Below are 144,179 nucleotides of genomic sequence, written 5' to 3'. Positions count from 1 at the left end.
TCTTGGCTCTATCAAGGTCCTGAGAATGACTGAGCGTTTACCTACCCAGCATTGGTCCCTGTGCTCCCAAGGACTTGTGTAGTTCTTGGAAGCGCAGGGGCCAATGCTGTGTACGTAGACGTACAGTCGTCAATAAAGCCTCATCGTAATGGACGTCACACTCGTGACTTCCATTCCGATTAGGCTTTATTGGCGAGTTGACTTGATTATGAAGTGAATGGAATGACTTGCCACCAAATGTTGTCAATTTCAACAATTTTTTACAAGAGTTGGAACGCTTCTTTAGTGATCTGTAGAAACCGTAGTTCTGGCGGTGCATGCTATTTTGTGGTTATTAAGGTGCTATTACATTTTATGCTGTTTTCTTTTTTCATCTTGGTTTATTATGTTATGGTTTGTGCGTTTTGTGTTCTGCATTTTATCAAGTTTACGCTCTTATGCTCTCAGTGTTGGCGATAATTCTGTTACCTGTTTTTGTTTTGGCATTATGTCTGCCCATTGTACTAGCGTAATCCGCTGTGATACTTTTTGAATTAATACTGTTTGTCATTGTTTATGTAATGCCCCTCCTGCCAGGGCCAAAGAATTGGCCTGCAGTATTCCTAAATAAATAAATAAATAAATAAAAGCTGAGGCTTAACTATCAATTACAGGTTCTATTAGCGTTGCGGTGTCGACTACAAGATTCTTCTAGCAACCTCCACGATCAAATCAGCTTAAATTCAATTTACAAAATAAATTAACGGTGATAGGCAGAACACTACGGTCTGAGAAAGTTGATGATTGGCTACTGGAAGCAATGTTATGGCACTGACATAGTACTGATTGATTAATTTATTGATCGATACTCCGTTTTACAGGGCGTGAATTTCGCGCTCAAAAGCGTAGCTGGATTAGGATTCTGCGCGAAAGTATGCCCTTATTGTCGCCGGCGAAACGTTAACGTTCAAAGGTATAGGCTGTGCGAGGCGTGCGGAGTGGAGTCATTCTTCAACGTAAAAAAAAAACGACGCTTCACTGATGCTCTGAAAGAAAGTTGTTTGGCTTCTAGCCCCTTTATACACATACATGGGGTTTCATCACCCGTTGACGTCATACAACGTTTGCTTCTGCCTGTTGCCCTACGGTTTGCTAACATGCATGACATCACTTACTAGGACAAGTGTCCAATCCAGTGTGCAACACTACTGGCGCAATGCCAACCAAGCGCTCCTATTTCGAAAACCACTGACGTCGTAGACTTTTGCAGACCAGTGAGAATCATTAGTTGCAAGAAAGCAAAAATACCAGTGCATAAAGAGAAGCATTAGTTGTAAGCTGAGTGATATCATGCCGTTAAATAATTTACTTAGGTCACAGCCGGTCAGATTTACCGCCAGTCATAATTTGATGCATACCTGACTATTTATTTGCACAATAATTGTACAATCGATTATTTGAATAATCCTTTAGGCCAACCTTTCTAACGTCCCAAAACTGATGTCGTTATGTGCAACAGAGGAGCTTTCAAGATATGAAGCTTCCACTAAGCACAGGAACTACAGAACTATAGCAGACGGGTTATTTGGTAAAACTTGTTAACATATAAATTTGTGTGAAAAAACATTCAGTCAAACGTGGTAAAGGATGTAGACGTTACTGTAGATTACTACGACAGCGCTGTGTACAATTATTCGCGTTATTTTGTTTTTTGCAAATTAGAAGCCGACTTGCAACCATGCGTACTCTGACAATTTTGCAACCATGCGTACTCTGACAATGGTACCGCCAACTCGCTGTCAGCTAATGGCCTTCTCTCACGCTCTCCACATCGTCAATAACCTGGCTGTTATTTGCTTTGCTGTTAAAAAAAACTAATATATGCAAGTGGGAGTACTTTGAAATTTACTTTTCTTTTTCAAATTGATTAATCTCTCCTTTCATTAGTCCGCAGCACTTTTGCGGCCGCTACTGTGGTTTGGCGGCGGCGACGGCGTTGCAACCGAGCGAGTGGAGACCAAAAGAGAACGGCGGAGGAAAGTGTGGAGAAAGTGTGAGGGGTAGGGCAGTATGCTGAGCCCGCAAGAGACGCTCGCCGGAGCGACTGGCGAAATTGTGAGGGGCAGGGCGGCACGCGCTACTATGGCGTCGTCTCTCTCACTGCCTCCGCTCACACTTTCGCCATGCCTCACCGCTGAGTAGCGTCCTCCCCCTTACGCTTTCGCCAGTCGCTGGTCATCCGTTCGTGGCTCATCCGAACCACGTGACATTTGCGCGGGAGGTTTAAACACTATTTGCAACAACATCTCGCAAACGACGCGTACGGCGACGTGCTGTGAGATAACGCCAGTGTAGCGCGCGCCGCCGTGCGTTCGGTGATCAGGCGATCGCATCCTGAGAAGCAGCAGATATGCGCCGTGACCGAGAAGACTGCAGTTCGCGCTGCTCACAAATTTCGCGTTAGGGTGTACAGTAATCGTCAGCGCTTTTTGTAACACGAAAGTGTTTTATTCCGGGGTATGCAAACATTTTAGTGACGTCATATCGGTCACGGAAGTGACGCCAGTACAACGAAGCAAGCAGCCTGTAAAGGGTGCACCCCTGCAGATAAGGTCTCCTTGCGGGGAAGCAACCTTTAGAACCAAAGAGTACGTTAAACTTAGGGTTGTTCGTTTTCGGGTTTTATATTTTAACACGAAAGTGTTTTATCCCAGGATACGCCAAGATTTCCCTGACGTCATATCTGTCACGGAAATGACGCCAGTACACCTTTGCCGAAGCGACCCGCCAGCAGGACATCGCTCGCCAAGCACACCCACAAGATAGCCGCCGACCCGTAAATCATGCTCAGCTGCAGATTTCGCTGCACATTTCACTTTCGTGTTTAGCCGATTCATATGACAGGAATCACCCACAGTTTTCTTCTTTTGTTACCCCTATGGACTGAATTTGCATGGACTACATTCTGCATGGACTGCAGAACTGCTGATTTAGCTTTATATCTATAGTCACGAGAATACGAAGAATGGGACAGTAGGGTGTACCGCTGTAGTCCGGAAGGTCGACGACAGAGCTGTGTGCGGGGCAGGCAGCGCGTACTCTGTTATGGTCGCTTTTAAATAGATCGTCCTAATCTTGTAAATACGTAGCTTCATTACCAACCATGGCTCCTGCCATCTGTTCTGCCGAGACGTAAGAATATTAATGCATCGTGCATCACGTATTTCGCTGTGCGTTATTATTTTGTTGTGTGTATTTTGTTTTTTTCTCCTCATTACCGGTAAGCCGCCTCTTCACTTTTTTTTTTTCGTTTGTGAGTTCATCTTATTTACTCTTCTTTTGCTTCCTTGTGGTATTTGGTCTGACTTCAGAATGCGCTAGCGTGGCTGACATAAATACATCGCAATTGATACCAGATTGCGTTCTCATGGGGCAGGGGCATCGTCAGGCGGCTGGTTTGTTTTTGTTGTTTGTTTTTGCAACTTCTCTTTCAGCGAAGAAATATACTTTCACCTTCTAAAGTCATTGTATCCGCGCGACAGGTAAACGCTGCCGGGTAAACAAAGCAGACGTTGAGTTACACGGATTGACTAAAACCTTGGTAAACACGGCATGTCGCAGGCTTCCATTCGGGTATGGTGCACTATAATTCGGGGTAACCATCCTTCAGCATCGTTTTGTTTTCTTTTTAGCACAAAGGTCGTGTTTTGTGTCGCAAACTGTGTTAGCGAGCCAATAGTAAAAATATAGCTATTTCAAATCGGCAACCATTCACCTTTTTAAGCCTTTATATTACTTTCTTTCTCCCTGGCTGTGTGCGCGCGCGTTTTGAATTTGTTTGGCGTTTATCATTCCCTGCAACAGTCGTCGGGGTGGCCCTTTGGGCTAAGGCCTCTACATTATTTGAGTCAGCAGTAGTAACGTTGTTGTTGAGCAGTATAAGCCGGAGGACAGTTTTTGAATGCTTCCCCTTTGTCGCTTATAGACGCTTATTGCGAGGCTTTGCCAGACGTCGCATCCATCATTCGAAAGAAAGCAAACACTCGGTTTCGAAACGCAGCGGACAACAGACGAAAACGGGCCAACTGCGTCGTATGCTTCTTCGCGGCCCAGTTTTCCCGCGTCTTCTGCGTGCGTCTACTTGTGTCCGCCATAGGCAGTGCATTGTGTTTGTCGCATCGCTTGGCTTCAGACGCAGCGAAAGAACGCTGAGAGCGTGGACCACACCACACTCGCCATAGACGAGCGTGGTACAAATACAAAGAAGGAAATAAAGCTTCCGGGAGGGCGATAGAGGGCGAGAGAAATAAATGCGGAAGAAACGAAGCTTTCTTTTGGGTCGCAGCCAAGAGGCCCCAGGAGGGGAGTGCTTTTTGTGCCCTCCCACCGAGGAAAAATGATAGGCACTTGAAGGGACAAGTGATGGGGGCAAGTAATGGAAAAATCGCCCCCGCGTGGTGCACGTATTAGGCGCCGATTACGCCCTGGCAAGTGCAAATGAAAGACAGCGGCCCCCGAAGCCCTTTCTCGAAGGAGTATCGAACTCCAGCTCCCCGCGCCCACGTATGATGAGTTACCCTAAAACTGCGGCCGGAGTCGGGCATGCTAGTGCCGTGTCATGCATACGCTGAACAATTATTTACGTCCATCAGCGCGGTTCACCGCCAGAACTGAGTCGACTGCAGTGAGCACGTTGTTAAGGCGAACTGGCGAAGCCATATCAAGTTTTTCGGAGGGATCCGGGAAAGGTTGAATGAAGTCGTTTATACCTCTCACAGCTTGCCACGCCCTCTTTACACGACAAGATAGAGGGTCAAAACTTCTCGACTGATGGCTAATATGTTCCCTGCTTAAACAGAAAAAAAATATGTCAAGTACCGAACGGCTATATAACTTTCCAATTGAAAAAAAAATAAAACAGAGGGAGAGAAATGAACGGGGGTTCAGACAGCGGCACTTAGAAGTTGTTTTGTCTAGTATGTACGTATACTGTTCAAAATAAGTGTATCCCTTGCACACCAGTTATCAGTGATCGAGACTACAAGACGGCAGTAGGATGGATAGTTGGGCGTCGCCTCCGGCTCCTTATCGTTCAGTCGCGTCTATCGATCATATTAAGAAAGGATTTTCGCGTTCACTTTTTATAGTTGTTTGGTTGCCTGCTTATGATCTGTATATGTGACATTGCTCTTCTTTTATAAATACGGGGGAATGAAAGCAAGTATGCGTTTGATAAAAAAATGCTCTAGCTTCCTTTTAATCTCCATGTTCATTTCCATCATTGCGGTTATGAATCCAAAAATATCATATAATAAAGCATACGAACTTCTCTTATCAATGTTTTTAACGAAGGCTTAAAATTCTGAAGCATCGGATCTGCCACCTAGCCCCAAAGTCCTACTTGTGGGTGTGCTGAGAAAAGAAAGGTATGGGAGGCGCGGCATTGCTGCATCTATGTCTGCCAAGGTATAGCCTCAACAAATCCATTTTAGTAGACGAAATCGCATGCGTTGTTCTCACTGTAGCAAGTGTTTTGACTTTCTTGTTATTTTCGCAGAACTCACTTCGCCAAGTGAAAATTTCCAAATTGAGGTGACAGTTTCGGCTGTGGTCATCACTCGGTCTTACTTCCCGCAACTGCTGTTTTGATTATGCTCTCAGATTTTGAATACATTGTGTATTTGCTTAGCTTTTAGTTCATGTACGAGCTTCATTGGGAATACGTGGCTTGTTTTTCTTTGTTTCCTGCCGCTGACATTGCTTTCTGCTGACATTGCTTTTTCTTGCATGTGCGTGCCTCACCTCTGCCTCGGCGAGTACGCATTGTTTGCATTTGTTTTTGACGCTGTTTTGTTTACACTGCGTTAGAACGGTGGTTTGGGCTAGTTGGTGATTACTAACTGAAATTTAAAACAGCGCAAAAAAGACGGGACACGAAACGACGTGTGTCGTCGTTTCTTGTCCGGTCTTTATTGCGCTGTTTTGAATTTCAGTTTGTTTGCACCCTCGTGCGCGTTGCAATCACTCCTGCTCTAGCAGCAAAAAAGCAGTTTACTGTTTTCTTGAAACAAGTAAATAAAATATTTACCCATAAATAAAATACATACCAATGTACATACATACCAGTACATACCAGAGATCAAGGCTTGATAAAGTTGCTACTCGAATAATTTTACTCAATCAGTGATAATCAGTTAGCACATATAATTTATCAATCAACAAATTTCAGCCAACCAGTAACTTAAATGAATGATAACTTGAGCCAGCACTGAAGTTTGCAGCAGCCTTGGGAGGTCGTTCTTCAAAATTTTTTTGGCCTAACTGTTTCTCTCCCCTCCCCTTTCCCTTTTTCTGAATAAACGTGTTTCGTCAACGACTCGCGCAGAAATTCAGCCGGCGAAAATATTGCAACAGGACCAGATCCCTCAGTTGCACCTCAATAGAAAACAAGCCACTGACTTTAATGTCAATTGTAAGCTCGCTCTTCAAGTTTTATACCTTAACTGCACCCGGGCTAACTAAATGAACGCAATTATTTGTTTTTATTGGCTTACAACGTCTGCTACGGTATATTATTATTATTATAACCTTTCTTATTCTGCATTTGTCTTTTATCCTTGAGTTCATGCATTTAAATGACTTTCATTCCGTAACTTCAACATAAGCTATCCTTTCGTTTTTTTTCGTATTTTGTATTTTATTTTGTATTTGAAAGATGTGTACATTATGTTTCGTGTGTTTCTGTTTCCGTGCGCCAGCACAAAGGCCGACCCCGGCTGTTCCTGGGCACGCAAATAAATGATTGATTGATTGATTGATTGATTGATTGATTGATTGATTGATTATTATTATTATTATTATTATTATTATTATTATTATTATTATTATTATTATACTTTCATTCTGTCTTTCAACTGCCAGATGGTCCCGACGAACGCCTATCGTTTAATAATATGTCTAATTTTAGTACACTTATGTTCGATGAAAAACTTGTCAATGATAGCCTTAAACGGATGAAACCGTCATTTTCCTGTGGTGCAGACGGAATTCCAGCAGCCCTCATGAAGGCTTACGGCAACATTTTTGTGCCTGTCTTAACTTCCATTTATAATAACTGTTTGCTTTTCGGTAAATTTCCTCGTGCATGGAAGATTGCTCGGATTTTTCCAATATTTAAGTCTGGTGATAAGTCAGCCGTTACCAACTATCGCCCAATCTCACTCCTTTGTGTCGCCTCAAAACTCTTTGAGTCAGCTCTGCACAACATTCTTGCTGCCTGCGTCAAGAACGTTCTGATACAAAATCAGCACGGCTTTTTCTCGGGTCGATCGACGGTTACAAATCTTGCAAGCTTCATGACTCAGGCTTCGGCTGCAGTTTGTGAAAACGGCCAGTTGGATGTAATTTATTTTGACCTCAGTAAGGCGTTTGATGTAGTGAACCATAAATTATTAATTAACAAGCTTACTATCTCCGGTGTTGATGCAAGTCTTGTTGCCTTGTTGTCCAACTATCTCCTTGACCGGTCCTTTTACGTAGATGTAAACTTCAAAAGGTCTAGTGTTTACACTGCAACGAGTGGTGTACCTCAGGGTTCTGTGCTGGGTCCACTATTGTTTTCTATCTTTATCAATGATGTGTCAACAGTGTTAACAAAATCTTCATTTCTTCTCTATGCTGATGATGTCAAACTATTTAGGCACATTAGCAGTTTTCAGGACTGCTGTGCCTTGCAGAGGGATGTGTCGGAATTATCGGTCTGGTGCAGCAAAAACTGTCTAATTTTAAATCCAGCTAAAACAAAGGTTGTCACGTACAGCCGGAAAACCCATCGTCTACTGTTTTCCTACAGTATAGCGGGAGCTCCGTTGCAAAGGGTTGAGGAGATTAGGGACCTCGGGGTTCTTTTCGACAGTACCCTCTCTTTTTCTTCTCATATTAGGCTCATCACCCGGCGAGCACTCCGAAGTCTTGGAAATGTGTGTCGGATTACAAAGGAATTCTCTTCTCCAGATCCATTTCTAATGCTATACAATGCAATATGTATCCCCCAGTTAGAATATGCTTCTGTTGCCTGGAACGGCATCTCCAAATCTAGTAGTGAATTAATAGAACGTGTGCAGAAGAAGTTTTTATCCATATTTAAGCACCGTCATCACAATCACAGTTCGGGTCCTGATTCTGACTTACCCATAGTTCCTTCCATTCCTTCGTTGACCTGCAGACGTATGCGTGCAGACCTTACATTTCTTCACAAAATTGTTCATGGTGACCTTTCTTGCGCAGACCTGCTTAACTGTTTAGAGTTTAGTGTTCCACAGAGGCCCACCAGGTCGCATCGCCCTTTCTTGACCGCTGCGCGCAACTCCAATCATTCTCCTGTGCGCAGAATACAGAATTGCTACAACCGCTTCTCTGAACGCCTTGACATCTTTCAAAGCTCCTTTACAATTTACCGTACTGCTTTGTTGAACACAGTATGTTAAACATCTATGATATCTCTGTCGTTCGTTTTTCTTTTTTTTATTGCTGAAATTTGGTTTCTCTGTGGTTCTGTTTAACCACTATAGTTGCCTGTTTTTGAAACTGTTTACTTATCATGGTTGTCTTATCATTTGTCTCTATACTTTGTCATTGTTCTTGTCGTCTTACTGTTAAACTTTGTTCTCTGCTTGTTGTGTATTCATTACAATAAGCTGAGCCACAAAGGCATCTTCTTTTTCTTTTTTACCTGTACCCAGGCTCCGCCTGTGCTTTATTTCTGTAATTTTCGCTACTTCAATTTGTGTGTGTTGTCGCTTGTTTATTTCTTTCAATATGTTTCTTGTATTTTGTTTTCATGTAACTATCCGTGCGCCAGCACCCAGGCCTCTGGCTGTTCCTGGGCACGTAAATAAACATGATTGATTGATTGATTGATTGATTGATTATTATTATTATTATTATTATTATTATTATTATTATTATTATTATTATTATTATTATTATTATTATTATTATTATTATTACCATCAGTAAGAACGACACTCTCGACATCTATTATCAAAATGCTCGGGGTCTACGTACTAAGTCCTCCGAATTTCTTAGAAATGTTGTGTGCTCCAAATTTTCTGCTATTGTTATTACTGAAACTTGGCTTTGCGATGATATCTCATCTTCCGACTATTTTCCTCCGACCTATGAAATTTTTAGAAGTGACAGAAAGTTAACTGGGCCTAAGCAAAAGGGTGGCGGTGTTCTCATTGCCATCGATCGCTCAGTGCAATGCGTGCGGCGTGCAGACCTCGAGACTGAGGAATCAGTCTGGCTTGAGGTAGGCCTCAAGAGGGGCGAGAAGCTGCTCATCGGTGCATTCTATATAACCCCGGATATCTTACCTGCTGAATATAATCTCAAGCTCACATCTATTGAAAATGTTTCCAATTCACACTCCAACCATAAGCTAATTATACTTGGGGACTTCAACACCCCAGGTATTCACTGGAACAGTCTTTCATTTCAGCATAAAAACCATTACGCAGCGCAGAAATGCACCATGTTATTAGATTTTCAATCATTCACCTCCTTGCAGCAGTTCTGCCACATAGAAAACTTCTGTGGTAATGTCCTAGATGTGTGCTTCTCGAACTTGAAAAACGTACAAGTGTGTGCCTCCGAAATATCTCTTGTACGCCCCGACAAGTTTCACCCCCCTCTTATTGTCTCTATCTCTGTCGCTGCCCAGCATTGCTATGGTGGTGTTGACGATTGTGCAGTCCCGCGATATGCTTTCAAGCGTGGAGATTATGTTGGGCTCTATCACTTTTATTCATCTGCTGAATGGTCTAGTGTTTTTGATGTCAATGATGTTGACGAACAGGTTCGACGTTTTACCGAAATTGTCAGGAGTGGCATGGAAAAGTACATCCCTTTTTATAAGCCTGTTCATTCCAAATTTCCCCACTGGTTCTCTAAAGAACTTCGAAGTTCGCTTAAACTTAAGGACAGTGCCCACAAAAAGGCCAAGCGGTCTGGGCTTGACAAGTGGAAAGCGGATTTTAGTCGGTATCGCTCACTTTGTAAAAGCCTCTACCGGCGTGACCACCAGCTCTATATAGAGTCGTTAGAGGCTTCTGCGTCTCAGAAACCGGCTGACTTCTGGAGGTATGTACGCGGCCGTTCTAAGGCGTCTAAAGAACACATTAGTCTGATTAATTCCGATGGGGAACAGGTTGAGGATGTCGCCACGAGCTTTGCTCAGTACTTTCATTCTGTCTTTCAACTGCCAGATGGTCCCGACGAACGCCTATCGTTTAATAATATGTCTAATTTTAGTACACTTATGTTCGATGAAAACCTTGTCAATTATAGCCTTAAACGGATGAAACCGTCATTTTCCTGTGGTGCAGACGGAATTCCAGCAGCCCTCATGAAGGCTTACGGCAACATTTTTGTGCCTGTCTTAACTTCCATTTATAATAACTGTTTGCTTTTCGGTAAATTTCCTCGTGCATGGAAGATTGCTCGAATTTTTCCAATATTTAAGTCTGGTGATAAGTCAGCCGTTACCAACTATCGCCCAATCTCACTCCTTTGTGTCGCCTCAAAACTCTTTGAGTCAGCTCTGCACAACATTCTTGCTGCCTGCGTCAAGAACGTTCTGATACCAAATCAGCACGGCTTTTTCTCGGGTCGATCGACGGTTACAAATCTTGCAAGCTTCATGACTCAGGCTTCGGCTGCAGTTTGTGAAAACGGCCAGTTGGATGTAATTTATTTTGACCTCAGTAAGGCGTTTGATGTAGTGAACCATAAATTATTAATTAACAAGCTTACTATCTCCGGTGTTGATGCAAGTCTTGTTGCCTTGTTGTCCAACTATCTCCTTGACCGGTCCTTTTACGTAGATGTAAACTTCAAAAGGTCTAGTGTTTACACTGCAACGAGTGGTGTACCTCAGGGTTCTGTGCTGGGTCCACTATTGTTTTCTATCTTTATCAATGATGTGTCAACAGTGTTAACAAAATCTTCATTTCTTCTCTATGCTGATGATGTCAAACTATTTAGGCACATTAGCAGTTTTCAGGACTGCTGTGCCTTGCAGAGGGATGTGTCGGAATTATTGGTCTGGTGCAGCAAAAACTGTCTAATTTTAAATCCAGCTAAAACAAAGGTTGTCACGTACAGCCGGAAAACCCATCGTCTACTGTTTTCCTACAGTATAGCGGGAGCTCCGTTGCAAAGGGTTGAGGAGATTAGGGACCTCGGGGTTCTTTTCGACAGTACCCTCTCTTTTTCTTCTCATATTAGGCTCATCACCCGGCGAGCACTCCGAAGTCTTGGAAATGTGTGTCGGATTACAAAGGAATTCTCTTCTGCAGATCCATTTCTAATGCTATACAATGCAATATGTATCCCCCAGTTAGAATATGCTTCTGTTGCATGGAACGGCATCTCCAAATCTAGTAGTGAATTAATAGAACGTGTGCAGAAGAAGTTTTTATCCATATTTAAGCACCGTCATCACAATCACAGTTCGGGTCCTGATTCTGACTTACCCATAGTTCCTTCCATTCCTTCGTTGACCTGCAGACGTATGCGTGCAGACCTTACATTTCTTCACAAAATTGTTCATGGTGACCTTTCTTGCGCAGACCTGCTTAACTGTTTAGAGTTTAGTGTTCCACAGAGGCCCACCAGGTCGCATCGCCCTTTCTTGACCGCTGCGCGCAACTCCAATCATTCTCCTGTGCGCAGAATACAGAATTGCTACAACCGCTTCTCTGAACGCCTTGACATCTTTCAAAGCTCCTTTACAATTTACCGTACTGCTTTGTTGAACACAGTATGTTAAACATCTATGATATCTCTGTCGTTCGTTTTTCTTTTTTTTATTGCTGAAATTTGGTTTCTCTGTGGTTCTGTTTAACCACTATAGTTGCCTGTTTTTGAAACTGTTTACTTATCATGGTTGTCTTATCATTTGTCTCTATACTTTGTCATTGTTCTTGTCGTCTTACTGTTAAACTTTGTTCTCTGCTTGTTGTGTATTCATTACAATAAGCTGAGCCACAAAGGCATCTTCTTTTTCTTTTTTACCTGTACCCAGGCTCCGCCTGTGCTTTATTTCTGTAATTTTCGCTACTTCAATTTGTGTGTGTTGTCGCTTGTTTATTTCTTTCAATATGTTTCTTGTATTTTGTTTTCATGTAACTATCCGTGCGCCAGCACCCAGGCCTCTGGCTGTTCCTGGGCACGTAAATAAACATGATTGATTGATTGATTGATTGATTGATTATTATTATGATCCTTAAGACTTGCTCTCCACTTTTGCACGTGCAAACGTACAAAAATGGAGCACATTCTTCAAAACCAGGCGTGCAAAGGTCAGGTTCGAATAACTATTCCACGCGTCCGTCATTCATTGTCATCGAAAACCGAAACACAGCGAACGTCGCGTATGTAGAGCAAGGACGAAGCCACTCACATGTTCCGGCACGCGCGGCTCCGTCAGTCCCGACGCTGTCGTCTGCTGTTGCGGCGGGCAGCGGTGGTGTTCGCGGAGCCAGTGCGTCTGCAGGTGCGACAGCGTGTCAAACCTGAAAGTGCAGTCCGGGCAGAGGAAAGACGCGAATCGGTCACCGGACAACATGAACCGACGAGTCACAACACAGCCGCGCGGCGGTCACATTTCCCCCGCGGCGACTTCACCGGTGAACAACATTGCGACGCGCGACTCGACGGCGGTGGCGGCGGCGGCTTTGCGCGGCTGCTCGGCCCAATAACAGCAAATCCGCGCAGATCGGCCTCCAGCGCCGCTCTTCTTTGGCGACGATCGGGCGCCGCGCGGCTGCTGCGGCGCTGAAAACCCGCGACGAGCTGCAACGTCGCGCCCGAGGCCCGGCCTGCCTGCCGGCAGAAGTAAAACCCAAGGTCGGCCCGCGCACGGCGCGGCTCCGCTGTAGAGACCGCTGATGTGGCGCGGCGCCCGTACGTTTAGCACTGGGACGCGCGTATTAGCGAAATGCGAGGCTAATGAAAGCGCACGACGTTTGACGAAATTTTTAAGCGAAGCTTATATGGCTAGCCTTTCATTTTTTTATGACCGCGAACGAAAACTCCCGAGTCTCCACGTGTCTTTGAGAAGCGCGAGGCGTTGGAAAACGCACGTCCCGGTGTTTGCCATTAGAACATTGATCGCACGGCGTTCAAAACATGATTTGGACGCCAAGCTTATACGTCGCATCCCTTTTACTTCCATTTTGAGTAGATTAGTTAATAATGGGCCCCATTTTCAAAATCAAAACACTAATAAGGAGTCAAGCTTATATGCCTCATCTCTTTGATATGTACCTTGAGTAGGTTAGTTTTCAATGGACACCATTGTAAATACCAATAGAGAAAAAAAAGTGTTCGCGTGTATGGGTGGGTCCTTTTTCGGGATGACCACTGGCAATGAGGGAGAGAAATAAAATTTACTCACACCATTCCCCTAAATTATTTCCCGCGTCTATGGAGTGTGCTAAAAAGCTTCGCTGGTCACCCACCCTCAGATAGTAGAAATGGCTGATGATATTTTTACAACGTTCATTGCACAAGCGCGTATGAATGCTTAATAATTCCCAACCGCGTTAAGGCTTTCATTTGGATTACGATCGAACACCTGTGTAAGAGAGAGGGAGAGAGGATAGTCTTCAATGATATTGGTGAGGTTACCCTGGCCAAGACACCTAGCTTGCTACACCAGATGTATGACAATAAATTGCATTGATAAAGCGATGATGATGGCTATGATGACGATGATGCGCTCATGATTGAAGTCCTGCTTAGTCTGGTCAAGTCCTGTGCTTTGCAGGAAAGTCAATAGTAGAGTTTGTGTCCCTCGAGATGCTCGTTTACAGTTAGACCAAGGACCTAGCACGTCCCTTAGAATTAGTCCTCTAGAAAGAGGATAGTCCAAAGATAGAAAATGGGACGTCCTAGCTTCTCTATACCACGCACATTCGCATAATACGTGGTTCAAGTCCTAGCGCACGTCACAAAGCGTGCAGAAGAGGGAAGCGACCTGTTTCATCTTGAAGCGAAAATGACTTGTGTGAGCGACATTTAGCCGCACGCGGTTAAGAACCGCTTCGCCATGCTTAAACAGTTCATGAGGCATCCTAAAGTTCCTGAGCTGGTCTATGAAGTGAGGCGGCGCGTAATTTTGCCCACGTAGATCGCTGGAAACTCCAGGCAGCCTTGGACGCAAGAGCAGAAGCCTGTCGCCTGGAGAATGGTATAGTAGTCACTGGCCCGTGCTGACCATGCGCGATCGATGCCGCAATGTCCCCCTTGGCGTTCCCAGTTATACCGCAGTGGGCAGGAATCCACTTCAGCTCTACATGATGGTGTGCCTTTAGAGCTTGTAAGGGCAATGTATTAATGTCGAAAGCGAGCTAGATTGACAATGGAAATCTACAATATGTCGAAGTGAAATCGACTGGTGACCGTTCAAATTGTGCTAAGTTACGACAGTCCCAAACAACGCTCCTAAATTTGAGTTATGCAAGACAATTTAAGTAATACGTTAAGCTTTTGAATTATGCGCGACTATTTGAACTCATGTAATTACAGTACTACCGATAATTTTAAAAACTTAAATTTCCTAAATTTATGTTATGCGCTAACTCTTCAATGTCTATTTTTGAGCAAACAGCACGTGCACATAATTAAAAAACTGTTCCAGAGGTAATGCACTGTGCTTAACTGGTGAAAAAAGTCGGTACCATTGAAGGCAGAAGCACTGAAATCGAATAAATTGCGTTTCTTAACTTGCTGCCAGCACTGTATCGTATCAACACAGGAACCAGTACTTCATTTCATTTCATTTATTAGTTCCTTAAGGGCCCGAAGGCATTAAGGCACAACTTAAGGGGGGGGGGGCAAATACATATAGGGAAGAAAATGAAGAGGTATAAGATATATACAACTGGGCATCCAAAAAAAAGAGAAAAGAAAGAAAATAAAAGAAAAATATTGGCTCACATGCATTAGTCCGCACAACTAACAACAACAAAAAAAGGCAGATAGGAGAAAACTAATACCGAATACACAAGTTCAGTTATAAGACTAAAAAAAGCACAGAAACAGAAAAAAACAAGCAAGAGCGATTGCACAGATTCCAACTAGTAAGCAGTATGAATCAGCATTGATGTTCGGAGTGGTGATAATGGTCTTCCAATTTTTTTTCGAAAAGATGTGCGGTCAGTGCATGATACTATATTGTCGGGTAGCGAATTCCAAAGGGTTATCGCATTGGGAAAGAATAAACTTGTGAATGCTGATGTTCGACCGGGTTTGTGTGCTATTGGCTGGGTGTGATTTAGGCGCGCTGACGTGCGGTGGGATGGTTTTAATAATTCGTGCCTGGATTTTGGGTGATAGTAGGCCCCATTAAGGAGGCATAAACGTGCGATATGATGGCGCGATACAAGTGACGGTAGGGAAATGTACTGTTTTAAAGATGTGACGCTGATACCGGAGGAGTATTGGGAGGTGATAAAGCGAGCGGCACGATTTTGTATGGATTCTAGGTTAGTGGTCAAATATGCTTGGGATGGATGCCATATTGATGAAGAGTATTCAAGTTTTGTTCTCACTAACGTTAGATAAGGAAGTTTCTTTATTTCTATGGCCGCGGATTTCAGATTTCTTCGGAAGTAATCAAGTCTCCTTGATGCTTCGGAACAGATTGTGTCGATGTGTAATTCCATGATACAGTGAAACCTCGATATATCGAACAGCGCGGTGCCCGTGAAATAGTTCGATATAACCAGAATTCGATATATAGAATCACGTAAAAAACACGTCATAAACTGGTACAAATCAATAAATGAACGAATTGTTCAGTAAATACTCACTTGGTGCTTCAAAGTATTTATTATTTTGGCTTAAAGTACTGCAGCAGGGTAGCCTGGCGTGTTACACACGACTTCGTCAACGTAGTCCAAACGTTCCACAAGCGACAGGCCGGTGCCTTCTATAGCGCTGCAGTAGCGGTGCGGTAGGGCCAAAACCGCTGAAGCCTCGGTCGAAGTCGGGAGCGGGGCACTATCAGCGCTTGCGGGTACAACCTCGGCAGCGTCTTTGTGCGCTTAGTAGTAACCTCCGCTAGGATCTCCACATCCGTCAACTCCGCCGTCGTTCCAGTGCTGTCGTCACCGCCAACAAAGTCCTCAATGCACATGCTTCGTGGCTCAGCACCAACAAAGCGCTCCAGCTGGCCCCAGGTTTCTTCAAGCTCGCATTCTTCTTTTGCACCGTCCAATTCTGCTTCGGTGTAACCGATGCGCAGCAGTCAGGAACGTCCATCGCGCCACCGCTATCTTCGATGGTACTGCGGGATAGCTCGCCGCCTGTCAACAGAGCGCAAGCTGTCTGGGAAGTCTGGGGTGGCGGAGTTCGATATACCCATTTCATGTCCGTACCAGTTCAAAATAAAAAATTAAAAATGCATGTGATTTTCCACGGGATATAGAAAGTGTTCGATATAGGTAATAATTCGATATACCCGTGTTCGATATATCGAGGTTTGACTGTAATGATGGTGTCGTGTGAACGCCTAAGTATTTACGATGTTACAGGGCATATGGGAACAGCATTAATATTGTAAGTGTGGTGGGTGATGGAGCATTTACGAGAGAATGAGATTAGTTTGCATTTAGATAAGTTAAGGGCATAAGCCAATTATTGCACCATAATGCGATAGTGTTAAGGTCATCTTGTATGGTGCTGTTATCGTCGGGGCTTTTAATTGCAGAGTAGTAGACACAATTGTCGGCAAAAAGTCTTAGTTTACTTTTTTTAGTTGGCAGATCGTTTATGTAAATCAGAAATAAAAGTGGCGATAGACTAGCGCCTTGTGGTACCCCCGATGTAACAGCTGTGAGCGGTGATTGGTTGTTATTGGCGAACGTGAATTGCATGCGGCCTGTAAGGAAGTCCTGAATCCAATTTATTATATTTGTAGGTAAACCGAGGCAAGTTAATTTTGAGAGTAGTTGATTATGTGGAACGCGATCAAATGCCTTTGCAAAGTCTAAGAAAATGCCGTCCGTATGAAGGTTGTTATCCATGTTAACTAGAATGTCGTGCGCAAACTCAGCGAGTTCTGTTTCTCACGAGTAAAAATTCCGAACTCCATGCTGGTATGGGAAAAAGAAATTCATGCTTTCCAGATGATTCATGACATGAGATTCTATTATGTGTTCGACAAGCGTGGACGATATGCACGTAGAGAAATAGGGCGGTAATTAGCTGCTGAAGAGCGATTGCCTGATTTAAAGACGGGGAATATTTTTGCTTTTTTTTTCAGTCGTCTGGAACCTGGTCTGTGCGTAAGGATTGATCAAATATTTAGACATAAGATTTTACTTAAGACGAGGATAGTATTTTTTAGCATCTTACTGTTAATCTCGTCGCAACCGGCAGATGATGTTAACATCAGTGTACTAATTAATTCGGCTTTACCTTTAGGACTAAATTGAATGTCGGGCTGTGCACTGGATGGTGTGTATGGTTGAGCTGTGGTGGATGCGTTGTTAACGGGAGTGAACACAGGTGTAAAGTAGTCGTTGAGAAATGTAGCGCATTTGTCACTGTCTATGGGTTGACCGTCCGTGTTTGTGAGTTCAATTTGGTTAGTCTTCGACTTACGGGACAGTAAGCGCCAGAACTTGTTGGGGTTAGTTTTCACTATGGATAGTAGGTCCGTTGAAAGAAATTTTTTTTTGGCATCGGCTATTTCTTTTACGTATTGAGTCGCACATGTCTGGTAACGGTCTCAGGCTAGTGGTTCATTGTTTGATTTGGCTGATCTGTAGAGGCGTTTTTTTTTTCCATTCCGAAGGCGTTTTAGGCAGTTATTAACTCATGGGTTTCTAGAATCAGATTTAACAAGTACGCTAGGAATAAATTTCATTTTTAAGTTTAATAGTTCATTTTTGTACAATTCGCAGTTAGCATTAGGAGTGCGTATTTCGTAGGTTTTACAGAAGGAAGAATAAAATCGCATAAGTTCATTGTTAATGGGATCGTAATTACCACGCTTGTAGTCAGTAATCAGTTTGGTGCTAGGGGATCTTCTTGCAAACGGAAGGGCTATGGAAATGTCTAGCAGACTGTGGTCACTAATGCCGGGCAAAACGTTTACACTTTTAATGTCATCGGGGCAGGTGGTTAGTAACAGATCGAGTGTGTTGTTGCCCCGTGTTGGGCGTGATATAACTTGGTGAAGGTTAAAGTCTAAAGAAAGATTAATAAATTGGTTGGCTTCATTAGTAGTGGTTCTGTTCGGGGTCGAAAGCAGGATCCAGCTTATCTCAGGGAAGTTGAAATCACCAAATAAGAAAACGGGATACTGTAGTACCGCATACAGATTGCCGGGGAATTCTTCATTATATAAAAAATGCAGTGAATCAATTTCATAGTAGCGTGAGTGCGACCGAGATCTTGCTCCCAAGAAGAAATAACGTACAAAACTGCTCCCCACTTACTTTAAATTAAACTACAGTAGAAGAAAGCGGATGCACGATCCTGTGCTTTATGAAATTCAGCAGTATGCGAGCCGTAGCAAGGCAAAACTATATCTATTAAATAATTTTTAGACTGTCGATAGTGTAAAAATAGTCTGGGTGGCTGGCTATCAATCGGTAGTTAAACGAAGGGAATTAAATATCAACCGGTAGTACTATGGATAGTCTCACAATAGTCGGCTGTTTTTTTTTTTTAATTAGGCCCTTAGATGTACGTCAAGACCACCGCTACAGTGAGGTTATGCACCAAGGGCCAAGGGGGACACACAATGAGGCGGGTAAACTATTGATTTCCGTGGCTTAATTAACTAAAATTGAATAATTCTTTCTAGCGGCTGCAGTATGCAGCGTGTTTGTATTGAAGAGAGACGCAACCTTGTTTCTACGCAGTTTCATTTGACAGAATTCTTCTAGCGCATTCGTACTCCGAAATATCGAACTGCGAAGTTTAATTACCGTTCGCGTGATTACGCATGCTAGACAGCGACGACTGGCGCAAAGCTCCTCCCGTTTGTGACGTTCCTGCTGTTTATGGTGTAGTTTGACAATGGGGTGGAGGCATAGGAAAAGTGATAACTAGCACCCTTTCAGCCTTGGTCGGCGCTATCGCAATCTGCAGTAGGCGCAACCGCCATTGAAACACACAATTCTTACTCCAGTCCAGTGCACTATCGATAATCTACCGATAGCCAACTATTCATATAACTGTCGATGATGGTTTAACTGTTCCCAGTTCAATGGTATGTCATAGTGATGTGCCACCCACTCGTCACTCCATTTAGGGCCCCATTTAAAAGAAGTTCGTCGTGTTTGCCTGTCATCCCGTTTTGGGATCAAGTCCCTTCGCAAGAGGTACTGACTCTGAATGGTTGTCCCTTAGCATTGATTGTGACACGGATGCTTCTTTTGTTACGTTTGAATATGAGCCTATGTGCTGGTGCGGCTACGAATTCGAAAGCGGCGCCATGAGAAATAAAGCCCTCCAGCTGCGCTGCGGGGAGGTGGCGTCATCTTATGGATGCTCGTTGAGGCGTTCTCTGGAGCCTACACAAGCGCCGACAGGAGGCACACAAGTCGTTACTTTCAATGAGGTTGTGGTGGTTGTGTATGTACGGTGCCCTACGTGTCTCGACGCGCGCTATTTGACTACACAGGAGACATTGGCAAAATCAGTGCTGTTCAAATTATAATGGCATGGCTGAGAAAAAAATGCATAAATTTCTAGAATTGTTTACTAATGCGTCAGCATTCTTACTCCACTTTGCGTTGTGAGATTTGTTATAGCCGATTCCGCTACGGGTAATCAAATACGCTTGATTATTTTATTGTTTCTAATTTTAGTTTGTTTCTTTTTGTCAGTGATGTACATTTACACTATTCAATAAACTGAACGCCTTAGCCTTGCAAATTAGCATTTTTGCCCATGTACAAAGCGAAGATCGTGTTTGGTGGTTTTTAACAATTTTTATCTGTTTCGATTTTTTTTTTCGTCTTTAACGTGCGAGGGCGGTAAAGGAGATATGTGTTCTTGGTTTGTTAGTTCATATTTATTATTTTCTTAGTTCTTACATCTCTTCTAACTCAAAGCTTTGTGAACCACAGCCCTAGGCGTCTAAACTTCTTCCGCAGGCCCCCCGTTTGCCATTGCACTCACGCACGTTTCATACGCATCCCTGTTTTCATCTCGGTTCGCGGTGGTCGTTCACAATGACTCGTTGTGGGGTCGTTGCCTCAAAAAGCGGTTGAAGGCGCTGTAAAAGGTCGCAAAAATAATTCATTTAATTTAAAGCGCGCAAACGCAATGGTTCAGCCCCACTTGCAGACTTGCTGGCGTCATGGTTAACACAAAGTAATCTTTAAACAGTGTCACTCTTTCATGCGCTTTGTTGCGTGAGTCGTTTTACACAAAGTAGTCTTTAAACAGTGTCACTCTTTCATGCGCTTTGTTGCATGAGTCGACTAGCTGACGCAAGATACTCAGAATAAGTGTGCCAGAATAAATGTATACCCACGCTACCTCGTGGGCGTAGTGTGGTTTTAATGCTCTACATTGTTAGGCATTAAAGGGGCACTGACACAAAATTTTGAAGGCGAGATAACTTCGGAAATAGATTGGTGTGAACACATATACATCATCTGCAAAATATCAGCGACGAATACAGCCTAGAACATATTTAAAATCAATTTTAAAGTGTGCGAAGCGCAACCGAGCAGCCAGCAGAGGACCACGCGCAATCGACATCCCGAGGATATTGTGTAAATAAACATTATCCAAACACATCACGAGTTTGTGTTTGCCGCTTCCGCACTGCCGGCGTTTTTCGCCGGCTCGCCGCTCCAATCGGAGGGCCGGAGGGCGGAGCGTCTGCTCTCGAGAACGAACGACCGGATCATTGGCGGCGGAGGCGCCGTGATTTCGTCAGCTCATCGGGCAGCTGGCCGCGACCAAAGTGCTACAGCGATTCCAGGCACTCTGTTTCTATTACTTTTTATTACCATTGGATGCGAACACGCGCCGGAGGCATGAAAAGCCCACTGAGCTAGCCGCACTGTCGCTGTGCAGGCGGCGGCCACGGCCGCGAAGTGGTCCAGGCCGGCGCAGATAGCTCGAGTGATAGCTTGTTACCGCTGCACGAAATTGTCCCCAAGTCCCGACCATGGTGGCTTACATGAGAAAGGAGTTAATGATGCGATTGCGGGTTGCATTAAAAATTGTCATCTGTATCGCTTACGAGAGCGGCACTCGAATATCTGCTGCAGTGCTAAGCCGAACACATCTGTAGGCGGACCTGTAGGCAGACCGGCCGGCTGCTCCCAGCGCGCGTCTTGGGCCACCCACCATCTCGAGCGTCGCGCGTCGTTCTTTAGCCGCGGTAGCATTTCCACTCGCAGCACCTGCGTCACATCCACGGTCGCTTTTTAATTAAGCGCCTCACGAGATCAGTACGTGGGGGCATTCGCAGAAACTGCCGTCGATGCGGATTCGACAGTGCTATGGCACGGCGGCTCTGCTCTGTGATATCCCTCCGACGGTCACGTGGTCAGCTTTGTTCACACAAAATCCACAAAATCCATCGTTTCGCGGCACCCGCTGAAACCGAAATTGCGACTGGCCGCATTGAAAATGCCTCTAATTAAACAACAGTCGCACGCTGAAGCAAATGAGGTTTCTACAGGTTATAAGTAGGTCACTAGCTACTTATCGCAACAAAAAAACAAGATGCAAAATTTTTGTGTCAGTGTCCCTTTGACATCGATTGTCACCAGGTCAATCAAAATTTTAGAGCTGCCAATCGCTGTACATAAATATCTGGCCGACTCGCTCTGGTTAGCCGAGATCGCCAAAGACCAGCTTTAATTGCTGAGCGGGCAAGTGAATTTCAGTGCAAAACGGCTGAAGGGGGGTCCGTGTGGTGTTTTTACGTCATGCTGGGCGCGGGTTCAACAAACTCGGAAGCAGGTCCGTCCATGCGGTGCACGCGCGGAGTACACGTTGCGAAAGCATGAATTAGCTTTAGAGTGACATCTGGAGAATCGCCACCGCGAAGGTCAGCTCCTGATTTTTCGCTCGCCGCAGCACCATAGCGCACGCCGCCCCTGGCCTCGTGTGGGGGGCGTGCACCATTCGCATTCAAACTGTTGCCGATGGTGGAATGGCGTGCAAGCATTGTCTGCAGACGCGCCATTTGTATAGAGATGCGCAGTTCTTCCTCTGCCTGGCAACCTAAACACAGGGTGCGTCACAGGAACGACGTAAGATGAAACTGTAACAACTCACAGACATGTCAAGGGAGGAAAAGAACCCGGTTTCTTGATGCGCCGTGCGCGCTGTTTTCTTCCGAACAAGAGAATCTGCGATCATATAAGCACTCGTCGCCTTCCCCAAATTTCGCAAATTTCATCACCACCTTGATGAGAAGGCCAATTACCTTAAGCCTTCAATCCTATCCCCACCATGCAGTTGGCCGCTATGTATGCCCGCACGTGGTGACGGTGACGTGGTGACGGTGACGTGGTGCATGCGCGCGCGCGTGCGTGCATGTGCATTTTCTGGCCATTTAGATCAACAGAGTGCCCAACTAATAATGAGTGCAGCTTTATTATTGTCTAGGAGATGTCCTCTCTACGTCCAGTCAGCCCTTCGCATCCGACAGCCCCCGAAATACTTCCGACCGACAACACTGGTCTAGAGGAAGGAGTTCCGGGTTATTTTTCTGTCACGTCGTTCATCTTGAAGGCGCTGCTTGTAAGCAGCATGACGAACACGAAGTTTACGGCGTGATGTAAGCAAACTATGCGCACTCGCACGCAAATAGGTGACCGGTAAAAAGCGCGAATGCTCATAGGTACATTGTCTGCTCCCGCGGAGCCCCGCCACTTTCGGTTCGAGAGCTCTCCTGGCCTCCCGTAGGCTGGCGGCTTTCACACGCGTGTGTGCGTGTTGTTTATCTGTTTCCACCTAAAAAATAAACGCTCATGCATCGCACATTCAATGAATAACAACGATGAGTCCTACTAGGGACTGCTTTGAAAGGTAAGCACTCTGTGGCAAATAAACTACACGCACACACGCGCGTGAAAGCCGCCGACGTACGGGAGGCCAGGCGATATCTCGAACCGGAAGTTGCGGGAGCAGACGACGTACCCGCTTTTTACCGGTCACGCATTGGTTGGCGTGAAATTCAATCGAATTGGATTGGAAATCTTTTTTGAGCATAAAAGTGACTTTCTTAGTCCAGGAAGCCGCGAACCAGTGCAGCAGCTCCCACGCATGAAATTCAGAGAATTTTTTTTTTTTTTTGCCTATGCAATCCCGGAATCAAAGGTTCCACTTCGCTACCGAGTTTCGTGGCAATTGGTCGCTGTGCAATGATCAATTACCCTTAAAGCGCAATTCACCGGGTGCGCCAACCATGTACGGTACGCTTGAATTATATAAAAGACCCACTAGAGGGGATCAACGAGTATCCAGCAATAATTAAAAAAATGATGGAAGCTCATACTAACACGTAAGACTTGAAGGAAGCGAAGCTGTACGCAACATCCACAACCATCACGAAGGTTTAAATTCACGATTGCAGCCGATTTGCTTTTCCGCTGCATGCCTCAACGACATTTACTCCGACATTGTTGCCATAAATGTGAGCTTCTTTGTTTTTTGTTTTGTTTTTTTGTAAGTGGTAATTATTGGACATCACCTTGGCTCTATGGCATGTCTTTCTCGTTCCGAGCAGGTGTTGCCACAATTACGGCGAACGGTAGAGTTTTTTTTTTTTTTTTTTTTTTCCTGGGCAATCTTGGCCGATCTCCCTAAGTGGGTATGCTTGGCTTGACAAAAGTGCGCCGGAGATGCTGGGCGGTCATCGCGAGGCACGCACGCACGAGCGCACGGCGTTTTTTTGTTTTCGTTAACTGCCGGGCGGTCGCCACGAGGCCCGCGCTCACGTGCGCGCTCTCAGTAATTTCTTGGTATTTTTAACTGCGGACACGAAAAATTACGATTTGCCAAACAGCTTCACATCACGAACATGAGTGCAGCGAGGAACAATTAAATTTAAGTTGTGGCAGTAGATGAGGCCACCATGATTAATTGATTTGATTTGATTTGATTTCGGGCAATGGAAGTGTCTCAACAAGCTTCACAAACTGGAAGGGGATTAAGAGAGAGAGTGGGTAGGGGAACAGGAACAAGCATAGGTGAAAAAACTTCACTACTGACCCCCATCAAAACAATCAAACTGGCGCAAGCGCTACCCCGCCCCTCAAACTAAGTTGAATTTCTGCCTTCTATTTTCAGTTCGTACAGCATGTTTATAACAATGTAGGAGAGAAAATAACGAGGTCTTTGTTTCGCCAAGGACGTTGAAGCCAATAAAAAAACCAAGCAGAAAATTGAGTCGCCATCCCAGCCCAGCGAAAGCGGAAGTCAAGCGAAGATGTTGAAAATCCTTACAACTGTAATGCTTTACGCACAGCTTTGGTGTAACGGCAGTGACAATTGCATCGTGGTCGCTGCGACCACAAGACAAAACTGGCCAGGACGAAATCCAAACCCGATCTGCACCGCACGGTTGGTTAATTGGGGTCGTTGCAGCCCGCAAGTTCGAACTTGTCACTGCTGAAAGCCAAGAACCATGTACTGCTTTTCGGGTTTCCCAATGTGTATCAACTACTCGTGTGTCATCTTCTTGTCCGGCCCACGCAAAGTGCCTTTGTATGAAGTTTTCAATTTCGGTTTTGAGGGGCTGTGTTAGCAAGACTATGTGTCAAAGTTGCCGGATTTGTACGCAACGGAAAATCCCGGGTATGTGCCGTAACATGAGCTCTGAGACCCCCACTAAAGGTAAAAAAAAAAAACAAAAAAAAAACGGGATAAGCAATGTAAAATGCATTATTGTGGGTATGCGCTACCTTTGTACGTACATACCACACTTTGAGTATTCGCAATTGTGCGAAATAAAAGAATCCCGGAGGCAAGTGTTGGCCAGTATACATCCCTGCAGCTGTATGCAATGGACCTTGTTTGGTTTAGCGGTAGGTAGCCGTAACGCTGAGCGTAACGAGCGTTTGATGGTGCCAAGCACCGCACGTCAAGCTGCGGGTAGTTGTTAAAGTCGTTAGACCTCAGAGCGTAACATTAGGTCTAATGTCAAGCAGCTCCCGGGAAAGCGTTGGCGAATAATACAAGCGAAATCAAACTCATTGTGCGCACCTCCGGGGAATGTGCTGTAGCGACGCCGCTCCTACCGACGTCAACACCACGGAGAAGGCCTCGGCCACAGCTTCACATGAAGGCGCCCTGGACCAACGGTGCTTGGCGCAATAAAGCTTTGTTTCTTTCCTCACCTTTCCTCATCCAGCTTGGCTACATTGGATGTCCCCTACTCAGCATCCTGCCGCATGCAAATTCTTCTCTCACCCATGTACCCTCATTCACATGATCTTGGGGTACGCACATAACTGCTCCCTCCCACCTTTCCCCACTTTCCTTCTCCGTGAGCTGTGGGGGAACCTGACGGCCAACGCTGACTTGGATGCCGAAAAACTTCTGGTCTCCAGGGCTGAGACAGCCCGGTCGTCACATAATCTCCTGGAATGAGGACCACTCACATGATACAACTTACGGGGGGGGGGGGGGCTCGGGGGCCTGAGACGCCTCCGTGGTTTCCCGGGGGGAGGGGGGGAGGACGGGGGGCTACCCAGCCTCTCCCCCCTACTTCCCAAAGTTGCAGTGCCATTATAAGTTGAAGTTTCTTTTGAGCTTGCGCTAACTTCTCACTTAAAATTTTATTGTGGCTAAAAGCTTAGTCATCATTCTTTGCGCAGACGTGCAGGGCTTACTTTCATACTTTCCATTTATTCCTTCCAATCCTTACCACAGGAGGACAAGCGCCGCAGAAGCTCCCGCGGTGGTTGCGTCATCCGTATTCTTATTTCATTTTTTAAACTTTTTTACTTTGAACGCCATGTACACACAAAACACGTTTAAATGTACAGACAGGAATAAATTATATTTTTTTAAAGAGAAGGATGGAGCCTACTAACCATCATCTTCTAATTTTACGGATAGTTTACGCTCAGGGAATGAATATGTTGCTGTATGTTCACCTCTGTTTAAATTGCTTTGCGTGCATTTATGGGCCTGAAAAAAGCGGTAGTCTTCAGTGAGCCCTTCGCCAAAGTTTTTTGTCAGCGGCTTGTGAAATGGAAGTGAGTGTTTTGTGTCTCAGCATTGCTACTTTTTCTAGTAGGCGATCCTGATGACTCATGAAAAAAAAAAAAGATTGTTCTAATAATTTACATTTCTTAGGGATGAAGACATCGTTAACTGTTCGATACTGAAAATGGGACAAAGTCGCATTCACTCAAAATCAGAATCAGATTATGGGGCTTAACACGCCAAATTCTACACCCGGGCTTGAGGCGCGCCTTACTGGAGGGCTCAGGATTAATTTTGACACGTGAGGATCGTCGACGTGTGCCGAAATCTCGAATACCGTATAATAACCGTCAGAAGACGGGTCTTATTCGAAGTGTAGGCCACGCGCGGTTAAGCATCGTGACTAACCGTGCGTGTTCAACTGCTGTGTTATGAAGAACTCTGGAGCACACAGTTTCGATCAGTTGTCTCTTTTATCCGTAGCTCGTAACGAATGAGCAACGCGACTTTCCACTGCCCTTTCGCGCGAAAAATCTTTATTTACGTAGCGTTAAATCCCCACCTATTCCAATGTTGAACACACGAACATGCATAACTATTTTGTCGGCATGGAGAAACCGTGTCAGATCTCCCTGCAGATAAGGCTTCTAAGCGGCTCAAAACGTTTCCTCTCAAAAGCAACACGCACACTTACACATACGCACACGTGAGCCCTCATTCATTTTTAGTTACGCGTCATTGTACTGGTGGTGATTGCTGCCGAGTGAGTGAGTGAGTGAGTGAGTGAGTGAGTGAGTGAGTAGGTGGGTGGGTGGGTGAGTGAGTGAGTGAGTGAGTGAGTGAGTGAGTGAGTGAGTGAGTGAGTAGGTGGGTGGGTGAGTGAGAGAGTGAGTTTGTCGTATTAGGTTTCCGAAACGCCTTTTCTGCTCATGCTGCACGTGACCGTGCGTCTTACTTCCGACGATACGTGGTATATGAAGCTCTTCCCTGTAGTTGTTTGCGCTCCTGAACATTTGCGCTCCGGCAGTCATTTACGCTCCTCAAGGCTGGCTTTGAGCAGTTCAAATACACAAATAAAAAGCAATCCTTGCGCTAACTTTTCACATTACGTCCCTGTTAAGCGGTGGCCATTCATTATCAATGTATGATAACCGGACGAGAGGCGAAATAAAGTTTATTTAATGGCCAGGCACTCGCTGCCTTAGCCCTAGATCGGTGGTTTCCTTATTCTAGAAAACCGTCGTCCTCTGCTGCCCGTCTTGCCCGGGCTACGCAAGAAAAGGAAAGACTCTGTAAACATCAAATTTCCTTGCGGAAAGCTCTACGATGATACTTGCGCACAGCCTCCTTATGATCTGCGTGTGCTTAGCGCACCATGCAGTTAAGTTGGGGTCGGCCCACGTGCAGCCAGCTGCACAGTATGTGAGCCAAAAAGGGGCCTTTGTACATTAGGCACAACATTTTTACATTACAGAAACCACATGCGGAAGAACAATCGTTTGGCACATTTGTTGCGAACTTTCCTGTGAAAGTAAGCAAGGGCGTGCGTTAAAGCGCACTTTTAACTGTCATCTCCGCAATAGCGCATGGCATACATCGTTTATATTCTCGAATATTCCTCATTGCGTAGCCCTGACGTTGGCGCGCGACAATTAGCTCGAGATGTATGGCAACGGAAATACTAAGCGACGATATAGCGGCAGAGCGCGCTTAAGAGTATGAGAGAAAAATAAAATGTAGTTAATAACGAAATAAGAAAAACTCGGGTGCATGACCAGCAAATGACATGACAATAAAACGATTGCGCAATCTCTCATGAACAATACTCGAGCCACAGAGAAACCACCGACTGTAAGTCTTATTGTCTACGACACCCAGTATAACGGCCGATGAAACAGCTTCCCTCTTAAATGGCGTGACACCATTTGACGTGCTGTGTGGTGTTCCATAACGGGATAGAGGCACTGGAATTGACATGTATGCAGTTCTAAGAGAACTGTTGCGTGTTGTCCATTGAGTTGAACTTTCCCGCCTTTTTTCTTCCTCTACTACTAATACACGTGCCTTGCTAATGAAGGAAAATTCACAGGTTAATTTTTTACTGCACGAAATAAATGCTTGCCGACACTTGTTATTTCGCTAATGGGCCAGAAGGGAGGGTACTGAGCATCGCACGTGCATGTCTGACAAGGCAGCAATTTTGTTGATGTCTCAGTGCAAAGCCCACCGTGTGGTCACGGCAATGAATAGTGTACGCGATGCGCCGTTTGTTGCGTGATAGTTCAGCCCTGCTGGGCCCCACAGTGTGGACTAAAGGCGCTGGAAGGGCTGCGTGGATAGAACTAAAGTGTCAAAACTCCTACGTTATCATTTAAACCAGCTGTGCTACCAGTAGCCCGGATACTGCAACAGCGGAGCCTCGTTTCGGAAAGTACAATGCAGACCAACATTGGATACGCAGTCCTATTTTGTTATCCCTCGGTGACAAGATAAGAACTGTGACTGCTACAATAGCTGCTAACACCCAAAAATTGGGTAGTCGAATCAAATCAAACCAGATAAAATAAAACCAAATCAAATCTTTATTTCAGACATGAATACGTGCATCCCTGATTTTCTTTTTTCTCGCTGTTTGCTGCGTTGGCTGTAGCATTTTCTACTGTAGCTTTTACTACGTATGAACAGATAAGTCGCGGGATTTAAATGTGCGCGCAGTAGCGTGGAACCGCGTGCAATCGGCCGCCGCTGCCAACAACAACAACAACAACAACAACAACAACAACAGCAACAACAACAACAACTACTACTACTACTACTACTACTACTACAACAACAACGACGATGACGACGACGACGACAGCAGCAGCAGCAGCAACAGCCGCCGCAACAACTGCAACACCACCACCACCAACAACAACAGCAACAACAGCAACGACACAGTCGTAATATTCATCATCACCGTAACCATCGTAGTCATCATAGTGATCACCACAACCATAATCATCATCATCAGCCGCAGCTTGTAGGCGTTCTTTTCAGGGTAAAATCTTTTCCCGTATGCTTCGAAGCATTCCCATTTTTCTCCATCCGGATCTATTATTTCCCTAATTTGCTTAAAATAGACCTGCGCAGGGTCATAGCCCGCTCCTACTTCTCTTTCCATCCCTGGACAGACATTCTGTGATACAGGTGGCCTTCGAGGAGGGCGCGACTTTACGCAACGACAGGGGGGAGATAGACTCCGGGCGTAATAAGCAGTACACACGACTCGGGAAAGATGCGGTTGCGGTGGAGAGGAGTACCGAGTGGGGATCTAACCATACTCTCTCTGTAGATGACCATGCTTCATTGCGCAACACGTGATGTGGGAAAGCCAGCTTGCAAACACCAAGCTTACAACGGTAATCGCCTGAAAGCACAAATGCATTTTTCTGAAGAAATTTTTTGAGGTGCAATATAAGCCATATAAAAATGGGGCCCCAAGACCTTTATTTTATGAATTTTTCCATACGCTGCCAAGTCCCAGAGATTTAGTTCCACACCATCGCGAGATAGGGGGGATTAGGATTAGACATACACAGCTCCGCTGAAAAAGTTCTGCCACAGCAGTGTCTATGAGCGATAAGCATACGTGAACTAACAAGTTTCCCAGTGACTGGCAAGGTTCACACCTATCAACAATGTTTGACGCAAAGTAAACCCTGGGCACCTTGACAGATTTGAGGTAAACCGTAAGTACATATTAACACTTATAAACATTCGGTCAATAAAAAAAATTGTGGAGGCTTTAGGCAAAACAAAACAAAACCACCCCATTTAGTTTTAAGAAAACAGTCGCCGAATACGTATAAATATTGAGCAAGTCACAACTGCTGATCCAAACCACGAACGGGAAGTTACCCGCAAAATAAGCATGGGGTGGGCTGCGTTTGGTAAGAACTCCGACATCCTGACTGGTAAGCTTCCTCTGTCACTCAAAAAGCTTGTGTTTAATCAAGCTGCTCTTCCAGTAATGACTTACGGGGCAGAAACTTGGGTTCTCACCAAACGACTTGAAACCAAACTTCAATCGGCACAACGGGCCATGGAACGCCGAATGCTAGAGGTCACGTTGAGGGACAGGAAAAAACAGCCGCTCGGATTAGAGAACAGACCAAGGCGGAGGGCATTCTAGTACAAATTAAGCGAAGGAAATAAGCATGGGCGGTTCACGTAATGCGAATGAGGGACAACAGGTGGACCATCCGTTTCACACAGTGGCTTCCAATAGACCGGAAACGCAATAGGGGTCGGCCGAGAACTCGTTGGCGAGATAAGGTACGCAAATTTGGGGGGAAAAACGTGGACTCAGTTAAAACTGGATAGGCATGGCTGGAGATCTTTGGGAGAGGCGTTCGTCCAGCAGTGGACACAAATAGGGTTATGATGATGATGATAGCTTCAGAAAACTGCGTCAAACAGGGCCAGAGATGTCACACGCGCGCGCGCGCGCACACACACACACACACACACACACACACACACACACACACACACACACACACACACACACACACACACACACACACAAAATAAAAAAGCTCGGACGACACTTTAGCTCTCTTTAGTTATAAATACGAATGCATTAATGTCCAGTTGAACGCTCCGCGATGACATCGCGTGAGATGATATGTCGGTACTCAGGGTACCAATGAAGCAGGGCGGTCTAAGCACTGGAAGTGAGTGAGGAGGTGCCTTGCGCAAGAAAACCCTTGCTCGCTGGTGAGTGCTGCGCCCCCGGAGGAGACCAGTACATACCGACGCCCCTACTCCCGCTGGGGGACGAGCAGTTCGGCTAGTTCCTTATAACTACGGCAACGTCGTTGCTATGGAGTCACATGACGCGTCGAAGCCAGTGGTTAGGCCGGCGCAAACGCTCGTTCGCAGCCAGCGGGGCTTTTAAGTGCCGTTTCGCTGCTACAGGCAACGTCGGCGCCCATGCCAGTTTTTCACTCAATGCCATAAGTCGGGATGGCCGGGCGGTTGGTTACCGTGAACCGAAGAAGCCCATTAGGCCTACCAAGAAGGCCTACCAAGAAGGAAGGAGCAAAGTCATACTGTCCTACTGTCCGAGCCCGTCCGCTTGCCCAGAGCGAACTAACTTCATTTTTCCCTTCCAAGGCAATGGCCACCTGCGGCTGCGCCAGGCCTGTACAACACGAACGTATCGGCAACATGTGGGACAATTTTCGAGTTTCAACTTGAGACCATATTCTTGAAGCTTGCCAAGGACAGAACGCAGGCTGCGAAGTGCTCAGCATCATTTGTACCGGTTACAATAATATCATAAAAACAGATTTCTAAATCAGGCAGTCCTCTGAGCAAGTTCTCCGTCTCACGCTGAAATATAGCAGGAGCAGATGAGACACCAAAAGGCAACCGGGTGTACTGAAACAACCCCATGTGCGCCGAAATAAGGACATACTCCCTAGAGGCCTCGTCAAGGACCACATGCTGGTATTCGTCACGCAGTTCCAATTTAGTAAATTTATCACCTCCAGCAAGCATGTTCCACAGGTCTTCAACCCTTGTGATGGGGTACAGCTCCATTGTGGCCACTTCAATTATGGTGACACAACAGTCTCCACAGATTCTGATGCGTCCGTCCTTCTTGACCACAGGAAAAATAGACGAAGCCCACTTCGGTGTCTTGACAGGAACAAGAATGGAATCTCTTCGTCGTCGTCGGATTTCTTGAGTGACTCTACCTGTCAAGGCGTACGGCAGTGGACGTGGCTTGAAGAACCGTGGTGGAGCATCTGAAGGAACATGTATTGAAGCTTTAGTGCCCTTGAATGTACCAGGCCTTCATCAAACACTTCAGCATAGTCTTGGACCAAGTGTTTGATGTCAGAAAGTACGTGGATGTTACTTGAACATCAGAGACGTCGATGCTCAGCTCGTGCATCCAGTAGGGTCCTATAGCAGAGTGGGCGATCCGTCCCCGGTCAGGAAAATTCGTAGCTGGGCCTCTTTGCCTTGAAATTTCCCACGGACATCAGCTTTACCTTGAACCTTCTTTAGCTCCGCGGAATATCTTCGCAGAAGCGCTTGTGATGGCTGCACAGAAACCGAAGGCAGAAGTTGTTGAAGACGCGACTTCGCCATGACGAAGGCACTTGCCCCCGTGTCCACTTACGTGCGGAGCGGCTTGCCGCAAATGTCATAGGTTACTGTGGAAGGCGGCGGCGACGGGGCGTCGTGAACTTGCAAAGTGTCGAATACATCGGAAAACGAAGGTGTAGCGCCGTTTTCATCGCGGGAAATATTCACACGACGATAGTTGCTCGACGACGGTGAACTGCGTGCCGAGAACAAACGCGGCTCGGGAGGGCTGTTGCTGCGGGTTCGGCTGTCCCTTCGTTTCGAATTGCAAACCTTGCCCAAGTGCTCTCGATTGTGGCAGAAGCTGCAGACGGTTTTCGCATGCTTGCATTTGGTTGCAATGTGTCCCCTGGCCGCAACGGTAGCAGGTGACGCCCCCACGCCCTGACGAGGCAGTAGAGAACACGCTACCGGTGCTTGCTTGCGCTATTTCCACTGCGTCTTTCTTTCTTTGCTGTTTCCAACGCTAGCGCAGTCTGAACGGCGTCGCCGAAAGTGAGATCTGCTTTTTCTAGCAGTCATGTTTGGATGTCTGCATTGTTGATGCCGCAAACAATGCGGTAGCAGAGCATGTTTTTGAGTTCAGCACCGAAGTTGCAGTGCTTGGGGAGGCTTTTCAGTGATGCGATGAAATTGCTGACAGTTTCCTCTTCTGCGCGAACGCGCGAGTAGAAACGGGAACGCCGCACGACGGCAGACGGCTTCAAATAGGAATGGTTCGGCCAGCGTCTTGTCACTCGGCTTTGAGGGCTGGACCAAATTGCAGAGCAGCGCATACGTTTTTGGCTGCAGCAGCTGAAGAATGCGGCTGTTCGCTTGTCTGGGGCGACATCATTTGCCAAAAAAAAAAAAAATGCTTCGAGCCGGTCCACGTTACATGGCCAGTCGTCTCCACCCCCTCCACCCCCCCACCCCCCCGTCAAAGGGCTCGAGGTTGCCGAAATTCGGCATGGATACAGAAAGCTTGGGCAGGGCCGCTCACATGACTCACTTGAGCGCTTATTGCAGTTGACATAAGTCGGGATGGCCGGGCGATGGGTTACCGCGAACCGAAGAAGACCCCTGGGCCTACAAAGCAAGCCAGTAGGCCTACGAAGAAGGAAGGCACAAAGTCATAATGTCCGAGCCCGTCCGCTTGCCCGGAACAAACAAACTTTGCTTTTCCTTTCAGAAGGAGCACCTGTGGCTACGCCAGGCCTGTGTAACACAAGGTATCAGCGCCGTGTGGGTCACTGCATGTTTGTCAACACTGTAACACTCAGTGGGCTATTTAATCCTTTCGCATGAAAAGAAAATGGAAGTTTGCCCGCACCATTGCAATATCCGTACCATGTACCTCCCAGTCACGCTCGCACATTTGAGAATAACACCGCCGCAACGTTCATCGTCTTGGGACACCTAGCCCCGGTAGGGAGCACGCCGTAAGCTGTTTAACGGGACGGACAACCGATTTCTGTGGAGTGCATGTCGTGCAGCTCACATAAAAGCCAGCTTTTTATATACTGGGGTAACCGCAAGGAATTTCTAAAGAAACAGGCGGAAATATATTTTAAATTTGCAGTACAATTTTTTAAGTATGGAAGGTGGCGCCATGTAGTGTCTAAACTTGACGCTAGCTTACGTGTCCCAACAAATGTCGATTTCAAAGAGCGATTCAAAAACAACATGAAGGCATAGGAAATGTTGCCCATTATTGTTGCTTTAGAGGTGGGCAAATTTTAAATATGTCTTTTAATCTCACATGCAGTTAAAAGTATGTTGCCGCACGGCTCCCTGTTATGGTTGCCAGCGTTCCTTTTGTTCGGACACGTAAGGCTGTAGATCTAAAAATTGCGATTTAAAAAGTTCTAAGGCTCTATCAGCAGAACAGTTTCGTGTAAGGTGTTTTAAGTGACGCCCTTTTATTTGGAATAAAGAAAATATAACCGACAAAAATCAATTGTCTGTCTCTTTAATATAAAAAATAGAGAGGAAATCATGCGGCGTCAGCGTGAGCAGCGCTTCTAACGCCATGGTCACGTGGCCCACGACATCACCGCCAATAGCCGCCCCCCACCTTTTGACGTTTATGGTCGCCTGGCTACCACCGAATCCACCTACTCGAATGATTTTTTAGTTGCCTGTGCGTAGTCATTCGCTCGATCCAAGTATCTAACGACTCTCTATCTAATGCGCTCGGGCCTTTAAGGATGCAATAAATGAAATGAAATGAAATGAAATGAAGTTGAAGGTCGGGCTAATAAACACTTGCCAGTTACACCATGCAGACCTCCATTTATTTCAAAAGCTTAAAACAATTATTCATGATGAGTACCTTTTCGCAATTGCGTATATTTATGCTTCGCATTGCTTGAGAAACCCTGGAAAGGGTCCCTTCCAAGTTTTCTCTTAATTTCAGTTAGGTCATCTTTACCCCAAATTTTTCCCTCATTCAGTTGGTTCGTCAAAATAACGTTAGCACGGCCAATTTGATGTTTGCTCGTTCAGCAGTTTAACCCTACTGTGCACTCTTGAAAACATTCGGATCGGCTGGATAGCCAGTTCAAGGAGATGCATTTTTTCGTTCACAAGGCAACGAAAAAAAAAATAATAAAACCGCATTGATGAGTCCTATTTGCTCTTTTGCGTTGATGTGAATGTATTGACGAGCCCTGCCTACTCCTTTGTAGCAACTAGCAAGAAAACCTGTAAGAAGTTATTGAGGCAGGATCCACAAATCACGTCGTGTCAGCTACCATTTTTTTCGAACGCACAAAAATACGATGATAATGATGATGATGATAACGAGAGTCCATGCGGCTGACAATGATAGTAGATGATAAAGCGGCCTCATGACTTATCGTTTGCCATTACTCTTCACGAAATCGTATTTTTGTAATATGGTGCTCCTCTATTCTAGAAAGGGCCCAATCAATTAACTCAATGTAGGTTAATTACAGACACTCTCTCCCCTATTTTTGTCTTTCAACCAAAGTTGAGATAAACGTGCTTTGAAGAAATGTTTGCTTTTCTCAATAATTTTTAGGTTACTACGACTGTCATTGCGTCGTACAGTGCACTGCATTGCCTTGGGGGGCCCATTGCGTTAACCTTTGCGTCTTCTATGCTGAGCCTTTCAGGTGCCGCAGATTGCAGCCATATTTCTTATGAAAACATTTTCAACACCCTTGCGTTGTGCGACATTCCGTCGCAGATTCTTTTCTAGCCTAGCGAATCATTGGAATCCATTACTAGAAACCGACACGGCACGCTGGTACACCTGCACGCCAGCAAGCGGGCACGCTGAAATGCGGTCTCCTAACGAACACAATAGGCCGTCGTATTTACGGATGTTGCCGTAAGAACAAGCACAATGGCGGTAAAAAACGATAACGCCTGTTGGTCAAGGTTTTGGCGCAAGTAAAGCTCTCTAGCTGGTCAGAATTAATCCGGAGCCCTCTACTTCGGCGCGCCTCGTAGCCCAGGTGTTGCTTCGGCGCGTTAGACACCCAAAATTTGAATTTGAAAAGTAACCACCTATACTTCATTTCTGCAACATTTACAAAACGCTTAAAGAGAACGCAAAATGCAAGCTTCGCTCATTAAAAACTGCTTCGTCGAAACGACAATGACGCTAGTTTGAACGCAAACTTCGAAAAATCCACGTACATTTAAAGAAAACACGATAGAGTAGTGGCGATTCACAAGCCACTGTCCACCTCAGCCTTAAGGGATTTGTTTGTGCGATTGGCGGTGGTTGACCAAGGCCACCACCAAGAAATATGGACTGTACTGGTACCTGCAGTTTCGTTTGATCTTGCCACCTGAATGATAACAAGGAGTTAACACACTCTTCATGAAGACAGTGTCTGTGTTTGCCCTTCTCTTATTTCCGTCTTCCCTTGTTCTGTTGTCATCATGAACGCACACCAACTTGCCCTGTTTGCAGCACTCGTGTTAACAGGTGTGTAGCGCAAATTTTGAAAGTTTTTCAATATTTCGTAATTTTTTTTTTGTGTGGAGGGTAGGACGTCTTTCGGGGCGGGAACGAAGTTGACTGACTTACGAAAGGCTATATTTATTTCAAATATAACAAGGTCGTATTTTGTCTTCATATTCCCTTTGAGCTTCTCATTTGAATTGGCTCAAAATGTCGCAACCACCGTGGTGGCAGATGGACCTTTTCTGAAGACGTGTATACGTGAGACCTCATACGTGCGCCAGGCCACCTTTTACATGGCCGCGTGCGTGCGTCCATCTAACCATTGTCCGAAGCAGGCTCGACACGAATGCAGCACAGTGTGGAAATGAACGCGACGCGCTGGCTGTCCCGGTGTTCGCGACAATGTCACGGTCTTCACGGGAGCAGCGGTCGTCCTGAATTTCTCGGAGGCGCCGCGCGTGCTCCTGTTTGGAACCGTGAGCACGTCTCGTCCACTCGCCTCTGCTCTGCGCTTGCCTTAGTCGACGCCCGTGTACCGTGAGGCAGGCTGCGCCTCATGGCGCCGGAGTGTGATCGAGAGACAACGGGATGAATGCCTGCACTCAGGCGGAGTAAGAGCGATACTATCTCTGCTTAGCCGACAATGAAACGTGACCTTTTCCCCCATCTTTCTTTTATTTTCCTCCTTATGTGACTGTGAGAACGGGCGTGCAAACGCATGCACATGGTGTCTTCGGTTATACCGTAATGACCGTAGTACCTAGCACGAAGGGTGCTGGGATGCCGAACGCACGCACGCACGGACGCACGCGCACACACACACGCGCACACAAACACGATCCACACGCACGCAGACATAAAATTTCAGTTAAGCAATTTTGATCCCTTGATTTAATGTCAGTTTTTGTTCTAAAAACGGAATAAAGGTTTGATTGATTGGTTGACACCGCGCTTACCTGAACGAACTGATTTATATCTGCAACATTTGGTACTTTTAGAGGATCTTACAAAAAAATTCGAGGCATCAGCTACCAATTTCTTCGACGCAGTATCTTATATATATATATATAGATATATATATATATATATATATATATATCATCATCATCATCACCAGCCTATCTACGCCCACTGCAGGGCAAAGGCCTCTCCCATTATTCTCCAATTACCTCGGTCCTGTGCCACCTGTGACCAATTTATGCCCGCAAACTTCTTGATCTCATCTGCCCATCTAACTTTCTGCCGCCCCCTGCAGCGTTTGCCTTCTCTAGGGATCCACTCTGTTACCCTTAATGACCAGCGGTTATCTTGCCTTCACATTATATGCCCTGCCCACGTCCATTTCTTCTTAATTTCTACTAATATGTCTTTAACACCAGTTTGCTCTCTGACCCACTCCGCTCTCTTCTTGTCCCTTAATGTTACACCTATCATTTTCCGCTCCATTGCCCGCTGAGTCGTTCTCAATTTAAGTTGAACCCTCTTAGTGAGCCTCCAAGTTTCTGCCCCGTAGGTGAGTACCGGTAAGATGCAGCTGTCATACACTTTCTTCTTCAGCGACAATGGTAGGCTGCTATTCATTATCTGAGAATGTCTGCCATATGCACCCCACCCCATTCTGATCCTTCTAATTATCTCTGCCTCACGGTTGGGATCTGGGGTCACAACTTGGCCTAAGTAGATATATTCACTTACTACTTCCACTGCCTCGCCACCTATCTCAAACTGCTGTGCTGTCCCGAGGTTATTGATCATTACTTTAGTTTTCTGCATATTAATTTTCAGGCCCACGGTTCTACTCTGTCCGCCCAGTGCGGAAAGCATGCTTTGCAATTCGTCCCCCGAGTTACTTAGCAAGGCAACGTCATCAGCAAATCTGAGGTTACTGAGGTATTCTCCATTAACCCTTACTCCCACCTGTTCCCAATCCAACGTTCTGAATACTTCTTGTAAGCATGCTGTGAATAACATTGGAGAGATTGTGTCTCCTTGTCTGACACCCTTTCTTATAGGTATTTTACTGAAGGCTATATATAGGAGTTCAGTATACTCAGCGCACTTCTCTATCACCTGATTGATCGTGTGAATATGGTCCATTGTTGAATAACCTTTACGGAACCCTGCTTGTTCTTTAGGTTGACTGAAATCTAAGGTTGCAGAGATTCGGTTAGCGATTACCTTGGTAAATACCTTGTAGACGACTGACAGTAAGCTGATCGGCCTGTAATTTTTCAAGTCCTTCATGTCGCCTTTCTTATGGATTAGGATGATGTTCGCGTTCTTCCAAGATTCCGGTACCATTGCGGTCATTAGGCATTGCATATACAGGTTTGCCAGTTTTTCAAGTACAATTTCTCCGCCATCCTTCAAGAGGTCTGCTGTTATCTGATCCTCACCAGGTGCTTTGCCCCCTTTCATTTCTTTCAACGCCTTCCTTACTTCTTCGGCCGTTACTGGTGGGATGTCTATCTCCTCTGAACTACTGTCTCGTTCGGCATTATCCTGTATGTCCCGGCTACTGTGCAGATCCCTATAGAACTCCTCGGCCAGTTCGACTATTTTGTCCCTATTTGTGATGACATTGCCTTGCTTATCCTTAAGTGCATACATCTGATTTTTCCCCACGCCAAGACGTCTCTTCACTGCTTTCAGGCTACCTCCGTTCTTTACAGCGTATTCGATCCTCTCCATATTATACTTCCGTATGTCAGCTGTCTTGCGCTTATTGATTAACTTCGAGAGCTCGGCTAGTTCTATTCTGTCAGCTGCGGTAGAGATTCTCATGGTTTGCCGTTTCCTGATTAGATGTTTCGTCTCCTGTGAAAGTTTACCAGTATCCTGTGTAGCCATAGTGCCCCCGACTTCTATTGCACACTCCGTGACGATGCGTGTAAGGTTGTCGCTGGCTTCCTGTGTCGTAAGCTCGGCTTCCTCGTTGAGGGCGGAATATCGGTTCTGCAGCGCGATCCTGAATTCTTCTACTTTGCGTCTTACTGTTAGTTCGTTTATCGGCTTCTTGCGTACTAGCTTGTTGCGGTCCCTCCTCAAATCTAGCCTAATTCGAGATCTTACCATACGGTGGTCACTACACCTTACCCTTCCGAGCACTTCCACATCCTGCACGACGCCAGGGTTATCGCATAATATGAAGTCTATTTCATTTTTGTGCTCCCCATTCGGGCTCCTCCAGGTCCACTTCCGACTCTCCCGTTTACAGAAGAAGGTATTCATTATGCGGAGGTTATTCCGTTCTGCAAGCTCCACTAGTAGGTCCCCCCTGTTATTTCTACAGCCCAGACCATAGTTCCCAACTGCCTTGTCTCCAGCCTGATTCTTGCCTACTTTAGCATTGAAGTCCCCCATAACTACGGTATACTGTGTTTTTACTTTAGCCAGTGCCGATTCCACATCTTCATAGAGGCGTTCCACTACTTGGTTGTCGTGGCTAGATGTGGGCGCGTAGCCCTGTACCACCTTTTGTACCTCTTATTGAGCCTAATTACAAGACCTGCTGCCCGTTCGTTAATGCTATAGTATTCATCTATGTTGCCAGCTATGCTTTTATTGACTAGAGATCCCACTCCCAGTTCTCTTCTGTTCTCTAGACCACGGTAACATAGGACGTGTCCATTTTTCAGCACCGTAAGGGCTTCGCCTGTCCTCCTAACCTCGCTAAGCCCTATTGCATCCCATTTAATGCCCTCTTGTTCCTCGAACAACACCTCGAGACTTGCTTCGCTAGATAAGGTTCGCGCGTTAAACGTTGCCAGGTTCAGATTCCATTGGCGGCCTGTCCGGATCCAGGGATTCTTCGCACCCTCTTCTGCGTCACAGGTCTGACCGCCGCCGTGGTCAGTTGCTTCACAGTCGCTGGGGACTGAGCGCCGAGGGTTAGTTGGCGTATTCATGGGAGGTTGTGGCCGGTACTACACCAGGGTGGCCAATCCTGCTCTGGTGAGGGAGTGCATTACCGGCAATGGTCGCCGCGGTCAGGCCGCACCCCAAGCCCCTTTGTGCAATTCCATCAATACGCGGATGTTTTTTTAAAATCCGGTGGGGATTGTCGGGATTCGAACCACGGTCCTTCTGCACGCGAGGCGGGTGTTCTACCTCTACGCCATCGCTGCATCCCATATATATATATATATATATATATATATATATATATATATATATATATATATATATATATATATATATATATATATATATATATATATATATATATATATATTTATATATATATATATATATATATATATATATATATATATATATATATATATATATATATATATATATATAGACTGAAAAGATAAAAACTCACACAGAGCGCGAAAAAAATAAGGTTAGTAGAGGCAGAGACAAACGAGAAAGACTTAGAAAATAAAAATAAGTTTACTGACGTTTACTGAATAAGTTTACTGAAGCGCGAGGGCCCTCGCGCTTGCTACATTTTCTGTATATATAGCTCTGAAACGAACTTATTTTGTACTCTGAAGAAAGGGAGTCCTCTCCCTGAAACGTCAGTAAACTTATTTTTATTTTCTAAGTCTTTCTCGTTTGTCTCTGTCCCTACTAACCTTATATATATATATATATATATATATATATATATATATATATATATATATATATATATATGCAGTGCGAAAGACGAGCACGTGGCGCGCAGTCACCATGCGAGCACTAACGAACAACTGAGTTGCTACGCGGCCACAACAGTCAGCATTGTCCTCGTGATTGGCGTATGCCCGCTGAAGGGGATTGACCACCCGGTTTGTACAGACGACGACGAGGCAACAAGGTCAGCCACCGCAGCGGCATCGTCATCGGCATGAAGCTCGTGGAGTGCTCGAGACATTCTGCCGGCTGGGCCACGGATCCGTTTGCCACTTCTGAGTGCCCCTCCTTCCTTCCGCTGTCAAGGCAATAAACCCGCGTTACAATATATATATATATATATATATATATATATATATATATATGTGACAGAAATAAGTAAGGGTTGCCCGTCAAGAAAACCTCGGAAAGCAAAGGGGAGAACGTGATGGGTCATTGAAATAGATGAAGAATTTTGAAGGACAGAAAGTGGACTGGAGAAAAAATGCCCGCCGGGTGGGATCCGAACTCACGAACTCCAGAATACGCGTCTGGTGCGATGACAACTACGCTACCGGGGGCTGTTCCCCCTCCACTTGCTCGGGTATTTATGTTAAGGTATTTTTGTTTTCCTGCGCTTGGGGGTGGTAGCCTACGACTACTCGTGGGGATATATATATATATATATATATATATATATATATATATGTGTGTGTGTGTGTGTGTGTATTGTAGCGCCACTATCATCATCTTCTTCAGGCCACCATCATCATCAGCAGATTGGCCAGCTGGCACGGAGGACACGCAGCACTCGGCACCCGGTCTGGAACGGCATCCCGTTTCTACTCGCCTCGTCCTGACCATGGCACGGCCAGCGTAACCTAAATAAACGTGAGCTCGGCCACACCGCCTCATCGGCCGCCTACAATATATATATATATATATATATATATATAAGAGAAGAAAAACTTCGAACAAGGTAAAAGCACGATTGTGGCCCACGTTTCAGCAAAGAGAACTTGCTTTCCTCAGGCCCAAAGCAAGTTCTCTTTGCTGAAACGTAGGCCACAATCGTGCTTTTACCTTGTTCGAAGTTTTTCTTCTCTTGTGTTCTATACCATCTTCAAAGTTCTACTACTCCCTATATATATATATATATATATATATATATATATATATATATATATATATATATATATATATATATCTGGAGGTCGTGGGTTCGGATCCCACCTGGCGGGCATTTTTTCTCTAGCTTCTTTCCAAATTCTTTATCTGTTTCTATGACCTACTATATCTTCCCCTTTGCTTTTCGAGGTTTTCTTGACTGCCAACCCTTATTTCTGTGTTATTTCAACGAGCCCCTCATTTCCTATTCTTCCCGGCCGCGGCGGCCGCTTTTCTGATGGAGGCGAAAAGCAAAAACGCCCGTGTGTACGAGATTTCGGCGCACGTTAAAGATCCCCAGGTGGTCAAAATTAATCCGGAGCCCTCCACTACGGCGCGCCTCATCGCCTGCGTTGCGTCGGCGCGTTAAACCCTACAATCAATCAATCAAATCAATCATTTCCTATTCTGATTCGCTACATATATATATATATATATATATATATATATATATATATATATATATATATATATATATATATATAACAGCGCCAGTGTTACCAGCAGAATAGCATTCATTAGACGGTCATATAATGAAACAAAAATAAAATTCGACAAATTTCCGTTCTGCAGTTGTACGGGATACGTGAAACATACGCAACACAGGCCAATCACAATAGCATAGCTCATGCGGCTTAAACCATTGGTGATTTCAAGTTTCTCCGTGACGTCATCCCACTTCTACTCGGTCGAATTCCATTCAAACTAAATTACGCTCTCATCTCTAAGCGTACAGTGCGTCCTGTAGTAACCGTGTGGTCTACAGAAACGCGCGAACATTTAAAATATTGGAGGTTTCTCGGAGTAAGTGAAGTCAAACCATCTCTCTCCCTTTCTCCCCTCGGCCTCTGCGCCTCTCTCCCTCCTCGGCCACCGTTTCACTCTCCATTGGACCTTGAGTTCCACGGAAGATAAAGCAGCCCCGTACCACGAAAGTACTGGGCAAGTGAATAGCGTTTCGCGCTATTATGTAACTGCATGGTCAAATGCAAGTACGGGTTTTCACTCCGAGGAGCCGACTCTGAAGGTAATGCCGCAGCAGGGCCCTTTTAGTTACCACACAAACGGTCAGGTGGTACCGGTAAAAGAAAACAGAAGTTGTATCGGGAAAACGGAGAATTTAGATCAGCAACCACAACATATTCGAGAGCGGCAAAGCGCAGCCAAAGCAGCCGTAACTGCTGGCGTTTATCTTTTTGTCTGCATGCCGCGTTTTTAGGCTGTCACCATTTCTAGCTCAAGAATAAATTCAACGCAGTTGGAAGTTCTCTGATTGCACGAAAGTAAAAGTCAATGCACCTCCTACCTCGACGCTCAAGCTCAGCGCGTTCCTGTTAAGTCTCCGGCACTTTACGTTGCCGTTCGCTGGGGACAGCCGCAGTATAACCACGTTGAAATTGATTGACTGCAGTAACGTTATCACATATTAAGCTGCTTAGGCAGAAAAAAGGGAAACTTGTATGTTTGAGAAAAAATGGCGTCCACGGCATATGCCCCATATAGGAAAGAAAACGACACGGTGGGGAGAGCAAGGTAGAGTAGACTTTAAGTGAAGGCACGCTCCTTGAACTGACGCGCTTTCTGGGATCGTCCTGAATGAACAAGAACAGGAAAACTGAGCGGCTTTACAAATGCGGCGGTATAGCCCTGACCGCATAGCATACACCACCCGTCATAGTGACAGCACCAAGTCGCCTTGGGCAGTGTGGCCAAGCTCACTCATCTAGCGTATTCAAGTCGAATGAGGCAGAACAATGAGACGCGTGACGGGAACGTAAAGAAAGGAAGCAGGTCACTGAGTGCACCACGCGTTTGGAACTGTCATCGGGAATGCCTGACTGTTCTGAGATTTTACCGAACCACAGAAAAAAAGGCTACTCAACACAAAACCTAAGTATTGCAGGCTATACAATGGCATGTTAACAACGGGCTGCGCATTCTGGAAGGAACTCACCTCATCCACCTTACGGACTACCTTGTTTTAGGTCACTCTGGTTTACTGAAGCGCGTGGGTCGTGCCTTAAGTGCCAGTTGTTACAGCTGCTTCCTTAATGACCACTGGAGCCAACCATGTTTTACAGGCGCAACACGAACGTAACAAAAAGAACAAGGAACGAGCTAGGGGCGTGACAATAAAGCAGCGAATGATACTTTAACAAATGTGACTGCTGACTTTAAATTGTCTGGGTGGGAAGAAACGTGGAGCGGGTTCAAATCACCTCGTTTGGGACGGCTGCTAATGAATTTTGGCCTCCTGGGGACCTTAAACGTGCGCCGAAATATCGACAGACGGGTGTTTTCGTTTTTCGCTTGTTTCAGAAAAACGGCCGCTGAGGCTGCAATCGAACCCACGTCTTCGTGCTCAAAGGCCAGACGCCTCAGAAAATGAGCTAGCGCGTAGGGTTCTTTTCTCCTTTTTAATACAAGGAAGTGAACAAATTGTGACGACAGATTAAACGCACATGACGAAAAGTTGGCACACAACGTTCCAGCTGGACCTTATTACTAAGACAAACAAACAAAACGGTCATGTATGTAAATTCATATAGATGCCGCCGATCACACTGCACATATATGGTTTGCGAAAAAAACGACTTCGTGTTATGAGCTGAACCTTCCTGTCGGTCAATCAAGGGCCTTTCCGCAATGAGCGAAGTCCAATCAGAATTGCCATGCTCTGGAATTTGTAAGGGCTGTTGTAAGGGCTCCATAGACTTTTATGGAGTCTAGCCGGACGAAGTCTCACAGTTGGAATTATCCATAAATTCGAATTATCGATATTTGAATGAACGACATTTCACTGCACAGAATTTTTCGAAGCAAAATAATTTTGTATCGTTTACCGGTGAATATTTTTTTTCATCAGGAAGTTTGCCCTCAAAGACCACGACTGTTGCAACTTTTATTTAATATCTGGCAGTGATTTTAACCAGCGCTGTACAACTACTCAAAGTTAACTTTCAACCAATTTTCTGTTCATTTAAACTCCATTTACATGAATAGCTTTCTTCAATTTGTTTCAATTTGTCCCAACATAAATTTTCTGAAATATTTTGGCATCGATCATCATTAAAGACTACAGGCTATGGTAAAAGCATATTTTAGTTCTGAGATGCTGTTATTGGGCGCATTTATTTGTCTAATGGAGTAGTTTTTCCATCCATATAAAGAGCGCCGCACCACTACCAAATGATACGTGGTAGAGCGGTATTTACAGAAGTGTATTTACAGTACTTTTACACCGTAGAAAAGAGCGCTGCGCGAGCAAGGAGCCGAACTACACACGCATCACCATCAGCGTCTTCTTCATTTTCCCTCCTTGATAATAATCCCACTCCGGCACAGCGCATCTAGAGTACTCTTTACAGCGAATGTATCAAATGTCTCGTAACAATATTGTAGAACAATCCGTGCAGGCTCTGGTCAAAGTACAGTCATCACAAGAAAACTACAAAATTTTTCTACATGTTATAAATCATTTTGTGGAGCGACGGTAATGTCATAAACCTAAGTGCTGTTACGCGCAGCGGGACTTCCTCCCCCACGAGGTCGTTTGCTATGCTGGCCTTCGAAATAAACATCCACGTAACGTTTTTTTTTAAGATGTGTAAACAAGAACGGCACGTGGCAGCAATCAGTGGTTCCTAATTAGAGCGTGGGAAACATACGGAAATCGCGTGTATTGTACCCCAGGGAGAGTGTACCGCGTGAAGCCCTGTGCATGTATAAAAAGTCGCAGGCAAAGCGCCTTCCCCATTAGTATTCACGAGTCGTTCGTGGAGTGCACTCGGATAGCGTGGCAAAGAATGGCCTTACAAAAAATGCGGCAGAAATGACCGCTTAACTGCACCTCTTTTTTGTAGAAACAGCTCTGTTTGCTTTCTTTTTCTTTCCTTTCAGCTATCATTACCTTTCGCGCAAGTGCTTCCAACGCAGCGAAGTTCCCTTTATCTCAAGCCGCTCGCACACGCGCCCAACAAAGAAATTTGCATACGCCCCTGTCGGACGCGCACAACCGACACAAGTTCGACGTCACGCAGGTCCAAAACACGCTGGAACATAGCGAATGACCCTATAACCTTTCTCGTCGAAACGTATCTGGTGCGTCCAGAAAATTTACGGAGCCGCTGTACTTACCGAAGTATGGGAGGTTACTTACTGCGTCGCACCTATCATAATGTTGCACCTGTCTACCCACATAAGGCTGCAGATTGGCATTAAGTTCGATACCCGCGTCATTAGGCACCGTTTAATGCAATTGTGTTTTGTGATGTTGACAACATGAGCTTCTGCCATAACGCTGTTCATGCTTGCATGCCGGGACGGGTACCCGCTGGAGATGTCAAAGTTTAGGTAATGTTGAAGTATCATTTGTGGCGGATATGCATTGGCAAAAACATCTATTGTTTCCTCCGACATGAAGACACCTTTTAACAGCGTTGTCTATGAACCTGTTGTAAAGGCGATTGCGTTTGTAGGACTATCAGGGCGCATGCGCGCCTGGCTCCATGGCTACTTGCAGAATTGGTACGTTTTACGCGACCACAAATGAGTTACACAAGGCGTTTTGAGAACCCTGTTCAAGATCTGCCTCATACGCAGTAACACAGGGAGGCCATCTCTGCCACGCTTTACCACATGGTATGGGAATGTCAAAATAACCCCGACATCGACCCTGGACAGGATGGCGCCCTGGGCTGAGGGCTCCACCCATAGGAATTTTTTCATCGCAATAAAGTTTCTCTCTCTCCTCTCTCTCTCTCTCTCTCTCTCTCTCTCTCTCTCTCTCTCTCTCTCTCTCTCTCTCTCTCTCTCTCTCTCTCTCTCTCTCTCTCTCTCTCTCTCTCTCTCTCTCTCTCTCTCTCTCTCTCTCTCTCTCTCTCTCTCTCTCTCTCAAGTGCAGCGATGAAGCGATGAATTGCTGAACGAGCAGCTCAGGGCCCCGGCAACCTACAGGCACTGACGCTCCATGCCCCGATAAAGCTTAGTCTCTTTCTCCTGTGAAGAAGAAATTTATTCGTAAGTCGTCTTTCACCGCCACTCAGATGCTGCTATTAGGGCGGCGTTCCTCTACATGCCCACTTTTTACATGCCCATTAACCATCACCGAGCAATGCACAGCTGTCCTACAGTTTTTGGGGCATGGCAATCCAACGGATGTGTTTTAGACTGGGGGATTATTTCAGTGCTGCTTGCTAGATGCTGTTTTCCGCATGGCAGTATGGCCGGTAAGCTACTAAAGACATATTCGTGTCCTTTTCGTACTGTACGTGAGTGCTCGTGTATGCGTGTGCACCGCCATTGCTTTCACCAGATGTGGTGTCTCCCTCTACTTTCACTTCGTAAGCAGTATATATATACATTGAGAGAGAGAGAGAGAGAGAGAGAGAGAGAGAGAGAGAGAGAGAGAGAGAGAGAGAGAGAGAGAGAGAGAGAGAGAGAGAGAGAGAGAGAGAGAGAGAGAGAGAGAGAGAGAGAGAGAGAGAGTCCCAGCTGTCATGCATCAAGACTTTAAAAAACAGCAATGGTGTTACTCGAACAAAACCTATAGCGCATAATGTTTTCAGTACAGTGGAGTCTCGCTGAGTGATTTGTTTTCGTTAATGAGATTTAATTAATTGCCTAACTCGAGAAGTACTTCCCTAATCATTGAAGTGTCAATGTGACACTTGTAGGTACCCACGATAGAGATCTAACAGCGGTATTTTCAGCGATGAACTTATTGCTTACTCATTTATTCTGACTGATAAAGAAACCCCGCGAAATATGAAAAATACCACGCGACGGAGCACCCCGCGCGCATCACAAACCAGCGCCCTCAAATAAGCTGGTTGAAAGCAACTGCTTTGTCCGCCACACGTCCGAAACGACATCGCGTCACCTTAATAAGGGTATGCATTGAAGGAGCAGCAACAGCAAGTTTCTCGGGGCGCGTCTGGGATATAACGCACAAACTCGGTCGCGATTTCTTCTTTCTCGCTTCTCTTTATTTAATTATGGTTAACTCAGATGCAGCCTGTTCGAGGGCATTGCTTCACGATGCGCGCGTGGGAGTGCCGTCACGTGGTATTTTTCATATTTCGCTGGGTTTCTTTATCAGTCGAATAAACGAGTAAGCAATCAGTTCGTCGCTGAAAATACCGCAGTTAGATTCCTCTCGTGGATACCTACAAATGTTTCATTGATACTTCATTGATTAGGGCAGCACTTCTCGAGTTAGGTGAATGATCATAATTAATTAATTTAATCTCTTTAACGAAAAAATTACTGGCCGATACTCCACTGTACTGGAAACATTATGCGCTAGGTTTTGTTCGAGTAACGATATTGCACTTTTTAAAAATATCGGTACATGATTGCTCGGACACCCTGTACATATATATTGTAATGAGGAGGACTGAATCACGAAAGATCGTCCAATTCCTCCGTGGGGAGATGTCATGAACAATTGAAGAAGGGAACGGTATGTGCAGAAACATCGTCAATCTATACGCGTGTGTATGCCTCTCTCTGAGTCTAGAAAGGAGATCCCCGGCTCGATCTTTTTTTGAACAGACTGCTCCTACCCGCCTCTCGCTTGGACAGCTGATTTAATCAAACACCTTTGGTATATATACAAACATCCTACGTTCTCGACCATAAATTTCTCTCACCGTGCAGTAGCTCAGTGTATTGTTTTCCGCACAGCACGTGATGATCTCACGATCTCTCACAGGCCCCCACACCTGTCGCTGCCGGGGTGTACACTGCTCTTAAAAAGCTGACAGAAAATTCACACCCTTCACCGAGCAGGATTGCTCTGTGATAAAGTGACACATCAAGCGGGACATACGTACAGGCGGGTTTTCTCGCTGAGTCCAAACAGAAATGATTAGGCATTTAACAAAAACGCTGCTGTGGGGATGCGACGATGACAATACCGTGGCTGCTAACCGTTTTCACATCCACGGACGCGTGCATTCTAGCGCTCTGCCGGGGACGAGCGCAGTGACCCGCTGCAAGCGGCAACTGCTAAGTATGTGTTGCTTAAGCACGATGCCTTAACAAAGAGAAAATAACGAGATATTATAGATAGTGCATTGGGTGTAAACAAGGAAGCTTACGAGTGGCCTTGCCTGACACGTGCTGCACTCCAAACGGTTTATCTAAGTACTGTATCTGACGCTTCGCTTACACACTCTCCCTCCTCGACATCATGGCGAACGCTTCAGATATCTCGTTGATCGCAAAGAAATCTTGATCTTTCACCGTACAGTCGCTCAGTGAATTGTTTTCTGCCCAGCACGTGATGATCTCCCGATCTCTCATAGACTACCGCGCCTGCCTCTGGCGACTCACACGCCTTCAAGTTTTTCATTTAAATGCGCGAGCGTTCCCATGCAGACTCAACGAAGAAATTCGCTTGTCCTTCTGCAGCTTGATGTGTCATACTGTCGCCACAACAGAAAAGACTGTAATAAGAGACTTTCAGTCCTAGTTATTTTTATATCACCCCTTAAAAATGTCATAAGCAATTCATACATGTATAACGATGAAGCCGACTTCAGAGGGGCTTGTCTAGTGTTCTGCATGTGAAGCTACTTGTCCAAACATATTGAGTAGCGAAGTTAATGGCCTGTTGTAGAGAGTCTTCTTAGGGTCCAGGTGGTCTAGAACGGGTGCAGTTTAGGAAATGACATCGTCTTCCAAGATCGCATAATGTAGATTTAAGAGGCATTGCATGCGAGTAGGGGAAGGGCGCTGAAGACAATGTTAAATAAATAAGTGAAGCAATTGATCATTGAGGGGTACCACATGGGGATACTATGAACAAATCAGTGCGAAGTGCGTAAAGACGGATACTTGCATTTCGATCAATGAGGAATACTTCAATGGAGGAGTTGTAGGCTTAGGCTCCACAACTGGTTTTCTGGGTGTTTGTTAGAATCCATGTGTGAGAAGCACAACCATATGCTCTCTTCTCTAAAGTCGAGAGAAAAAATGTAGCTCGCATTCGCTGTTCTGAGCTTGGTGCGGGCTTTGTCATTGTGCTACTGAGCCCAAGGACGGGGTTTGGATCCGGGCCGCGGAGGCCGCTTTTCTGATGGAAGTGAAAAGAGAAAACGCCCTTGTGTCGAGCACGTTAAAGATCCCGAAGTGGTCAAAATTAATCCGGAGCTCTCCACTACGGCGCCCCTCATAGCCATCTGTAGCTTCGGTGCATTAAACACCCAAAATTTGATGCTTTGGGGCTTTGTCATGTCTTTAGCGGACAGGCGTGCTCGGAATCCCAATATTGGGATAAGAGGGCGGTTTTCAAAAAGTTTGTGCGTTGGGTACGTTCAAGCAGTTCAAGGATCTTTACAACGCCGGAGGTTACGGAGCGGGACCATGAGATTACGAGAGTGACGGGTTTGTTGGAAAATGTCGGAATGTATCCACTGGGGTGGTAAGGTTCCTTGTTGCCAGTATGTATTATAGTACTGAAGTAGGGTTTCGAGATCATCGGTGCTCAAGGTGCGTAATACCTTGTTTGTAATCCGGTCCCTCCCAAGCGGTTGTATTTCTGGGTAGCTTGGTGACAGCTTGACGGAGCTCTTGGAGGGTGAATAGTTACGTACAGGGTGCGGTTAGGGACACCTTAGCAGTCGAGTAGCTGTGGTGGGTTGCTGGAGGTCATGTGAAATTGACATCCAGAATTAGTTTGGTTTCTTCAAGGAGTTCTGGGGATGAAGGGTCTATTTATTTCTACAAAACTGTTTTAAATGTATATTCCGGGATTGTTCTGAGTGCCTCATTTATTGTGTTTGGAATACAAAGTGTATTTTTTTTTTTGCGTTACTGTGATTGTGTGACTGTGACTGTCATTCATTGTTACGGACGAAAACCTGATCATGTTGGATGTTGCTGCTAAACGACTTGTACATTTTTATCATGTACTTTGAGTTTTATTTTGTAGCTTAGAAAAATGTTTTCTGGTTGATGTACTTTCAAATTAGGGGGAACAGACCTCGTCAAGCCTGTCTGAATGGCTTTTTGTCTGTGCTTCTGGCATTTGTACTCATGAATGTCAAAAAAGCTTCATTGATTTAGAAAGGGTAAGCGCTTAGGTGGCTGCTTAATAAGCAGTACGGAGGGCGATTCTGAGTCACATGTGTTTGTTGCGCTTATCGTTTTACCATAAGCGAAGCAGGCTTCTTCTGGCTTCCCAGAGATAAGGGAGGTGATAATTCACATTCAGGTTGTTGATGCTGAGGGCAAAGTGCGGGTATACGGCGAAAATTGGTGATTTACATAAATCCTCCAGTCTTCGAGGTTAGTAATGTTGTTGCGGAGAGGTTGAGTTTTTTCGGGAGGCGTTCAAGTCGGCGACAGTTTCCCCGCCAATTGTTTTTTTTTTTTTTTTGAGGGGCAACTTTAAATGCAAGAATTTAGTGGCTATGTGAAGAATAAAAAAAAAGGACAGGTGGGTCTTAGCTTACCCAATGACAAACAATGGGGTTTGATGTCTCGCGTGAACGAAGACGAAGCCAGCAACTGTGATGCTTTATATTTTACTTTTTGATCAATCATCTGTCTCGACAAAGACTACGGTGGCGGTGACGAAGATGGTTTCGACATTGAGATGCTGAATTTCTTTTTTCTTTTCGAGGGGGTGATCGGCGTAGCAGTATCAAGGCAAAATACAAAGGGCTGCCGTATACTATTGGCTCTGATGGTGGCAGGCTTGTGTTTTGTTTTATGGACGGAGTCTAAGTAAGTATCCGAATATGCGCACAGATGACTTAAGCAAATTCCTTGCACAGTTAAATTCCGGTCAGTTGGAGCACCGCATGTTAAACAGTACAGAAACTGCCAGTTCTGCGTCTATGCTACGAAAACGTCTTGGCCCTGCATATTCCTACGCTGGACAGTGAGCTCTGTGGCTTTCTATTTACAAGCCAGGTTGATATAAATAGGTAAACAAGCTGACACAACACAGGATCACGGCGGAAAGCTAATAGATTGCAGCTCCGACAAATGCAATTCATTTTACTGAGCCACTAGATGCCAATCCAATCCACGCATATGACATTATTCCTCTGCCGAATCGCAGCTGCAGCTACAGGGTTTTTTTTTTAATAACGATTGCAGGAAATTCTAAGCTGTCCATTACTGCTTTTGCTGCAAACTTGCGGCCAGTGTGGCTTGATTGTCCTGTTCGTTTTACCCGCATTCCTAAACGCGGAATAAACGCGGAGGAAAAAAAAAAGTTTATTGCTCCCATCGAATGGGAAGAAAGAAGCGCGGGATGACTGTCGGTCATCCATGGTGGGTGGCGTCCCTAAACGCCACCTTGGGAAAATACAGAATAACAAACAAGATGCTACGGAACACCAGCGAAAAGATAAAGGTTGATCTCTTGGGGAAAATAAAGAAAAAAAATAAACTTGATTTGGGAGGGCGGCAGACTGGCGGCCATGTAAAAACACGTGGATGCCACCATGCTTCCAAAACTCAACCAACCCATGGGGATAATATCCCTACATCAGGCCGATATCTCTGACTTCGTGCGCGGGCAAACTAATGGAACACATGGTGCTAGACAGGCTGACATCTCACATGGAGGAACCAACCGAGAGACGAAAAGTATCCCCGGACACCATGTACGGGTTCCGCCACAACTTGTCCACTCAGGACATCCTCTTACAAATAAAAGAAGAGGTCATCGACACCTAAGCACCCGCCATCCTCGCCTTGGACGTCAAAATGAGGTAGAAATGTTTTTTTTTTCTGCACAAAGCAATTTTCCGAAAAACGCAACAAAAGGACATTTGTTGTTTAATCAAACCTGCATTTACTCACATGAGAAAAAGGGAAATATCAAGGATCTCCGACTACAACCAACGCATTTTAAGATCGTGTAAACGCGAAGGATGTTTTACTCGGTCGGAACTTACTACAAAGAACGTAGGGCCGAGTCAGCTGTATGCCTATGTCGGGTCCGCACTGCATTGCAGTGTCTTTGTGGGAACCTTCATTTTCTGCGTATTAGATGTAATGCGCGGGTTGTGAGCCCTTGCCGCTTTCAAATATATACATTAGATCGGTAATAATAAGGAAGTGGCTTTAAAGTTGGTCAACCTAGTAGTTTATTTTCAACTGAGTACTAAAGCTGTGATCTAGGCTGCAGGATCCTAACTAAGCATGTCCAGAAAGTCGCTTCTTAGCGTGAATAAAGAAAAATAAACGTCACTAAAAATCCCGCTCTCTCGTCTCCATCCCATGTTGTTCTTCGCCCCTCTTTCTCATTATGAACGCAATGGAAGCTTGTTCAATTCGATAAGAAATTCCCGCGTTCACACTTGTCGCGCTCCAACACTTGAAACGTTTCTTTGCAGTGTTCTTGAAACAGCTCGAGGAGGCATCTTTTATCAGTATTTACATCTATCTTACCTCTTGAACATCGTTTTTATTACGTTTTTATTCATTTGCTATCGCGAAAACTAACCCCACGACAATTCTTATTTACAAAAAAACGTTGCTACTGCCGGTTATGAACGTCTGAAATATGCATACGCTTTTTTTTAATAACGTTCATAGGTATGACGCACGCCACCAGTTTGTCTAGTTCGGAACTGTTTTTCGTAGGTATGCTTTTTGTTCAGGAGTCCTTTCATCTTTTGACCTTTCAGCTGAATGGACCGGCCGACCAGACAGACAGACAGACAGACAGACAGACAGACAGACAGACAGACAGACAGACAGACAGACAGACAGACAGACAGACAGACAGACAGACAGACAGACAGACAGACAGACAGACAGACAGACAGACAGACAGACAGACAGACAGACAGACAGACAGACAGACAGACCAAAATTTTCGCGTTTAGGTGGCCCAAGAAACGTTATCGTCCTTAATAAACCAAAACGGTACTTTTATTATGAAAGGTACAGTAGAACCTCGTTGAAACGTTTAAAAAAAAAACACGAGGGAGAAACGTACTATCCAGGAAAACGTAGTATCCGGTGAGGGACGTCGTACTACGAGAAATTTTTAGTGTTCACAATTGAGAGCGTACTTACCGGGAAATCGTATGAACCGAGAACGAATCACGGAGATGTGGTGTGTTTCCGTTTTTTCCAACTGACCAAATTTTTCCCCTCACACCTTAATTTAAACCAAAATATAGATAATTATTCCCAACTGCGCAACACTGACTGTCTTGTGCCCTCTTTTCTCGAAGGCAGCAATGGCGGTGCGTATAAGTACGAACACTTCAAGGCAGAAGTTTCCTCCCTTGTCTCGCAGGTAAATACGGACAAGTTAAACAAGCAGTGTCTTCCGCGTCGATAAGCATGATTCTAAGCACAATTTCGTCGCATACCCACCCACCACTTCTTCCTTCTTCCATTCTTTGGCACCGACGGCCCGATGCATGCTGCTAACAGCTCCATCCCGTTCCAACCTTGAAGTACAATTCTACTAACTTCTCGCACTCGACAGGCGGATGCCCGAAGCAGCGAACGACAGGGCAAACAGAATCTCCACACAAGAGCGCACGTGGATGCTCCTCATCATTGCGAGCCATCTCAAGGGCAACCGCGAGTTCCCCAGAACGAACTGAGCGCGCCGAGCCATCCCTGCGCCGCCATTGGTCGAGCGCAGCGATGACGTCACGGGCTGTCGTCTGCTTCAAAAATGGCAGGCGCGCGCGAACTGAGGAGGAGTCGTTCGGCGAGAGAAAACGCGTTCGTCTCGAAACCGAAAGTGTGTCCGGTATTCCGTCTCCGTCGGGTCGTTTCACAGCGCTCAAAGAAGACATCGGAAAAGCGCGTCGCGCGGGCCGGTGACTCCTTTTTGGGCTCGTTTTCTTTACCGGTGCGAATCCTTCTTCTCCGAACTGACTGATCGTCGCTCGACGGGGTCGACGATGTGCCTACTGTACCTGTTCGTCAATCCACATCCGAAACCGGACGAATACTTGCTTGTGCTAGCCAGCGTGCGGGACGAGTTTTTCGGCAGGCCCACGAGCGGAGTCCATGTCTGGGAGCGGAACCCACAGATCATTGGACGTGAGTTCATTTCAGTGACTCAGTCACTCTTTCACTTGTAAGTCTGTAATTAACTATCCCATTTCTTGCATGCTGGAATTGCTCGTACGCCGTCATAGAACTGTGCCGAACGTGACCAAGGAAATGCACAAAAAATATTTGCGTGGACTCATACGATGACCAGCGGAAGCCCACGTGCCCAGCGCAGGCTCTGGGTCTATTTAGACTTACTGGCCGGATTTATAAAAGTTCTCAATTAGTAGAATTTTCACTCCCCGACTTCCAGCAAAGCAAATGGCAAAGCGTGTGCGATAAACTCAAAGTACCTGCTGCCAGGAAAAAGATATGCTCAGGACCATCCGCAGCCAAGCCAATTCCTTTGCCCTTTTTAATCCACGAACTATAAAAAATTACCAAAATTAGAGAGCACGGTCTCGCGCGTTAAGGCACTTCGGTGCTCCGTATTTTTTTTAATGGGAACAAAAAGAAAGGAAAGTATTCTCGAAGGTCGAATATTTCACGGTATGACCTCGCCAGGCCACGAAGAAAGAATGGGAGAGGCGCAATCCTCATTAGCCGTCGCCGTGCGAAGTTTGAATAGCCATGATGCAGAGCCCGAGGTCGCGCGTTCGATTCCCGTCCACGGCGGCCGCTTTTCTGATGGAGGCGAAAAGCAAAAATGCCCGTGTGTACGAGATCTCGGCGAACGTTAAAGATCCCCAGGTGGTCAAAATTAATCCGGAGCACTCCACTATGGCGCGCCTCATCGCCTGCGTTGCGTCGGCGCGTGAAACCCTACAACCAATAAATGGTTCAGAAACGGCACAAGATAGTAGAATGCGCTGTACAGATTGATAGTCGCGAACGCTGCCGCCTTCTCTGCCCGCGTTTTACATGGAACATAGTAAATATTGCTATGTGCCTCTATCTCTCCTCCCTCACTTCCTTCTTCGAACAATGCGTTGCTTACCGCATCAGCCCACGAACGCTTCTAGTGTGCGCGTTACTAAATTTTTATTCTAATACGATACTGCAAATAAATGAAATTATTAGCATGCACACATGCCGGCGAACAAAAACACGTGTACACAAACACGCACGCAGGCAGCAAAATAAACAATACAAAAGGGGGAACGTGCCTTGCTGGCCAGTAGCAGACTTGTACAGGTTACTTTATAAAATAACCGAATACAACTACACTAACCGCACTGCAAAAAGTACCTGATTATGAAAAAAATTACAGCCTTAAAAATAATCAAAAAATATTATGCAGTAAGCGATTGCTTCCAACGTTATTTTTCATACCACCTCTTTTTTATTGCGGTAGCACATATACACATATGGCGGGGCATTGGTCGCCAGTAAATGGAGTAAGAAAAATTGTTATGTACCTCAGATTTCCGGAAATTCATATTTTAGTGGTGTACGTTACCTTGTCAAATTAAAAAGCGCGTCTCCGCTTCTTTGAATAGTAAGAGCGACATTCCTGAGTCGAGAAATATTGTAATTGGTAATTTTGTAATAGATTACAGAAAAAAGTAATTGAATTACAGGGATCATAACTGCTTAAAGGAAGCCACCATGTCATTTCAAGATTACCGTAACATGTAATCGATTACAAGCGATCTTTTACTCGTGACGCGTTTCGTACAAGTCTGGCCAGTAGTTAACCCCTAGATCCAGGAAGCCCAACGCTCTTTCCGTGGTTCTAAGTGCGTGGGAATTCATCTCCCATCTTTTTCTGCACCTGCGGGAGGGACACAATTGTATGTTAATCGGGTCATCGCCGGCGTTAAATGAGAGACTTTTTGCGGTCCAACAATATCTGCAAGCAAATGTTGATAACAGAGGAAGTCAGGGGCGAAGGCAACGAATTCGAAAAAACTTACCCACACCAAATGCAACTGAAAATTGCTTCTTCAATACAAATCATGGCAGAATAAATTATTTTCGCGTCAAAAAACGGAGTTGGTTTATGTTATAGTAAGCAATGAAGTACATTTGAACGTATTACCCCTTAATAGAGAGTTTTAGCTGACCGTTTTGGACGCTCCGCTATGCCCCCTACGTCCCGCTCAGCACAACCGGAGCGTCAGCAGCCGAAAGGCTTTTAGCTGAGCGATAACCGTATCTCCCTCGACGGAGAATGATTCGCGTGACTGGTCGTTTCGCGTGCGCCTGTAAACCAAAACTTCACCCGCAGGAAAGATAAGAATTTTTGTTTTGTCGCCCAAACAAAGCAAAATACCCTGTTTCTTTGCTCATTTAACCTTTTTTTTTGTATAATTTAGTCGCTGACATGGTATATTTTTTCTAAATAACAATAAACAAGCCGATAAACTTTGGAATAGCCAAGCCAAGGCTGTCTTTCTCGGCGCTGCATAGAAGCAGCCCCGCGCTTCGGTCGACGTTTTTCGCTTCCGTTCTAAAGATCTGTGAGGTGTGTGCCACAATTGCCTATTCGGAAGCGCTTTCGCGGCTTCGTCGGTCGTGTTTCATCTGAAGAAACGAAGTTTGCCGCAGCGCGCTCGCATCGCGGGGGCAGCCATATTAAAATTCCGCACGGTAGCGTAAGCTGCCGTGACGGTCCGCTAAGAGGCCCCGGTTAGCGGAGCGGGGCCCCGCTCCGGTAGCGCGCTAGCGTGCCACGCATGCGCAATGGCGCTCCGGCTTGCTATCGGAGTGGAGCGGACCGTCAGAAACGGTCAGCTAAAACTCTCTAATCTTGTTTTGCTCAAAATAAAAATTTTAATGTCACGCTGGAAAAGCGACATCAAGGGAAGCATGCTCGGCCAAAAAAAAAAAAAGATTACGGTACAGCACTCAATATACCGCCCCAGCTGCGCATGCTACAAACGGTTCCGGCACTTCCGCGCATGCGCAGTCCCTCCGGTTCACTTCCGTCTACCGATACTTCGGTGCTCCCCTCTGGTGGTACGGCACCCGCGACATGATCGAAGCCACCGCGCACACGTAGTAGCCCTATCAGATCTACTTGGCTGTTCGTGTTCGTGTACAGTGTACCGGTAGCCGCAAAGGCCCTGGTTTTTCCGGTTTGCGATAACTCTATCATTTGCGTGGGCGCTGTGCATCGGCGAGTGCACAGCGGAGCGGGCTGTTCGTTTGATGTGCGGCGTACAGACATTGACTTCTTTTCCTTTGTTGCGGACGGGCTGGCAGCCAAATGATGCGGTGATAAGCACGCTCAAATGTGCAGCACGAAAGTGCGCTGAGTCGTCCCATACAAGGCATTCCAGGAAATTAGGACTGGGAACAATGGGCACGGGATCGCCGTGGCAAGAGCTTGACTTTGAGGACCGGTACACCCGGGGGACAGCGCGTTGCGTTCCGCCGTTCTTATGACATCGGCTGTTCCAAAGAATTTCTCATCTGAGCGAAATGTCTCCGCGCAAGTTTCTAGCTTTTTTTTATTGTTTTTGTCTAGACAATTGAGATTGTGTTTTAGGTAAGTCCTCGCCAAGTATCATGAAAAATAGTCAGGTGATTTCGCAACGAGACATTCTTATGCTAGAACTGTGCGTCATATTTTCCCGCGTAATCGAGGAGCACCGCTCACATTAGGCAATTCTGCCATGTATGAATTATAAGTTGCTTGGTTTCTGACCTTTAACATGCACTGCATCATGATACACGGCTCAGATATGCATGGACCCTTCGCCGTTTAGGCCTGTAAGTCGTGCATATTTATTATAGCGCGTCAATATATTAATGTGAAAGCAATAAATGGCCCATCTAGTGAAAAGGCCCGTGCCGCGGTCGAGTCCGGCATCTGTCGCTCGCATCTCCCTCAGTGAAACGACTCTCAATTTTACGGAATCCTAACGTTGAAGATTTCGGTCGCGGGTGTATGAAAGCTAGGATAATAATTACATAAACAATGACGGCAGAAATATGGGAAAGTCGTTTCATACGAATTACGGACTCACTTAGTGGAACCACACTTCGTCGTTTTCTTGTGGGGGTCGGGCAGCATCCGTGGGATCCATTGTGAACACGCCTGCGGATACTTTAGTTCGTCCTTAACAATCGTTTGAGCTACTCCAAATGGCATATCGAGCTCCTGCGCTAGGAAGCACAAGCTCAGACGACATCTTCCGCTAATAATTGCATCAATATTAGCGACAGTTTTGTCTGTCGCAGCAACGCTCGCGTGGCCCGCACGAGGGAGATGTTTCGTTTCCTCAGGTCCCCTCAGAAAGACCCATACAGTCATTGTTCTCTCCGACATGCATTTGTCACCATGTACAGCCTTCATTCTGAGAGAAATTCCGTCTAGTCGGCACTCTTCACGTTGGGTGAACTCACGATCGCGCCAGCCATGTTGTCAATGGGTCCCAACACTAAGCAGATGATAGTAGGATTATGGTTCGCTCGATTGTACTTCGGTGGGGTCTTATCACGATGCGGACACCGTCATCGAACTCCTCGTGCGCCGGTATATGTGACTAGGCAAACAATAGGTTTTATTTGATCACGCTTCGCATACACATTATTCCTCCTCCTCCTCCTCCTCCTCCTCCTCCTCCTCCTCCTCCTCCTGTACTTCACGTATTTTTTGTACAAACCACGCATGAGCGTACGATACGGCTGGCAGGCAAAAAAAGAAAATGGCTTTACCTAGAGCCTTACGGATAACGTCTTTTTCAAAGGTCTGCAGTCAAACCATATCTGGCTAAGGCGTTGCGCTGCTGAGCACGAAATCGCGGGTTCGATTCCCGACCGCGGCGGCCGCTTTTCTGATGGAGGCGAAAAGCAAAAACGCCCGTGTGTACGAGATTTCGGCGCACGTTAAAGATCCCCAGGTGGTCAAAATTGAGCCCTCCACTACGGCGCGCCTCATCGCCTGCGTTGCGTCGGCGCGTTAAACCCTACAATCAATCAATCAAACCATATCTCAATATCGCACTTTGTAACGTAAGGTAGAGCAGTGCGGCGATTTAAATGTAAGGAATTTTAGCCTTTGGATACCGCTCCTATGTGGTTTTTTTTTTTTCGGCGCCGGGCGTGTTCCATTCTTTTTTCTGATTTGCACAACTCTTTCGACGTACTGTCCCTTCAAATAAGAACTGAGTCCCTTCATAAGCTTTCGTTAGAACGCACGCTCATGCAAGGGTAAGTAATTATCCTCCAGGTTATATATCGCTGCGCAAGACTTGGCCATACGAGGTATAGATACAAAAACTCGAAAAAAAAAAAAGGAATAATGTCCTACGACACGGAGCACGTGGCGGGGCTTGTTCAGCGAATTGCTCTTACACAACGCTTTCCGTTCTACCTGCACGCGTAATTGTTCCTCTGATGTTCCTGCCTTGGTGTGCCTTCGTGAACCTCCCAAGTTATGTTTCCCGTACCTGTAATTAGGCTTAGTAAGGTACATAAACGAGAACGCAAAATCGGATGGTGTAATCTCATCCGATGCGGAACGCCAGCGTCCCCAGCTGCGCTGGTGTGCGCGACCACCTCGGACGGACGCTACGGGACGATGCGACGGCGCACGCGACACGGCAGCTGTAAGCGCCGCGACCTTCAGTCACGCGACGGAGAACCTTTTGGTACCGTACTCTCTGCTCCGACGTTTCTGCTCCTTCCGTTCATGGTCGGCTGCCTTCCCTTACTGTTTGTGTCCATGCGGCAGAACTTTGCTGAAGAGCATTTTCTGAACAGTAAGTGATTGAAGCGGTCTAATTGTGGCTCGGAGATAAACCGTACGAGATTACGTTATCTCGGATACGGAAGCAATGTTGAAGGGATGGTGATTTTTTTTTTCTGAAATCCTACCCTTCCAAAAAGTCAGTGCTCTTCCACTCTGTGAAGAAGGATGGCCAGCAAAGCTGTGGTGTCCAGCCTCAACGTGAGCGGCAATATGATTTTACCGTATCCAAGGGGTGCACGAAGCAACGTTTTGAGATTGAGCGCACTTTCTGGTTAATTATCTGAATGAAGCTTTGACGAAGTAGCGTTTTATTTCAGTGGACAAACATGGGGCTGTCCGTTTCGCTCCCATAGAAGCCCATGTATCGACAGCAGACAAGATTTCCACAATATTTACGACTTCACTGTGCACTATGTAATTTTGAAAAGAAAATAGAACCAGGCGTAACGTTAGAGTCGTCTTAACGGCTAATTGTCATATAATTTGTTTCGGGATTAGTTATGAAACGAGAGGCAGGGCCACTTTCTCTATTGATACTCCCTCCTAAGATAGGCGTGCTTCACTGTGCAACACTAAATAAGGGAAAGCCACCTTACAAAAACCAAGCTTACAACCATTTTCTTGAAGTCGGCTTCACCTCTGAATGCAAGTTTATTGCTGTGAAGACGTTTCTCAGGAAAAATATAAGCCGTCATGTTAAAATACGAAGTCCCTAGGACTTTTATTATTATTATTTTTTTCATACGCTGAAGGTGAGGCGCACATTTTTATTAGCCTGGGGATATGAGTGGGAGCCGCAACGTGGCGCTACAATCGCGTGCGATTCTTGTCTACATCGCTCTGTTGCCGGAGGCGATCTTCTGGATCCTAGCGTTAGACAGGTTCGCTGTAAAAATATTCAGCGGGTGTTATACGCGCTATGCTTCGACTAGGCTATGAGGCCCACAGTGGAGGAGGGCCGCCGAATAGTTTAGACCGGATGGGGATATTAGTAGTAGTAGTACTAGTAGTAGTAGCAGTAGTAGTAGTAGTAGCAGTAGCCTAACTGCTTCCTTGAGCGGATGTACAACCAACAGCCGGACGGACGGACGGACAGGCAGACAGACAGACAGACAGACAGACAGACAGACAGACAGACAGACAGACAGACAGATAGATAGATAGATAGATAGATAGATAGATAGATAGATAGATAGATAGATAGATAGATAGATAGATAGATAGATAGATAGATAGATAGATTGATTGATTGATTGATTGATTGATTGATTGATTGATTGATTGATTGATTGATTGATTGGCTGTTGTTATCGACATAATTCGCTACCGCAGCATGTTGTTATAACCAATTCCGCCCTTTCAAGTAGCTAATAAAATTTGGGCTCAAGCATTGCCCCCACTAGACACCAGTCAAATACTGTGTTGATATTACTCTTTATAGAGTGTAAGAAACTTAGCCGCATGTGACTTAATTTCATGTGCTTATCTTTGGTTTCATTGCTAATCCCCACTGGGTATGATGAATTTTACTCGGAGTGAACATAGTCGCTGTCACGCACTGATTAATTTCTGTAACCTTTCTTTTCTGATTTCCATTCTTCGTTGTTTTTGAGGCACACAAAAATATTAAATCTTGATTAGTTCTACACCTTCTTCACCAACTTATAAACTGGTATATAGTTACGCGTCTTCTTACGTGCTCCTGGAAAAGACACTTCCTGAAACAAACCAGAACAATGCCGGAAAGCACACCTACTCCGCGATTTCGTTTTCCTGCGGTGCCGAAAGTCATGCTGCCCTATTTTTAAAGACGGTGGTGTTTTTTGGGCTAACTAAACGGCTGGCTGGCTGGCTGGCTGGCTGTCCCAGCATCCGTTCGTCCGTCAGTCAGCCCGCCCACCCTTCCCTCTGTCTGTCTGTCTGTCTGTCTTTCTGTATGTCTGTCTGTCTGTCTGTCTGTCCCGGCCAAAGTGAAAACACTTAGTGTTTATATATGTATAAACACAAACAGTTCCAAATTACCAAAATTTCTAGCATGGCTGATACATGTTCACGCTATTCAGCGCAAAGGAAACCTCACACATATTTGAGGGAAGATGTATGTACATAATTGAGAGCCTCATTGTTCTTCCAATTTAGAACACATGTTTAATTGGCTTTTACGATTGAAAATAAGAAATCTGCGCGTCAAAAATGGTTTCGAAGAGACGCGAGATAGAAAATCCTCAAACAGAAATTTGGCTCGTGATGTTTACCACAGGACAAAAAAAAAAAAAAAAAGAAAACCAAGGTAAGGACGCGCGCTGTACCAAGAGGCACGCGAGAAGTGCGAACGGGCGCGAAAATTGAATTGAACAAACGTTACGGCATTCATCATGGGTAGAGCCAGAGGTGATTGGAAGAGCCTGATTGGTGGGAAGGGCGAGAGTAGAGGCAGGAGTGGCATTTGTACCGAAGCAAGGTCAACGGCAGTTTTTTTTTTCGCTTTAGGAAAATCTACCTAATAGCAACTAACACTATTTTTCGAGGGCTCCCTGACGAGCTCTTGCCAGCTCTCATCATTACGATGTCCATGAAGATCGCGGAATTGAGTCTCTCCCCCCCCCCCCCCCCCCCCTCTCTCTCTCTCTCTCTCTCTCTCTCTCTCTCTCTCTCTCTCTCTCTCTCTCTCTCTCTCTCAATCTCAATCTCTATCTCTCTCACTGTAAGAAAGATCAGCGCTTTCTTACAGTGAGATATTTTAGGACATTTGTAATACCTTGGCAGAACAACACAAAAAAAAAACGATATTTTAGGACATTTGTAATACGTTGGCAGAACAACACAAAAGTGCCGGTGAAGTGCTTGGATTCGTAAAAAATGTGCTAGGATGCCACCATTAAAAAAGGTATAATCTTCTTTTAATTCCCCTACTCACACGCGGTTCACCCGGTCGGTTGCAAAACGGGAAATGATTGCCGCGTTCTCTATCAAGAAAACCTAAATAGGTCTTGTTCAAGCAAGCCCATAGCCATTATTACGGGCCCTAATGTGAACAGTATCAGGAATAACCTTTCTCTCGACAACAAAAAAGGACAAATTTGTGGCCTTCAGGAAGAACATAATTTCACTTTCGCCGCATCCGAAATTCAAAATCGTCCACTTAAGCGGGAAGCAAGCACTGCACTTCTTTAAAAAGAATGAATACCGTGGACACGAACTGTGCGCTGCTTTCCCACAGCATTGGATAACTTGTTTTTTTGGGAGAACAGAGAAGCGCCATTTACAGCACCATGAAGCGACATTTGCCAATCGTCGCCCACTATTGCTCAATTTCCGCGCAATTAGGGCACTCTCTTCGTTGATTTATAGCTGACGCTTTCGCGCGGCCGTCAGCAGCGAAATCATGGCTCAGGTTTTTTACTCACTGCTTCAGAAACGGAGCTTGAAATCGATTCCCAGGGGTCGACAACGTAGAGACATTATTCCTCGCCCAGCGAGAGTTTTCGGCGTTAACAACTGCGGGCGAAAATTGGGAGTACCCTTCATGAAGACATTTCGCCGCGAAATTCCACAAGTTACTGGCTACACTCGAACAAAATATGCCAGAATCTCCGCATAGTAAGACCAATTTCGATCATGGCACTTGAGGTATAGCGTAATTTAATATACTGCGAACAGTACGCCTTTGTGGGGTACTTCTCGGGAACCAGCAGAAAAAAAAAAGAATAGTATGGATTGCTAAATAAAGCGGGTACAAACGTTACTCAGTCTTCGATAAAGATACAAATTTATCCACATCATTTCATAATCTGTGTTAAAGCCGCCGGTGAGGTGACCTTCAGTTAAAAGCAGAAGACAGCACGCAGAAAAGAACTTCGTTTGAGCGGAAGCTGGAGAGGCGTTCGAGAGGGGAGGGGGGGGGGGGGGGCGGGGGGTAAGCGTATGACGGCCGCCAGAGAGGTAGACGCTCTGCCTGGTTCGACTTGTGCCCGGCAGAGGGGCTCTTAAAGCAATCGAGGTTCAACTCTTATTAAACTTTCTCTCCCCTCTCTCTCTCTCTTACGCAATCCTCCAATGGGCGACCTTGGTTTTAAAAACGGTGTCCAAGTCCGGCCATTGTACGGTACACACCCGAAATAGACGCGTAACGGTCGGAGTGTAGATGTGCGTGACACTGCTCCGAGGCGTACAGGTTCTCTCACTCATTACATTGTGTTAGATAATAACGCCTTGGAATCAGCTGGCCATCCACGCCTATGCGCTTTGTCTTCCCACAAGTACCCGGAACACTCTCATGCGTTGCTTTGCGGAAGCCACTCTTGTGCTTCGAGTCTTTCAATCGAAGCCTCTCCCGCGTCATTCTCTGTCACTGAGCGTGATGCATGCCTGTCACCCCCCCACCCCTCCTCACCCAATTACGTAATACAAGGAATTCTTTCTTCTTAAAGGGTGTCCTGCGCTTTCTGCCCGTGGAAAAAGCGTCAGCTATTGTTGTAACCAAGAATATTGTTTTTGCAGAGTTTGCCATAACTGAAATTTAGTAACACATTTAATGAGTCTAAGGAACATTGAGGGTTCTTTGTCTTCTTGTGGTACTCTCGGGGTTCTTGTGGAAGTACTTAGGTCTATCGTGTTTATTCCAGTCAACAGATCGCTCATCTCCATTCAAAAGTTTCATGCTGACAATTGGTTCTAGATCATTTTATACCATGTAGTTTCTCTTTATTGTACATTTGTAGACCATGTAGACTTCGCTGACTTTGTAGTTTGTAGTCTTTGTAGATCAGGTTGTTCCTTTGCCTTTGGAATTCAGTTACCGCGCCTTCGTTGTAAGCTGCTATACGCAACGTCGCAATAGACCAGTTGGTTGCAGATTCATCCGCCACGCGTAAGACCTGGGTTCGATTCCAGATTCAAATCTCTATCAATTACTTCCTTAAGGAATTTTAATTCCATTCAGTTAGCCGTAGTACATACCCGACAGCGACGAAACCCGCCGAAGTCTGTGCAAAATCCCTTCGTAGTTGATGGCCGGTTACACAGACAGCCAGATCTGTTAAATGTTCTGGGACGACGGAGGTGTATCGCACTAGGGGGGCAAAACAGTGCACCTGGCACATCCCCCGCGTCTCGGTTGCCATGGCGACGCTGAGGTTATCTTCAGAAGGGCACATCATTCAACATTAACCGCGTCGGCATGACGAAACTGTTCCAGCAGAAAACGTGGTCCGTCGGCGACTTGATTCGGTTTGCGCTGCTATGCCAAAATGGCAAGCAGTTTATTGATTCATTCTGAAAGTAACCAAGGTGCCCCATACCCCAACGAAGAGAAAATACGTCTAAGTAATATGTAAGAATGCTTCGCATTTGAACATTTTACTTGAAACTTTCCTGCCACTAAAATCTTTATGATGCGCTGTAATAAAAGCGTAACCAATTATCGGTGTTCAACCCCTGCTTCAAGGAACCATGAAGAGAAAACAAAAGTTTGTTTTATTCGAAAGATTAGGTGTTTCATAGTACCCAAAGCGCTTTCCCGGAAGCAAATGATGCTTTATTCACTGAGAAATAAGGCAATTTAAGCCAAAATTTTAAATCTCCCGCTAAAGTTGCAGATTTCGTGACGTGAACAATGGCATCATACGAGGCGGTCCATAAAACAGATACTTAGTATGTCGACTCCATATAGCACCCACACGCGGGAGTCAGACAGGAACCGGAAATCGTGCCGAAACCGAGACGGCGGCCATTTTAAAAATACTAGTAAAACCTAGTGCACCCGCAGCCCTAGTCATGGATTCGCCTGATCGGGAGAACAAAACTCTCGCCGAGAAGCTCGGGCTTGCATTTAACAACCTCACACCCCTCGAACGCTCAATGCTTCTAAGTGCACGAGCGGCAGGAGTTGTGGGATACGCGGATGGACCGGAAAGCGACCATTACGCGATAGCCACAACATACGAACGCCCAGCCGTCGGCACCGCTGCCTCGTCAGCCCCGTCGCGACGGATGAATACAGACTGGTACGTATGTGCCGTATTTTTATTACAGTTCATAATAGTTCAATTTCAGTAGCAGTATCGCTTATGCCAGTTGGCCGGTGTCGTGTATGGAAAGCCGTACGCGCGAGCTCTCTGCTCCGACCAGAAAGATACGAGCATCAATGCGCGGTGTGTACGGCATCTTTTCCCCCAAGGTCAGAGCGCTTTGACGGCGATTTGACGAAGTCGGCGACGAGCGCCAGCATGTCCCAGGAGTGAGCTAACGTAAGGGTCCCTGCCGTAATCACTTCGTCGGAAATGAAGCGATCACACTCGTACTTCCTTTAGCTCCCTTTCTCCTCCGTTTGCAAAGTTTACAAAACGTAGCCACTTGCTTCGCCGAGGTTCGTCCTTGGGCAGCACATGAAAGGAGATCTCTTCACCGGCGGGGATGTCGCACTCCCTCGACGATTTACCCGTACTACATGGGCATTTCAAAACGCAGCAACGAAATTTCATAGTAAAGTACTCGAACAAACTGAATTTTTCAGTCGTTGTAAACTGAAAACGAGCTCGTAACGACAGCAGCAAGCCAACACCATTCGAAACTTCTGCGACGACTGGCACTATCTCGTCGCTTTTTGCTGTTCCTTACTCCCCTCGTTTCTATTTTTACCTTTGCTGGTTGGCGATATGACGGCCAACCTCCTGTCAAGGGATTAAGATACTAAGCAAGGTCGCGGCTGTACGTGCTGGAACGGTTCGTTGGCCCCTAATAGCCTCGAACCCGAAAATTCGTCTGCGCGTCGGCGAGATGTGGAGATCGGCCGGCGGTAGTTTCGTACGCATTGGCGCACACGCTTGCGTGTTCGTTCGGTACTTCTACCGTTTACTCCATCGTTCTTTGTCATAAAAAATTCCCGCGCCTTCCCGCGAGGGGAACACGAGTAAATGCAGAGCATTGGGGGTCGTTAACGCCGCGTAAAGTCGCGTTAGGGTGGAGCGAGCGTTAACAAAGGAAGGAAGGAGCAACGCAGTGACTGAAGCACGAGCGACCGCTAGCCGCTTTATATTTGCAGCGCGCGCAGTAGAGGGAGAGCAGTACGGGGGGGAGAACGCGCATGCGCAAGCAGCGCGCGCCCTTCCACGCCCCACCGCGTTGCTATCACGCACCTGTTACGCCGAGACCGCGACAGAGCGAACGGGCTGACTACGACGCATGCGCGCGCCAGCTGCTGTTGAGAAAGAGGAGGAAAGGAGGAGAGGCGCACCTGCTGCGGGCGCGGAGCTGTGGACGCCGTCCGACGCAGGAAGAGGCGAGGCTAAGAAATGCTCTGCATTTAAAAAGAATGTGCAGTATGTTTCACGGGCATAAGCTCACTATGCAAACTGTAAGCCCTGCCTAACATGCGTTTGCTTTTGCCGGCCTGCGCCAATCGCAGAGCATTCTCGAGTGACATCATAGGTTCTGTTGCGGAAAGTGAGCTGGTGGGTCGCATGGTCATTTCCTTTTTTCCTAATTATGTAGCTTATTTGAGCGAAGTTTGCGTCATAAGTGGTGTCGTTATGGTTCTAACGAGGCAATCTTTCGAATGAACCAAACTTGTGTTTTCTCTTCATGGCTCCTTTCAAGAGAGGGCCTCATAAAAATGAACAAATGCTTGACTGGCCACAGAAATCAACAGTGCATGACCTGCTCAAGTGCACCCACTGAAGTTTTCAACTAGCGCCCTCATGGCACCAAGAAATGTTGCAGAAATAGTTGCTCGTAGTGGCTTCGTCAACAGTGCGTGAGGAATGTCTAAAATGCAAAAAAAAAAAGTTGGTATATTGTGAAAAAACGTATCTGGAAGCGAAAAACATCGATTAAAAAAGGCGCTTGGCATGTGTAAGTACCTTGTGTATCCCGCTCATTGCACGTAACTTTTTGAGGATGAGCCTTTTATCATGGCCACCACAAATGTGTTCAGCCCTGTATTCCTTGCGCAGAGAAATAACTCAAAATTTCTTTTACATTCGCCTACCTGGGGGACGGCGTTATTGCGTGCATGTTCTTGTTTACCTTTCAGCATGTCATAAGCAATTGGCGTATTGATAGCAGGTATAAATTGGTCGCGGTTAGCACAGGACCGGAATAATTGGAGATGTGTGGGAGAGGCCTTTGCCCTGCAGTGGGCATAGATAGGATGATGATGATGGTGGTGGTGGTGGTGGTGGTGATGATGATGTCTCGTTTTCAGTCGTTCTGCTCAATGAGCGGCGGCCGCCGCCGCAGTAGTGGCCGATAAGCTGACCGGCAGCCGACCACCCTCGCACCCTCCCATGCATGCGCCGCTGGGTCGTATCGGGCTACGTGACTCGTCTCGCGCCCAGCGAAGAGGAACGGCGCGTTCGCCGTGAATGAACACCGCATTCGCCGCGTTCGACCCGGCGAACGCCGCTGGGCCTCCTTCAGTGAGCGTTGCACGGGACCGAACGGCTTTGAGCCGTGGTCGGCAATACAGCTACATCAAAGGTTAACCAAGCGAAACCAAGCCTCAACGAGACTGAGCCCAGCTTTCGCTTTGCATATCCAAGGTTAGCTGATCTAAGCCGCAGAAATTTTTTGAAGACGTCGGCAAGGACGCAGATGGATGAGTAGCGTGCACACTCACGCACACGCCCACGCAACGCGCACACGTGTATACGAGTACAATGGAGGAGAAGTACAATGGTTCAAAAATAAGATACAAAATTATGAATTTTTGAAAAGAAGGCTCGGTGCATTTCTGAACATGTTAACTTCAGCGTATTTTGCAAAAGTATGAGCGTATTGTGCAAGAGAATATGAAAAGTATGAAGGTCACAATTCGCTGTACAGCCGCCGAATTTCTCGGGAGCGTGGACCGGTGGGTGGGTCAGCGCCTTATCACGGTAGATAGCGGCGAAACGAGCGAGAATAGATCGCGCAGTTCGCGTGCGCAGAATGGTCCCGCCAGTACGTCTGCTATAGGGTGTTCCCGCAAGTGCGACGCAGCCCCTTTCCGCTTGTAATCAGCCGCGTACCTTCATTGCGGTGAACAATTAAGGCGCACGGCAAATCGCTGTCACCACCTATAGCAATGAAGACAGACGGTTGATTACCAGAGGGAGGGGGTTGTGTCGTGATTGAAGGAACACCCTAGCAGACGACAGTTAACACGGCGAGACCATTTCGCCCATGCGAACTGTGCGATCTATTCTCGCTCCTTTCACCGCTTTCTACCGCGATAACGTGCTGACCCACTCGCCGGTCGACGCTCCCGCGATATTATTAAAAAATTCGACGGCTGTAGATGTACAAGGTGTAGGAGAAATCGCGTCCTTCCGACTCAACATAAAGCTGGCAAAGGAAAAACGCGTAGTCGTAGAACAAGGCTAACGTGGGTCTTATGTCCGATGAGCAGCCGACCTTCGTGCGGAGTGTCACCATCTCGGCGAATGTTTGGTTAGACGGTCGCTTATAGCCTCGTCTCTTGCCTCGGTCTAAAGTGGCGCCGGGAAGCCGACGTTTTCCCGCGAGAGAAGTGCAAGTGCAAACACGCGTGTTCACGGACGAAGTGCGCTTATTTCTGGGCGCCCAACATCGAGTGTGTCTAAGTTGTTTTAGTTGGCCGATCCACCATTTACACACGTATGCACTTTCCGTGCGCGCATATGGTTCGAGGGAAAAAGCAGGTAAAATTGCCCGGTTGTTAAACACGTTGCTTTTGCACTCTTGAAGTAAGGCCATGGCGACTTGTGGACATGAGAATTGAGGCAGAGTCTCTGTTTATCTGAGTCCATGTTCTTTCCTGCAGACGTCAGAGTAGGCGAGCTCTGCCGTACCTTTATAGCGCAACCGAGACGGTGAAATAACGCAAGTACTGGTCGTAAAGTAAAAGCGTTTTGCATGGTACCAGCCTCTTCTTCACCTACCTCCCTTCCCCTAGAGAGAGAGAGAGAGAGAGAGAGAGAGAGAGAGAGAGAGAGAGAGAGAGAGAGAGAGAGAGAGCGTGTTTGCATGGTTGAGTCCTCTTATATTGTTCAAGGAATCTTCCAATAACCTTGCTTAGTCCGTTCGAAACAAAAATTGGGGTACGTTCCTCTATTATTACCAATTTATAAATACCTCCACATAAAGAAAATTAAGTTGGACAGTTTTCACACACTAACGTGTCCACTAATATACGTAGATGGTGTGCACTACGGCGCATAGCCGCGCCAGCGCAAATATGACTGTTTTTCGTTAAAATCCATCCCGCCATCATCTACCATAATTCGGGTCGCCTTCGTCTTGTCTCCACGTAGCAATATTTTGCACGAACTCAATCATTATGTGAAGAGCAACCGAATGCATCCGCCAAATTTTGTCTCTCATTGGACTGAATCAGGCATCTGAAGCTGCCATAAGACCACAACCGTTTAAGACCCCAACCCGTTAGCTGTTCCCGCTAAGAAGGCTGAACATAAAATAGTGCCGTTAAAAATAGTAGTTCGAGGGTATGGAGCAGCTGATTATTTCATTTCTTTTGTCTTTCTGTAAAGAATACAAAAAAAACATGGTTTGTTTTAGGACCAGAAAACTGTACTGCACTGTTACATTTTCAATATACCCATTACAGTCATTATTTCCAACACAGGAAACAATTTTTCGGCTGCCTACAACAGGTACGCCGCCTCTGGTTTTCGACTGCGCGCAGTGTGCAGCAACCGCGTCCGGTACGCGTTCGTCGAGACGACAAGGGGTGACATGAGAGCACCATAACTCAGCGCAGCCATCGACGACGCATGCGGAAGCGCGCAGGAGAACAGTTGCCCATTTCTCATGATGAATGCTCGCTCGACCGTCTTCTCTCCTCTCGACAGTGGCTCGCAGCTCCGAGGATGAACCTACAGGTACGCTGTCCTAGCTCGCCGCCTCCAACCTCCGCTGCAACAGGTACAAAAACAGGCGTACTCTGGACGCAACACACTTCGCGCTTTCTAGACCGAACTCAGCTCGAGCGCTCTCCGCATCCGCAAACATTCCTCCCGGCCGTGTTTTGTCGTGATTGCGGCTGAGACGTTCTCTCGGGCGTCCAGTGGAGAAGCGTCGGAGGCGGAAAGACGACCCCGTTTCTCATCACTTCTCCTCTCCTCCTCTGTTCCGTTCGGCGTGGGATCAGCGGTCGCTCCCTCTCCGTCCTCCCGGCAAGAAAAACCGCTTGAGGTCGGCTCAGAGTGAAGGCTGCCTTCGCAGCGCGACGGCGGCGTCTACAGTGACGATTTTTTCGCCGCCCAATCTAACCTCGTGTCCTCCGTATAGATCGAGGTCATACGCTTCGGCGGCAATGAACGCTATTGGCGCTTGCAATTGCACGCGCCGACGACAGGAGCGCCTCGACAAAGTGCTTCGCCTCGTCTTTCCCTTCTGCTTTTGTAGCTTTTCACGCGACGCAGTGAGACATACGGCGCAGGCCAAGCGCGTTCGCGGCAGCGGCTGCGGAGGGTGAAAGCCGTGAAATACAAGCGCGACACCCGGTATGGAGCGACTTTTTTTGCCTTCCGTATTTTTTTTTTTCGCCACGCGGATGCCCACGCTCGTGGGAGACCCACGAAACGAACGAGCGTTTTCTCGGCGGCTGGCGAGGCCTTACAGCGCTTCCAAGTGGAAATAGGTCCCGCGTGAAGCTGCGGTGGCTGATGGCTGGGTTGTTTATCGTTTGCTTGCTTGTTTGTTTGTTTACCTGATTGCTCGCTTGTTTGTCTACACCGGCGTAGACTCTCATCAAGGTCCTGAAGGTTCGGCCATGTCTGGCTTATAAGACCCATGCCCCCTGCATTGCCTTCTTTTCTGCATCCATATCGTTCCCGCATTAAAGACAATTAAAAATTCCGCGGTTAATACTGGATACTTGCTTAACTCATTCACAATAGCCAACAACCGCGGAATCAGAAGACAGAAGCCGGCATAGTTTTGAAAGCGGGCGGATAATTGGTGAATATGGAAAGACGACTGCCGTCGGACAAGAATCGCCCTCCGTCTCAGCAGCAAGACACCTGACCCACTGAGTCACTACGATGGGCCACCGCTGCCATTGAAATAATAGTGGCTAACGAGGCAGTTTTTTTACTAAACGCACTGTAAGAGAACGAGAACAAAAAATTAGCTCCAATCCACGGTGTGAAGGTGGTTGGACTGCGAAGCTGCAAACGACACCCACAACGATTACCCATGCAGCGTCACTTGAATTCCCACACGTGGCTCTACAAAGAAGTGAAACCAGAGACTCTGCAAGCCGTTACCTGGGATTCTCGGGTAGGTATTTCGAATGCAGTAGCGTTGGGCAAAAGAAGACGGGGAGAAGCGTCTTTCAAAGGGTGAGGAGGAGGGCGGCACGCGTGGCTCTGACGTCATCTCTCTCAGTGCCGCCCCCTCACTCTTGTTTTACGTGTTGCCTCCAAAAAGCGCCCCCCCCCCCCCCTCCTAACCAGGCGCTGAATACAAACCACCGTCTGTCTCCCCGTATCTACGTGTGGGTGTAGCTTAGTCGGCAAGACGATAAGCTCTCGTTCCGCCTCTCCATTCGGGCCCAGGTTCGATCCCTGGCGGCGCCAGTCGTTTGTTTGTGTAACCTTACTGTAGCCAGTAGCCAGTAGTAGCCTGAAATAGTAGTAGCCTGATGCGGATACGAAAATTTCTTGCCTAGTTATAGGTATACTGTTTCGCTGTACTAAGATCAACCGGAAGGCAACCGACTTTACCATCACCGACAGGACGTATTGGAACACCGCACACAGTTCGGGAGGGAGCGTGTCGAGTGCATGCCGCCTTATCCGCGCGGACGGGCGCAGGTTCCACCAAAAAGTGGGAAACGGAAGCAAGGAAACCCATAGTCCACGCCAACGGCAAACAGGCTCACGTGACGCCTCCTCCCGTGTCTTTGTATAGACGTGGCCGCATGCACGCCCGCTCACGCAAATGTAGGCATTTCTTTTGTCTCTGGCCGCCTCTGGGGACGCTCATCCATCAAGCGCCGTGAGAAGAGTTTCCGGAGTAGAAATAAGCGGAGAGCGCATTTTCGAGAGGCACAAGCGGGCGAGGGCCTTCCTCTCCTTCCCCACGACTCTCAGTGACAGGAATCGTGTATTTTTGGGGGGATGAACGCAGGCGAGCGTGCACTGCGCGCAGCGGGAGCAGTAAGTAGTTCGAGACGCGCGACGAGCCGACCTCTGACAAAGCTCGTTGACCCAGAAAGGGACCGGCGGCAGTGAGTAAACAGCGAACGCCGGTTTTTAGCCATCAGCGCACGGTGGCGACGGGAACGTCCCGTCGAGTCTCGTGGCACCCTGCTTGGCGCTCAGAACCGCGTGCGATGCGCCGGCGTACAGGCGTACGGCTGTCAGTTGATGCCGCGATACGAGTCGTGACCAGCCAAGTCTTCGCGCAGCCGGAGTGCTATAGAACATCCAATAGGACAGGCGAGCTCACGGCTGCCGCATCAGCGAGCTTCGTTAGGAAGGCGGAAAGCTGTTGTGCCTGTCAACACCATTTCGAATGAGCACTGAAATCGCCATGTCGCAAAGGTGGCGGTAAAACAGGAAGCCAGAGAAACCTTGGAATGATCTTGAAGGAACCTCGGAGGCTGAAAAAAAAGCACAAATCCTCAAATGGCAATTTACGGATAAATGCGTAAGGCTCTCTCCTAGGTGTGCAATTCTTTTAAAGTCGTCTTCATACTGCGCACAAGTGCATTACTCGGAAAAAATGTTTAGACCACCTTATAAACAGCCTAATACCAACGTAAGAAGGCTCTGCGGCCTCATTATATGCCGTCATAAGACCCTGTGATTAGCTATAAAACGCTGTATACCGGGATCCTTTATAGTCTGCTTCGCTGCTAAGCACAAGTGATTTACTCGGGAGACGTTCTTTGAGGTGACATATGAGGAGTCAGATATAACAGTATGAAAGACCTAGCGCCTCGTAATAAAGACCTCGGAAAGACAGAGACGGGGGAGCGAGAGACGAAAGGTTTACCAGAATCTCAATACCGACGTGCTACTCGGCGGGAGAAAGATGGGTACGGAAGGATAGGAAAAACCCTATAGATACGTGTCACAAGCCTCAGCGAGGCATGGTGAATTCCCGCGCATAGCGGTAAAAAGGTGCTGATCGGGTGAGCAATTGCCGGCATACCACGCAAGGCTAGGTCCACCCGTCAATAAACATCACCACCACCACCACCACCACCAACAGGGCAAAAGAAAGACGAGAAAATAAGAGAAAAAAGAAGATATCATGCACCCCTTTGTCCAACGACGACGATGATTGAACGCGAAGCTTTCTCGTGGAGGAATATTTGGTTGGCCAATCCCAAACGGCGAATATGTGCTACTCTGGAGATACGAATCACTTTTCTAGAACACCTACAGCAACTCTCAGGTGTGCAATCAAATGCACCTATCGTTTCGATGTGGGGTGTACGGAGCAAATCGGTTCCTGCTGCTTGGCGTTCGCTTCGGCCATGCCGAAATGGAGCAATCGGACAGACGCCGGCTTCGTAACGCGAGGGACCCAGGGTCGATTCCAGCCACGTGGGGCGTTTCTTTCGTTCACTTCCCCCACAATCATTCATTATAATCGTCAGAGAAAGTTGGCTTTCCTGAAGGGCGTATTGGCGTACAACGGCATGGGTGAGAGCAATAAAGCTTTCCTTTAAAAGAAGCGTTCAATACCTCCCTGAGACCCCGAGTATCCCTATGAAACGCTGTACACCTTGCACCTTTGAAATTGTGTATAGTACTGAAGTACTATACTCAAATGCCTTACTGGGAAGACATTATCTATAGGGATGGTATACGTTGTCATGAAAATATGAAGCCCTCGGGGGCTTTTATTGACAGAATTTCTGAATGCGGCTTAAAGTATGTCGCATGAAGCGCTACAGTCCGATAGACGGGTTTTACTGTTTGTTCCACGTTGAAATGCTTCGCATTTAAAAACTGCCCTCGCACACACCTCCTTACGCAACTTACACTTGGATGTGATTGTCAAAGAATTAAGAAAGTAAGGACGACATCCCCAGAGTCCACCAAAATCAACTGGGTGAACCACTTCTGCTTGGGTTGGAGACGCGTACAGTTAGGACACCTGAAGATCACCGTGCCTACTATAGGGGCGGCGAGCAGAACAGCAACGGCAACGGCAATGTCAGCAGCTGCGCCGGGCGGCTAAAAACGACGAATACGATGCTCGTGAAGTCAAACAGGATTGGTAATGAAGATCGTGCTTGCGATTGATACACCCCTGTGATGGCGGTCGGCGATTGCAATATGTATGTCTCTAAACCAGAGAAGAGGTGAATAATCAAGTTCATGTTGAAAGAGTTTGGACTGCGCTACTGCAATGATTAACATAAACCAATCCCTATGCGTAGGTCATGTGTAGGGTTAACTGTCGGCAAACATCTTGGTGGCGTTGTAACTGAACTACTCAACGAATAAATACCCCAGTGATCGCAAAGCCGTAATCACCCAAATTTCAAAATGAGTGAATAAACATGTTGGATCACAGCATTGTGTACCTATTTGGTCAAACATTTGGTGGTGTTTCTATATAGAGCTTCATTAGCTATCCACCTTCCCGAAGTAAAATGGCTCCTCAAATTTGTAGTACTCCAAATAGTTCTCGTTTTTTTTTTTGTTTGCTGAGCGAATATCTGCGCTGCTTGAAAATTATTCGATGAATTAATTCCTTTCATGTCCTCCGAGATAACCCCCCAGAGCGAAACGGGCGCGGGGAGGATGATGGAGAGGAGGGGGATCTCTAAGGACATGTTCATTCCACTTAAATTATTCTACTCTACTCTTCCTCCGCTGCTAGTTCAAATTTCTGCCGGCCTATAGCCGCCAAATATATACGCCCTCATCACAGGGGGCCAAATTAGGGGCGCTTTTTGATAGGTTGTTTCGAAACTCCATTTGTTTGAGTATTCTTATTACAAGAGCCAGCGTTACTCGGGAAAGCTTTACACAACATATCGCCAACATGCTCGTTGAGGACTGGTAATGCTGAACAATTGCATAGAAGATTGAAGAGCGCTGCAGTAGGCGCGAATAAAGATGTTTAGTCCCTCTATCTTCTTTTTTTCTTTCAAATACGCAGCACAGCTTTTCTCTGGACCTTTATGTTCTTCCATTCAGCTCTGCCCTTAGCCCATAATAAACGCTCCGCGGTTAGTGTAGCAATGTCCCCAAAAAATGTAAGCATTCGCACTTGAGAAAGGAGAAAAAGACACAAAACGCACACGGAAGGCGAGATAAAGGAGAGCGCCTCTCGAGAGCGGAAGCACGTCAGGAGTAATGTCGATGAACGTCATCTGCCAATTCCACATGGACGGGCCTCAAATTGTGTACAGGCCGGAACCTCCGCTGTTCGCGCGAAGCGTCGGTGTCTGCGGATGTGTGCTGCCTCGACACATACGAGCCCCCCTCGCCCATCCGCTCCCACCCCGAAGTGTTGATTCGCGCTAGAAACTGCGCCAGAGCGTTTCCGGTCTGCGCCTTCTGCCTGCCCGAGAGTTGACCGACATCGACCTGTAGCGCTTCGATTGGACACGACACGACACCTCCGCATTCTCTTGCGCCCTTCCAGGGCGGGCTGGAGAAAGAAAGAAAGAAAGAAAGAAAGAAAGAAAGAAAGAAAGAAAGAAAGAAAGAAAGGCAAGGGTGAAAAGACCACTTCTATCGGAAGTAGTTTGGCAGGAAGGAAAAAATAACAAAGGAACCTACCTGAGCACGTTGTTAATTTGCAAGCATTAGCGTCGAATTGCCCAAGGGGTAAGCCGGTATTGTGGGCGCCGCCATAGCGTCCTGGAGATCGCTGGTGACTGCTGCGCCGTTGGGTGCGCCAAAGTGTGAGTGCGAAGCTCGGCGCGACGCGTGTTGAAATCACGTTGCTGCTCATATTCACTGTCATCATTTCCCCTTTACGACTTTTTAATTTTCTCTCAATTACTACGGCTGAAAGCCTTGGCCAGTCGATGTTAGGCCTATATGCCGGATAAATGTTAGGTGACCGTAAAATTGTGCCTTACGATCGATGTTCCAGGCAACGTCGAAATTTCTGTTCGTGAAGCTTAGGTTGCTGGTTGACGAAGTTAGAGCTGAAAGTGTAGCGTAAGGCCGGCTCGTAGCAAAGAGGGAATGTAGCGGAAATATTTAGCATGCTTTGCTACTCGCCTAATTAATTGCTACTTCTTTATTTATCATTCTCGAACTACTCATGCAGGCCTCAGTAAATGTCTCCAATACACGTCTCTAAGTTAAACGGCCATCACGCAATCACTACGTCCGCCTGCTGCGGTGGCTCAGTGGCTAAGGCGTCGCGCTGCTGAGCACGAGGACGCGGGTTGGATTCCCGGCCGGGGCGGCCGCTTTTCTGATGGAGGCGAAGAGCAAAAAGGCCCGTGTGTTCGAGATTTCGGCGCACGATTAAGATCCCCAGTTGGTCAAAATTAAACCGGAGCCCTCCACTATACGGCGCGCCTGATCGCCTGTGTAGCGTCGGCGCGTTAAACCCCACAATCAATCAATCACTACGTCCACCTTAAGTAAGCTATAGCCATCCAGCTGTCGTGGTGCCATTTTAGTGGCATTTGCTTCCATGCATATTAAGTAGGAGAGCCGTCGTGGCGTTGGGGATGCGTGCTCGTCTCGCGTTTCGAAGATCCTAGGTTCGATTCCCATCCGGACCCAGACTTGGTCAATTTTATTTACAGCCCAATCACTTTACCTCTATTTCCTGTACGCCGTCGGCCATTTCGTCGGCCCTTTCTCGGTTATGACACCGAAGAAGCCGAAGTGTCGGCCTACTGAGTGAACTAATAATATTTTTGCGTCAAAGAATACACAAGAAAGGAAAGAAGGCAAAGGACTCCAGTGGAAACGCGTGCTGAGAAGTGTTCTCCTATCAAAGCTACACTCTGCTTTTCACCCGTTTGTTCTCTACTTGGAAACAACAAACGACAAAAAGAACTGAGAAATTAAGGGGGTAAAGAAAGGCGCAGAATAGTATTCAACGGGTCCTCGTCAACTCTCATTTCGTCGTGTGTAGATTCATTGTTACGTGGTGCGAGCGCTACTGCGTCATGTGCTGACCAGCGTTCGCTTCAGAGCAAGCAACCAGTGCACTAAATTGGAGGACACGGCCTGTACCCTTACATTCGAGCAAATAGCTATAACCCATCGTCAATCGTCCAATCAGTGCGAGGCGAACCATTGTGAGCCATACGAAAGTAATAACCAGTACGTTTGCTGCAGTTGGAAGCAACAAGCACGAACGGCTTCCTTCCTCTCTATGTTCCGATGCGAGTGCTTCTCAGACCAGTCCGCATTTAGCCAGCAGCCGGCGGGACCGCTTTCATCTTCCCACACCATTGTCATGCGGCCACCCACCTTTTGGCTTTTCTTCAACGGGAGGAAGCCCCCGCCGCCTTAGTACGGATCTACGTCCGTCGTAAATATTCGCGCTTGATTGACAGCTCTTTCCCTGCCTGGTTTCCGCTTTAGGGCTTCGATTATGGCTAATGCCGGCAACGGGTCGCACCCTGTTCCCTCTGCTTTTCTTCTCATCTTTACGCTCGTCACCTCGCCGCGTTGGCATAAACAGCTGTACATCAAGCTGTCCGCCCTCGTCGTGCGGTATGGACTGGTCGTATACGCGCGGCGGCAGGCACAAAAGCAGCGTCATTTTTGGAAGGGCACGCTTCACGCTTTTGCGGAATCCAATGCCTCACGAATTGGGGCCATGCATCTGACGGACGGCGAGGTGATTCGATGGCATAGGGAGCGTGGAAAAATACTTGGACTGATTCAGAATAGTTCTAGATGCGGTTGCCGGTTCCTGACCGCGTCCCTTAATCTGCATACCGCCTAAATACAGGGAAATTCCAGCAGAGTAAAGAAAGGAACTACAAAAATCTTTAAAAGAGAAAGTCTACAATTCGTCAGTGGTTGGGTAGATAAAGAACAATTTCGCTGGTATATTAAGCTAAGGTGGCGAACCACACGGCTACCCTGACTTTTGTTTGGCCTCTTAAATTTATATCAAAGAACGACGCGCTAAAACGGCAAATAAACATTTCGTCGTTTAGAGAGAGCGAATTTCTACCGTTGCCTTTGGAGGCAGTAGTGACCAGTCGTATAGGTGCTTTATTAAAAAAATAATAGACATATGAGAGACTACAAAATACACAACAAACATACTTAGCTCGTAACTCAAGAACACGAACACATACGGTCACTCACGCAATACCATTCATGAGGCACGTCAGATGTTCATGTTCGGAAAGGATAGTGTGCCTCTACGCAGTTTGTCCGTGACAAAAACGATTACGTGCTACGATGTGGCTCTGCGCTATACAGTCAGTCATACGGAACTTAGACAGGGAGAGACTTCATCTACATAAACCAAACGTATGACGACTACCATGCACAGCTCACTCAAAAAGGAGGAAGCTGATGGCGTAAAAATATATCAGTAGCTATTTCTTCGGTCTTCGGTGCAACACATCCCAACGGCAATGATCGTGGTGACGGAGTACAATGATAATACACTATCTACAGAGGAGGATGGTGTTATGGCCTGGAAGTGGCTGTGAAAAGTGGAAAGGATAGGAGCGTGGGGTGAAAGCCAGTAGGCAGCTTCATTGTGTCGCGCTAATTACATGGCGTGCAGCTAAATTATGCGCAGATACAGAACATCCCATTCTTGAAACCTTGATTGAACTACGCTCTTGTGCGTCGTCCTGGGTTCAACTACAAGTCGCGGAGGATCTATTTCTGATCAGAAATATAGGAAAACGAGGGGTGCCGAGCTCAAGTGTAGCTTCCACTCTTCAAAGGCACAATGAAAACAAAACGCACCCGTGCTTTGTTTGAAAGAAATAGAAAACTGGCTTAGTTCCACCCCTGAAGCAGAGTACATTGTTTTTGCGCAAAGAAGTACAAAAATGACAAATTTTTACGCGCTTGCAGTTTTCCCGCTACACTGGGTCAGCCGTGAAGTCAGTGAGGAGGTACCGAAAAAAGAAGTAATCAATGTTTTAACTTCTTGGTATCGTTCCAATTATGCGAATAAACAAAACTAGGGACGCGCGCGGCTACAATTATACAATTATGTTTATTAGTGGCACGTTCAGCGGCGGCTGCCAGACTAGTCCGTGCGGCGTAAATGGAAAGAGTGCGAGAAGGTGTCTGGTGGAGCGTCACACTTCCATCTATTTTTCTTATTATCTGGCTTATTTGTTTGTAATTTGCGTTAAAACTGGCGCTATTGTTATTGTAAAGCGGAAATATTTAGAACAATCCGAAATTCATCAGCCTATCAAGCCTTATTTGCATCTTCTAACTCAAGGTTGATGTGGCGATGCTTAGATCACTGGAAAAACGTGGACGCGTTGCAAGACGTTTTGGATAGGCGGCATCAAGTAGCTCTGTCTACAAAGAGGACACTGCAAGAGTGAATGGAGCGGTGCGGCATCAAAACCTGAGCGGTGAAAAGTGAACACATTGGAAAGCGTGGCTTGAAGGTCGAAATACCATCAACAGCATTTTTAAACGCCCTAATAAGATTATATTTACCCGGGTTGCCGGAAGTGATACAAGAAAAGGTGACTTGCAAGGCAACAGTGCGACGCACTCGACAGAAATAAACGTAGGATGCCTTTAAAAACTGACTTGCAAGGCAACAGTGCGACGCACTCGACAGAAATAAGCGTAGGATGCCTTTAAAAACAAACTGTATGAGGTGAGCGGGATGCATGACTGATATGACGTGCCGCTGCCGCCGACCAACGCACTCGCATCTATAGCTGCACTTTCTGCTGTTCACGTCGCTCTGCGCATGCCCAGGTATTGCCTAGCATCGTGGTTCTTTACTTGCGTCTCTATTAATGGGATGCTCGTGCTGTGGAACAGTTTGCAGTCGCGTTGAAGCGGCTTCCGACGCCAACACCGACGCCGGCTTTTTCGCTCAATCGGCCATTTAGTGATTTCTCACTAACATGCTGTAACGAAGTGCTGGGATACATGCCAAACGAGATATTTTATCTTCCCGTGGCTCCCACAAAAACTGTTCGTAAAACAGGCGAAGACTTCGTGAAGAGCGTGAATATCGTACCTAGATCTGTTTTGGCGCGCTCTTATCTTGAAGCGGTTCGGGCGATTGCAACTGACAGAATTTTCCAATGTTTGTTTGAAAGAAAAAGGAAAATTATCCTAGTACGGACGCACCATGGCGTTTAAAGTCTGCAGGCAGGCACGTAACGGATGCACCGTGACACTGGACGTCAGCACAGACCTGTCACACTATTGTAACATTGCTTATAGCATCACATGACAGTAATGGAACATGGCTCCTATTTGATTTCGTGTCACTGTGCGTTTTTTTATAATCGCAGCCGAGCTGCGCAAGGTTAAATCGCCAATTGGTCGTTGCACCCCGGTGCGCCCACTCCGTCACCCGCGTAACGGTCTCCGTCTGAAGCAGCTCAGCACCCGCTGCATTCTCTGCGTGAACCTGTCCACGCAAACCCGCAGCGTTACGCCGCTACTCCGGGACATACGCGATCTCACACGATAAGCGGCGAGAGTGAAAAATGGCAAAAGGACGCGGAAAACAAAGGGGTCAAACAGAAAAGGGAAAGAAAAACGGGCGGGTGTGGCCAGCGCCGAAGCTCGGGCGGGTTCCCCCAGTGTCAAGGTGTCCATTACAAGGGCGCCTTGCTCCGTCACGGCCGGAGCAGGAAAGTCTTGCGCGCCGTCTGCCGAAGAGGCAGAGATCACGTAACGGGCAGCAGGATGACGTGTGGCGGATGATAATAAAGGCGCGCTACGAGGAAGTCGTGAGCCTGAAAGCAGCCCGGCACGCGCGGCACTCTCGGGCCGTTCTCGTGCTCTTCCTTTTCCAGACCGTCTTATTACCACGGAACTTCGGAAGCGCGAACCTGTCCGGCCCGCAACAGCGCTTCTTATACTCAAATAGTTGCCAGGTAAGCGCGGCCGCGTGTACTGGGCTGCCAAGCGTACAACTACGTCCGTATTTCTCCAATGAATCGAGTTCATGACTGACAATGCACTTTCGCTATCAAGGTCCAGGGTGACTCCATTATAGCCTTGGTGTAGGATTCGGCCCTGCAGCTACAGTATAACCCCCCTAGTCGCGACAATCTATAGGACCTACAAGTTAGCCGTTGCCGCCATTATTGTCCTAACTCAACTTTTGTGTCGCCAGGTCATTTACGCAAGTAGCCACCCACACCCGCTACTTTAGAAATAATAACGCAGTACGCCCTTGAAAACGGCCTTTACAAATTGGTGTAGCGGTCTCACAGACTCTCTCGGACTGACCTTACTTATCCACGTCCGATGTCAACAGCGACATTGCCTCTCATGACTTAGTGAACTGTGCCTTCTGTGAATTGGACCCCAAGACTAGAACTGTGTGCATTGTGTGAACTGCGACCTTTCGCTTTCTCCTCCCCCGTCCCATCCCCACTTCCCCACAGGGCCTTATGGCCTCTCGTCTTTAATAAAGTGTTTCACTCACTCACATGGCTTGTCTGTTATTGTCCAATCATTACGATGTCCCGAAACTCCATGACACAAGCAATGACATCCCTGCACTCAGGGGCACTGTACGGTTGGCCATTGAGGTCAGCATGCAGAAAAAAACTGTATTTATAATGAAATTACCACTTAGCACTTACAAGTGGCATGGTGATCTTGTAGGTATACAATTTGTTTTCGGACATTTTTAGAGCATGGTTACCAATACGGACTAACGTGGCATCAAGCTGAAGCTGTTTTGGCTTCCTCCCTCATAGTGCTTGAGCCTTACGGCACTGTGCATTCGGTTGTCCATTAAATGTGGGACTGCGTGCCCTGCCGTGGACTCCATTGCTTTTCTGTGTAGACCGCCGCTATGCCTATGGTGCAGCAGGGTTGGACATGTAAGGCGCTAGTGCCGGACGCCCCAGCACTGCACAGTAGGCACACAGTGGACACCTGTGTCATTGCGTATGCAGAAAACGTACAGCAGGTTCGGGAGTCTGCAGCCGATTATTCTGAGACAGAACTACTCATGGGTGTATCGGAGTGCGTTGAAGCCAGCGGGGAAGGGGGTCATCGTGCTGGTATTAGGCCTGTGTCCTCGCTAGTAGACGTTGATGTCACAGGGTGTCAATTCACGGACGATGTCTCTGGCCATGAACCGCAAGATTCAAAACCACCTGACCGAGATTCTTCTGCCGGCTTTAAATGGGTTCCTCTACCGACAAGCTTAGTGGCTGTTGGCGACCGGCGGGAGTTGTCAGAGGAAAGTATACACTTTAGAGTCCAGTTTGAGTGTAAGGAGCCAATTTTTGGGGTGGGTTTAAGGGCGGAGAAACTGCCCGTAGTTTTTCTTCACTTTCTGACAGATGCAAATTGCTAGGGGCGCTCGAGAGCGGCTGCCGAGTGGTGCCTGTGACCTGAAGAGACATTTAACGAGTCCGGCCGCGCGGGTACTATGCTTTCACCGGTGATACACGCAACCTGCGATAAAATAACTCATTCTGAAGCATTAAGCATGCTATTACGCAATCTGCGGCCGTTACAGCGAATACCGAACTCACTGCGCCAGACCCCGAGAGCTTTAAGTATCAACAATTCAAACCTTCCTTCCCTCTTCCTCTACTTACGACATGTACCTGGAGTGAAGGACAGCTGCTCTTCCACACACAGAGCCCGTTAAATTTTGTGCTCATTAATGAAGGAGTTTTCTGATACTACTCCAAAGCAGGCATACAGGATTCAACTGGACATTAACAAAAACTGGTTGATATCTAACCAACTTTTGATTAAAATAACCCGTAAAGCATTCAGTGAACTCCTCCGCGCAGAGCGCAGGGGAGGGCGACCGTGTCACCGTCACCGCCATGGCCCGGACGCATACCAGAGAGGGGAAAGACTGCCCGTCACCTGGGTGTGAGGCTAGTTACCGCCTCGCCCTATGGCTCGGTGTATGGGAAGTGTCAAAAACGTGAAAGCTATCAGAAGGCCCCTACAGAGTCTATTTACTGTTCCACTGCTTATGACACCAAGAATTCAGGGAAGCTTGCCCTCACGCGCAAGCTTCCCTGAATGGCGAAGCTGTTGCAGGGGATCATTGACGGACGCGAAGTTCAGTTTTAGTATCGTGGTGTCGGGTTTGACGTCGGTGGCATGGCATTTCAATAAATTAAGTTATGTTGAGCAAGGTCAGAGTGAGCTGGTCGTTTTGGTCGACGTTTTGGTACGCCGCTCTGCAAGCGCCACTTATCGTCCCTAGCGGAGAGAGAGAGAGAGAGAGAGAGAGAGAGAGAGAGAGAGAGAGAGAGAGAGAGAGAGAGAGAGAGAGAGAGAGAGAGAGAGAGAGAGAGAGAGAGAGAGAGAGAGAGAGAGAGAGTAAGCTTTAGTAAAGGAAAGGAGCCAACTGGTCTGTTTCTTCAGTCCAGGACCCTGTAGGAGCATCCAGCCATCTGAGCCCGGTGTATCAGCCGAAGCTGATCTTCGACGCTCGAGATGGTTTGCACGCCGAGCCTCTCGAAACGCGGCGTCTTCCTCGGACGTGCAAACTTTCCGCATAGACCGGGCCATGTGGAGTCAATGATCACCTACAGCAGCTTCGACCTTCAAGTCGCGGCTCATCTACGCTACAGAGCGCATGCGCACGATGACACGAGGAGGAACGAACGAGGGGCGTACGCTATGACGTGTCTTTCTCCTTCCGAGCAAGTGTTTCCCCGATACGGCAAACGCTGGAGTTTTTTTTTCGGCCAATCTTGGCCAATCTCCCGAAAACGGGTATGCTTGGCTTGACGAACGTGCCATCGAGGTACGCAGCGAACGCTGGAGTTTTTTGGTTGTTTTTTCCCCCAATATTGGCCAATCTCCTTAAGTGGGTATGCTAGCTTGACAAGCGTGCGCTCGAGGCGCGCGTGCACGAGCGCTTGGCATTTTTTTGGGCATTTTTAACTGCGGACACCAAACACAAGTGATTTGTTTAACAGCTTGCCTGTTAATAAAATTGCACAGGTGGGTCGGATGAGCTTGCGAAGCTGTCTAGCAATTCGTTGATTCCGGCGTTTCACAAAACTCAGTGGAACAGTACAAAGAAAAGAAATCACTGGTCGCATGAGTAGCCGAACCTATGCCTGGCAGATCTACGGAGTTAGAGTCAGCCATCTTGCCCACTCGGCTGCGACTGTTCTTTGTAAGGCTCCAGACCACTCAGCCATAAGGCTTTTTTTTATTACCAGTCTTCGACATTACATAATAATGGGCGCACAAAAGATATACAAAATCACACGTAGGGTTACAAATATGACTTATGCTGGCATTGCCAGTTAAAATTCCTTAAATGCCATCAGGGGTTCTACCCTTGACAGCCACTCAGGAAAGCAGTCCTTTGAGTTTTGCACTTCCCCGAATCGCGAGATACTCTCTATGAAATACTGTCTTGTCGGCCTCGCGTCTACGTCACCGTATATAGAGCCAGGCCATACGTGGACGACAAATGGTGAGGAGGCCCAACAGCATGACCATATCGTAGGGAACCCCGTCTTCGTTGCCCGCATCCTAAAACCGGATTTCGTGGGGCTCTGCTACGACCGTAAGTTAGTGCCCGAGTAAAAAGGCTTAAAGGAACCATGAAGACAAAACACAAGTTTGGTTCATTCAAAAGATTGCCTTGTTAGAATCATACTGACACCATTTTTAACGTAAACTTCGCTCAAATAAGCTGTATAATTAGGAAAAAAGGGAATGGTCATGCGACCCACCAGCTCATTTCCCGCAACAGAACCTATGATGTCATACCAACCTGCTCTGCGATTGGCGGAGGCCGGCAAAAGCAAACGCAAATTTGGCAGAGCCTATAAGCTTGCCTAACCAGCTATTTACGCCTAAATGTAATGCATATCAATTTTACAGCAGAAAGAATGGTGCGGTAAACAACAAAAGTTACGAAAATACACATTAACATAGAAGCACCCATGCGCACTGCTCTTGGTACTGGGAGCACTATGTTTGTTTTAGCTGCACAGCAGTCCGACACTGTGGAGTTGTCTTATACGACGCTGGCCGATTGGCGTAAGCGACTTTGCTTTACGTTACCCTGTTGTCAAGCATACCCCATGTTTCACGAAGTGATTACTTTCTACCAAAATAAAAGCACGCCAGGTGTAAATACGGTCAAAAACAAAGCAACGGTGGAGTGCTGGGTATGCTAGAGCCATTAGGGAGGTTTGACGGCTAGCAAGGCTGCAGAGCCGAATGGCGCAGTCGAATGTTGTTTGTATACGCGCCGTTATGACTTCATTGCTGGCGTCACCAAAACACACGATTTGGCGGGAGAATCAAAATTTTAACCTAAATTGATGAATTGCTCAGTGAATACGGCATCATTTGCTGCTGCGCAGCGCTGAGGACATACAAAACACGAAATCTTTCGAATAAAACAAACTTCTATTTTGTCTTCATGGCTCTTTTAAAGGCCAACCGCACTAAAAATTTCGACCTCTTGAAAACACTATTTCCATATAGTCTGCTGAAAAAGAAAGTAACATGCAAAATACCACAGCTGAAATACACGCGTGAACGCCGCAAGCGGTCAGCGAAAATCGGCGGTCTTGAAACCGAAATCGAGAAGAGCGCGGCCATTAAAGTGAAGTTGCAGCCGTCCAGCGAGCGGCCAGACGGTGAGCAGCTCGGGAGCAAGCCTGCGCGCAAGCTCTACGCGCGCACGGGGCAGCACATGGATGAAGCGTTCGCAGCAGAGCTCGACCGGTTCTCCAGCTGCGTGGCTAGCCAGAGAAAGAAGCCCCGGCCGGCCGGAGCGTCACAGGCGCGTCATGGCTGTTTACGCGATCCACCGACAGGTGCAGTGTGGTCTGCGGCGGAGCTTTTTTAAACGCTTCTGAATCATTAACGAGGTGTTTCACGGGGGTACCACTCATGTCCCATCTGATTTGGTGGTACTTACTACACATTAAAAATAAATTTGGTCGAGGCAAAATTTGAGTGCAGTTGGGTTTTTAATCACTCCGCTGTGACTGTGGGGAGAGGAATCACGCCCCCTGCTCGACACGGAACACATGATAGGGTACACGTCGCACCTGCGCGCGCCTAGTTTAAGTGTGCGCGTTCCAGCCGTTCGTTCTGCTTCTTCGATTTGCGTCTTATTTTCCCTCGTAGCAACACAGATGGAGTAAAGGTCGTTGCGATAGCGAAGAACAAGTAAATCGGCTGCAATAGTGGACTTAAAACGTCGGAATGGTCGTGAAGATTGCGTACTGCTAGGCTACCTTCAAGTTTTACGCGTTAGTGTGAGTTTCCCTCATTTTTCATAGGCAGCAGATAAGAATCATTCACGTATTGCTTGCAAACTATAAATCAATAGACCTGGAAACTGTCGCGAATAGGCTTTAATAAGATACACGTGGACCATGAGGTCCCTCGCAGTAGAGGCTTGCTAACTCAGTTAGACAAGCTGGGGAACTCTTTCATCAGAAAATTCACAACGCATCAAGGAATCGAACCCGTGATATCGAGCTTAGCGCAATGCCCTTAACCACCAAGCCCAGCTGTATGCATACTTCCTCGAAGTTGCGTTCTGCGCGCGATTCGTGACATCTTACTCTGCACAAGAAATAAAACAAGGAAGACGTGGGAGAGATGAAAGAGGAAGCTTCTTGCTTTATTTTTGTGGACTTGTAAGTAAACAAAGTCTGTTTGCTTGCCGAATAAACGCCTATAGAGCTATAGAATATATAACCTTTGAAGGCTCGGTGACACTTACTGTCCTTTCAAATTTTCCTTGTGGCACGGGAATTACACAGCTGTCTGCACGTGAAGTGAACAGGCCTAACAACAGAAAAAAGAAAAAAACACCGCTTTGGAGAGGACCTGTTTTCTACCCTCCTTGATGGACTTGGTTCGCTTGAAAGGAACGTGGCAATGCCGCGGTTACTGCACGGAGAGCAAACAGGAAGCAAGGGGTCCATTGCTGCGCACGCGTTCACGCAGCGATTAAAAAGAAGTGACGAACACCGGCAACATGAATAACAGTTGAGGTTCAGGTTTTCTTTTCTGTTAAACACGGAAGAATACTGCAGCGCTGGCGCGTGGAAGAGCGCCGCCTATAATAAACGCCTTATGTTCGTTCACGTCGCACTTCCAAACACGGCACTTTCACACAGTGCTGCCGAAGTGTGTACACGTCACCTATTTATATCTCTGCAGGGCAGACGAGCAGGTGTTTAAACAAACACAGCGCGTCTATAAATGTTCGCTGAGTGCGCTTAAACGATTGGGCCGTGTGTGTCTGCAGCAGGCAGAGTAGAAGATATCGACTGTGTACTTCCTTCCTAACTAAAGTAGAAAAAAGATAGAATACGTTAGAATAAACATTGATTTCAATGAAATAAAAAAAATGTGCGGGGACGAATGTGTGGAATGAGAACAGCCAAAACCAACACCGAACGATGGAAGGAATGATGGCGAGAAGGACGGGGTGACTTCGAGCAAAGCCTTCTAGAAGGCTTTGGCTTCGAGAACACAGCAGCGCCACCTTCGGCGTTGTCTAAAACAGCGCCTATACTTTTCGCGCGTCGACGTGTTCGGAGGGACAAGTGCGCCTGCACACTCGCTCCTCGCCTCACGCAGCTGTCGCTTCCAATCGAAGCGGGCTAAGGCAAACATGTCGTCGTCGGTTCGTATCTCCTTCCCCGCCAGCGCCTGATGCGGCTCCTCAAAGCGGCTCTCGTGGTTCCTTTCCAAAGACAGTGCGAGTCGGCTGGCCCCATTCGATTGACCGCCTGTTCAAACACGCCGAGCGGTTCCTTCCTGACAAAGTACAAAATCGGGCGCGCGCTCAGCAAACACGTAAACAGCCAAAGGCAACAACAAACAGCCGCAAACGGCGACTTCCTAGTCGTTGCGCCGCCTGTGGGCAACCGCGGCTTTTCTTGCTTTGTCGCTGTTTTGTGCGGCTTCCAGGGCAACGTGGCCTACCGGTTATAAGGGCCTCTCGAGGAACGCTCGCCCGTTGCTGTTCCTTTCTCCAGACATTGGACAGTGCGAACTTTCGTCGGTGACGTGGACTCCCCGAGAAGCGACGTAGGACTGACGCAGCGCTCGCGGCTTCTCACCTGTGTGGTGACGCACCGGGATGGGAGAAGGACGGATGATCGGAGGTCAGGTCGCGCGCGGCGTGATGAATCGCCGTGCCGGACGCGCGCACTCGTCTTCACGCCACTTTCGATGGCGATTGAACGACGAGCGTGTTTATTTTCTCGTCACGCCTGGTCATGCCCCGGCTCTCCTCCTTCCGCGGAAGAATAAAACGCCGAGGGTTCGGGTCAAACGGAAGCGCTTCCAGCTAGATGTACGAGCGGCGCCGCGGGCCTTCCCGCCTAATCACACGGACGCGCTCTGAAAGGCGACGGAAGACTGCTCCGACACCGCCTCCTCGCGATGAATGTGCGGTGATTAGGTACGGCAGCCGCGTCCAGGTCGGCAACAGCACTAGCGCCATCTATGCGGACGTTCACGTACCCACGTCGTCCCTCGAATGAAGGGCAATCCGTGGGTAAAACGAACATTGGCCGCGAGAGGTGAATGTTAGCAAATACGGATGGTGAGACAACAGAGAGTTTTATCATACAATGAGTCTCCTCGATTATCAGTCCCGCATCGTCCGCGGACTGCCCGAGACGCGATCCGGCGCTAGATTTTCTCATGTATTCCTATAGGGCTTCCGGTCCAAACGCAGTCCTCGGACAGTCCGCGGATCGTCCAGGACTGGTAAATCGAGGCGGCCCTGTGTGTACCGGGACCCGACTGAGCATGTTCGCAGTCGTTCTGGTAGGCTGGCTTAGTTGCGCTGATGGGCGGTCCCCGTCTTTCCGTGCCCGCGCATCCGTTCCGGTGAGGGGTGGCCCTCTTAGCCGTGCCCACGGGCGCATGCGCAGTCTGGTCCCGGTACACACGGTAACACGGTGCACACAGAGTTATACCAGAGCGGAGAACCGGTACAGGTATACGGTATCCGGTAAGCAACCGGCACTACTGCGCGTGCGCAAAATAGTAAAAACTGGTTGTATGCATGCGCAGGTGTACCGGTTACCGTACCGGGACTGGTTGCCGTACCTGAAACGATGGCTAGTCTTCTCCCGTGGCTACCGCCGCTAACCTTATGGCGAATTCCATTGGGAGAACAGGAGCAAGTGGAGCGAGCAGCCAGAGCAGCACACGGGAGTAACGGGGACGTGTGCTTTCGTTCCGCGAATGAAACATTCGCGCTGCTCCGGGAGCAGTGAAAAGAGGGGGAGGGCGTGATGTCAAGAGTCATGTGACCAAACTTTCCCCGCTCTCGCTTCCCAGAGCATTTCGCGCGCTCGTGTTTTCCGCACACAGATCCTCGCCAGTTTTGCCAGATACGTGCCGGTGGTTTTGTGTCTGCCTTCCGCATGGCGACGAATGAAGAAGCCGAACGGATGTTCATGTCCATGATAGGGTCACCATCGTATCTCCCAAAAATTAGCTGCGAACGATAACAGCATCCGCCGTCTTTTCCAGATACGACTCTACCTTCGGTCGCTGCTCCGGCGGGGTGAACAGGTGCTCGAACATAAACTCATGCAATGTCAAATCGTCGTCGTCGTCGCTGCTGCTGCTGCTGTCCGATGATGAGTTTGCGCTTGAATCTGTGGTGCTTTCATCATCTAAAAGTAGCAGCATCGTCGAGACACCCGCGCTTAGCTGCTGCCGTACGCACTGAGCGACTATCGTGGCTGCTGGATTCCGCCATTTTTCCTCCGCCACCCGGGGATAAAACCAGAAATGACGTAAAAGAGGTCATGTGACTTCCTCGGCGTTCCCTGTTACTCCGCCGCTGGCGACGGAGCACCGAGAACTGCTCTCGGCTGCTCTCGGCGCCAAAAAAGTGCTCCTCCTCGACCAATGAAACACAACGGCCCTGCTCCTGCCCGACCACTGGAAGACGCCAGAACTCGCGAGAGCACTTTGGGTGCAGTTAGAAGTGCTCCTGTTCGCCCAATTGAAAGCGCTATTAGTGCCGCTCCTAGTACGGCATCGCTTCATTCCTCTCCTCGCAACGCCAGGAACGCTTACTTGAAAGCGACAAGCACTGAATTTGAGGCAAAGCTGTGTTCAAGAGCTGTCAGTGTATGCCTGCTTACATTAAATTTGACGTGGTGACCTCTTCACTCTTGCAGCTTTTGGTAAACCATTGAACACAACACTGCAGATACCGCAAAAGCAAGCATTCTTGTCCTTACCTCCCTCTCTCTCTCCCACCTCTCCTCTAGTTCTCTCTCCCTCGTCCCACTCGCCTCATCATAGCCCACCCTCCATCCTTTCCCCCCTCACTCCTCCTTCCCCTCATACTTTCTATTAGCTCGTTCCCACTCCTCTACATCTGTTTCGCTGTTCTTCTACCACTTCTCTTTTGCACCCTCTCCGCCAGACTTGTTTTAATTTTCTCCCTCTTTCCCTGCCCCTCATACCCCTGCCCCTACCTTACTCCTCCGCTTCATATTTCCCCTCTCCAACCATACTTTCCCCCTCCACATCACCATTGATGATGATGAAGCCGTTCGAATTAATAAAAAAAGAGAAGGAACTGCACTGGGGATATTTTCGAGCTCACCTGGGAGCTCATTCCCTTCCGGATACCGTGCATACACCGCCCGTTAACATAGTTTTTTTTTTTCACGTTCCTTTCAACACCCAATTGACCCATGGCACCGTTCCTGCGCAACGGCGTCATGCAGACATCACCTTAATTCCGAAACCGAAAAAACCAATATCATTCGGTTAACTACGACCAAAATCCCTGACGTCCTGTTTAGGCAAGCTCTACAAGCACCTGATTCATAACCTACTCTCTACCAACTTGGAAGATGCAGACTTCTTTTCTCACACAATGTTCGGCTTTAGTTCCCATCTCTTGGCCCACGACGTCGTTCTCCAAATCAAAGAGGAAGTCCACTATCACATCAGTACCAACGCTCCTCGTGCTGATCTCGCCATCGACGTGAAGGGTGCGTTTGACAACGTGTCTCACTCCGCCATTTTGGCCGGCCTCCAGAACACCGGCTGTGGCCTAAACACCTACAACTATGTTCCGCAATTTCTCACTGACTGTGCGGCCACAATCGACATTGGCCCTCCCAGAGCTCCACATGTTTCACCCCCGCAGCAGAAGGCGCACACAGGGCTCCGTCATATCCTCATTACTCTTTAATATTCTTCTCAGCCTTCCACTTCTCGGTACTCTTCTCGGCCTTTCACTCCTCCTCAACTCATAACTCATCTGCATCACGCTCACTACGCAGACGAGTTAACCATAAGGTCTACCAAGGGTACAGCAAGACTCCCTACAATAAGCGATAGAAATCTTGGCCACCTCGCCCCCCGTGAACTAACTTTCGCTCGCGAAACATTTTTAGCCCTCAATCTCCGAGCCCGCACTAGTGGACGAAACCCCGCTGACAAAATTAACGACACCTCGGGTGTGTCGTTACTTTTCTCCGGATCCTCGGCCCACAAATATAGCAAGATGGCGCTGGTCATGCCACCATCACACAACTTCAAACAACAATTTCGCAACTTGTAGGACTCATGCGCCGCGTCAACCACCAACGCCACGGCCTGAAGGACCAAGTTACTATCCCTCTTGGACCAGCCCTTCTAATCAGTCGCCTCACATATACAGTACCCCATATCTCGCCATGACAACAGCCGAGCACAGCAAAATAGATGCATTAATTCTCGAAACGTTCAATATTTCCCTTGGTCTCCCTGTTCAAACATTGAGCCAACGCTAAGCTTCTTACAGCTCGGTTAGAGAGTTATAGCAGAGCGGTGAACTGGTCCCGGTACGGTACCCGGTAGGCGACCGGCGCAACTGAGCGTGCGCAGAGGCGGAGAAACTGGTTGTGCGCATGCGCAGGTGTACCGGGTACAGCACCGGGACCGCTTTCCCGCTCTGCTATATAACTCTCTATTCTCTAAGAACTTATCGATGCGCACACACGACCCAATTTAAAAGGCTTCTCACTGCTACCGGCCGTTTCGTCTTACGGTGACTTGGCTGCTCTGCACCGACTCTTTTAGTTCCCTTTACAACGTACTCCTCCCGACACCCACACCCAGATCACTGGGTCACCCACCCCATCTCATATTCATCGAACCGATAGTCGAGGCCAACGACGAGATCGTGTCGCCTACCTACACTCCGAATACGGCTCCCGCTCGGACACACGATATGCCGATGCTCCACCCTACCTTACCTTACAGCACAGCACATGCACTGACAGCGGTCGACAGAAAGGGCAGCCTCTTCTCTTCACTCACCCCCAAGACGGCCAACATACACGCTGCCGAGGAGGCTGCCGTTGCCCTGGCCTCCCCACCCAGAGCTCGAATACATCACTATCCTGATTGATTCGCAATCAGCATGCCGTCATTACCAAATGGGCCGCATAGCTTCCGTTGCCCTCAAGATCCTTACTCAACGACCCATCATGCGTGGAATTCACACTGTGTGGACTGATCCGATGTCGCCCATATCGGCGTGTCATTCAAGTGTGCAAGCAATGTGGCGAGATGGGCCATCGGCTAGACGTCTGCCCTTATCCACAACGACAACTGTGCACGAATTGTGATACTTCAGATCCAGCTGCGGACCACACCTGCCAGCCCCAATGCAAATTGTGCAACGCGCCCCATATCACTGCAAGTAAGGACTGTCCAAAACGCCACCTTCCTGCCGCTCCTAAGCGCCGCCAAGATTCAACCACTCCAAACTCGAAGCACAGCCCCCTCGACTTTCAAGAGGACTTTCCGACCCTGCACCCCCTCCAAACAAGACGGCCACCGCCACAAGTATCCCAGCCAGACATCCAACCGGTAAGCTGGTCAGCCAAAGTTTCTCACTCTCCTTCTGCTCCATCCACTCCCCACTCCCCACCACCTGCCTCCCCGTTCACTTTCGCTCAAGTCATTACACACATCCAACAGAAAACCAACGAGGTCCTCCAGCAGCTCTCTGAAATCACCAAGCAAATCCAAAACCTTGCGGCGAAACCCCTGCCCCCTTCCCCACCACCATCCATCGACCTGGAACGAATACTCGCCAACATGGAAGAGAAACTCTCTCAAACTGTCAAACAGATCACAGAATCACACACAGCAATGATTACCCCGCTATGCGAAGGACTCCAGACTCTCACTGACAGACAGGCCAAGCTAGAACTAGCATTCCGAAGCATCTCAGAATCACTTCACTCCTCTCATCTCCCCACAAAATCCAAGCATCACCCGTATTATGACTAAACCACCAGACGACCGACTTTCCATACTACAGTGGAACTGTCGCTCCTACAACAACAAGAGATCTCAGCTAGCACTTTACCTCACCTTGTCTCACTCTGATGTCCTAGCGCTGCAAGAAACAGACACTCCTCACCCTACTCTTCCTGGATACCAAACCTACACGCAAGACACCCTTCATCGGACGGCAGTACTGGTGCACAGCTCCCTTCCTGCCCAGGCGCATTCGCTCGATCAGGACATCCCCAACAAGTTTGTCGAACTGCTGCCCCGTCAACCACTCCACCCGAGCACGTACATCCTAAACATATATATAGCCCTCCCAGACAGAACTTCCACGCGATCGAGGAACTTCTCCACGCTGCCACTCGAATCTCGCAACGTGATCCCCTGTTCGTCCTAGGGGACTTCAACGCCCCTCACCCTGCTTGGGGTTACCCACGGGCCACAAAAAAAGGTGCAGCCTTAATCAGAGCCACACACAACCACGACCTTGTGTTACAAAGTGACCTTTCTATGCCCACTAGAATTGGCAACAGTGTCACTCGTGACACCATTCCGGACCTCACATGGTCCCGGAATTGCCCTCATACCAACTGGACCTGTCACTCGGAAACGCTCGGCAGCGATCATTATATCATCACCATACAGCTACCGGTGCACAAGAAACCGCTCAGCAGAGGCACTGCCAAACTAACAGACTGGCCCTCCTTCAGAAAGGACGCCAAGGCCCTTTCCCTCATTATGGATGATCTCAATGCCTGGACGGAGGCACTGGAACAAAAATTCAAGCGCTACACTCACGAAGTGACACTTACCAACGATCACCCAGCAGTCGACGGCCACCTGCTACATATCTGGGAGGCGCGCCGCAATTTCACTAAACGCTGGAAACATCAGCGCCACAATAAAACACTCAAGAAACGCATTGCCCTCCTCTCTATCCAAGCGAAGGAATATGCCTACACGCTTCATCGGCAGAACTGGTTCTCGCTATGCGACCAACTCAAAGGCACGCTAAGCTCTAAACGTACCTGGCACCTACTTCGCCACCTACTTGACAGCACCACCTCCCGTACCCAAAGTAACCACCAAATACAGAGGCTTATTCGAAACAGCTCTCTTCACCCGAGAGATTTGCTCCATGCAGCTCAGACGAACCTCTTCGGCGCGCCCGCAACCTACCCCTCTCCCCCCACCCAGACTTACACCGGCAATCCCAACCCTGCACTCGACGCCCCGTTCACCATGGAAGAATTACAGGCCATATTAACTAATCTGGAACGTAACACCACACCTGGCAAAGATCGTATTACAAACCGCCTCCTTCGTAACCTCGACATCCTTGACCCACAAACCTGTTTCGCTAACATCACTACGTCCGATCGCCCTTACCTCATGCATTGGCAAACTGTTCGAGCGACTTGTACATCACCGCCTCACCGACTACCTCGAAGAAAAGCATTTATACCCACTGACAATGTTTGGTTTTCGCACCAAACTGTCAACGCAGGACATTCTTTTACAACTTAAGGAGCAGGTGCTAGACCATCTCAGCCGCACCACGCCTCGCACCATCCTTGCGCTGGACGCAAAAGGCGCATTTGACAACGTTACTCACCAAGCGATTCTAGACAACCTCAACGCCACCCACTGCGGGTCTCGCACCTTCAACTACGTTGCAGCGTTTCTCCGAGAGCGTACGGCTACTATCAAGCTCGGAAGTCTAACCTCGGCCATCATCAGAACACCCCCTAAAGGGACACCGCAAGGATCTGTAATATCTACCTACTTTTCAATATCGCATTACTTGAACTACCTACTCTTCTGAACAAAATACCCAACCTTCAACATGCCATATACGCCGACGACATTACCTTCTGGACTACCTCTGGTTCCAGTGGAGAACAGCAAGACGCCCTCCAAAAAGCTGTAGACACCACCGTCAACTACCTACGTCCCAGGGGCCTGACCTGTGAACCTGCCAAATCAGCCCTTCTCATCCTGCGGGCCCGATCACGTGGCCGCCCTCCTCCTCCCACACCTGATCCTGAAGTGTCAATTCAAGGCGACCTTATCCCCTCCGTGACCACCCTCCGCGTCCTCGGCGTCCCCTTCCATCGGGACGGCACGGGTACAGCGCTCATTCCGCAACTCCAGACATCCATTACTCGCCTAACCCATCTTATCCGCAGAATCCGCAGCCGACATCACGGCCTCACTGAATGGGAAATTTGTCGTCTGGTCCAAGCTCTCCTGATCAGCAAAATCACCTATGCCACACCGTGCCTCAATCTTCGACCACAAGAAACCGCTAAAATTGAAGCCCTCATTCGTAAAGCATACAAAACGGCTCTTGGCCTCCCCATTTACACCTCTACGGACAAACTGCTCAAGCTGGGCATACACAACGTCCTTGGCGAGCTTGTGGAGGCTCAGCGAAACTCCCAACTTCAACGCCCCAGCTTAACGCCAACTGGCCATTCCGTTCTCCGCACGCTCGGCTACCCTGCACCGCTAAATCAAGACCGACCACAACGCCTCCCAACTACCATCAAGCACCGTATCCACGTTTCCCCCATACCACGACATATGCATCCCACCTTCAACAGAGGCCGTCGGGAAGCGTGGGTCCGCTATCTCATGAAGGAGCTAGCAGATGACCCCCATGTCCGTTACACTGACGTCGCCTATGACTCCTGCGCTCGACGCACAACTTTGGTCACCCTAAATGACGCTGGCCGAATCTCCACGGCTGTCACCACGCACACCAAGAAAATACAGACGGCAGAAGCTCTGGCAATCGCCTTCGCAGCCACCACCCATGCCAAGCACCCGCACATCACTGTAGTCTCCGACTCACAGCAGGCATGCCGAGCCCCACCCCAGGCCATTCCACTCCTCCAGCGTCTACCTGACGAGACCACCATTACGATCGTCTGGACTCCCGGACACTCCGGCCTTCCGGGGAATGAAGCGGCCCACGCCGCCGCCCGAGCTCTGCACTTCCGGGCATTCTCCACCGATGGTCAAGTGATCCCATCACCCCGCACGAACGATGACCTCCTCCAAATTCCTCTTGATAACACGTACAATGCCCTTCTGTCCCACTACACCCTTACCCGCCGAGTCTACCCCCCTCCACACCACTCCCTAACCAACCAGCAAGCCATAATATATCGTCGCCTTCAGACCGGTACCTTTTACAACCACGTCATCCTCCACCAGATCGCACCCACTATCTACCCCCGTCAATGCCAACACTGCGACACCCCACTCACCACATTCCACCTCGTATACTCCTGTCCCCACTCCCCTAACCCACCCCCCTTCCCCACCCCGGAGCAGTGGGAGACTGAGCTGACCAGCCCGGACCCGGCCCGCCAGAGGGCCTTGGTTTCTCGGGCCATTGAGTCGGCCCGGTCGAGCCTGGACTAGGGACGCTTCACCACCACCCTTTTCCCTTTCCCTTTTGCTCCAATAAACGTTTACTACTACTACACTGTGTGGACTACGCGTCACGCATACCTCCCAGGGAACGAGGTAGCTCGTGCCTCTGCCCGCGCGCCCATCCTCTGGGAATCCCTGGGAGATGCTGACGCGAACGACCACACAAAACGAGATTTCTCCGTACCATTTTGATATCACGACATCCTGGCTAACCATCGGCTTTAAAGACTAGCTTTGGCCCTCCCTCATCTCCAGCTAGATGAGGTCGTCCGACGGCGGACGTCCTATCTCTACGAGGAAGTCCGCCCGCGCGAGTGAACAGCGTCGCCATCTTCCGTTACGCTCAAGATAAACGTTTATTCCTCCTCCTCCTTCCGCATCCCTTTCGTTCCTTTCCTCCTTTATTCCCCGCGTTCTCAGTGTACAATTTCTCCTCTTTTCCTTCCCCTCTGCACTTCCCGTTGCCCCCCCCCCCCCTCCAATCACTTACCCACCATTTCCCAAAGGGTAAGTAACGCACTGGTGAGCATGCTCACTCGCAACGTTTATAGTTGATTAGAGTGAGAGACAGACAGACAGACGAATATTTTTTCGCGTTTAGGTTTTGCCAATAAAAACGAAAACTTTCCCCTGGCACTACGAAGCACGCCCTAGACAGGATCAATGATACGAAAATTGCCCAAGTGACAAGGAGCATGAAAACGTTAGATATACTACACCTTCGTCCAACTTTCATGCTTCTGGCATGTAATTGGTATCATGTTCTCAAGGAATATTTCTGGCAACGTAACCCATCATCATCATTACATGTAGAGCTCACTGTAGGACGAAGGCCTCTCCCACCGCCTTCCGATCTCTCCCGTCCGGCGCTGCCCGGGTCCGTCCTTTGCCTCCGAATTTTTTGGAACTTCCACCGTGTCGTCCCCTACTTCTAATCCGGTCTCTCGGTAGCCACTCTCCTACCCCGATTGTTCACTGGTTGCCGTTTCGCTTCAATTCTCTCCGTGAATCTCCTCAGAACAAAAGCAATTACTTCAAATATTGCTGGTTGCTGCTGGTGGCTCATTAGTGTCCTGAGCGTAACCGTGGCAACAGCATCAGTAACATCAGTGGCGCTTCCTGCCACAAACGAAGTCATGCAACCACTTACGCTCCTTAATGCACCCGCACCGTGCGAGAACGTGGGTCCAGAACTAAGATAACTCTCCCATTTACACCCATGACGTCAGATTTGGTTTTCAAGGAATTGCAAATTGAGCAAAGAAAAGAAGTAAATGCAAAGGTCATTATTCTTAAACATCGCCTCGAGTGATGTGGCCGTGGTCAATGCCATGACACGAGCTTCCTAGGTTTCCTTAACTCGAGACTTCGGAGTCCTTGTCCCTGCAATCGACCACTGTGCAACTGTGAATGAGGCTTCACGACGGGGTAGCCCAGGGACCACTTAGTGCTGAATGCGTAGTCGTACATCAAATGCGAGGCAAAAATTAAAAACCTCACGATCATCCTACTACAACAGCTACTACTATTAGGGGCGAAGCACCTCAGGGGATGGGGCTGTTGGCGCCTTCTGTCGTTGTCGTCGTCGTAACCGTCGTTTCATGTATTCATGGCACGAAAACACCGTAAAACACGTTTACGCCTCCTGCTAGAACATTACGCGTACTAGAAAAAGACCGGGACACTCGTTTACGCCTCCGCTAGAGTGCTTCGTGCTTCAAAGACGAGAGACTTTTAAAGCAAAGCTGTATAATCATCTCCATTGGCAAAAACGCTTATCCACTGCATGCTTCGCCCCTCCCCATGTCAGTTGAGATGACCCGGGATTTTTTATCATCTGTCATGGTAACAACTACTGCTATAGCTGCTTCTACTGTTGATATACTACATCCCAAAGATAATAGCATGTCGACGCAACCCGCACAAATTGATACATCTACAATTACTGTCTCTTGTTCTCAATCCGAAAATATTTTGAGTGGCCGCGTTACGAGAATGGCAACGCAGTCGGCCGCAGCCTATCGAGAATGGTATTTCGAGAATCGAGGACGGAGAATGGTATTTGCCGAGTGCTCTGCAATGCACTGCTGCAGTGCACTGCAGAAAAGGGCGCCGAGAGTGCCACTTCCTCGCTGCCCCCAATTCAAGCTTGAGAAAGACGAGTTTTCCAACAAGCTCGGCCGGTCGGAAGATGCGCCCCTCACGGTGCAAGCAATATTGTGAAATTGTCTGTGGCCGTCAATCTCACAAGCAGCGACCGAAGTTATCTTCGCATTCTTTTTTTTTTTCGACACTGCGAACCTACGGAACGTTTTTAGCACCTTTTCGAAAAGCTAGTCTAGGTGTGCGCGTGTCTCCACTCCTATTTTTACTTTTTGGCCCGCCCCGATTTTTTAACGGTCTCAGCATGTTTCCCTAAGTAATCTTGGCTCAGAACCTGGTTAACCATTTCATCTCTGCCTCCGCTTTCTCATGTTCTCCTCGTAACCGTTCGTTATAAGTACATCTTTGTAGCCGTTTGCCGCGCGCACGATACTTGGGTCCCCTGTACCGCCCACTCAACTTTCAAAGCTGGACATATGAACAATGGGTCCGGTCACCAGTTCAATATCTTAGCCCATGTTTCTCATCATGGTATCCTGGTTGCTGTCAGGTCCTTAACTCCGAGCACGCCGAGCGTGCTCGGAGTTGGAGTGAGGATCTGGGAGTGAGGATCTGGGTGCCTAGCGACTCGCAACCGGACCCCACCCCCCTCTCGCCTCCCTGAGCCCCAGAAGATCGGAAGTGCAACGACAAGAGATCGACTGGAAGCCCACGATAGCTTAATAAAAAAATTACACCATCTTCCCGTGGGGAACCCTGATGAGGATGCGAAGCATCGTGGCGGTTCCGTGTGGTTCCATTGTTTTGCCGTTATGTTGAGTGATCTGGTTTTTACTAGCGCCAGAGGAAATTTCGCGTCCGGGTCCACACCGGTGGCAAAGGCACGCAAGTGCTGTTGTGTTACGGTGAGTAGGCGGTGGTTCTCGAGGCACCGAAACTCGTCCATCATGTTCTTGTCGATGTTGTCTCTGTGGTAGAATCGGTAGTCTCCGTCAGCTTTGGTGAGGTAAAGGTTGTTGACATTGGTGCACCGGCTGAGAGCAATGTACACGCCCTCCTCTTCGCAGCTTTGTCTTCTCGTTCTTCTTCTTCTTCGGCGGTTCCCCTACGGGAAGATAACGACGGTGGTTGAACGCGAACCTATCTCGTGATGGATTCTTTGGTTGGCCAATCCCTAGGGGCATCCTGCCACAATCAGCATCAGAGGCGCTGCGGACGGGGCTGGTTGAGCTGCAAGGCGCGTGGCGCTTCCTGCCACAGCTTTCCTACGGGAAATTCAGCATCCCCCTCTAAAGTTTTCAGTTCGTCGTTTCCGTTGACGTTCAGCTTCGCGTGCCTTCGTTGTATCAGTAGCTTCTTGACGTAGTTTGAATGAGTCAAGGACATAAGGCGCGTTCGTAGCACTTGCTCCTGTCCCGGAATGGCGCTCGCGCATGGCCTGGATCCACGGTGATGTGGACGCCCGCCCTACGCGGCAATGTTTTCGTGAGTCTATATTCCAGTACGTAGAAGTCCAGAAGCGCAAGGCATGCACTCCTGAGTGGCTGTCAAGGATAGAACCCTTGACTACGCTTAGGGAATTTTAGAGAGACATCAGCCTTCATATAGGTTGGTGGCTTGTCGCTGGAGTTGCTCATGTGAATAAGTTTGTTTTCTGTTTCTGTGTTGTGTCGAAGACCGGCATTAAAGAAAAAAAAAAGGATTTGTAGCGTAGTGGGAAGAGCACCGCGTAGCTCCCGTTGCGGCCAGAGAGTCGTGGGATCGAAACCGGGCGCCGCTGACTATTTCTTTTTTTTATAGTGTAGTATCGCGGAGCTCTGGGTGTAAGGAGGAGAGTTGCGCATGCGCAGTGAGCGTGTGGACGGCGCCGCCATCAACGACGGAGGACCAGGCGAGTCTAAGAAATGCTCCGCATTTAAAACGTTTTTCCAATAAACCACGCTTATCTTTGAGCAAGCTGTGAGCATTTCGTTTTATAGCCAATGAAGCGATTTTGCTGAGTATTTTGCTGGTCGATCGAGGTAGGTATTCTTTTTTGCCTTAGGCTAACGAATTTGTGTAAACGAAAATTCATTAATTTTTAATAAGGGAAATCTACCATTATGCAAGCGTACGCCCGTGACTTCTGGCGAAACTTGCCTTTCATTTGCCCATTGCTCCCTGGCTTATCGTCGGTATTGCAATCTCGCTGCGTTTTTACCGGTTCACGTAGAAATTACACGGGGGCGCTTTATCTCCCCTCTCTACTACCAAAGACAGCGCAAGCCTCTTCTTAAGGTGAAAGCCTCCCAGTGAGCGAAAAATGTGTTGTCAGCGCATTTAACAGAAAAATGGCTCCTTCGGAGGCGTTTCATATCACAGTGCGTTCCACGCGTGCGTTCCACAGTGCCAGTTAGGCTCCGCAGTACCGAGAAATGGTCGCCCTTGCCAGCACTGCAGATGTAGGGAGCGGAAAAACAAGTGGCGAAATTCACCGTCTTTTTCAAATCTCCTATTACACGGCGGCAGGAACGAGGTGCGGTGCAACGCGTAGGAGACAGATCGAAGCCACTCGAACGCATTAGGTTGGACTGCAACGCGAAACGATTCAGGCAGCAAGATTACACAGTTATTCGACAACGTTAGGGGTAAACAACGCGTTTCAGGCGTTCAGTTGGACATTCACTCTTTCTAATCCACAACTCATAACGAGTGCTTAGGTACCCTCATATATTTTAGACTCATCTTGGGCATGTTCTCGTTCTTCTACAGGTTATGTGGCTTCAACACATTCAACCCCGCTGTGAATTACGCTTTCCACGCGTCCTCAACAAGCGGTGTGAAGGAGGACTGCACCGAATGCGCATGAACGTAGCGTTTACTCGAAGTTTTAAGTTTAAAATAGGCTGGGACGATTCACCACTGTGCCCGATTCGCGCCGTACGTGAGACCACAATGCGCTGCCTTGATTTGATGCTGCGCGAAAAACTGCAGCGAGCTCCCTGTCTCGCGTACAACGTGGAGGCAGGATGAAACTCTGTCATATTCTCGGACCCTGGGACAATGGTGATGATACATCCTTGGGAAATAAAACTTTGCTTCGCTTCCTACGGGACTAAATAGGAAAAACCTCTTTAGAACGTAAACAAAATGCCTGAAAAATGTTATAGTTCGCGCTGTGATTTTTATACTTATCTTTTTTATGGTTTCAAGTTATGTTGTTCCCTTTATTTGTGCCATTTTTCGTTATTTTGATTCAGCGTATACCGTAACGATTTCCTTTTCAAATTTCGTTTCTGTACGAACTTTGCTAGCAGCATTTCCTTGAATCTCATTTTTGACCTTTTTTTTTATTTTCCCTTGCTGCTGTACCCGCAACGTTCAACATTCACCCCACATAAGTGTATCCCCAAGCAAGTCCTCCCTTCAGCAGCCAGCGCGAACTTCAACGAAGACAGAGGAAGTTGAACACAAGGACAGCCGCGGGATGATCCACAAATATGTCTCTCGAATTCGCCCAGCTTGCAACGCTTCTGCCGCCCGCAGGGCTGACCTCACCAGTTCGCATTAAAGAGCGTCACCGCACTCTGTCTCTCTCTCGCGCGCGCTTCCGGTTTGCCCGGGTACATGCGGTAGCAACGAACCTCGTCCGCGCTGGAACCATTTGGTTGAAAAGCGTTGTCGGGACGGAAAAGTGACGGACGTGTTCCACCCTGCCCAATAATAAATAGGCCTCAAGAACGCTTCTTCCGTACAGTGGAAATGACGTCATTGGGCGTGACTGACGTTGAAGCTTCATTTCGTTCTTCGCACTCGACGCAGATGCCTACAACAAACGCTTCATAAGTAGTGCAATGATGGCAGAGATATTAAAATGTTATAATCAGGATTGCAACAGGAAGTAAAGGAGCACATTGGTGTGATCATCGGTATACGTGACAATGGAGTAGTTCTTGGAAATGCGGGGAAAATCGCTGGATGTTCATTGCTTCGATTGATTGATTGTAGGGTTTAACGCGCCGACGCAACGCAGGCGATGAGGCGCGCCGTAGTGGAGGGCTCCGGATTAATTTTGACCACCTGGGGATCTTTATCGTGCGCCGAAATCTCGTACACACGGGCGTTTTTGCTTTTCGCCTCCATCAGAAAAGCAGCCGCCGCGGCCGGGAATCGAACCCGCGACCTTGTGCTCAGCAGCGCAACGCCTTAGCCACTGAGCCACCGCGGCGGGTCTGTTCATTGCTTCAAAAGTGTAATTAATTCTTCCGCAGATGTTTGCAGCTTTAAAACGCAGCTGTCCTTTTGCTCATCGCGCGGTTTTCTTTTTTTTTTTTTATTTCAGACTATAGGATATTCACATCCATGCGCGCAGTATATTCCACAAACAACAACGACGTAACTTCGTGACCTATATTTTTACATAGGTGGTGACCGCAGATGTACCTGAGTGAACACATCGCGAAAGGGCAAAAACGTGGTGGCGCGTAGCGAGGCATTGAATTCACCCTGCCAGGCAACAGCCGGTTTGACGCGGAAGAGATGAAAGCATTCTCGTCCGTCTCTCAAATAAGCAGCTGACGGACAGCGCCGACAGCGAAGTGCGAAGCCACTAAGTGGCTCGACACTTAAACTTCTTTCTGCGCTTTTTTTTACGCCCACTGTGTATACGAAGCCGCTGCTAAAGTGCACTCCGGCCAGTTGCTATAAAGGCACCAGCTCCAATCGGGCAACTAAATTGAGGCACCGGTCGACTCCCGCAAGGAATGACATGCTTGATTGCCTAGCACGTTTTTTTTTAAATATTTTGATAGGTCACACAAAGAAGCATTTCAGCTAAAGAACGCGAAGAGCGGCTTTTGCGTGCCGAATAATGGTACCTGCAGGCTTTCAACAGCGGTGAAGGTAATATGTCATTGCGCCCCAGTAAAACCTGATTCCAGTACATTTTTGCGCAGGCGACTAAATAAAGTTGCTTCTATCTATCTGTGCCGAACAGCACAACGTCAAAATTTCTTCGATGCAACCCTTTACTGTCGTTTTACTGAGATATAAACTCTCTTGATTTATTGATTAGGTTTAATGCGCCGCCGCTCACAGGCGACGAGGCACGTCGTAGTGGAGGGCTCCGGATTAATTTTGACCACTTGGGGATCTTTAACGCGCGCCGAAATCTCCAACACACGGGCGTTTTCGCTTTTCACCTCCATCAGGAAAGCGGCCGCCGCGGCTGTGAATCGAAAGATGTAACCTTTAGCAACAGGTGACAAAAAGAACCTTTCCCCTACAAAAGGAAATTCTAGAAGAAAAGCAAACAATTCCTTTTGTTGATATTTTTTTGGCGCATTCGTCGAAGCAACTTGACCATGCACTCGTTTACTCGTCAGCGGCTGGTCTACCGAATGTTTCTCTAATGGGCCTGCCGAGTTTAGCTTGCGTAGGCCCGTCAGTTGTGCCAGACTCAGTGCTTAGATTTACTTTCTAGTGGACAAAATTTACCGCACGTCAAATCTACATCAGTGCCTCAACGCGCGCCGTACTAGAAGGCTAGGACTACTTTAGACCATCCATTATTCGCTAACGATGCATTCGTCCCATTCTTTATAGGCTTCGCAGAGTGACGCTGTACCCATGCTATGCGGAGCGGTCTGTCCACTCAATGAGCAGCACCCCTGAAGCGACGTTTAGGAATGCGTATGACATTCCTCATTTATTCCAGCTGTCATTCCAGCTTTCCGCCCACTGTCATTCAGCCCACTGTAGTATGAAACTTCGATCATCCCACTTTGCCTGAATATCGCGTGTCGTTTTGAAAATGATTAACACGATTGGTACAAACACCAACAATAGACGCTCCCAACATTACGCGATAAAAAAAAACAAATAAGGTTTTAAAGCGACACACATTTTCTCTTGCCGGTTAATGCCTCGTGAGTGACACTATGCCACTATACCAGGAAACCACCGCTTCGACCGAAGCCTTACAAAGCGCCCCTTCGAACAATGTGCCTCGCGCGGTCTATCGGGAAGAAAGACAATCGCCCACAAAAAGTTGCAGCCTGTAGCGAATGTACACTAAGAACACAGTTTCGCGTAAGGTCAAAACAATTTCAGCCTCCTCCAGACGACCAGAGTCAAGTAAAAACTGGGTGGAAACAGCAGCTCTTTAAGAGCGCTGCCAACAGAAGTAGTCGAGACTTTTGAAGCTAGGAAAAAAATCATGGATGTTTCAATCGTGACACATGCAGAAATTCGTTTAGTTTATTTTCCTTTTGACAGGGCAAATTTTCAGCTAAAAGAACGGCCCAACTATTTGCTGCTAAATAGCGCTGGGAATTATAAGCTGCTCTGCAGTGCAGCAGTGTATACGGTTAAGAACCCTTTAATGACATAGCCACGGCTTTCTGTTCCCTACTCAGCATAGTTTTTCGCTCGCAACTTCGTTTTGGGACTTAAAATTCTTCCGCAGCACAACTGTATTCGATATAAAGTACCCTCTAAGGGCAAACCTAGGGCCCAAAATTCCTCGGTAATAATTGTTTCTATAACACCTTACTATCTTAAAGCTAATCGGCGCAACTGGATTTGCTGTGGCGTACACCTCTCTGTTATTTGTTCGTCCTAAATAAGCTCCCCATAGGTGGTGTCGCAACAAAAAAAAATGAAGAAAGCTCAGACTAACGCTTGTAAGACTTGAAGGTAGCGAAGCTGTACGCAGCCTTCATGACCATCATGGAGGTTTAAGTCCACGATTGCAGCCTATTTGCTTCTTCGCTTCCGCAACGACCTTTACCCGTCAATGTTGTTATAAGTGTGAGTTTGCTTCATTTTTTTGGAAGTGATAATCATTGCACATCACCTTGGAGGGGCGTACGCTATGACGCGCCTTTCTTGTTCAGAACCAGTGTTGCCCCGATTGCGGCGAACGCTCAAGCCTTTCTCGTTCCGAGCAAGTGTTGCCGCGATTACGGCGGACGTTCAGTTGGTTTTTTTTTTTAGGGGGGGGGGGGGGGCGCAATATTGGCTCATCTCCCTAAGTCTGTATGCTTGGCTTGACAAACGTGCGTCGCGGACGCTGGGCGAGCATCTCGAGGCACGCACACACGAGCGCATGGCATTTTCTTGGTTTTGCTAACAGCTGGGCGGTCGCCGCGAAGCACGCGCTCAAGTGTGCGCGCTCTGCATTTTCTTGGCATTTTTAAAACGCAGTGTCTAGAGTGCCGTCCGACGGCACTCTAGCTGATCGCTGCAGGCAGGGCTAGAGGGCCGTCCGACGACATTCGAATATTTAGGATTAGGCTGGCACCATCCAACACGTCCTGGCTTCTTGTACCCCGAGGACGGTGGTTCGAGACCGGCTCTTGCTTCAGTTGTTGTTGTTATTTTAATTTAACTGTAATTTTTATTCATTAGGTTAGTTTTGGTGTTTTAAATGAGTTCTTTGTGTGCGTTAGGTTATATTATGTTGTGTTTAGGTTCAGTTACCTAGCTTTACGTTATCTAGAGCGATGTAGTGCCAGACGCGGCAATTTTGTCCCGAAACGCCGGCGGACGTCGATATAGTGGAGTGCTTATAAGACCGTAGGATGGCATTCTAGACACGGCCTTTTTAAAATTACGATTTGGTAAACAGCTTCGCTGTTAAATCGAGGTCTTGTTGGCCGCTCGTGATCAGAGCGAAATCCCTCTGTGATGCAGCCATGGACCTGGAGGAAGGCAGAGCCGGGGGAACGTGGTTGGGCATGAACGTCTCCGGCAAGGTGGCTTCCCTGCTAAACATCATCCAGCCCCTTGACGAAATCACCGGCGACGAGAAGCTGCCCAGAGGTACGATACGTCATTATGCACAACCCTTATTCGTCCAAAAGCTTTTGTTTTACCCCTCATTAGTATCGTTATTGGAATTATATTCTCCACAAATAATTTTATGGCGAAAGCTGAATGAGGAACGTTGTGCCCCGGTTTACGGTGTCGGTAGATGTTAGCCAGGAAATTAGCTTAGCAGGGAGAGAGATACCCTCGATGTCACAGGGAGTGAGGTCTAGGCAAATGATTGCTGCTCGTGTATATTAAGAAGAACTAAACGGCACCTGATATCCAAAAAGCTATGCAATTGTGCCGCGTGTTGCGCTTTTTGACAATCATTAGAAGTGTAATTGTAAAAAAGACAAAAGGGCCCATCTCCCCACAAGGGGGACTCTAGTAAATGCGTCGCATAGGGGGTTAACGTTTAGGGTTTGGGGAGTTGGTGGTAGTGAATGCGTTGTATCAGCAGCTTCTTGACGTAGTTTGAATGAGTCAAGGATATAAGGGGCGTTCGTAGCCTTTCATTCTGTGTCGGTTTTGTGGCGCAGAGGGAAGAGCACCATGTACCTCGCGTTCCGCCCACAGGTAGTGAATGCGTTGTATCAGCAGCTTCTTGACGTAGTTTGAATGAGTCAAGGATATAAGGCGCGTTCGTAGCCTTCCATTCTGTGTCGGCTTTGTGGCGCAGTGGGTAGAGCACCATGTACCTTGCGTTCCGCCCGCAGGGTCGTGGGATCGAAACCAGGCGCCGGTAAGTATTATTTTTTTATATAGTGTAGGGGGAGGGGTGCGGACCTGTTGTTGAGAGCGAGGAGGGTAGCGTGATGCGGGAGAGGAGGAATGGGGGAGAGGGCGCACCTGGAACGGCTGTTGCGGACGCCAACGCCGACAACGCCGGGTGACATCGTGAGTTAAAGAAATGCTCTGCATTTAAAATATTTCTTAATTTTTTTTCAAACACTTTCATTCACATGGGGTCTTCAGGCTGATAAAATTTAGGCCTAACTTTTTTTCTTGGCGTTAACCTAACTAAGGAATGTTAGAAATAACTGTTTGAAGACAACCCCGTGATTTCGCACCTGTTGTCGGGATCACGACGGCACCAGACGATTGAAGGAACCACGAAGACAAAGTACAAGTTTTTAGCTTGTTCGAATGTTTGCTGCGTCGGAATAACAATCTTACAAAACTTAAACAATTGATACTACAACTTGAAGGCCAGCAATGAGTTTACCCGGTGGTGACTCCGTTCTTGGTTCCTCCCCACTAACGCCGCTGCTGAGGTTGTGTAGCGGGGAATTCGAAAGCTTGTCAGTGTTAGGGATCGGTCTTGTTAAGAGCGAAGTCATTTGGCGTCAGAATAGAGTTCGGAAATTTTTCAAAGGCTAGTTGTTTTCAATAAAAGAAGGATGTATGTGTCCTTCATATATCCCTTTTAACAGTGCATGCTTTTTCTGACCTACACACGCGCATGCAATCAAATGGATACATACCGTGTGCATGCGTGCGTGTGCGTGTGCGTGTACGTTTGTGTTTGGGTGTCTGTGTGTGCATGTGATTGTGTTGCTAACTAGCTGAATCAGACACGAACCTACTCATCACTCGTGTCATATGAAGACTTCCTGTACTGTATAACACACCGATTGGTTTGCATTCGAGGTGTTTTCGCTCTTCGGCGTGCACCCCGACTAGAAACTGGTACATCTTTCGCTCTGATAATTATAGTGTCCGTATAAAACGTCAGTGTTTGTCGGCGATCCCGCAGGCCACCTGGCGGTGCGGTACCTGGAAGGGGGCCAGGACGGCATGAGCTACCTGCGCGACCTGCGCCGGAAAGGCAACGACTACGACAGGTTCCTACTGGTCACGTTGGACGTCAGGTGGGTGTCCTACTTTTCACCTATGTGGGAACGCCTAGGTTCGGAGGTTTTGTAAACTGTGGCTATCTAACAAGGCAGCTTATATGGACGTACAGTCGTCGTCCATGGTTGCTGTTAATGGCCGAAAAGTCCACGATGGTTTCCGTGCGCCTTATTTCCCAGTGCGCCTTATGTACGCCATTTTTGACGTTGTGCCGTGGTTATAAAAGATGAGGAAAGACCGCCCCCCGCTCGAGGTACTCCCGAGGTTCGGCGGTCATCCTCACTGCCTCTAAATTGAGTTAAAAGAAGATACTAAGTGATTAGACGCAAAGTTATTCATCATATGCCATTCAATTTATGAGCTTGACAGTGAAGTATAGTTCGTAATTCAACGGAGACATAACGGCACGCCATCTCCGCTATCTACAGGGAGTGCAAGGGCACGAAAGAGGGCACGAAAGCACTTTAGGGGCTCGCCTTGTCGTCGTAGCTCGCTGTAACGCTCGATGTCAAGCAAGTGCCGGAATCAGGTGGCGCAGCGAGATAACGGACACGAGTAGAGCCCGGCGTACCAGGGCGTCCCGCAGAGGCGTCCCGCAGAACCTAACCGTTCGAAACTCGGGAACCGCTGGCGCTTGCAATACATCCCCCCGTTGTTTAGCGCAAAGAAAACTGCAGGTACATTTGAGGCAAGATATACGTAATTAAACCGCAGCGCCCGCGTTCATTTAGTTAGGAACGCTCGTTGGGTTGGTTTTCACGATAGTAAGCTAAAAAAAGTGGCAGTGCAACGCCGATACGTGCGGGAGGAAAAGCAAGCACAAAAAGAACTGGACTCCCGCTAGCGCTGTTTCAGGCAGGGGGCGCGAGAGCACTGCGGAGGCGGGAAATTTGAATTGCATTGGGTGGTAGCAGTGACCGGATAACGGCGCTCCAGCCCATTTTCTTGTATCCCTGTGGCAAGCAGTGCGCCGTTGCGTCAACTCGAGCTGCTTGATGACGCTGTAATAATGTCATCTTTGTCTGTGTGTCTAACACGTGTGTCTCCATGCCTCTTCAAGGAAACATTTAATTTCATCCCTTCTAAAACAACAATGCCTTGCGCAGCCCCTCACGGCAAGACATCCAGGCATGCTGCTACACAAACGCCCTCGACTCACCACCAGTTCATCTAAAGCCAGGTGAACAAGCTACGTCCAGACGCTTGCCTGCAATGCGAAATTATGCGCGGTGGTAGAAGCCTTCGGGCGCTAGCGCTGTTTTTAATTATTTCTTGTTTGCTATTTGGGGACCTATTTTTGTTGAGGCGTGAGTTTGATTTGGCACAAATGTGCGTGCGTGTGTAGCGGCCGCGGAGGTGTGTGCTCATGGGTGTAATGAGCACCAGACTTAAGTTGTAGCAAACCACAGAGACCATTATTGACAAAATACATGGCCATGAACAGCTGCATTTTGTTTCTTTGATTTTTATTACTTACGTTCTTACTTACTTATTACTTACTTACGTACATCTTCAATCTTTGGATAATAATAGGACAGTTTCCGAAGAGTATGCGGTTTTCTTGAATAAGACAGGAACCAGTTTTCAAATTATCGGACGATACTTATACTACCTGTGATTTCTAAGGGACTAGACAATGATTATTTATAGCAGAATTACGTCTTTTTTGTGGAAAGCATTCCATCATACGGTCCCAACGTTCTGGTTTCTGATAAGGGATGTCAGCAGAACTAGCATTATGAATGAAAATACTTGATACCTAACAAATTTGGAGACCGGGAACTTATTTTTACATATTTTTATTGGTTTATCGGAGTGTCTATTCCTATAACCCCGAAACATTATTTTGTATGCTAGATCGTTATGGCTTCCGAGGCCTTCCGCTTGACCTTCTACGCTGCTCCTTCAAGAGTAGTAAACAGTGCGCCGTGTTAACGCAGGAACGATCGTGTATATTAAGAGAGACTCACCTGTTAACATTCCCGAGGGACTTACATGACCCACGCTCTTAAAAACCACCGTGCATGTTAAAAGTTGTAAAAGTACGTGTACATGTGCACAACGGCCTATTTTGCTCATTTTAGACATATGTCGATTCTGTACTGATATAAAAAATAAAACTCTTGCACGGAAGACCGCTAGCACCATCTAATGAAAACTAGATAAACTAAAATGCATTTCTTGTTTATTTTTTCTTTTTTCAGTAATGATAGCCTATATTTCTAAAGGAAACGAACTAGGCCACTAGGAACATTCAGATGGTTTTGTAAAGCTTTTCGTATTGGCGTGCAATGCTTTTCAAGCCCGTGGGTTATGAATTAGTAAGTCCCATAAGAACGCGATCAGGTGAGCGCCCCTTAAACGTATTGGCATGTGCGCCACCAGAAAGAGTATTTATAGATTATATAATACAGTTGATGTAATGCAGTGTTAATTATTTTACGCAATTCGTTGAGCAGGCTCACTATATAGTCTGCGAAATATGCAATAGCCTTTTTTTCCTCAATCTGACAGTATCATTGAAATGTATGTTTGAGCGAGTTGGTGCACTTTTGAAGGATAAACAGAGCACAAAAACAAAAGAGGGTCAAGAAAATACAGACAGAAGACACGGCGCTGTGTCTATTCTCTTACTCCTGTGCCGTCGTTTCGCGTTGTTTTTTTTTTTTTCTTTCAAGGAAGTATCAATAAACTTGCGCATTAAAGCGGCTAAACTCTAGTTCAGCTGTCTTGCTGCGCATACAAAACTAATCGCAAATTAAATACAACACACTTTCCATACATGCAAAAAATAAACTATTAAAATCTGAACATAAAATTTAAATCTTAAAGGAAAGAACTTCTAAAGGAAGTCAGCCCACTACGCGTGATTTTCAGTCAACATTGAATGCGGGATGTGGCAGTGGAGAGAGAAATTAGAGATAATTACCGAATACCGCAACACTTCGGCGACTATGTCTGCCTATACCCGTGAGCTCCCTCTAGAAATCTAGGTCTGAGCAACCCAGCGCTCCTTCTCACTGGTCGAGAGAGGTAATCTGAGGCGAGGAGTCAAATGTGAACGCTTACGTATAATGTTGTACTGTGGCCCCTACTCTGCAATCTTGCCGAATGTTGTAGGGTATAGTGAGGGTTGGTGTGATGAAGGATGTGATACAAGGGAGGGAGTCAGTTTGAAGTTGGCGCCAAAAAAGGCGTTCCTCTTTCACCGATAGAGATGGGTTGGTGCGGGTGGGGGGTCGGTATTTGCGGCCGGGCAGTCGGTAATGTCCTGCGATGTCACTGTGCGTAATTAGACTATCACGCGCTAATCTGTCCTCATGGGTAAGGATAGTATGAATAGGGCTTGAAGGACACTACCCAGATTCAGACAGGTGATGCCACCTAAAGTTAAATTCCGCACTTACACGCCCTCTGCGCGTGGGCTTGCACGGCACCTCGCAGGGTTCCACGCGTTCGGCAACAGCAACCCGCTTCGGCCATGGCGCAAGGTGGTCGAATCCCGGGCGCAGTTTGGCGACATCGTGCTGCGCCAGGGCAAGGCCGGACGCAAGCAGGCCCTCATCGACGAGCTCATCGGCATGATGAACAACAGCACCGAGTGAGTCCTTGTTCCGGGCGTCCTCGATGTGGCGCACTGATGATCAGCCAATTTTCAGTGGCTAAGGCGTTGCGCTGCAGAGCACGAGGTCGCGGGTTCGATTCCCGGCCGCGGCGGCCGCTTTTCTGATGGAGGCGAAAAGCAAAAACACCCGTGTGTATGAGATTTCGGCGCACGTTAATGATCTCCAGGTGGTCGAAATTAATCCGGAGCTCTCCACTGCGGCGCGCCTCATCGCCTGCGTTGCGTCGGCGCGTTAAACCCCACAATCAATCGATGATCAGCCGATTTGTAAGGTACGCTGAACCTCGGTATGCCTTCAAAACATGCCGCAACTGCCGATCGAGTAGTTCAAGAAAGCGAAATCTTTTTTTCTTTGACTGCCTGTGTATTTAATAGCTTACCTTATCTAAGCTTCCCTGAAAAAAAAAAAGAAACGATGTTTGTTTTCTTGATTTGAATTCTATGACGAAAGCAGGCGCTCATCTTTCTCACCTTTCTTCCATTATTCTTTTCTTGTGTGTGCGTGGCGCAGTGCGCACCGCCGCAAAATATGAGCAAGGTCGAGAAACACTCTAAACGAAATACGATGGAGACATCCCAAAACTAATCAGATTCGTTTTTCTCGCGCTTGCAAGCATGTATTTGGATTTATTCTGCCTGGGTCATTTTTTAACAAACGTTGCCAATATGTACCCCCAATACTTCTCTTTTAACGCGAACGCATTAAATAACCCATTGAGCTAAAAAGCCGCTGTCGGTGGTGTCCGACGTCTGTTAGCGGGTCCTAAATGCCCACTAGTTGCGAAGCGCTCCATAGCGCGAGCCCCAGAAATAAAACACAGAAAAAAGGAGCACGCCTACTGGCTGTGACGCGTTCCAAAGAACGTCCTCAAGAAATAAAACAAAAAGAAAACTGCGAGGACGTGTGCACGGTCACATAAAAAAACTGGGAGTACCTCAGGTTTAAGCACTTTGAATTCAGCACGTGTCGCCAAATCACCACCACCACCACCACCGCCACCACCACCACCACCATCATCATCTTCATCATCATCCTAAGGACACTCGGTGGTGTTAAAGGGGCCCTGCAACACTTTCGATAAGCACTTTCATTCTTTCCTTCGCGTCTGGAACCACTGCGAAAGCTATAGTTATCGCCAGCACGAAGCGGCACTGCGTGATTTGCTTGTCGCACCAGATACGCCTTCTATTCCTGCTTTGTTTTTGTGGCTTTTTTTTTTGAAGTTGCTATCGAAAAGCGTTCATTGCTGCAACTGAAGGAAAACCGGTTAACAGCCGCTACAAGGCCTTAGTGACGTAATTTGAGCCGTCGAAGAACGTCAAGACCGGGAAAGAAAGAAAAATCTTTTGAGCGAGTTTCCAGGTTATCTGATGGGCATAGAGCAGTAATTTTCGGCTGAGGTACCTTGCGACCCCTAATCTAAGTACTGGGTGTGTTGGCTGACTACGTTCTGCAAGCATTAAAGTTTTCAAAAAAAGTAGAAAAAAGTTTTGCAGGATCCCTTTCAGTTGCACATGAACGATTTCTCTTTCACAGCTCGTATACAAGGTGTTTAGGTGTCCGGGGGGTTTATATTTTCTACGTCATTGAATAACTATTATCTCCGAGCGTGGTATATTTGTTGTTTAGACAGTAATGCAGCGACACAGGCCTGTTTTTTTTGCCTTCGCGTACAAAGAAAGTGCTCGACTGGCCTTTAGCGAAAACTGCCGTTTAGCTTTTCTGCGCTGCACGGCCGCAAGGCTTCATGACGGTGCTTCCTGGAAGCCCACTGGGCTCCCTTACGCGAGAGTAATTTTGGTCCTGTACGGTAGGAAAGCCAGCTTGCAGCTTCAAAGTGGAGAGAGCAATTACGCCCGAGGAAAACGGAGGCACAAAAGTGGGAGCCGCGCAGAGAGTACGGATTCCGGCAGGGCCTCTGGGTACTGAAGGAAAGCTAGCTTGCAGTTTCTGAAAGGCCCGGAGGGGTGAACATTGTGAAGGGAGCGGTGAGTGGGAAAAGCAGCGAAGAGAAAATATCGTGGTAGCATATCATTTTTTAGCGCGGAAAGGGGGGGGGGGGTATAATTTGACGTTTTCCCTCACCTGGACATCAGACATAATTATCTTTGCCCTACGATTTGCATGTTATAAATATTAGTCTTTCATACTCCTTAATGCTTACATTTTAGTTCTACGTCTTGGATATGATTCATCAGACGTTTTTATGACGCGATCTGTCGTGTGTCCGCGCCCCGTTATCGCAAAAAGGATTGTCTGCTTTTGCCGTCAACTCGTTGTCGGGTGACTCAGCGCCTTGTCAACTCAATTTTTCTGCAATATCACTGCTCCGTAAAAAGCAAGAGGCGGTGAGGGGCGGCTGCCAAAAAGCACAAGGCTTTTGGACACATTGAAAACGAGAATGGGAAAATTCTGGTGACAATCGGTCTAGAGATGCACTTTGTGGCCCTGGGAACAGACTTCTGTGCTATCTGTCAGAGGCTTCAAACTGTGTTCCTCCTGAATGTATCAAATTTCACCGGGTAAACGCTCTGTGCCGGCTACATTGATGGCGAAATCGCTGCTGGATTACTCCTGCTCTTAAACTTGCGCAACAAACGAGCATTACAAAGTCACATGCGCGACTTTTTTCCCCGCCAGTAAGCGTAAAGAAAAGTTTCGCGGCAGACAAAAAAGTAATTCCCATGCGCCCCTCTGCCACGTGCAGTTTTCTGAGGAAGCATTTCGGTTAGTTGTTTTGTTGGATCAGGCCATATCAGCCTGGCAAAATGCTCCGCCAATCGCTCCGCCCGACCGCCACCTAACGAGTCAATAATACGGCCACTTGACCATGAATCCGCCAGTCCCGTCTCCCGAAGGAAGCTAAGAAGACGCGACACGTCCCTACGCAGCATCCTATGTCCCCTTGGAAATACTATGTTGTTCACAGCAATGTGTGGGTGCCAACTTTCGCATCGCTGGGAGCAGTGGCTTCCACTCTGCGGCATGCTCTGTACAGCACATTACGTAGTGTTGTGCATCCACTAGCACTGCGCATGACGAACACAGGCGACGATCGCACGAGGCCCACGTTCAATAGCCAGGCTGTGGATGTCGCTGAGGCCATTCTGATGAGGTACAGCAAGGTTTTCCCCCATCAACAGCGTCTATGGCAACCTCAATACCACTTCGATCCTGACCAAGAAGTGGTCACTTTCACAAAGAATATTAGATTTTGGATGTTTTAAGTCTGAAGCTGCAGCTTGGGCCACAAGGCGCGCCGTAGTGGAGGGCCCCCGGTTACTTATGGCCACCTGGGGATCGCTAACGCGCTTAAATTTAGGCACACGGCCTCCTTTGGAACAACAGCCGCTGCGGCAGAGATCGAGCCCGCGCCCTCGTGCTCAGCGGCACAGCGCCTTAGCCCCTTAGCAGCGGATAGTTTCACACCAAACATGTCAAAAAGTAGCGTAGAGGTTTTTCTTTTTTTGTCTCCAGCGTGAACGCCGACGCGTTGTTCGGAAGGTTAAATTGCGGACGCGAAACTGTTGACGTCTCTCTTTGGCGCAGGTACTTTCCCGACGACCAGCTGCTGAAGGACGCCGAAGGCCGGTCCGAGGAGTCCCTGCGCAGCCTCAGCTCCGTCTTCGTACGGGTCGAGGGCGAGTACTACGGATCTAGGTGAGGGTCGCGCGAGTGCGGCGACGCGCCGCTGTTTGTTGACGAACCGCTTGTTTGCTAACGCCGAAAAGGCTAATCAGCAGACCTGATGGTCGGTCCAAGGTTTCCTCTCATCAGGCCGGACGGGATGGCAAAGAGCAAAATGCTCCCACACTAAAGATGGGCCCAACGCTCCTTGATGGGCAGCGTCGGGGTAAAGTTTTGAAGACGGCTTCAAGAACAACGCGTAAACTATAGGACTAAAGAAGAGACAAACACGAGCAACGTCAAGCATTTGTTTTTAAGACAGCGTTGCATCTGTAGTTCGAGAAGCCACGCTGTGTTTAGATGCTTGGCTTGGCTTGGCTTGGCCTGTTTTGTTTTTATTTTTTCCTGCACAACGATGCCCGGTACGGGGGAAGCCTAGATAATAAAAAATGGTGGAACCTCCACACGTGTCCTCTGCATCTTCTGCCCCTGGCGGAATCTCGATCCTTCTGTCTATGGAACATACCCTATGGCCGAAAGTGACCCTTCACATGATTACCGAATCACACCCGCGGCATTGTTAGGGGTTATTAGGTGTTGCGAGCAGTGGCGATGTCCACCTGCGATCTTCATGCCTGCTATTATCCGAAGCGTCGCCCGGTGTATATATATATACTTGCCCATGAAGCATAAATTGAACCACAGGTGGGAACTGGCATTTATATAAGATGTCTTCGATTTTACTGCACTCGCTGCACTCATTCAGGTAGTGCAGCACTTTTCTCTTCGATTTACCGACGGTGCAAAGAGTGCAGGATGAGTTCACGCTTTCCCTGCACCTCCCAGGGAGGAGGTGCAGAAGCAGACGACAAAAGTGCAGGACCGGTTCTGCAGTGGTGGCGCCTGCGCTGAACTGGCTGAACTCATCCTGAACTCATGCAGAAAGTGCAGGCCAAATCGAAGAGACCTATAATCTTAAGGATCTGACCACACCTAATTCGCGATACCGCAGTAGGAGATTTCCTAAACGAAAGAGAATTTACGACTGAGAGAGCTCGGCCTGCGTGAACGATAATGTTGTGACGTCAGTAGTTAGATGGCCTTTTAAATGTACGTCCCCTGCAGCAAGTTGAAAAACAGAAGAGTCCCGGCGGCACGGCAGATACGACTGGCCCACCGTCGCTGACTTTTCTTGCGGCGCTAAATTCTGGTCGGCGTCGCAACAAAAGTCAGCGAGGGTGGGCCATGGCGGCAGTTTACCATTTTGCCGCTTGTCGCCTGCACTACTAGAGAGAGAGAGAGATAGAGAGAGAGAGAGAGAGAGAGAGAGAGAGAGAGAGAGAGAGAGAGAGAGAGAGAGAGAGAGAGAGAGAGAGAGAGAGAGAGAGAGAGAGAGAGAGAGAGAGAGAGAGAGAGAGAGAGAGAGAGAGAGAGAAGGCTGTTTATTAGAGGAGAAAGCCGAGATGCCTGCCGGAATTTCGACACTGACATGCTACTCGGCAGGGGAAGAGGGAAAGGAAAGACCCGATAGATTACAGGGAAGAAGAAAGAGGACGAAAGGGAAGAAATAAAAGAAGAGAACAAAATAATAAAAAAATGACGTTCAGTTCGTTTCAGCAGTGTGAATAAAACTCTGTTTTTTACACTCTAAATCACTCCAATATCGCCAATCCTGTCCAGTGCGCTACTAGGTCCAGTCATGGGCACGTTACCAGTAAAAAGTAACAGTGTTACAGTTACAGTTACCTTAGCCACAAAAGTAACTTTGTTACTGTGGCAGTAACTGAATTTTCAAGAGTAACCTGTTACAGCTACAGTCACTGTGAAAAAGTAAACGTCGTTACTTTTCCGTTACTGTATAACACTAAGTAATATATCGCAAACCAAGGTACAGAGTTTGTTTGATAAGAACGTACGAAGGAATGCGAGTATACTCAAAATTGCACATGCTAAAACCCTAGACAAAAGCAATATAAAAGTGGGCGCACTCAAGCCTTACACCAATAAGCTTTGTGTAGGCGTCATTTCGTTCCATCAACTTTTTTTCGGGAACCTTTGTCAACCTTGGTCAACCTTGGTCAACCTTGGCCAACCTTGCCAACCTTGTCAACCTTGCCGTCGGGAAATTATTCTGCAAAAAATAATTGTCACTTAGGATAAGATATTTCTCAAAGTTGACATCCGTGAGCTTCCCTCTTTTCGGAGGTGCAAGAGCCAGTTTCTTATTCTTGGCCTTCTTTCTGCTCGACTCAAGATGTGAGAAAAGTTTTAAAAAATCATCGATCTCCGTCCTGGTCTTCTGCATGGAAAATAATCCTCTTAGCGACGTCCTCTCCTACACTTCGCGGGGAGCCGCATTGTGGGAAGGTGCAAGGTGCAGAGGACATGGGAAAGAAAAAGTCAGAAAAAAATGGAAAGCGCGGACTGTACGTCGGCCTTTAACGATTGTTGCCGTTGGATAATTTTTATAAAAAACGAATAAATTGTAACTGTATTTCCTGTTGCAGTTACTGTGTAAAAAGTGGTACAGTTACAAGTTCATCTGACTTAAAAGTGACTAGTTAAAGTTGCAAGTTATCTTTAGAAAGTAACAAGTTACCGGTAACGCGTTACCAGTGACTAGTTACTTCCCAAGACTGACTAGGTCACAGCACTCGTAGAATTACGCTTGTCGCCTCCTTCGCCAAAAATTGCTTTATGTGGTTGCCTCTTTATAGCAGCTTGTAATGAGCACTTTCTTGTAAATTTTGGATGATTTCAAATTAACTGCTCCGCACGCCATACTGGAAGGTTCCGGATTCATTAGGCCGTTTGAGGTTCTTTAACACATGGCGAAATTTATCTCTTTGAGGTATTTTTCCACTAGGCCTTAACCACAAATTCGCTGGCAGCGGGAGCCGGAATTGAGCATGACGGCGCCGTTCCGTATACCACCATGGTGGATTCCTTTCGCAATCAAAACCTGCATAGCAGCGTGACTAAATGAACCGCCTGACGGGGCTCGTTGCACCTCGCCAATGGCCTTCTCGTTTGCAGGACGCACAGTGTGATCCTGGTGGACTCGCGAGGTTGCGTGGACTACATCGAGCGAACCATGAAGCAGCCCATTGACCTGGACGGCAACGAGCCGTGGGTTACGACGCGTCTGCAGTTCGGAATACAGGAGCCCGGCTCGCTCGTGTCCCGGCTCTGACAAGCTCGCCGGCGCATCGTCATCGACATTGTTTCGTTTTTCGCCCGTATTTATGTCGCCTCTTCAGAGCCGTTATAGTAGCTGCGTGGGCGTGTCACGCACACGCTCCGCTAAAAGCGGGCAACACGAGTGCAGCCCGAGCGCAACACAGTCGCGTTAATTGTATCGCTGCCTGCTTAGTGCGTAAAGTAAGGAAAGCTACACAAAATACAGTTTCGCATTGAGAAAAACTCTAGGAGGGGTGTTTCCGGGCAGCTTCGTGGCTACACCAATGTAATGAATGTATTAACAGATAGTACCAAATTTCACCCCCATTGGACTGGGAAAAGCACGTTAAGGGATCATGTACGCCCCATTTATTTAGCTCTGAGTAACATAAAGAATACGAATGCCCAATAGCATGACACAAATGCATGTACGATATTAATGCAATGAGTTTCAGTTACCGTGGCGCGCTTAGGCGCTCTCGGTACACCCCTCGCGGCTCTCAGTTCAAAGAACCGCATTGTGTGATTTGTTGGCACAGTTCACCAACGTGAAAGTTGTTTTGACGCTGTACTTGAAATTTTTATTTGTGTTGAAAACTGCATTACACTTGTTACGTAATTCCTCTTGTCGTACTCTTGCCCTGTTGCTCTGTGTATGAGGCAGCAGTACACTTCAAGCTGTTTCAACAGCTTTTTCCCCCGTTGCCTCCTGAAACTCGGTTGTAAAATAAACCAATTCAATTCAATTTATTTCAGTCGCTAAGATTTCCCAGCTGATGAGCGAGTCGATCCGGAGTATACGCCGCGTGTAGCTTGGAAGCAGTTCTTCACCAAATAAATTCCTGCAACGTTACGGTGACGAGCGCATTCGCACTAATTCCTATATTATTGTCTTGTTATCTCACTCCTCCTTCGCAATGGTTGAGCTAACAAAATAGTCCGTACATGCGCATAGAACGTGCTGGAAGCGTGGGCGAAACCGGTTAACGGCGTGATCAAAGTGCATTTACCGTAACCATGAGCTGTGCAACAGGTAGCCCAAAGTGAAACGCGCAGTTAAGGGCTTGAACAGTTTGCATCCGTATTTATAAACACATCGTGGGTCAAACTCAGCAAAGCTGCGCTGCGTACTTTCGTACAGAGGTTGAGCTCATTTTCCAGAACACCTTAAAATGTAGGGCCATCGGCTTCATGAAGGCTACGTCAAGGCTCTTCACAACAAACGAATTTGATGAAAAGGTTCATGTCAGCTTGTGTTTCAAAATAAAATGAACTGGGGCCCGATTCTCTGAAACGAGAGGCCGTCGTTTCAAAGTGGCGCGGTAGCGCCATGCCAATGCATGCGTTCTCGGTTTGGGGCGCCGCTTTGAGGGCCGGAGGAAGGAAGAAAAGCAATGATGGGAGCACTGTAACAAGGGAGTAAAGCGACACGCACTTCCTCCCGTCGTTGTGCGTGTCGCTTTACTACCTTGTTACAGTGCTTTGAAACGACGGCCTCTCGTTTCAGAGAATTGGGCCCCTGGAGCACTTCTTGAACCATGCCTAATAAAGCTCGCCGTGGCTGTGAGAAATTGTTTTCTGTAAAATTTTAGTGTGAAAACATGAGAGGATTCACCGCGAGAGTCGCGGAAAAACAAAATGGGTTTGTACAGTACTACAGTACGAGTCGAATAAATATTGTTTTGAGTTTTACTTACCGGGAATCGGCTTTATTTTACTGCCTCACGCTATGACCACGAGCTATTTGTGGGTCATATTTGTGCGTTACAAAAGAGTGAGCGAATTGTCGGTTGCAAGCGGGACATGTCGAGAGTTCACTGGGTCAGCGACCCATCTTTTTAAGAGCTTTTTTTTTTTAATTCTCTAGCATTTCTGCTTGGACTCACTGAAAGAACCCTCTGTGTCCGTCTGTAACGCTTGATGCATTCCAATTTCGCCACATACGAACATCCTGTTAATAAAAAGCCTTAAGGTCTGCACACTTTGATATCAAGGAATCCATATTGCCCCCGAAAATGGCTTTTCTTAGCAATGCTTTAGCGTTCAGCAGTGAAGACGGATTTAAAAGATCCCGGTGGATAGCGTTTTATTGGGATACGTGGAGTTTAACGTAGGCATTAAATATAAGGCCCTGGAGGCATCATATTAGATGCGAAGCAGCTTATGGTCGAGCCTGTTCCCTCCGCCGTTGTGTGGGAGCCGTTGTGCGGCGTCTACACCCCGGGCCAGGCACCGCTGACCAGGCACCGCTAATGATGATTGTGGCACGATGCCCCTAGGGATTGGCCAACCAAAGAATACATAACGACATAGCTTCGCGTTCAACCACCGTCGTCATCTTTCCGTAGGGGAGCCCTGAGTACCACACCCCCACTGAGCATGCCTGGCCAGGCACCGCTGATGATGATTGCGGCAGGATGCCCCTAGGGATTGGCCAACCAAAGAATCCATCACGAGATAGCTTCGCGTTCAACCACCGTCGTCATCTTCCCGTAGGGGAACCCGGAGTAGTATGCGAGGCATTCTTCCTCTCCACTCCTCTCCACCATTCCTCCTCTCCTCTCCGAAGCTCACCTCCTCTCCGGGATTGCGCAACGAATGGCAACACCTGCGGCTCCGCGCGCGATAGTGCGAAGCAGCTTAGGGTTAGACACGCGACGGTAGCCGCTGCCAACGTTACTAGATTGTTTTCTAGTAACGTTGACCGCTGCATACTCCACTGGGGGCGCCACTGTAGCTCCGCAGTATGACGCGCGTGCGCGCGCTCCGCTGCCCTCATTCTCCTCCCGCAACGCCGCGATCGAACTGAAAACTAATCGGAACTTGAGTCGACCCCATGACTGCTTCGCATACTAATCAGGGTTCCTCTACGGGAAGATGGTGAATTTTTTTTTATTTCACACTTCTTATATTGGATTTCACACTTCGTTGTAAGCGGCAGCCCACAGCCTCACGTCGAACCTTGCGGCGTTAGGGCTACACCTGGCGCCTTAAAAACAGAGTTCCTGTTGGCGCACGGACGGCATAACGTACCTCGATGGTGAATTTTTTTTTATTTCACACTTCTTATATTGGATTTCACACTTCGTTGTAAGCGGCAGCCCACAGCCTCACGTCGAACCTTGCGGCGTTAGGGCTACACCTGGCGCCTTAAAAACAGAGTTCCTGTTGGCGCACGGACGGCATAACGTACCTCGATGGTGAATTTTTTTTTTATTTCACACTTCTTATATTGGATTTCACACTTCGTTGTAAGCGGCAGCCCACAGCCTCACGTTGAACCTTGCGGCGTTAGGGCTACACCTGGCGCCTTAAAAACAGAGTTCCTGTTGGCGCACGGACGGCATAACGTACCTCGATGGTGAATTTTTTTTTTATTTCACACTCATTATATTGGATTTCACACTTCGTTGTAAGCGGCAGCCCACAGCCTCACGTCGAACCTTGCGGCGTTAGGGCTACACCTGGCGCCTTAAAAACAGAGTTCCTGTTGGCGCACGGACGGCATAACGTACCTCGATGGTGAATTTTTTTTTATTTCACACTTCTTATATTGGATTTCACACTTCGTTGTAAGCGGCAGCCCACAGCCTCACGTCGAACCTTGCGGCGTTAGGGCTACACCTGGCGCCTTAAAAACAGAGTTCCTGTTGGCGCACGGACGGCATAACGTACCTCGATGGTGATTTTTTTTTATTTCACACTTCTTATATTGGATTTCACACTTCGTTGTAAGCGGCAGCCCACAGCCTCACGTCGAACCTTGCGGCGTTAGGGCTACACCTGGCGCCTTAAAAACAGAGTTCCTGTTGGCGCACGGACGGCATAACGCACCTCGATGGTGAATTTTTTTTTTATTTCACACTTCTTATATTGGATTTCACACTTCGTTGTAAGCGGCAACCCACAGCCTCACGTCGAACCTTGCGGCGTTAGGGCTACACCTGGCGCCTTAAAAACAGAGTTCCTGTTGGCGCACGGACGGCATAACGTACCTCCTGATATGCACTGCACCATCTATCTATCTATCTGACGCACCCATTAGGTCCACGTGCGGCACAATTAGACTGCCGGGTACCCCTTTTGCCAGTCACAAGAGCGCACAGTGCTGGATAAAGCTACTTCGAGGCACCTGGAAGCATATGCTTCATCACCATCATCATCATCATCACCACCACCACCACCACCACCACCAGCAGCCTATCTACGCCCGCTGCAGGGCAAATGCCTCTCTCATTAATCTCCAATCACCCCGGTTTTGTGCTAACTGCAACCAATTTATCCCCGCAAGCTTCTTGATCTCATCTGCCCATCGAACTTGCTGTCGCCCTCTGCCCCGCTTGCCTTCACTAGGGATCCACTCTGTTAATCTTGATGACCAACCGTTATCTTGCCTTCGCATTACATGCCCTGCCCACGTCCATTTCTTCTTAATCTCTACTAATATGTCCTTAACACGTGTTTGTTCCCTGACCCACTCCGCTATCTTCTTGTCCCTTAACGTTACCCCCATCATTTTCCGTTCTATTGGCCGCTGAGTCGTTCTCAATTTAAGTTGAACCCTCTTAGTGAGCCTCCAAGTTTCTGCCCCGTAGGTGAGTACCGGTAAGATGCAGCAGTCATACACTTTCTTCTTCAGGGACAATGGTAGGCTGCCATTCATAACCTGAGAATGCCTGCCGTATGCACTCCACCCCATTCTTATCCTTCTAATTATATCTGCCTCATGGTAGGGATCCTGGGTCACGACTTGGCCTAAGTAGATATATTCGCTTACCACTTGTACTGCCTCGCCCCCTTTCTCAAATCGCTGTGCTGTTCCGAGGTTATTGATCATTACTTTGGTTTTCTGCACATTAATTTTCAGGCCCACGGTTCTACTATCTTCGTCCAGTTCGGTAAGCATGCTTTGCAATTCGTCCACTGAGTTACTTAGCAAGGCAACGTCATCAGCAAATCTGATGTTACTGAGGTATACTCCATTAACCCTTACTCCCACTTGTTCCCAATCCAATGTTTTGAGTACTTGTAAACATTCTGTGAATAACATTGGAGATATTGTGTCTCCTTGTCTGACGCCCTTCCTTATAGGTATTTTACTGCTCTACGTATGGAGGATGATGGTAGGTGTGAACCCATTGTAAATATTCTCTAGTATTCTTACATAATGCTCGCCTGCACCCTGGTTCCGTAATGCCTGAATGACCGCTGAGGTTTCGACCGAGTCAAATGCTTTCTCATAATATATGAAGGCTATATATAGGGGTTCAGTATACTCCGCGCAGTTCTCTATCACCTGATTGATCGTGTGAACATGGTCCATTGTTGAATAGCCTGCTTGTTCTCTAAACTGACTGAAATCTAAAGTGGCAGAAATTCTGTTAGCGATTACCTTGGTAAGCACCTCGTAGACGACTGACAGTAAGCTGATCGGCCTGTAATTTTTCAAGTCCTTCATGTCGCCTTTCTTATGGATTAGGATGATGTTCGCGTTCTTCCAAGATTCCGGTACCATTGCGGTCATTAGGCATTGCGTATACAGGTTTGCCAGTTTTACTGGTACAATTTGCCCGCCATCCTTCAAGAGGTCTGCTGTTATCTGATCCTCACCAGGTGCTTTGCCCCCTTTAATTTCTTTAAAAGCCTTCCTTGCTTCTTGGTGTCTATCTCCTCTGAACTACTTTCTGGTTCGGCATTATCCTGGATGTCCCGGCTGCTGTGCAGATCTCTATAGAACTGCTGGGCTGCTATGACTATTTTATCCCTATATGGTGATGACATTGCCTTGCTTGTCTTTAAGTGCATCTTGTTTTTCTCCATGCCTCTTCTCCTCTTCACTGCTTTCAGGCTACCTCCGTTCTTTGCAGCATATTCGATCCTCTCCATATTATACTTCCGTATGTCAGCTGTCTTGCGCTTATTGATTAACTTCGAAAGCTTCGTTAGTTCTATTCTGTCAGCTGCGGTGGAGATTGTCATGCTTTGGCGTTTCCTAATTAGATCTTTCGTCTCCTGGGAAGGTTTGCCAGTATCCTTCCTAGCCATCGTGCCCCCGACTTCTACTGCACACTCCGTGATAATGCGTGTAAGGTTGTCACTGGCTTCCTGTGTCGTAAGCTCTGCTTCCTCTGCTCTGCTTCTGCAGCGCGATCCTGAATTCTTCAACTTTACGTCTTACTGTCAGCTCATTGATCGGCTTCTTTCGAACTAGCTTGTTGCGGTCCCTCCTCAGATCTAGCCTAATTCGAGATCTTGCCATACGGTGGTCACTACACCTTGCCCTTCCGAGCACTTCCACACCGTGCGCGACGCCAGGGTTATCGCATAATATAAGGTCTATTTCATTTAAGGTCTTTAAGGTCTTTAAGGTCTATTTCATTTAAGGTCATAATATAAGGTCTATTTCAAATGCAGAGCATTTCAGTAACTCACGATGTCACCCGCGTTGACGTCCGTAGTCCGCACCGCACCCCTCCCTAGTCCCTACTATATAAAAAAAATACTATCCGGCGCCCGGTTTCGATCCCTCGACCCTGCGGGCGGAGCGCAATGTACATGGTGCTCTACCCACTGCGCCACAAAGCCGACACAGAATGGGACGCTATGAACGCGCCTTATATCGTTGACTCATTCAAATTACTGCTGACGAGCGCTCTCTCGTCAGCAGTTGCCACAAGTGCAACAACATTAACGTAACGCAAACTACTTAACGTCGTGCGCCCCCGGAGATGCTCTGCATTTGATCGTGCCCCTCGCGAGGGGGATGTTTCACTGCGTCTTCTCTCGGTCGCGGGACCCGTGGCGCCATCTGGCGGAGGCGCGGCACAACTCGTAGCACTTTCTTTGAAAAAGCGCCTCGAAAGCGCGGCAAATATGAAATAGGGATGACGCGCTTTATGCTCCCCATTCGAGCTCCTACACGTCCACTTCCGGCTCTCCCGTTTGCAGAAGACGGTGTTCATGATGCGTAGATTATTCCGTTCTGCGAGCTCGACTGCTATTTCTACAGCCCCCCTGCTATTTCTACAGCCGAGACCACAGTTCCCAACTGCCTTGTCTCCAGCCTGATTCTTGCCTACTTTGGCATTGAGGTCTCCCATAACTACACTATACTGTGTTTTTGCTTTAGCCATTGCCAATTCCACATCTTCATGGAGGCGTTCAACTAGCTGGTCGTCGTGGCTGGATGTGGGCGCGTAGCCCTGTCCCACCTGGAGTTTGTGCCTCTTATTGGGCATAATTACAAGGCCTGCTGCCCTTTAGTTAATGTTATCGTGTTTGTCTATGTTCCCAGCTATGCTTTTCTTGACTAAAGGTCTCACTCGCAGTTCTCTTCTGTCCACTGGGCCATGGTGATATGGGACGTGTCCGTTTTTCAGCACAGTGGGGGCTTCCCCTGTCCTCCTGGCCTCACTAGGCCCTATGACATCCCATTAAATGCCCTTTAATTCCTCGAGCAACACCTCTGGCCTCGCTTCGCTAGATAGGGTTCTCGTGTTAGGCGTTGCCAGGTTCAGATTCCATTGGCGGCCTGTCCGGGTCCAGGGATTCTTAGCACCCTCTGCTGCGTCACAGGTCTGACCGCCGCCGTGGTCAGTTCCTTCGCAGCCACTGGAGACTGAGGGCCGTGGGTTAATTGGCGTATTCATGGGAGGTTGAGGCCATTGCTGCACCAGGGTGGCCAGTCCTGCTTTGGTGAGGGAGTGCGTTGCCGGCGATGGCACACCCCAAGCCTCATTCTGCAATTACATCAACACGCGGATTTTTAGATGCGACTGCATCTCATTCACTCGCCTTGTCCCTGCATCCGGCGTCGGCGTTGTTGTCGGCGTCCGCCCCTCCCCCATTCTCCTCGCCGCGTGAGCTGCGCTCTCCGCCACTCACCCCCTCTCCTCTCCGATGGCGAGCCCTCTCTCGCGAGGGGCATTGGATTGGATACGAATGGATTGGCTTGGATTGGATTGGCGGCCTGGATTGGATTTGGATTGGATTGGATTAAGGTGGATTGTGTTGCGTCATAGCCGCGGCAGACGCACTGGCGCCGGCGCGTCCCCTCACCGTTATGCGCGCTATAAAACGCGGTGCCTGCGCTGCTCCGCTCCATCGTTCCAGCGCCGTTCCTCCGCTGTCCAACGCTGCAACGTGAGCCCACTATGCGTCGCATCTACACAGGGGTTCCCGCGAGGGGAGGTGGGAGTTTTTTTTTAATCCGGTGGGAATTGTCCGGCACCGGGATTCGAGCCACGGTCCTTCTGCACGCGAGACGGATACTCTGCCTCTACGCCATCGCTGCATCCTTCATACGCTTCATATAATCTCTAGAATGTAGAATAAGCACGGTGGGGCCCAACAAGCACCTTGCATTACCCTAGCACCAGCAGTTGCCCTAGACTGTCTCGTCGGCTGACGAGCGACGATGAAAGCGACCACACCGACCGGTTGCTGGAACTCGAGTGCCTTTATTAAAGCGAAGAGAAAAGACCCCCCCCACCCCCGGCGGTTCCCGATGGCGCGGCGGCGCAGGCGTGGAACACGATAGCCCACGCGGCGTACATCCGGCCGCCCGAGCGAGCGTGAGAAACGCACCTTCAGCGCGCCGTGAAATGCGCGTCCACTACATCCCCCTTCTGAGGGAATTGTGTTTTACAAGTCCAGCCTTTTCGGGCGCTTGACCTGTCGGCCGGACCGGGTCACTCGCGGGTCACTGTCACTGTCGCACTTGGTTGATGGCGACATCGCTGTTGTTTCAGCCGTTGCTTCTGGCTGCTCGGTGCGCTGATTTGAAGTTAGCTCTCCACTTTGATCCGCGGAGCTTTCGACCGTCCTTGCTGGTGTTTTGTCTGTGCTTGAATAACTGTCAGACGCAAGGCCATCAGGCATGCCTGCACCGTTGAATGGCACCAAATGCCGACGGTTGCGCTGAATGATGCCTGTCGGTGTTTCCACCACATATGAGCGCGGTCTTCTTGCTGGGCTGAGCACCTTTGCTGCGCATGACATATCCTGCGCCCACACATCTTCCCCGTCAGCGAGTGGGCGGAGTTGGTGGGCGGCGTGACGACGGTTGAAGTCTTGACTTTGTTTTGTTCGGTTAGCTTTATCCTTAGCTGCGACTTCGTCGTGTGGCGGCCACTCCGGTTGCAGGTCGTCTGGCATCTTCGGCACTGTCGTTTGCAGACGTCGGCCCATTAGGAGCTGCGACGGGCTGTATCCGCTCACTCCTGGCGTGTCGCGGTATACCAGAAGCGCCATGTGTGGGTACTTGGATTTTGTGAAAAGATCCTTGATGGTCCGCACCATGCGTTCTGCCTCGCCGTTTGACTGTGGGTAGCCCGGGCTGCTCGTGATAGGATGAAATCCGTAGGTCTGCGCGAACTCGGCGAGCACCCTTGACGAAAATTGCGGGCCGTTGTCAGACACGAACACATCAGGTATTCCATGTCGCGCGAACGTGCTCTTGACAGCCGCAATGACAGCTGTGGAGGTGGTCGACGACAAGCTGATTACTTCCGGAAAACGAGAGTAGTAGTCCACCACGATTATGTAGTGAGTTCCGTCAAGTTCAAACAAGTCGGCGCCTACACGCTGCCATGGCCGATTTGAAGTCGGTGTTGCGATTAGTGGCTCCGAACGCTGAACTCTCGTCTAAGCGCATTTCTCACACGATGTTACGAGCTGCTCAATTTCGCTGTTAAGGGCAGGCCACCAAACTGCGTCCCTTGCCCTTGCCTTGCACCGTCCAATGCCCTGGTGGCCTTCGTGGATTTGCTGAAGTACGTCACGGCGCATCAGGCTTGGAATAATGATGCGGCGATCTTTGAGCAAGAAGCCATCGCACACTGTGATGTTGCCTCTTTCCTTCCAGTACTCCCTTAGATGAACTGGAACCTTTGAGACGTTTTCTGGCCATCCTTTCTCACAGAAGCGGAGTAGCCCAGAACAGATGCCGTCTTCCGCTTGGTGCTTGCGTAAGGTATCCATGCGGGAGGACATGAGGTTGGCAGCTGCTGTAACGACTTCCCCGACGTATAACTCGATGGAGTCTGTCTGCCGTTGACTTCGCTCCGGATCGTGTCCCTGAATAGGAGCCCTTGACAGCGTGTCTGCCGTGGCAATCAGCTTGCCCGGGACGTAGAGAACAGCGAACTGATAGCGCATGAGACGGATTCGCAAGCGCTGGATTCTGGGCGAAATCATGTCGAGTTCTGCTGATCCCAGGAGCGTGACTAAAGGACGATGATCCGTTTCGACTTGAAATGCGATGCCCCTCAGAAATTGGTCGAACCTCTCGACAGCCCACGTCACAGCCAAAGCTTCCTTTTCCGTTTGGCTGTAGCGGCTTTCAGTGTCCGTTAGGGATCGTGAGGCGTAGGCAACCGCTCGTCGTTCTCCCGATGGTTGATCTTGAAGCAATACGGCTCCGACTCCGTATGAGCTTGCGTCAGCTGATACAACCGTGGGGTACGATGGGTCATATTTGGCCATGCAGACCTCTGAACTGAGCAAGCGTTTGAGCTTGTCGAAAGCAGCTTGCTGGCACGGTCCCCAAAGCCATGAGTTTCTCTTTTGAAGCAATGCCCTGATCGGTGCTGTGATGTCGGAAATATGAGGAATGAAGCGGCCCACATGGTTCGCCATTCCCAGCAGTCTTCGGACACCGCTGACATCCGATGGGGTTGGTAGCTTGGCCAAGGCCTCGACCTTTTCTGGATCGGGACTGATTCTTTGTGCGCTAACCATGCCTCCAAGAAACTTGACTTGGTTTGCAGAGAACGTGCATTTCTTGCGGTTCAGCTTGATTCCCGCTTCTTCCAAGCGCTGTAACACCCGCTTGAGACGTTGGTCATGCTCTTGCTGCGATGCTTCGAAGACAAGAATGTCGTCAATCATGCTCACAACTCCTTCGAGGCCTTCCAGAATTCTGCTCATCTGTCGCTCAAAATATTCTGGCGCTGAGCAGATTCCAAAAGGTAGCCTTTGGAAACAGAATCTTCCCATTGGTGTTATGAACGTAGTGAGTTCTTGACTTTCTTCGGAAAGCTTCACCTGGTGAAAGCTAGCGGTAGCATCGAGCTTAGAGAATACCTTTGCTGATCCGAGGCGTCCCAGGATGTTCTCGACTGAGGGTAGTATGTGACGCTCCCGAAGCACGACTTCGTTGAGTCGGGTGAGGTCAACGCATATTCGGTAGCCTCCTCCTGCTTTTGGAACAGCCACCATACGGGAACACCATGGTGTGGGACGGTCCACCCGTCGGATCACTCCCTGGGATTCGAGCTTGGTGAGCTCCTCTCGAACTGGTTTGTGAAGCGGAATCGGTACTCTTCTCGGCACGCTGAGTGAGAACGGTTTGGCGCCTGGTTGGAAACGTATCACGTATTCGTCTTGCAGCTCGCCCAAGCCATCGAAGAGACTGTCCTTCAGAGTGACGGTAGAATCCGTTACATTGTCCACGAACCGTATGACTCCGAAAGCCTGTATCGCAGGGAATCCAGGAGGTGGCGGGTCTTGCGAAGGCACAACATACACTGTTTGCACTGTAGACCTGCCTTTCCAGCTCAGTTTCGCTTGGAATGTTCCGAAAACGGTGAGGGAGTAATTTCCTGGGCCCGTAAGCTCACCTTCTGGCTTTTGCAGCTGTTTCGGTATGCCTGGAAACGAGTCCGGTACCACTGTCACCTCCGCACCCGAGTCAACCTTGAAGTTAGCGTTTTGACCATTGACGGCCACTTTTACGAACTTGGCCCTGGTGAGGGCTGCTACGGAGTGAAGCGTGAGAGCTCCCATGTTCTTCTTGCTTTTCTTTTCGCAGACTGCTTCGAAGTGTCCAATCCGATTACACCCTTTGCACTTGGCTTGCCTAGCTGGGCAATCTGCTCGAGAGAGAGAGAGAGAGAAAAGACTTTATTCAAAGCGTCCGGCATGGGAGGGAGCAAATCCGGCCACGCAGGGCGCGGTGCTCCCCCGTCTTACACTACGTCTACAGTCCTATAGGCGTGTGTCGGGCCTAGATCCCGAGGCTACCGTGCCCCGGCCCCGCTCGGACTACTCGGGCTCCCTCTAGGGGTTCCCTTTCGCCTCTGCAGGGCCAGAGCTGCCTCGAGCTGCTGGACGGCCCATCTCTGGTCCTTCGGCTCCGCAGAGCCCACACACTGTCTCACACGCGGCGGGTACGCACCGTCCTCAACACTGTCACAGCCCCACATGATGTGGGCCAAGGTAGCCGTCGCCCGCGCACACATGCTGCACACCTCACTCTCGAAGAGTTCCGGGCACACGTGGCGCGCGAGCGCCGGGGTCAACACCGTCTCTGTTTGTAGTTGGCGCAGCCTCACCGCCTCCCACCTGGTTAAGTCCCGGTGTGGGGGCGGGAAGCCGCGTCGCTGTTCGCGGTGCCACTTGAGGATTCCGCCGTAGTCCGTCAGGGGATCCTCTTCTGCCGTTACTGTCGCCGCCTCTTCGGAAGCGAGGGCCGCCGCGTCCCGGCACGTGGCGAGACCACGGGCCGCGGCGTCCGCCTCCTCGTTGCGGTTCGGTGCGTCTGGTGTCAGGTCTCGGCCCGCGTGGGCCGGGAACCACTTGAGCGTGACCGGCGTCGTCCCCCGGTCCTCTCTCAGGATCCTCGCTGCAGCCTCGCACACCGCTCCTCTGGCGAAGTTGCGGATTGCAGTCTTGCTGTCGCTCAGGATCGTGTGTACACCCGGGGCGCTCAGGGCCAGGGCGATTGCCACCTCCTCCGCCTGGCTCGCTCCCCGGACGCACACGCTGCACGCGGTCTTCAGCTCCCCCGTGGCAGCGGTCACCGCCACCGCCGCGAAGGTGTTCGGACGGCTCCTGCTCCTGGCGGCGTCCACGTACACCGCCCCGTCCTCGTCGCGATACTTGCGTAGCAGCGCCTTTGCCCGTGCCGCTCGCCTCTCCGCGTTGTTGGTGGGGTCCACGTTCTTGGGTAGCGGATACACCATCAGGCGTCTGGTCGTCTCGTCCCGCAGCGGCGTTGACTCGGGGTCCGGCGCTTCTGGGGCGCCCATGCCCACTCGGTCCAGGATGCGGCGCCCGACCGCGGAGCGGCCCAGGCGCGCCAGTTGGGCTGTTCTCTGGGCCTCGCTGATCTCCGAGAGTGTGTTGTGCACCCCCAGAGACAGCAAGGCCGACGTCCTGGTCCCGTTCAGCAGGCCCAGGGCTCCCGAGTACGCCTTGCGGATGGCCGCGTCGATCCGCTGCCGCTCCGCTTCCGTCCAGCGGTGGAACGCTCCCGCGTATGCTGCGTGACTGACCACGAAGGCCTGCAGCATACGTATGAGGCTCGCCTCTCGCATTCCCCTCGAACGGGACGCCACGCGCTTTATCAGGCGCGTCGCAATCCCCATCTTCGTCGTTATGTGTCGGGCAGCCGTGCCGTTGGTGCGGTGGGCGTCCACATACATCCCCAGGATCCGCAGACCCTGGACGTGCGGGACGGGTGTCCCGTCCCCAGCTCGAACTACGATGTTGCGTTCCGCCTCCTCGGCGGCCCGCTTCCTCCAGCGCCCCGGCGGGGGCAGTATCAGTAGCTGGGACTTCTGCGGCGAACACCGGAGGCCCGTGCCCTCGAGCGCGGCCTCGACGGCGTCCACCGCTGCCTGCAGTCCGGTCTCGATTTCGTTGTCGCTGCCGCCCGTCGCCCAAATGGTTACGTCGTCCGCGTACAGGCAGTACTTGATCTTCGGTCCCAGCGCTTCGAGGCGGTTCGCCACCTCGATCATGACCAGGTTGAAGAGGAGCGGAGATATGACCGAGCCTTGCGGGGTGCCCACGCTGCCCAGTTCTCTCTCCTCCAGTCGGTCTCCGCCCACCTCCAGCCTGGCCGTGCGATGGGTCAGGAAGGAGCGAATGTAGTCATAGGTTCGCTGTCCCATGTTCAGCTTCGTCACCTGGGCCAGGATCGCCGAGTGCTTCACCTTGTCGAAGGCACTCTGCAGGTCCAGGCCCAGGACGGCTCGGTTGTCCTTCTTCGGTACCCCTCCGGGGGGCTCCAGAACTTCTCTTTGCAGCAGCAACATTGCGTCTTGGGTCCCCAGGCGCGACCGGAAGCCCAGCATGGCGTCCCTGTAGTGGTTGCCATCCTCCAAGTAACGCTGCCACCGGGTGTTGAGGACGTGTTCCAGCACCTTGCCCACGCAAGACGTGAGCGAGATGGGACGCAGGCCCTCTATCCCCGGCGGCTTGTTTGGTTTCGGGAGCAGGATCGTCTTGGCCGTCTTCCACAGCGGAGGGAGCCGGCCACTGTTCCAGCACTTGTTGTAATATCTCGTTAGCGACGAGACGGCCGCGTCGCTGATGTTGCGCAGCGCCTTATTCGTGACTTTATCGGGTCCAGCGGCAGACCGGCAGTTCAGTGCCTGCGTCGCCTGCCTCACCTCCCACTCTTCGATGTCGCGATCGAGGGTCGGGTTGGGGGCGCCCGCGTACTCCGGGTGTTCCTCGTGCGGTGTCGACGGAAGGTACTTGTCATTTAGACTCCGGTACATCTCCTCTTCGCCCAGCTGGCCAGCCGCGGCGTGGAGGATCTGCGCCATCCGATGTCTCTGGTGTTCCTTGCTTTGGGTCTCGACCATGAGGTGACGTAGGAGTTTCCACGTCCCACCCCGATGGAGTTGGCCGTCCGCCTCACTGCACAGCGCGAACCACTGCTGCGCGCACAGCTGGCGACTGTAGCGTTCAATCTCGCGACCGAGAGCCGCCACCCGCTTGCGCAGCGTGCGGTTGTGACGCTGGCGCTTCCACCTGCGTTGTAACGATCGTCGCGCTTCTATGAGATGTGCGAGGCGCGGGTCCACCCTGTCCGCCTCCTCCGGAACCTCGACTTCGGTCGTCGCATCCTTGGCGGCGGCGACCAGGTTGGCCGCCCACCGGTCGACGTCCTCGATCTCTCCCAGATCTGTCTCTCGGAACTTGTGCCAGTCCGTGAGGTTCTGCCTGCTTTTCTTGTTGACTTCGCCGTCCGCCCGCGCGTGGCCGAGCGGGATCGTCACCTCGATAATGTAGTGGTCGCTGCCCAGGTTGCAACCCGTGTTCCGCCACCGCACCGTCTCGCCGCGAGGCAGGAGCGCGAAGGCGAGATCGGGGTTGGTGTCCCGGGCAGTCGACGTTCCGATGCGCGTTGGTTGCGTCAGGTTGGTGAGTAGCTCGAAGTCCGCCTCGCCGGCGTCCTCCAACAAGTAACGTCCCTTCACCGTGGTGCGTGTATATCCCAGTTCTTCGTGCTGTGCATTGAAGTCCCCGCACACCACAGCCGCCGCGTTCGCCCCGTGGGCCGCGTCGCGGATCTTGTGCAGTAACGTTTTGAAGCGCTGTTTTCCGTGCTGTGGGTTACTATATACATTTGCCACAAACACCGTGGTCGAGTATTTCTTCTTATTCCGTCCCTTCTTGCCCGCGATCACCAGTTCCGTGACGCAGAGTTCGATGGCGGAGTCTCTGTTGCCCAGGAACTTTTCGTGGTTGACGCTCGTGATTCCCTTGCGGACGAACGTGCACACGCCCTGCGCCGCGCCCTTCCCACAGGTCCGCGCGCTGGGCGGACAGGCGTATGCACGGTAGCCGGGCAAAGTCGTCACTTTCGGGTCCTCGGCGTGTGTTTCCTGGACCGCTATCACGTCGGGAAGCTCCCTTGGGTCAAGCGATCGCAGGTGTTGTTGCAGCACTGCCTTGCGGCACCGGTACCCGTTTGCGTTCCAGTGCCACACCACCAATTGATCTCCTTGGGGCCCTCTATCCATGACGCGGCGAAGCTTCCGGTGGCGTTTGGGTTCCTTGGCCGGCGGCGTTCATCCAGCCCATCATGAACTGTTTCAACTCTTCCACGATGGAGTTCTTCATCTCCGACATCTCCTGGCGGAGCTCGGCGAATCCCTTCTCCATGCGGACCTCGAGGCGACCCACTCTCTCGTCGATCCGGGTGACCTTTTCGTTCAGGGTCCTGATCTCACGGTCGTGCTTGTCCAGTCTCTTGTTGATTTGGCGTATGCGGATCGCGTAGTTGATGCCGTCGTCCGCGGGGCGGCCGGCCGTCGAGGCCGTTTCCGCGGCGTCTTCGTTCATGGTCGTAGGGCCGTCTTCCTCGTTGTCCGAGTCTATGATGGCGGCTCGTCTTCGCACCTTGGGCGGGGGTGGCTTCGCTTTCGTCGTCACCGGCAGCGGCGGCGATGGCGGCGGCGGCGGCGTCGGTGACTGACCGGCGGGCTTGGCGCCCAGCGCCGTGAAAGTCGCGGGCTGGGGCGTCGCACCAAACGACCACGTGGCCGGCGCCTGCTGCTGGGCAGTCGTTAACTTGTTGATGACTTCCTGTTGCTGCTTGATCGTCGCTTGCAGCAGTTTGATAGTGCTCTCCAACTGCGACATCTTGGCCGTCATCGGATCGTCCTGCTTCCTTGCCGGCGTGCGCGAGCGTCTGCGCTGCTGCTGCGCTCCGCTCCCACCGCCAGCGCCGCCGCCGCCGCACGTGGCGACCGTAGCCCACGACTTCCGGCTGACGTCACGCGACTGGCTCCTCTGCCTATCGCCGCTCTTCCCGCGCTCGCGGCTCTTGCTGCGGCTCTCGTGACGTGTTTCCTGTTCTCCAAGCTTCGGGAACTCTCCATTTCCAGGAAAGCGGACCTTGCCTCTCTGGCCGGATTTTGCCGCCTTTTCCGCCGCCATCTTGCGCTCTTGTTCGCGCTGGCGGACCAGGAAGGGAGTCTTGTACTTATTTCGACAGTTACCGGTGCCCGAAGCGTGCGGGCCGCCGCATAACTTGCAACGGGGTCGGCATTCATTTTCGTGGTTCGGCCCTGGGTTGGGCTTTCCACACGCGAAGCAAATTTTGGCGTCCGGCCGCGGGCAGACATCTTTGCGGTGTCCAAGTTGCCCGCACGTCCGGCACACTTCTTTGTGTTGCTTATAGAGCCTGCACCGCACCCACAGGCCCGCGAAATTTACATGCGACGGGACTTTGACCCCCTGAAACAGCACAATGACTGCCCGGGAGTCGCCGATCCTGTGCGCCGCGATAACCGTGGGGTTGTGATCATGCACAACGCATTCTGTGATTTCTTCTGACGAATAGGCCTGGGAGATATTGCCAATTACTCCCTTTGTAGTGTTTTCGGGTGCGGCCCTATAAGCAAACACCTCGTAGTTTCGACCCCCGAGAGAAATCTCTCTTACTCGGTCGTACTTCCCGGCGCGTTCTTCACTGGGAGTACTGATCACCAGGATATTTTGACCGACGTTCGGGCACGCGGTGTCCGTTCGAAATGCACTCAACTCTATCCTGGCCGCCGCGGCCACTGCCCTAATCAATTCGAGCGGGTCCGACTTGCCTACTAGCAGCCCGCCACGAGGCCTAACGACCACCTTGTGCTCGCTCTGCGGCACGTTGGGCATGCGTGCCGCTCTCGCGAAAGCCGCGTTAACCTTTTGGGTGAATTGCGCCCTCGTAGGTTGGGATGAGGTTCGCTTACCGGACTGTCGGGCCTGCTGCTGGGGCTCGACTTGCTCCCTCTTGGTGGGGCGACCGCGACGAGTCGCAATCACCCATCCGGCGTGGCTCTCCGACGACTCGTCGAGCGGCGTGCCGTTGACTGCAATCACCGTGCGGCCCGAGCCGCGATCCAAAAATTCACTTCGGTCCCCGGACGGGGTGACGTCCATGGCCGACGAGGGTCCCGGCGACGACATATCGCACGCAGCGAAGCCGACGGCGCTCTCCGAGGCGGCCGGAGCCGCCGCTAAGCCTAGCTGGCCGGTGAGGCCTAGCTGACTCGCCACGCTGAGTTCAGAACTATGGGCGTAAAATGCCCAAAAATGCTCCGATTTTCAAAAGGATGCGTTGGTCGACCGCAGTATCTGCAGCTCGTGGTAGCGTCGCTTAATTGTGTTGGACTTGGTAACACGCTTGCCGGAGCTTCCTTGAGAATCCGAGCCATGTCGCGGCTTTTGGAAGCGCTTTTGAACTTTGGCCTCGGCGACAACGTGAGCAGGATTAGGCTCTTTTTGGAACACCGCTGCACGGGCTTTCACGGCATCTTCGTCGATGCGAGCCTGTAGTCTTGCTTCTTCAAGGGTAAGCTTTTGTGTTCGGCACAGTTTATCCACAAGGTTAGATTCCCGGAGACCCACGACGAACCTGTCTCGAACGAGTCGTTCTTTTCCGCTGAGGCGTAGTTGCACTTTTTGACAAGTGCACGCAGCGCAGTGTAGAACTCGTCTATGGTCTCGCCTTCGCCCTGGGTTCGACGGTGGAAGCGGACACTTTCGTAGACCTCGTTGACCGGATGGATGAAGTGATCGGTGAACTTCTTCTTGACTGCTTCTAGCGAGCTCCAGTCTTCGCTGGACAATGCTAGAGTGTCGAGAACGCGGCGGGCGTCTTGGGGGCCCATGGCGTAAAGAAGCGTTCTGACCTGTACTTATCCCGGCGCTTGGTAGAGCCCAGATGCATAGCACTAGTCGTCGAACTGGTAGACCCATTCTTTCCAGGAGCTTGGGTTCCCAAATTCGAATTTCGGTGGCGGTTGAGGCCCGGTGCCGCTGAACCGGATAGAAGGCTTGATTTCTCCATCCGCCATAGCGTGTTTGGCATGCTACGCACCTTAGACTGATTGCCATTAATAATTGATCGATGTGTCGCTAACTTGATCCCACTTCTGACACCATGTCTCGTCGGCTGACGAGCGACGATGAAGGCGACCACACCGACCGGTTGCTGGAACTCAAGTGCCTTTATTAAAGCGAAGAGAAAAGAAACCCCCCCGGTCCCCGATGGCGCGGCGGCGCAGGCGTGGAGCACGATAGCCCACGCGGCGTACATCCGGCGGGTCCGGTAACGCGAACCGCCGCCCGAGCGACCGTGAGAAACGCACCTTCAGCGCGCCGTGAAATGCGCGTCCACCACAACTTTAGCCATTGCCAATTCCACATCTTCATGGAGGCGTTCAACTAGCTGGTCGTCGTGGCTGGACGTGGGCGCGTAGCCCTGTCCCACCTGGAGTTTGTGCCTCTTATTGGGCATAATTACAAGGCCTGCTGCCCTTTCGTTAATGTTATCGTGTTTGTCTATGTTCCCAGCTATGCTTTTCTTGACTAAAGGTCTCACTCGCAGTTCTCTTCTGTCCACTGGGCCAAGGTAATATGGGACGTGTCCGTTTTTCAGCACAGTGGGGGCTTCCCCTGTCCTCCTGGCCTCACTGGGCCCTATGACATCCCATTTAATGCCCTTTAATTCCTCGAGCAACACCTCTGGCCTCGCTTCGCTAGATAGGGTTCTCGTGTTAGGCGTTGCCAGGTTCAGATTCCATTGGCGGCCTGTCCGGGTCCAGGGATTCTTAGCACCCTCTGCTGCGTCACAGGTCTGACCGCCGCCGTGGTCAGTTCCTTCGCAGCCACTGGAGACTGAGGGCCGTGGGTTAATTGGCGTATTCATGGGGGGTTGAGGCCATTACTACACCAGGGTGGCCAATCCTGCTCTGGTAAGGGAGTGCGTTGCCGGCGATGGTCGCCGGGGTCAGGCCGCACCCCAAGCCTCATTATGCAATTACATCAACACGCGGATTTTTAGATGCGACTGCATCTCATTCACTCGCCTTGTCCCTGCATCCGGCGTCGGCGTTGTTGTCGGCGTCCGCCCCTCCCCCATTCTCCTCGCCGCGTGAGCTGCGCTCTCCGCCGCTCACCCTCTCTCCTCTCCGATAGCGAACCCTTTCTCGCGAGGGGCATTGGATTGGATTCGAATAGATTGGCTTGGATTGGATTGGCGGCCTGGATTGGATTTGGATTGGATTAAGGTGGATTGTGTTGCGTCATAGCCGCGGCAGACGCACTGGCGCCGGCGCGTCCCCTCACCGTTATGCGCGCTATAAAACGCGGTGCCTGTGCCGCTCAGCTCCATCGTTCCAGCGCCGTTCCTCCGCTGTCCAACGCTGCAACGTGAGCCCCCTATGCGTCGCATCTACACAGGGGTTCCCGCGAGGGGAGGTGGGAGTTTTTTAAGTGCGAATGCACTTTATAAGCGACCCCAAACCATCCACCGCCGGCGGCGGCGGCGGCGGCGGCGTCGGCGGCGTCCGCAGTGCTCCTCTATATTTAAAAAAGAAACAGCATCCGGCGCCAGGTTTCGATCCGAGGACTTTGCGGCTGCAGCGCGACGCTCTACCGACCAAGCCACGGACACGACGCTGATTTCAGTGTTAGTGACGCGCATTATATCTTTAACGCATTCAAACTACGTCGTCAGCGGCGTGCGTTGGCGACTCAGCGGCGTTATAGCGGCTTGATAACTGCGTGGTGTACACGTGATACTACAAACCCGATGGAAGAGATGGAAGAGAAGGCGGCGAGGCGGTGGGCTGCGGGGGCCGAGCGCAAGCGCCGCAAGCGGGCCGACAACCGTGCATTCGCACTTTCACATTCTCCCCCTCGGGGAAATGCGGGGGAATTTTTTAATCCGGTGGGAATTGTCCGGCACCGGGATTCGAGCCACGGTCCTTCTGCACGCGAGGCGGATGCTCTGCCTCTACGCCATCGCTGCATCCTTTACGCTTCATATAATCTCTAGAATGTAGAATAAGCACGGTGGGGCCCAACAAGCACCTTGCATTACCCTAGCACGAGCAGTTGCCCTAGACCGCCTTCTTTACGGCCCCCCTGTCTATACATTGTCAAGCAGTCACAAGAAGCAATTAGCAGTGCTGCATAGGGCTATGCTTCGAACAATAACTGGATTGCCACAACATACCCGTATCGAGAAAGCGGCTCCTCTGCCTTCTGTGGAAGCCCTTCTCAATGAAACTGCCCTCCAACATGAAGAACCCGTATATCTTACCAGGCAGGGAGAGGCGCTCGCTGCGTGGTATTTTTCAATGCTGCCACCACCCTTGAGTCCACGGTCCCCCCACCCCGGGAAATGTCACTTTTCACATCCCCACATCAGATACTCTGCATTCCCAAAGCAAGGACACGTCCACGCCAAAAAGCCCTTCGTCGCATTATGGACACGAGGTTCCCATGATGAAACTGACATCTTTACCGATGCCAGCCTGGACAAACACAGAATGGGCTTCACGTGGCGTTGTCACTGACCACGGCCGTGACAAGGCCACCCTAGACGAACTCCATTCAGTAGACCATCTTGCCTACAACGTCTCTTCACCACTACCTCCCTGCATTCGTGTCCTGAGCTCCCCGACTCCAAAACTGCGATTGAGAAGTTGAACGAACCCTTCTCTGACCATTGTACACTGTCCACCAAATTCAAGCTACGGTCAACATACTCGCTCATAATGGCATTAAAACCCGCCTGTCACGAATTCCGGGACACACGATGCAGGCGCATAGCCACCAGACCGCCTACTGCGCGGCTAGGGAGAGCCTCCTCGTAACCCGTCCGTTGGATGACCAACCCCCTGCTGCTGCCTCGCCCACCTCCTTACTCCTGCGACTAGACCACGCTCACCACACGCGATGATGCCTTCTAGAGTAAAGCACCCCTAGCTCTTGGCTATCTCAATGGCGTCCCTTCTCAACCACGCCCAGCCGAAATATCCATTAACAAGACTTGCCAATGCTTCTCTCACCTCTCATATATCGAAACGGAGTCACCCCTGAAAGTCGCCACCCTCACGTTGCTCGCACTGCTCAGCGACCTCTATCGAGGACCTAAACCATTTATTATGCCTCCCGCCAAGTTTCCATACCTTCCAAGGCTTCACCCGGTGGCGCAGCAGTCATTAGCGACACAAGGTGGTCTGCGCGACGCACCACCGCATTCCCTGCCAGCGCTGCTGCCTCTTCTGGCGACTCCGAGGAAAGTGGCGGTGGTCACAATATCGGTATATTCTAGCTTGAAAGTGCACTCCCCCATGGTTCTCCACCAGATAATCCCTTACACCATAACCCCCAATTCCTCACCGCGCTATAGGCCCTTTTTCCCTTGAGAGCGACCTGGCACGAGCAGTGTGAGCCGGGCTCTACAACCAGTTCGGCACCACAAACTGGGCCCATTAGTTTCTCCATTGGAAGCTGCCTACACGCCCCTTGAAGGAGATTCAAGAAATGTTTATTCCTCCCTCCCTGCTATATTCCCATTGCCTCCCTATGGCGAACCGGCCTTCCCTATATAAAGGACTTTACTACTACTATTCCCCTGAAAATGATGATGAATAAACTTTATTGGAGACCAGGTGCTGATGTTAGGGCACCCGCCCGGTGGGAGGCTTCCTTAGTCCGGGATGCCTTGGGCTATGCTGGCCATCCGTGCCCTCTCCACCAATCGTCGCTGGTGTGGAAGGTCGGAGCTGGTCAGCAGCTCCACCCACTGCTCTCCCCTGAAAAAAAAAAAGTTTTCACAGCACCCTTCCTGTGTATAGTAGTGAAGCTGATGCATATGACGACGATTACTAGCAGCGCAACTACGCAAATAAACAATGATACTGAAATTTAGTTAACTATGTGTCTGGCAGTGCTCACCTACAACAGCTTCGCCATTCAAGTCTTGGGTGTGAGCGCAAGCTTCTCTGAATTTTTTTACTTTTCTTTTACTTTAGTGGCATAACACGTGCGGTACACACACGCGATGAAAAAATACACATGCACTCGCCACCACTGTAGTGCCTAGAATATATTGTATGTATATCCCAGGCACTATACTGCCAGGCATGTAGCTAGTGCACTCTAAAGGAGCCATAGATGAAATAAAGGTATTCTTTTCCTGATGAACACAACAAACAAAGCTGCAAATGGCGACTGGAAAAGTCAGTCGGCTTGTCCTGACTTAGTCCCTGGTCACTAGAAACTTCGTCCTGGCTAAGCCTTTTTTTTTTTTTTAGTAGTGTGAGCGGCGAGGTTGGCATATTGCTAATGCTTGGAGCCCCGCAGCGGAGACGGCCATAGGTATTGTAACCTCCGAAGTGGTTACCGTTTCCACTTCATGATAAAGTTCACATAGGAACGCGACGAGCGGAGGTCCCTGCACATTGAAACAACACCGAGCTACCACCACGTTATTGGCAATGACCTTTCCCTCCTTTGGGTACGGCCAATTTTATTAGATGCAGAGCATCTCATTCACTCGCCTTGTCCCTCCGGCGTCGTCGGCGTTGTCCGCCCCTCCCCCATTCTCCTCGCCGCGCCAGCTGCGCTCTCCGCCGCTCACCCCCTCTCCTCTCCGATAGCGAACTCTCTCGCGAGGGGCATTGGATTGGATTGGCTTGGATTTGGATTGGATTGGATAAAAGTGAATTGTGTTGGATTGTGTTGCGTCATAGCCGCGGCAGACGCGCTGTGGCCGGCGCATGTGCAGTGCTCTCTCTTCCGCGGTTTCCTCTCCTTCGGGCGCGCTGCGCATATAGCCGGTGTGCCGGTCTCCGGCGAAGCAACATCCACGCTTGGCTCGAACACCTAGAGTCCACGCCGCTTTAAGGCCTGAA

At 48.8% G+C, this 144,179-nt stretch overlaps 2 protein-coding genes across 7 annotated transcripts in view; one reads left to right on the top strand and one right to left on the bottom strand.

Moving 5' to 3' along the window:
• Positions 1-12,758, bottom strand: part of LOC144169428 (tensin-3-like) — a 292,831-nt gene extending 280,073 nt beyond the window's left edge. For 5 of the 6 annotated variants that reach the window (XM_077698567.1, XM_077698574.1, XM_077698568.1 and 2 more), the window contains exon 1: positions 12,446-12,757. In XM_077698567.1, coding sequence (XP_077554693.1) covers positions 12,446-12,610 — 165 coding nt within the window. In that variant the 5' untranslated portion in view covers positions 12,611-12,757. Of the gene's footprint in view, positions 1-12,445 lie in introns of all 6 variants that reach the window. The other variant, XM_077698569.1, reaches the window with a different exon arrangement.
• Positions 12,759-54,732: 41,974 nt separating this feature from the next.
• Positions 54,733-122,173, top strand: LOC144169427 (transport and Golgi organization 2 homolog). Its single transcript, XM_077698566.1, has 7 exons — positions 54,733-55,066; positions 108,332-108,460; positions 110,205-110,319; positions 111,409-111,482; positions 113,747-113,903; positions 117,478-117,588; positions 120,592-122,173. The coding sequence occupies exons 1-7, from the start codon at positions 54,925-54,927 to the stop codon at positions 120,746-120,748; spliced, it is 885 nt and encodes a 294-aa protein (XP_077554692.1). The 5' UTR covers positions 54,733-54,924; the 3' UTR covers positions 120,749-122,173.
• The last annotated feature ends 22,006 nt before the right edge of the window (positions 122,174-144,179 follow it).

Source organism: Haemaphysalis longicornis, unplaced genomic scaffold (assembly GCF_048455015.1).
Source record: "Haemaphysalis longicornis isolate Haplotype H1 unplaced genomic scaffold, Haemaphysalis longicornis Haplotype H1 scaffold_2, whole genome shotgun sequence".
In the NCBI taxonomy this organism is placed as follows: Eukaryota; Metazoa; Arthropoda; class Arachnida; order Ixodida; family Ixodidae; genus Haemaphysalis; species Haemaphysalis longicornis.
The sequence above is the reverse complement of the archived record's forward strand: the minus strand, read 5'-3'. Positions and strand labels throughout refer to the sequence as shown.

What these genes read in the sequence shown, in the direction of transcription:
- LOC144169427 (XM_077698566.1), top strand. Translation starts at nt 54,925, where the DNA reads ATGTGCCTACTGTACCTGTTCGTCAATCCACATCCGAAACCGGACGAA. An exon ending in ATGATGAACAACAGCACCGA is followed by an intron (nt 113,904 to 117,477) that starts GTGAGTCCTTGT and finishes TCTTTGGCGCAG; the next exon opens with GTACTTTCCCGACGACCAGC. An exon ending in GGCGAGTACTACGGATCTAG is followed by an intron (nt 117,589 to 120,591) that starts GTGAGGGTCGCG and finishes TCTCGTTTGCAG; the next exon opens with GACGCACAGTGTGATCCTGG.